This window comes from Capricornis sumatraensis, chromosome 1 (genome assembly GCF_032405125.1).
Source record: "Capricornis sumatraensis isolate serow.1 chromosome 1, serow.2, whole genome shotgun sequence".
Lineage (NCBI taxonomy): Eukaryota > Metazoa > Chordata > Mammalia > Artiodactyla > Bovidae > Capricornis > Capricornis sumatraensis.
The window spans coordinates 203619296-203763474 of NC_091069.1; the positions used below are offsets into that span (position 1 = coordinate 203619296).

The window sequence follows — 144179 nt, forward strand, 5'->3', positions numbered from 1 at the left end:
GACCTAACAGAAGCAGGAGATATTAAGAAGTGGCAAGAATACACAGAAGAACCGTACAAAAAAGATCTTCACAACTCAGATAATGACGATGATGTGATCACTCGCCTAGAGCCAGACATCCTGGAATGTGAAGTCAAGTGGGCCTTAGGAAGCATCACTATGAGCAAAGCTAGTGGAGGTGATGGAATTCCAGTTGAGCTATTTCAAATCCTGAAAGATGATGCTGTCAAAGTGCTGCACTCAATATGTCAGCAAATTTGGAAAGCTCAGCAGTGGCCACAGGACTGGAAAAGGTCAGTTTTCATTCCCATCCCAAAGAAAGGCAATGCCAAAGAATGCTCAAACTACTGCACAACTGCACTCATCTCACACGCTAGTAAAGTAATGCTCAAAATTCTCCAAGCCAGGCTTCAGCAATATGTGAACCATGAACTTCCAGATGTTCAAGCTGGTTTTAGAAAAGGCAGAGGAACCAGAGATCAAATTGCCAACATGAGCTGGATCATGGAAAAAGCAAGAGAGTTCCAGAAAAACATCTATTTCTGTTTTATTGACTATGCCAAAGCCTTTTACTGTGTGTATCACAACAAACTGTGGAAAATTCTGAAAGAGATGGGAATACCAAACCACCTGATCTGCCTCTTGAGAAACCTATATGCAGGTCAGGAAACAACAGTTAGAACTGGACATGGAACAACAGACTGGTTCCAAATAGGAAAAAGAGTACGTCAAGGCTGTATATTGTCACCCTGCTTATTTAACTTCTATGCAGAATACATCATGAGAAACACTGGGCTGGAAGAAATACAAGCTGGAATCAAGATTGTCAGGAGAAATATCAATAACCTCAGATATGCAGTTGACACCACCCTTATGGCAGAAAGTGAAGAGGAACTAAAGAGCCTCTTGATGAAAGTGATAGAGGAGAGTGAAAAAGTTGGCTTAAAGCTCAACATTCAGAAAACAAAGATCATGGCATCTGGTCCCATCACTTGATGGGAAATAGATGGGGAAACAGTGGAAACAGTGTCAGACTTTATTTTTTTGGGCTCCAAAATCACTGCAGATGGTGATTGCAGCCATGAAATTAAAAGACGCTTACTCCTTAGAAGGAAAGTTATGACCAATCTAGACAACATATTAAAAAGCAGAGACATTACTTTGCCAACAAAGGTCCGTCTAGTCAAGGCTATGGTTTTCCCAGTAGTCATGTATGGATGTGAGAGTTGGACTATAAAGAAAGCTGAGCACCAAAGAATTGATGCCTTTGAACTGTGGTGTTGGAGAAGACTTTTGAGAGTCCCTTGGATGGCAAGGAGGTCCAACCAGTCCATCCTAAAGGAGATCAGTCCTGGGTGTTCATTGGAAGGGCTGATGCTGAAGCTGAAACTCCAATCCTTTGGCCACCTGATGCGAAGAGCTGACTCAATTGAAAAGTCCCTGATGCTGGGAAAGTTTGAGGGCAGGAGGAGAAAGGGACGACAGAGGATGACATAGTGGGATGGCATCACTGACTCAACAGACATGAGTTTGGGTGAACTCCGGGAGTTGGCGATGGACAGGGAGGCCTGGTGTGCTGCAGTCCATGGGGTTGCAAAGAGTTGGACACGACTGAGCGACTAAACTGAACTGACTGGTCTTCCTAGTAGGGCAGATGAGAATTTATCTTTGTAAACCTCTACAAATTTCCCCTTTCCACAGCCTTTCAACACGGTTATTTGGAATTTTAATATAACATTACTATTATATTGTTATGGTTCTGTAAAATACTGTTCACAGCTTAACCATAAAGTATGCCAAAAATATGTACACATTTTTTCCATAATTAGTAATAAGTTCATTTTTCAGTAACAACATTAGTGAGATGTGAGTCACATAAAATACAATTTAATGTGTGCAATTTTACTGTTTTTAAATAGATTCATAGAGTTGCGCAACCTTTTCTACAGACAATTTAGGCCATTTTAACTACATCAAAACGAAACCTCCTGCTACATGTATATGGATAGCTGAGTCTCTTCGCTGCTACCTGAAACTATCACAACAATTGTTTGTTAATTGGTTATATTCCAATGCAATAGAAAATGTTTTTAAGAAAAAAAAAAAGAAACCGCTTGGGATCTCCTGGATGACCTAGTGGCTAAGCAGGGGGCCATGGTTCAATCCCTGATCAGGAAACTAGATTCCATATGCAGCAACTAAAGATACCCAGTGCTGCAATGAAGACTGAAAATCCCACAGCCAAATTCCTCAAAACCATTGACAAGTGTTTGTTTCTTTTTGCCTATCTTCTAGTCATATCTCAGTTTCTAATCTTTTTATATCATAGATCAGTTTTCAAATGCCACAAATTCTTTGATATGCCTTCTTTTACAGCGTGAAACTCCCTGCACTTAGAGTATGGACTGGACTTAGGGACTCACTTCTAACACCTGGAATAAGGCGGGAGGGATGGTGTGTGATCCGTGAATCATGCGCTCCGGCAAGTCAGCTGTGGTTTTGTGAGAATACATCAGGCAGCCTGTGAAGAGGCCCATGTAGTTACCTTCGAAGAGGAGGGTACAGTGGGACAGCTTTCCCAGCTTGATGGCTTTGCTACTGTTATGGTGAGTGAAGTCGCTCAGTCGTGTCCGACTCTTTGCTACCCCACAGCCTGTAGCCCACCAGGCTCCTCCGTCCATGGGATTTTCCAGGCAAGAGTACTGGAGTGGGTTGCCATTTCTTTCTCCAGAGGATCTTCCCGACCCAGGGATCAAACCCGAGTCTCCCGCGTTGTAGGCGAACGCTTTACCGACTGAGCCACAGTTAAACAATATTGCCTCGGGCTTCTTGAAGCTGCTTTTTCTGCCCTGCTGCTGCTGCTGCTATCTCCCACTTTATCTGGACATTCTCTCGCCTTTGCTCGTAGTATCTCTGTGCTACTCAATTTATTTACTTAAATAATTTAAAGAATTATTTCTGGCTGCACGGGGTCTTCGTTGCTATGCATGGGCTTCCTCTAGTTGTGGCGAGCCAGGGCTCCTCTCTAATTGCAGTGCGCAGGCTTCTCGTTGCAGTGGCTTCCCTTGTTGTGGGACATGGGCTCTAGGCAACACAGGCTCAGTGGTTGCAGCTCTCAGGGTCTAGAGCACAGGCTCAGTAGTTGTGGCGCACAGGCGTGCTGCCCCACAGCATGCGGAATCTACCCAGACTGAGGATCTACCCCGTATCCCCTGAACTGGCAGACAGATTCTTAACCACTGGACCACCAGGGAAGTCCTGTGCTACTCCGTTTAGATTCTACCACCGCAGATCCTTCTCTGTGAAGGACTCTGTCCTGGAAAGGAGATTCAGTTGGTTAGTTCTGAGATTTAACTGGACCCAGATTGTCTCATACCATCTAACCTTTCCTTTGCCTTCACCCTTAGAACCCAGCTCTGGCACTGTTCCCAGAAAAAAAACCAATTTTCTTTCTATACCAAGTGGGCACATTCAGCATTCAGCGTAAGTGCCTTTGGCAGTTTGATTCGAGCTTGCTGTTGTTTAGTGTCACTCCAGGACCCTTAGCCTGCTTTCTGCTTCCTCTTGCCCACTTGCTGATACCCTGTAGGTCTCATTGATGTCAGTTATTCAGCCCTTTCCTTGTATTTCAGAGTTCACAGGATATCGTACTACTTTCATAGTAGATGACTGTCATGCATCTGTTGTGATGATGTTATTGCTGAAGGATTAACAAGTTGTTTTATTCTGCTTTTTCCATTTCTCTTTAATCTTGCGTGATTGTCTGCTCAGTCATGTCCCACTCTTTTGCGACCCCATGAACTGTAGGATTAGGTAGATTCAGCACTACAGAATGTCACTTTAATCTAGCACAGAAACTATCTCATTTTTAATTTCTAAAATTTCCTTTGTACCCTGGAGCTCCCCTCTTGTTCATCTTCTGATTCTTGGTTTAATGGACCCAAGAACTCTCAAAGTATAATAGTGATTAAAAAAAAATTTATTTTCTCCTTACACTGTCCTTATTTTCTCCAAGTTTCCTTTTTCTTACTGTTTCTGCATCTCATTTTCTTCTCAGAGTCTTTCTTCAACTACCTTGAGATCTTTGGCCCAACCCAAGCATATACAGCATGAAGTGTGTGTGCGCTCACTCGTGTCCAATTCTTTGCAGCCCTGTGGACTGTAGCCCACTAGGCTCCTCTGTCCATGGGATTTCCCAGGTAAGAATACTGAAGTGGGTTGCCATTTCCTCCTCCAGGGGAACAGAATGAAGGGCTATGTGTATACACATAAAAGAGTATTGGTTGTTCATGTCTGATTCTTTGTGACCCCATGGTCTGCAGCCTGCCAGGCTTCTCTATTCACAGAATTCTCTAGGCAAGAATACTGGAGTGGATAGCCGTTCCCTTCTTCAGGGGATTTTCCTGACCCAGGATTGAACCCAGGTCTCCTGCACTGAAGGCAGATTCTTTACCATCTGAGCCAGCAGGGAAGCCCATAGGATGTGTCCATCAGTGAGCTTCTCTGTAATTGCTTGGGCAGCTTCAGCTTCATTTAGTTAAGGGACTTTATCTACACAATCAGTATCTGTGGGGTTCTTCCCTTGGGTTGGTCAGTTTCCTACATAGGTGTCCTTCCACCTACCTCCACTGGGTGGGGGAAGAGGGTGACTAAGTTTGGTTGCCAGTGTGTTCTTAGAGAACCTACAGGGGAAATAAGGAGAGATCTCATTTTTCTGTACATAGACTTTATTCAACCTCTGTATCCAATAAGGTACTCAAAACATGACCAGAGTCTCTGAATCCAGATCCTTTGTGTTTCAACTGGTTCTGAAAATAAACTTTGTCTTTTCCAGGGTGGGAAAAAGAGCAGTCTTCGATCTGCCCTGTGGTGAGAAATGGAATTGGATAGTTTAACTTCTTACACTTTTAAACTAATCATATTGTTTTCACCGCTACCCATACCCATGTCTTCCTTCAGAGTTACCTGGTACAATTGCTGGTACCCTTACTGAACCTTTGGGTTTCTGAAATTTGAAAAACTATAAGCTATTTACCCCAGCCTTTGCAGGGAATTAAGTATAAAGTCAGGTAAACGCATCTTCATGCTCTCTAGATTCCAAAATTTTGTTGGCATCTATCCAGTTTTCTATATCCTTACAGATTTCTTGAGACCATCCCCATGGAAAAGAAATGCAAAAAAGCAAAATGGCTATCTGGGGAGGCCTTACAAATAGCTGTGAAAAGAAGAGAGGTGAAAAGCAAAGGAGAAAAGGAAAGATATACCCATTTGAATGGAGAGTTCCAAAGAATAGCAAGGAGAGATAAGAAAGCCTTCTTCAGTGACCAGTGCAAAGAAATAGAGGAAAACAACAGAATGGGAAAGACTAGAGATCTCTTCAAGAAAATTAGAGATACCAAGGCAACATTTCATGCAAAGATGGGCTCGATAAAGGACATAAATGGTATGGACCTAATAGAAGCAGAAGATATTAAGAAGAGGTGGCAAGAATACACAGAAGAACTGTACAAAAAGATCTTCACGACCCAGATAATCATGATGATGTGATCACTCGCCTAGAGCCAGACATCTTGGAATGAAAAAAAAAGATATTCCTCACTTTTGCAAAAATAAATGAAAATCACTTAAAAGTAAGAGAAATAATGTGTCAAATATGTATTATCCTTGGGGTTTCATGGCAAATATCCTCGCCAACTGATAATACAGTAAATTATCAACAATAATTACTCAACTAAATGCCAGCCATTGGTTTTCCCAAAGAGCTTTTAAGTGAATGCCTCTGATTCTGGGAGAAGAGGCAAAACCTCAATTTTCTATTGTGGCTATAGTCTAATTATGCTATGATCTGAAAAGTTCCCCAAATTCAGTTTCCAGGGTTTGTTTACCTTCACAGTGTAAAACCCAGCACAGAGATGAGGGGGAAGCCAGAGTTTGAGTTGCTTGAGTTGCTGTGAGAAAGCCTGAGAACGTTTAAGTTTGTATATAAAGAGGAATTTCCCAAAGACATTTTGAAAACATTTCTAAGCATGAGAATGGTAAGATACTGCTCAACCCACAGTGTATCAAGAAATAGGCAGGTGCTTTCCCCTTTGCTCTCACAAGCCCGCCTTCCTCATACTTGGAATTTTTCTGACTCCCTGTTAGCTCTCAGCAGCTCTCTTCTCCTTTCTGTTTTCCTCGTTCCCCACTGTGTGCTGTCTCGTCTGTGTAGTTTCTAACCCTTCCTGGCTCCCGGCCCTTCCATTCTGCTCTGTAGTGTCCTGTGGACACAGAGAGCCCAGCAGGGCCTCACCAGCTGGGCGGGGTTTCGTGTGGGTAAATGACCACATCCTGGAGCACCATCCAGCAGTGTTTTCTTAAGACTTGGGAGTTGAAGTCACAACATTTAAGGAGGGGGGAGAAAAGGGGAAGCATTTACCGGGATGGCTCTCCAGAGAATGGCTGTGTATGCACCTCCAAAAGGTGAAACTGAGCGAAAGTGACCACGGAGGTAAGCCTTGGGTGGGTGCCAGAGAAGCAGTGAAAGGAAAAGGGCCCTTGGGTGATGGTGGAATTGAAATGGGCAGGCATGGCTGCAGGTTGTGGCTGGATTCACAGGCTAAAGGTCTCTCCCACCTAACCTTCTGAGGCTTGGTCAGCTGTGGGGCTGTAGCTGGACAACTGTCTGGTCCCATGGCTGTCTGTTCCTGTGTAAACCTGGGCTGAATCCTGCTCTGGTTTGAAAAGACAAAAAAAAAAAAAAAACAACAACCCTAGCTGTTACTTCTAAAATAGTACTCCAGGGGACTTCCCTGGCGGTCTAGTGGTTAAGACTCCAAGCTTCCACTGCAGGGGGCATGGGTTCCATCCCTGATCAGGGCCAAAAATAAATAAATGAAATAATTAAAGTAGTACTCTAGGTATTAGGAACATTCCATCCCCTAGGCATGGAGGTAGGCTCTGCAAGGTCACTGAAGATCCCCTGTGTGCAAAATGTTTCTTGAACCATTCTGGAATGTAGTATTACAGAAAGACCCATTTTATAGGGAGGGAGCCATGAACATTGTTATTTCAAGAATATCTATTAGGCCCTAGTCTGAGGACAGAATGTAAACTTTAATAGCAGAATCTAAAATTCCATTTATAGTTTTATCCCTTTAGTTTAAGTCTTTAGTACTTAATTGCTTTGCACAGTTGTATCTGACTCTCTGTAGCCCCATGGACTGTAGCCCACCAGACTCCTCTGTCCACGGGATTTTCCAGGCAAGAATACTGGTTGCCATTTCTTACTCCAGGGGATCTTTCCTACCCAGGAATGGAACCAGTATCTCTCTTGGGTTTTCTGCATTGATAGGCATATCCTTTACCACTAGCACCACCTGGGAAACCGTTTCAGTCTTTAATCCTCCCTTAAAAATGTAAGGAGATCCCAGGAGGGATGATAGATTAAACCTTCATGAATCTTGAGCCTGAAGTCACAGCAGACCCATCCCTAACCTCCATCCCCCACATCCCTTGCTCCAGGCACCCAGAATCCACTCCTAGAGGCAACCCCAGGCTCCTTAATGTCTTCATACCTGGAAGCTTTTGAGCCTGGTTTTTCCTACCGGGGACACTTTCCCTTCTCTCTTTTTAACTATCTCAAAATTGAGGTAATGTCACTCATTGCTCAGAGTTATGCTCCCAGCCAGGCTTAGTCCAGTGGTGGGTCCCCTGACCACAGGGGTCTCTTCTCCCTGACGGCCCTTGTCCCAGGGTAATTGTTGGCATATGGAGCCATCTTTCTACCAGGTTAAGACTTAAGTAACATGAGCTGTATCTTGTTGGTCACTGACTCTCTTGCGTCAAGAACAGTATCTTGCCCAGAGTACGTTCACTTCGTGGAGTGAATTTAATTCCTGACTGCCAATGTGTTTTTATGGGAACAAGTGCAGGGCTGAGTAGTGAAAGTGAAAATGCCAAGAGATGCACCTGGAGGCCCTGAAGCAGTCCCCTCTGGGTGACAGTTTGCAAAGAGCCAGGGAGCTTAGAGGCATGCCAACTTCTATACAATCTCTCTCAGAAGGTAACTATGACCGTTGAAATTCAAGAGGTATCGACACATTCAATGCGCTTGTCGAAGAGGTGTTTAAAGAATCGTTTCTCACAATAAAATAGGGCAAAGTTTCAAACTCAAATTTGCTTTGGATTTGTATCTGCTGCCATCTATTAGTTCCAGGATCCTGGGATATATCCTTCTTATTTCTATGTTAAAGATTACCAGCAATAAGGACAGAAAGGGGAAACAAAAACATGTGTAGGGAAGTTGGATTTCACAGAGGCTTGACGGTCTTATTCTCTTCTCTTCCTGAAATCCTAGAAAACAGAAAACCACAGGAAGATGGCGTATTGAGAAAGCCCCTGTTCAACTTGGCCATGAGTCGAACAGGGAAGGAAAGTTCCTCAGATGGAGAAACTACACCCCAGGCTCCACTTGTCAACGAGAGCATCAGGGGGTCAAAATCCAGGTTCCCCAAAGCTGGAAGCAGAAAAGAGAGCATTGACCCAAAAACAACTGATTCCCAACCCCAGGACAGGACGCTGAAGACAATCTCCTTAGACATTGGTAAGCTTCTGCCTGATGTTATTTCTTAATTTTTTAGATCAGTTTTCTCCCCTAAGGGCTTTCCCCATGGCTCAGAGGTAAAGAATCAGCCTGTAACGCAGGAGTCGCAAGAGAAGTAGTTATGATCCCTGGGTTGGAAAGATCCCCTGGAGGAGGGCATGGCAACCCACTCAAGTATTCTTTCCTGGAGAATCCCACGGACAGAGGAGCCTGGTGGGCTACAGGCCATAGGGTCACAAAGAGTTGGACATGACTGAAGTGACTTAGCATTCTCCCCTAAAGAGATGACATGAGTTAAATGACACCTAATATAATGAAATCTGTTCTAAACATTTATTTTTTTGAATATTTTAAATAATTTGCTCATTTTACTTTTAAATTATCAATAGTAGTTATGTCACTGAAAGGTTTAGAGAAAAATACCCAGTTTCATTTTAACACAAAGTGCTATCTCTTCAAGATTCTTTTCAGATTCTTTTCATATGCATATATTTATGGTCAACCAACCAGTCAACAAATATTGAGTACCTCCTACGTGCCAGTCGCTTATTAGAAATATAGCCACACAAAAGAGAACCTTATATATACAAGGGACCAAAAGCAGGCATACTTTTTGTGTGATAAGTCATATGAAGACCAATAAGCAATATAAGGAGATAGCGAATGATGGGCTGGGGTAATTTTAGATGCAGTTGGCAGGAAGGAGTTTCTGATTTAGTAACAAACTCTTGAGCTGAGATCTGAAAGGCAGCCACGTAGAATGAATGAAGCCAGCCATATGGATATTTTGGGGAGCAGCTTTCCAGGCAAAGGGATCTGTAAATGCAAAGGCCCAATATGGGAGTGAGCCTGGAGTGCTTGAGAGCTAGCCAGGAGGTTAGGGATGCTGAAGCAGGATGAGAGATGGATAGAGGGTGAGAGGAGTAGACTAGTCAGAGAGGCAGCAGAGGCCAAACGGACATGGTTTGTACAATTGGAAGAGCTTATAAAAGCCTCCTGAGCTTACATGGAGCTGTGATCCTCCTTCTGGGATTTATTATACTGTTCAATGCTCACATGGTTACATGACGTTCATATCCCTACTTTTGACAGTGGCATAATATTCCATTCCATGCCTATGGCATAATTATTAAGTTCCTTTTTTTGCCCTTTGGTGAGTATCTTTGGCTTTCCCAGTCCCTTGTTCTCTTCTTCACTGTGTTACACTAAATAGCTGAAAGTTCCCAGCACAGAGATTACAAATTCAAGGGTTATGAAAATATTGCCACCCTCTCTCTAAAGTCATGACATATCCAGTGTCATCAGTATATTATTAGAGTAAGTGTATTTTTAAAAACATTTATACTTCTCATGCAAACACATGTAAAAGAGAATGAGTCCCCATGATTACCTCTCTCTAACAATTATCAATCCATGGCCAGTCTTATTTCATTTATACTTACCCCCACATCTGTCAGATTATTTGTTCCAAATACCAGAAGTATCACTTTACCTGTGAGCAGTTTGAATACATTTTTGAAAGTAGAAAATTAAGAAGTCTGTCTTTAAAAGAAGACAATCAGAAGGTTGTTGCTATTTGTTCTAAAGTATGATTTGGAGCTTTGGGAACGTGGTTAATGGATACCCATGTAGTACTGCCCTGTCATGTCTGACTTTTTTGCAACCCCATGGACTGTAGCCTGCCCGGCTCTTCTGTCCATGGGATTCCACAGGCAAGCACACTGGATTGGGTTACCATTTCCTCCTTCAGGGGATCTTCCCAACCCAGGGATCAAACCTGCATCTCCTCTGTCAGCAAGCAGATTCTTTACCACTGAGCCACTTGGGAAGCCCCAGTGGATACCTATTATCATGATTAAATTAACAGTGCGGTCAGCTGGTTATCTCAGCTGGCGAATACCAGCCCCTCAAGATGTGCGTGGCATCTCCATGTTCATTTCTCCCCAAACTCAGTGGCCCCTGGAGTTGCATGAATTGTCCCCCAAATGGCTCTGGGACCTAGCTGGTCCTCTCTGTTGCTGTCCTGGCTTTCTTGTCTATTGCATGGACCGCTGCTGCTGTTTCCTACCTGGTTTCTCTCCTCCTGATCTTGCTCTCTTGCCAGCCTGTCCCCGACACTTCCGCCGGGTGCTCTTTCTAAACCACAGATGTCTTCCACCGGTTTGAAATTCTTCACTGAGTCTTTCTTGCCTTGAAGAGAAAGTCTATATTCTCAAGCATGATCTTCATGGTGTTTGTGGTAAGCTGAATATCTCTTCACAGCCTCTGCCTTCCCCCAACCTCACATTCCTCCTCTACTGGTGATATTGTGATTTACCTGCAGTTTCCTGATCTGGCCACATTCCCCCAGAGCGGGTCCCTGTGCCGAAAAAGACCTTCCCTGTGTCTCTACCCTCCCTCTGCACCCCTCCCCCACTTATCCCTCCCTCCTGACCACCCACCTGGCTGACTCATCTTTAAGGCGCAATTTATTTCACTTAGGCTTCCCTGGTGGCTCAGACAGTGAAGAACTTGCCCGCAATGCGAGAGACCTGGGTTTAATCCCTGGGTTGGAAGATCCCCTGGAGAAGGAAATGGCGATCCACTTCAGTATTCTTGCCTGGAGAATCCCATGGTTAGAGAAGCCTGGTGGGCTACAGTCCATGGGGTTGCAAAGAGTTGGACATGACTGAGCGACTAATACTTTCACTTGGAAGCTTGCCGACGCCCATCCCAAGAACTGAAGCACTTACTGTCTCTACCCTGGGCCACCTGGCACCCCTGCTGCCCTCCACCCTTGTACTTCTCTGCACTGTGACCGTGGCTCTTTCATCTGTCTCCTCCATCAGACAGGTAGCTCCTTGTTAACAGGAACTTGTTATCTTGATTCCCTGTACCGCACCACCCACATTACAAACACGTAATCATGTTTTACGAGAGCATTAGGATTCTTGGTTGTAAACAACAGAAGCCAACCTCTCCAGGTTTAGCTTGGAAAAGAACCTAATGAAAAGATCCTGCTTGGCTCACAGAATCTCCTAGAGAAGCAAGAACTTGGTTCAGCAGAACAGCAGCCAGAAAAGGCCCCGAATCACTCCACAGAGCTGCTTACACGTGGTTACTTTGCCCCCTCCACGGAGTGCCAGCCCTCCTTTAGCAACAGCCAACCTGTAGCAGATCTGACTCATTTGTTATATATACTGAGCTGTCACATAAGATATTTTTTGAAGGAAGAGTTTCATAGATTTAAAAAAACATACATATGGTCTGTAAGGTGATGTGTGGGGGCCTCAAAAATGGGTACTCATATTTATACTTATGTGTTTTGATAAAGATTTATCATCTTGATTTTGGTAATTGAGGAACTATAAAGCTAATATTCATTCATTCACTCATTTAGCTATTTGTTCATTCAACAATGTTTAAAAAGTATGTATCATGTCAAAGGTATTGTAGAGTCCCATCTTCCTGGGAAGGTTCAGCAACTTTAAGTCACTACATGCCTGATAAGTGAACCAGGTGGGAATTATAATTTCCATTTTATAGATGAGTAAACCAAGGCTCAGAGAAGTTAAATGACTTGCTTACCTGATAGACCCACGAGTTGATCTAGGTTTTCCAGTTGTGCTGCCTTGGACTTGCCAATCATATAAAATATATATTACAGAGCACCCACGTAGGGTGTGGTCTGCAAAGGGATTTCAGAATCTGTCAGTTGGTTGGTTGTTGGGCTGCACCCCACTGGCCTGCAAATCTTGTAGTTGCCCAGACTTAAGACCAAAGAAAAAGCCTGGTGACAGCAACAGAGACATCAGTGTTCATTGGTTATGGGCATCTTACACAAAGGTCCTGGAGTCACACCCCACCATGTGTGACAGACAATGGGCAGAACATGGCAGCAGTCTTTGATATTCACCAGGAGGAGGAGGCTACCATTTATAGGGGAGGTGGGCTCATCAGTAACCAGGGAAACCAGCAGCTGGGGCAGGGGGCAAGCAGGCAGGCAGTTACTAATTAAGTCCTGTAATTAAGAGGATTGGATAGTCATGTGAGGGAAGCAGGGCCTGGTCAAGTAGGGGATGGATAGAGATCAAGAGAACAACCATCCTTAATGGCCTGACCATACATACATCATTGGTGGTGGTGACCTTGGAGAAACAATTTATTTGGCCAGGTGAGCGTGGCAACCAGAATGTAGAGGACTAATCGGTAACAGTGTTGAAGAAGTGGGGCCAGCACGCTCCTCTCTTTTCAAACATTTGACAGTAAAGGAAATGATTGACAGAACAGTGGCTTGAGGAGAAAACAAACAAAAAAGAAGGCTTGGTGAAGCTGGAACTTGAGCATGGTTGTAGGTTGAAGCTACAGAGATAAAAAAGCTAAAAGACAAAAAGGAGTGCAACAAGACACAATGCAGAGAAAAAAATTTAAGCACAAATATTTAAAAAGCACACACACATAACGGGCTTTGGAGCAGATTGTTCTGGGTTCAAATTCTGACTCTGCTGCTGACCAATTAACAGTCTGAGTCTCGGCTTCCAAATCTATGAGACAGTGTGCTTATGACTCCTTGCATCAAGTGTACACAAAATGTTCTGTCCTCACTGGCATATAAGAGGCAGTCTGTCCTCGTCCCCCTCATCCATAACTCTCCTATGATCCACCCCAAATTAGGGTTGTCAGAAAAAGAAAAATACCTGCATTATTTGGGATGTACTTTTACTAAACAATGATTCTTTGTTTACCAGAAGTTTAAGGTTAACTGGACATGGTATTTTTGTTTTTCTTAAATCTGCAACCCTACCCAAAATAAAATACCTTGTATACAGCTTACTATAATAAAAATTGAAGGCCAGAGTGAAGAGGTAAACGGTGGGTGGATGATGCTGCCTCTTACTGGTAGAATGTGGCAACACCAACCATCCTAGGTTGGCCTGTAGGTGGTTTTCTTAAGAATGGCAAGCCACTAGACCCGCTGCAGAAGAGAGATGGAGTCTATTATCCTGCTAATATTTTAGTCTAAATTTACTACTATGGTAATGCTGCTATCTTTTCATTTTCACCGGTGCCAATATATTTCTTTTTCTCTATATGATTTGTATACTTTTTTGTCAGGGTTAGTAGAGTATTACTGTACACTTGGAACTCATGCTTTCCTATTGGATTCCAGTATGCATACTGTTTGTATATGTTTTATTTATTTATTTGGCCTCACCACATGGCATGCAGGATTTAAGTTCCCTGACAAGGGATTGAACCTATGCCCCCTGTGGTGGGAGCGTGGACTGTTAACTATTGCACCAACAGGGAAGTCCCTAATTAAAGTCACTGTCTGTACATGCTTATGCATTTTGTCTTACAAAAGTACAGTATGTCCCACATGTGGCTTACATGTTGACACATGCGGTAGTAGACAATAAAATTAATTATTAATTAATAAACTTAATATAGTCCATGGAGTCACAAAGAGTCAGAAGCATAAGTTCCAAATGTACAATAATACTCTACTAACCCTGACAAAAAAGTAACACGCACACAAAATTATAGCTTTTTATTTTTATTTAATCTTTTTAAATGTTAGTGACATAGTGCAGCATTATTACAGAGGAACTTGGCAAGGGTGTCACATATGTCCCTAAAAAAAAAAAGTACCTAGTAACAAAGACAAATGAGGTTTTCTGAGGTATTCTCTGGCAGGAGTTGAGAAAATACAAAAGCTCTTGTAGCACTACTGTCTGGATTTATTAGTTGAAGGGTCTAGGAAATGAGCAGCAAGTGCTTCACTTGCTCCTTTCAGCCATCTGAAGCTCATCAGGGGGGACTGCAATGTTCCCCCTCCTTGTCTGTCCTGTTAGGAGGCCAGCATGTGGGCACCTCCCCCAGCAGTGCGTTCACCAAAGATGTCTGTGCATCCTTCCACCAGAGCTGTCTTAAACATGGTGCTAACAAGTTTACCGCTTCATCTAGGAACATGATTCAGTCTCCATGCAAGAAGCCCAGGTCAGGCCATGAAAGAAAATCCCCTGAGTTCCTCAGGCTCCATTGTAGGAAAAGGGTCCCTAGAGCAGCCAGTGTTGAGCACCAGCCACAGGGACAGAGGTCAGGTTTTGTCCCCTTCTGAGTTGAGGTTTCACAAAGGACTAGGTCACAGTTGTCTGTCTTCTCATGTGTCTCATCTTTATACTGTCATTCATAGCAAAGTCTTCTTTATTCTTATCATACAGCCAAGACTCTCACTTCAGAAACAGAACCGAGATCCAGGATGGAGGAAAATGAGCGGTTTCTGCAGAAGCTAGGCAGAAAGGCTGTCAACAAGTGTCTAGATCTGAACAACTGCAGACTGACAACAGCGGATGTGAGGGAGACGGGTCTGTATGGAGTCGACCTTATCCAGAGGCACAGAGGGCACAGAGGGCTGAGATGAGCAGGCAAAGTGCTCCATCCTCACTTGGTAACCTGAGGTCTGCAGGGTGGCCTAGAGAATTCGGGAAGAGCAGCTACATTGCTGTTTAAAAAAAAAAAAAGTCAATTGATTCTTCCTCAAGTCTCAAAGATTTGAGCCCAAATTTAGGTGGGAGGTTTCTTTTTTCCTGAACAATTTTACCTCTCTACTAATTACCTCTAACTCTCTGAAACTCATCTCCTCCTATATATGATATAAACTCGTCCATAAAAGTAAGCCCTGCTGGGAATTTAAAGGGGCATCATGTTGTTATCTGTGGGATGAAAAGTATCATTCCTAGTGATTATTGCTCACACTTTTTTTTTTACACAAAAGAGCAACTACTGTTTGTGACACTCTAGCAAGAGTTTGATTGCAAACAACCTTCTCCTCAACAACACCATCATCACCTTCTTAAAGATTCTCTTTTTTCGGACATCTTAAGTCAAGTATTTAATCACATTAAATGTGTCTACCAACAGAGGAATCAAAAGAACTGTTTTTGAGTGAGGCGGGGTGGGCGGGGGCTGTCCTTGACTATTTTAATTAAAATCCATGCCATTACATTTGAGACAGATCTCTTAACAGGAAACTGTAACTGTGCCTGTGATTCTCAAATGCCTGTGTACGGGTCAGAATCTTGCAGAACCTGTGGAAATGCATACACTTGAGTCCCACCCAAACCCACTGAACTGAAATCTTCCAGAGCGCGTCCCAGGAATCCTAGTTTTTTGCCTTCTAATGTGTTCAATAGACTTTCATACTTTGTAACAGTTAAGATCATGGTAAACAAAATTAAATTGCTGAAGAGCTTTGGGCTTCCCTGATCATGGAAAAAGCAAGAGAGTTCCAGGAAAACACTTATTTCTGCTTTATTGACTATGCCAAAACCTTTGACTGTGTGGATCACAATAAACTGTGGAAAATTCTGAAAGAGATGGGAATACCAGACCATCTAACATGCCTCTTGAGAAATCTGTATGTAGGTCAGAAAGCAACAGTTAGAACTGGACATGGAACAACAGACAGTTCCAAATAGGAAAAGGGGTACGTCAAGGCTGCATATTGTCACCCTGCTTATTTAACTTATATGCAGAGTACATCATGAGAAACGCTGGGCTGGAAGAAACACAAGCTGGAATCAAGATTGTCAGGAGAAATATCAATAACCTCAGATATGCAGATGACACCACCCTTATGGCAGAAAGTGAAGAGGAACTAAAACGCCTCTTGATGAAAGTGAAAGAAGAGAGTGAAAAAGTTGGCTTAAAGCTCAACTTTCAGAAAACGAAGATCATGGTATCTAGTCCCATCACTTGATGGGAAATAGATGGGGAAACAGTGGAAACAGTGTCAGACTTTATTTTTTTGGGCTCCAAAATCAGTGCAGATGGTGATTGCAGCCATGAAATTAAAAGACACTTACTCCTTGGATGAAAAGTTATGAGCAACCTAGATAGCATATTGAAAAGCAGAGACATTACTTTGCCAACAAAGGTCCATCTAGTCAAGGCTATGGTTTTTCCAGTGGTCATGTATGGATGTGAGAGTTGGACTGTGAAGAAGGCTGAGCGCTGAAGAACTGATGCTTTTGAACTGTGGTGTTGGAGAAGACTCTTGAGAGTCCCCTGGATTGCAAGGAGATCCAACCAGTCCATTCTGAAGGAGATCAGCCCTGGGATTTCTTTGGAAGAAATGATGCTAAAGCTGAAACTCCAGTACTTTGGCCACCTCATGCGAAGTGTTGACTCATTGGAAAAGACTCTGATGCTGGGAGGGATTGGTGGGCAGGAGGAGAAGGGGACGACAGAGGATGAGATGGCCGGATGGCATCACCGACTTGACAGATGTGAGTTTGAGTGAACTCCGGGAGTTGATGATGGACAGGGAGGCCTGGCGTGCTGCAATTCATGGGGTCACAAAGAGTCGGACACGACTGAGCAACTGAACTGAACTGAACTGAACTGATGACTGAGACAGTAAAGAATCTGCCTGTAATGTGGGGGACCTGGGTTCCATCCCTGGGCTGGGAAGATTCCCCGGAGAAGGAAAGGGCAACCCACTCTTGCCTGGAGAATCCCAAGGACAGAGGAGCCTTGTGGACAATAGTACATGTAGTCACAAAGAGTAGGACATGACTGAGTGACTAACACTTTGAACGCTGGTAAAAAAAAAAACAAAACTATAAACATATTTTTTTGCCCCTAAGTGTGTCTTCAGAATTTCTTCAGAATGGTGGAAGGTCAGGAATTGCTGTTCCTGTAACTCTAGAAGCTCACTGTGTGATGTCTAACTGCTGCCACTATTTTGACATCCAAGACAGCCATTTAAAAGCAAGCAAGCAAAGACACCTTCCAGCCTTGACTTTGGCATTTCCACTCAAGTCTTGTTGCCGCAGGAGATAAAGATAACCTTGGAGAATTTTGTTCACAGAGAGTAATTTCATTTTTCATGAGCAATGGAGGAGACTCAGAGAAGGTTCTGGTCAGGCTTTGTGCCTGTCTAAACCGCCACATGTTGGCCCATGTAGGTATAAAAGGAGGTTTGTAAGATGGTGATACCCAGGTGATCTAGATAAGAAAAAATAGTTAACGGGCACTGTCTGAGCAGTCCTGGCCAATGGAGTGTTCCCCGGGCCTTCGGCCTGAGGGTCCAATAGAATGACAGAGTGATGGTTGTTAGAGGGTTTGCAAAATAAAAGGACCAGTGTACACACTGTAGTGACAGCAGTAGTAACAGTTGTAGCTGAACTGCCGTTTCCACCACAGTAAAGGAATTCTTATGGAATCTCACAGAAACACCACTGCCTTTTCAGGATGCAGTTATTTGGCAGAAATAAAAAAGGTCCCAAGAAATAGGATATGTAATATCACGACGTCTCCAGTTGCACACCTGAGGGAGCCCTGCTGTGCGGAAAGTCAGCCCATCCATCCTCCTTCCATCCAGTACATGAATCCTGTTTACTACAAATCACAAATTCCACATGTAAATCTGCCTTTTCTTGTGTTCACTTCTAGTTGCTTTGCTGCCTTCTCTCCCAGACTTGGAAAAACTGGATATTTCCTGGAATGATGTCATAGGTGGAAACCTCCATGTACTCACCCAGCAAATGCATCTTGTCAGCAAGTTAAAAATCCTGAGGCTGAGTAGTTGCAGACTCACCGCTGATGATGTTCGGGCACTGGGTATGATGAACGCTTCCCTTGAGAGAGTGCTTGCCTGGAAGGATCTCTGCAATCCAAACCCTCAAGGGCAAATCACCTGGGTGCCCACTCCCCTTGGATTCCCATGGACGAGGATGAGAGCGCTGTCCGTACAGGATGCAATGCTGTGTTGAGCATTTGCATACTTTCTAGAGAACTGTGTAACCTGCACCCAGAATTGCGCTAAGCCGTGGGATAAAGAGGGGAACAGGCTGACCAAGCCTCTGGTCTCAGGGAGTTTAAATGGAAACAATAATTGCAAAATTTGCTCTCTCTGGATCTGTTACCTCATCTGTAACACAGAGAAGTTGGGATAGATAAATTAAGATCCTTTCCAATCTCAAAATACTTTTCTCTTTTCCCATTCCTATTTTTTAAAAATTGATCAAAACAAGATTTTTCAAATAAAAGCAATGATTTAAGTAGAACCAGAACCTCAATTAAGTTAGTTTTGTATGTTGAACGTTGAATAACCTAAAATGTAGGCTAAAATTTGTCATGCTGCTAACCCAGCTGCTTTACTGAAATGCTTGCTGATTTTAGATGCCAGACATACTTTTTTAGTCTTCTTTTCATCTCAAGTCTTTATTTCAGTTATGTATTTTGATCATTTACATCTCGGCAAAGATTTCTGTAAAAGCAACAAAATTTATGCCAATGTCTTTTCTCTAAACTGGAGGAGGAAATGGGAATCCACCCCAGTATTGTCAGAAATATCCCATGGACAGAGGAGCTTGGTGGGCTACAATCCATGGGGGTCACAGAGTCAGACACGACTGAGTCTGCACAGATGCACTTCTCTCTAATCATTCCCTAGAAAATGGCCAGATCCTAGTTCAAATCCTGGTCCCACTTCTAACTATTTTTGTGACCATGGACAAAACAACCTTCCCGAGCCTCGGTTTTATCATCTCTGAAATGGGGATGATATCCACCTCAAAAAATTGTGAGGATTAAATAATTTTTATAAAGTGCCTACTACATGCTTGACACATAGTAGGCACTCAATAATTGATAATTCCTTCTTTCCCTAATTCCCCATCCAAAATTACCTTTCTGTGGTTTTCTATGATCAATTTAGCCTCATAGGTTAGCAGCTGGTTATCATGTAGCAGAGTCTCAAATTTAACACACTGTTACTCAGGCATGAAAAGAAGTATAGTTTCTTTTTTTTTTTTTTTTTGACTAATCTAATCTTTTTCATGATCCTCCAACCTTAAGGAACCAGAAATTAAATTTTCTTTTTTTAATGTTTAAATTTATTTATTTTAATTTTATTTTTGTAGGCACTGGGTCTTCGCTGCACAGACTTTTCTCTAGTTGTAGCAAGCGGGTCTACTCTCTAGTTGCAGTGCGTGACTTTCTCACTGTGGTGGCTTCTCTTGTTGAGGAGCACAGGCTTTAGGGCGCTCAGGCTTCAGGAGTTGTGGCACAGGAGCTTAGTTGCCCCGAAGCATGTGGAATCTTCCCTGACTAGCAATGGAACCAGTGTCCCCCGCATTTCAAGGAAGATTCTTTACCACAGACCACAAGGGAAACCCAGCAAGTGGATTTCTACCCTGGGACTCACTCCAAACTCATCTCGTCCAGGAGAGCGTCTGCAACCTTGTCACTGATGTTTTGTGTCCTTTTCCCACTCCTCAAGAATTTATCCTCTCTGGAAGGACTTCTATATCCTCTTTACCAGGAGGAGCTTTCTTATCATCCATACTCTACTCAGCCTTAATGGCAGATGGGGCATAAGAAGGGTAGGAGAGTAAATGGTTTATTGTTCAGTTCCGTTCAGTTCAGTCGATCAGTCGTGTCTGACTCTTTGTGACCCCATGAATCGCAGCACGCCAGGCCTCCCTGTCCATCACCAACTCCCAGAGTTCACTCAGACTCACGTCCATTAAGTCCGTGATGCCATCCAGCCATCTCATCCTCTGTTGTCCCCTTCTCCTCCTGCCCCCAATCCCTCCCAGCATCAGAGTCTTTTCCAATGAGTCAACTCTTCGCATGAGGTGGCCAAAGTACTGGAGTTTCAGCTTTAGCATCACTCCTTCCAAAGAACCCTCAGGACTGATCTCCTTTAGAATGGACTGGTTGGATCTCCTTGCAGTCCAAGGGACTCTCAAGAATCTTCCCCAACACCACAGTTCAAAAGCATCAATTCTTCGGTGCTCAGCTTTCTTGATTGTTAAGAAAGAGTAAATCAGGAGTCATCCCAACATTATTACACCTGTTACAACTGCTTAGTGCAGGATGGTAAGTGTATAGTGCTCCAATATTAGATGGACTGCAGACAATCATGCCCTTTCTCCCTGATCCTGGGCACGCCTCAGGGCTGTTCAAAGCCTCACCCCATTGACTGGCAATGGCATACAAAATGATACCTGTTTATCGGCTTATTTTGTTAAAATTCCTGAAGAATTTGCATGTTTAAGTGGGGCTCGTGAACTCCAAAAACCTTAAAGTGAAAGTTGCTCAGTCATGTCCTACTCTTTGCAACCCCATAGACTGTATAGTCCATGGAATTCTCCAGGCCAGAATACTAGAGTGGGTTGGCTTAAAGCTCAACATTCAGAAAATGAAGATCATGGCATCTGGTCCCATCACTTCATGGGAAATAGATGGGGAAACAGTAGAAACAGTGTCAGACTTTATTTTTTTGGGCTCCAAAATCACTGCAGATGGTGATTGCAACCATGAAATTAAAAGACGCTTACTCCTTGGAAGGAAAGTTATGACCAACCGAGATAGTATATTCAAAAGCAGAGACGTTACTTTGCCAACAAAGGTCCATCTAGTCAAGGCTATGGTTTCTCCTGTGGTCATGTATGGCTGTGAGAGTTGGACTGTGAAGAAGGCTGAGTGGCGAAGAATTGATGCTTTTGAACTGTGGTGTTGAAGAAGACTCTTGAGAGTCCCTTGGACTGCAAGGAGATCCAGCCAGTCCATTCTAAAGGAGATCAACCCTGGGATTTCTTTGGAAGGAATGACGCTAAAGCTGAAACTCCAGTACTTTGGCCACCTCATGCGAAGTGTTGACTCATTGGAAAAGACTCTGATGCTGGGAGGGATTGAGGGCAGGAGGAGAAGGGGACGAGCCAGGATGAGATGGCTGGATGGCATCACAGACTCGATGGACATAAGTCTGAGTGAACTCTGGGAGATGGTGATGGACAGGGAGGCCTGGCGTGCTGCAATTCATGGGGTCGCAAGGAGTCGGACATGACTGAACGACTGAACTGAACTGAACTGAACTGAACTAGCCTTTTCCTTCTCCAGGGGATCTTCCCAACCCAGGGATCAAACCCAGGTATCCCGCATTGCAGGTGAATTCTTTACCAGCTGAGCCACAAGGGAAGCCTGAAAAACCTTAAACCATAGAATAAGTAATCAGTGGCAGAAGTTCACGCCCAGTATCCAGCAGTAGAATAGAGGTTTCTGGACTCAGTGGACCTTCCAACACTCTTAATTGGTGTTCAGATTGACTCCACATGTTGAGAAAGTATATTTTCCGTGTGTGCAGCTCACCATTCTGTTCTGCCCCCAAAGCAATGACACTCATTCCTAAGCGCTGACCCCTCATTCTCTCCCGGCTTCCACTCTGTAGCCCTCAAGTGTTTCCTGTGTGAAGTGGCCCCAGAAATGTTAAGTTTCACCCCTGCTCACTGCATCCTGCTTTACCCCAGGGCTGTCATAAACTGCTTGCATTCCAAGGCATCATGAGCTGCTAATGCCTAGTGCTCACTTACTCATTCCTCCCTGCTGTGGTTGGATCAGTTGTATGTGATATCCTTGATGTCAGAGTGAGCTTTTCCTCTGTGATGGCCACTGCCCTGCTTTTGCTTCTACCTCTGGCTGAAATATAACAGTGGTTATATTGGGGAATAAAATTATGGGCGATTTAAATTTTTGTGTTTTATTTTCTAAATCTTTTATATTTCTACCTCTGGACAAGCTTCTCAGCAATAATGATCCCTTAAGAGGGTGGATGAGAGAAAGTAAATGGACTGGTAGAAATATTTACTACCATAAAAACGATTTGGTAAAATCATGGTGGCTCAGGTAAAGAATCTGTCTGCAATGCAGAAGACCTGGGTTTGATTCCTGGGTCAGGAAGATGCCCTGGAGAAGGGAATGGCAACCTACTACCATATTCTTGCCTGGAGAATCCCACAGACAGAGGAGCCTGGCAGGCTACAGTCCATAGGGTTGCAAAGAGTTGGATACAACTGAGTGACTAAGACAGACACACACCCCTTACCAACAAGTGGATTTTTTTTTTTTTTTCACAATTTTTGCTTATGAGCATGGCTTCAGAACTCTGGCTATGCCTAGAAGCTCACCCTGCTGGTCGTGGGTAGGAACTGGGTCCTTTTCTCCTCCCTGTTCCCCAGCATCTAACCAGGACCTGGCCCGGCTTCAATACTTTATAAATGATGGTTGTATTGACTTTCAAATGAACTCCCTGCTTTGTGAACCTGGCAACCAACCTGATCTTTGGACCATTTTCTCTTTTTTTTAAACAGGAGAAGCACTTAAAGGGCTGCCTGAACTTGAAGAGTTGAATTTGTCCTGGAACAGTAAAGTGGGAGGAAACTTGCCTCTGATCCTCCAGACGTTGCAAGAAGGGAGCAAGATACAAACACTTGAGCTCGTGGACTGTACACTCACATCAGAAGATGGGGTGTTTGTGGGTAAGTAGAGTTTGGTAGAGTCTTTCCCAGGAACAATGTGAAGATGCCCATAATGGGAGAGCTTGGGAGTTGACATTGGCTGTGTTTCCTCTCACCCCGAATTGAAAAAGTAGCTCACTATATCCCAGATCACATGAAGATGTAACACTCCCCCCACCACAGCCCCCGCCTGCCCCAACTTTCATGCCCACATCTGCTTTTTTGGCTGTGCTGGGTCTTCATTGCTCCGAGTGAGCTTTCCCTAGTTGTGGTGGGTGCGGCTGCTCTTTTTGCGGAGCACTGGCTCTAGGGTGTGTGGACTCAGTAGTTACAGCTTGTGGGCTCCAGAGCACTGGCTTTAGTATTAATCGTTGCAAGCTTAGTTGCCCCATGGCATATGAGATCTTCCCAGACCAGGGATGGAACTCGTGTCCCCTGCATTGCTGACAGATTCTTAACCACTGAACCGCCAGAGAAGTCCCACACCCTGCATCTTTACTGAATTGTTCTTTGGATTTCTTTCCTTCCAGGTCAGTTGCTACCTAGACTGCAAAACCTTGAAGTACTAGATCTTTCTATTAACAGAAATATCGGTGGCAGTCTCAGGAGTATTGCTCATGGACTAAAAAGTACCTCAAACCTGAAAGTCTTGAAGTTACATTCGTGTGGATTGTCACAAAAGAGTGTCAAGCTACTGGGTGAGTTAGCAATGACTGAAGCTTCTATATAATTTTATGTTTAATTTTTTAAGCTGTTAGGAAATATAACAAACTAGAAACAGAGGTTAGGTTGGGGAATGAGGTCATGGGTAATTTAAAATTAAAAGTTTTATTGATTTTCCAAGTCTTACAGTGAGCATGTATTTTTACAATTACAAAACTAAATGGCCAGCTCCGAAAAGGCCAGGGTATTTTAGATTTGAGAGAGACAGTGAGCAAAATAAAAGTGTGCTACTAAAGCTCTCCATTTCTCTCTTACTTTTGAAAGTGCCAGCATTATTTTATGCTTAGTAGTAGGAAGGAATTGGTGCTGATAAAAACAACTTCAGTGACATCTGTAGTTAAAATTTGCTCTGCTATATAGAGTACCCCCACTACATGAGACTATAAAGTGCAATGTATTTTTATCCTTGAATCTTCTAGAGCCTGTCCTATCCTTCTCCTTGGCAGTTTAAGTCTAGAATGCTGCTAATGTATTGGTGCTCAAGGATAGTAGAGGAAGGACCGTTAGTTCCAGAAATCTGAGCAAAAGCACTAGCAATCAATGCAGGTCATAGGGAGAATGTTCAAAGCCATTGTCAGGTCCAAAGGGGCTAGTGGTACAAAGCAGACAGTTATCCCTCCACTTGGGGTTTTGTCATCACAGTGCATGTATTTTCTTAGTCTCCCTTCTCCACGCCTGCCCCCTGCCCTGCTCCACTCCTGCTGACTGTCCTGTAATATGTCAGAGTGGGATCTTGACCTTCTTTGTAGATGCTGCCTTTAGATATTTGTGTGAGCTGAGGACACTAGACCTTTCCTGCAACAAGGAGCTGGGTGGAGGGTTTGAAGACACCGCAGGGCTGGCCACGCTGGAGCACCTGGAGGGGCTGGATCTTCGCCAGTGCTCGCTGACGGCTGACGACGTGTTGTCCCTGAGTGAGTAGGTGCTGCAGAGCTGAGGGAGTGCTCTCAGAGCCTTGGCATATGTTTGGGAAACTGGCAAATCTGAGATGTACTGTTTATGAAGTTACTGGGAGGATCACATCATAAAAGTTCTGTGAATGTCCCCATACAGTATTTGGCAAATATTAGGTGCCCAATAAATGTTGTTGTTCAGTTGCTAAGTCATGTCCAGCTCTTTGCAACCCCATGGACTGCAGCAGGCCAGGCTTCCCTGTCCTTCACTATCTCTTGGAGTTTGCTCAGACTCATCTCCACTGAGTTGGTGAATGTTAGTGAATCTAAACTCCTATAGACATCTGTGAAGGAGGAAGAAATTTTGAATTCCTGTGGCTGTTTAGAAATGAATCTATTAATGTCACAAAGCATATTACAAAGAAGGATGTATAGGGAAAGCCAAAACGAAGGGTGTTGAGGCACTCTCTCTCACAGGTTATGCCAAGGCACTTAGATAAAGTGAAGTTACAGAAACTCAGTGGATAGTGCATAATTACAATTTTAGGTCACTACCTTTACTTTCCTACCACAGATATAGTCCTGTGACAGGTAACGTATGTGCGATTTCCCCTAACAGCAAGCACAGCCATAGAGATTAAGGGCTTTATTCCATCTGCAGCCACAATAAACCTTCAGAATACATCCTGAGTCTGACCATGGCTCACTGTTTAGACCTCTCCTCTCCTGCTCCAGCCCGCTGTCAGTTCATGCCTAAATTATTGCAAGAGTCTAGATGGCTTTCCTGCTCCTCTGTCACTCTGACTGCATTCTCTATTTCTTTCCCGCATCAACTTCTCCAGCTACACTGTGCTGACTCCCACGCACACCAGCCATGCTCTGCTTTCTTTCTGAACGATGGGCTCCTCCTAGGTAGCGATGGTTTTCTTCAGTATCTCTCTACCGCTTGTGCACAAGTTCTGGCACAGAGCTGGCACCCAGCAAATGCTTGTTGAATGTGTGATTGAACGAATCAATCAATAAAGAATGAGAAAAAGAAAATTTTTGTCATTTTTCGTATAATTGGGGGAAGAAAACAGCAAAATAGGTCTTTGGGTCTAATATCGATCTTTTAGCCCTGCTAATTTGTTTCTTAGACTCTTATCCCTCAATTTGGGAAAATGAGGTGAGTTCAAGTCTTTCATGAAGATTTTAAAATAGTAAACAATACCTTTTTGAGCTTCAAATGGAAATTGTGATGGGATCAGCATCTCTTTTACTTATGAGTGTCATACCTGCGGAGACACTCCTGAATTATCAGTCCATCAGATTCCAAATAATGAATTTCCCCTGCTACAACTGAATAACACAAACTTCACATCTCATCTTGCTGCTCAGATGAAAATTAAAGTGCTAGAGGACTTGAATTGTTACCACTAGTGCAGCCAAGAGATTAGCCTCTATTATCTGGAGGCCACCAATAGAGTAAATAGCCCCAGAAAGGTAATGGTTATTTAATAAGAATTGCATGGTCCTCCTGCTTAATTTTAAAAAGGCAGAATTGAAAATACATCCTGTTTTCTACCTTGTGATATTAAAGAATTGAACATTCTTTTATCTGATCATTCTCAATGGCTTCAAAGAAAGGGAATTATGGATCACTTAGCCAATGACATCTGATTAATCATCTAATTGTTCGAGGCCCTGTGCTGCAGGCTAAGGGAAATTCAGAGTCAGGGGCTTCAGTTTGTGGGGGCGGAAATAAACCAAATACATGGTGAAGATCCCCTGGAGAAGGAAATGGCAACCCGCTTCCGTTTTCTTGCCTGGGAAATCTCATGGACAGAGGAGCCTGGCAGGCTACAGTTCATGGAGTCACAAAGAGTCGGACGCGACTGAAGTGACTTAGTACACATGGTGACTACAACGTGCTGTGGGCATCAGACGAGGGAGAAATGGTTGCATCTGCGGGGATCACAAGTACCTGCCCTCTTTTTTCCTTTCCTTCGCCTTCCTTTCTCCTGTCCTTCTCTCCTTCCACTAACATTTGAGCCTCAGATTTCCAGACTCTGATGCACATTCTGGGCAGGAAGAAGCCTCTACACACAGAGCTCACCTTCAGTGAGGGAGGGCAGAAGATTTGCAAATGAACAATAGATACACAAACAAGTCATGTAACAGGGTGCTGGGAGGAAAAGAGAACAGGGCGCTGTGATTGTGACCACAGGATTCCTCTGGCTTTGGTGGCCCTGGAAGGCTCTGAGGAGGTGAGTCAGCCCCACAGGGGTCCCAGGAAACTATATTTCCCACACTGGGAAGAACTAGGGCAAAGGCCTGAAAGCATGAAAAGCAGCAGAAAGACAGGGAAACGGGTCCCTCCTGGCACAGCAGGGGCCCTCAGGACCCCACTCTGGTGCTGTCACCAACAGACATCTGGTTATTATTATTATTTTTTAACCAATGTACATACCTTAATTTAAAAAAAAATGTAGCCACATGTGGGATCTTAGTTCCCCAACCCGGATTGAACTAGGCCCCCTGCATTGGAAGCGTGCAGTCCCGACTATTGGGCTGCCAGGGAAGTCCCAACAGACATCTGTTCTGATTGCTTGATTTCATTGCCTTCCTAGTACTCCTGACTTATATTCTGAGGAAAGAATGATCATATCAAACATTAACTGAGCAGTTAATGTGTGCCAGGCACTGTACCAGGCACTTTATATATACCAAGTCACTTTATCTTCCCATTGTCTCTATGGAGTAGTTATTGTTATTATCATCAAGTGCCGGGGTCCAGCCCCGGTGGATCCAGGGAATTCGAAGGGTGGACGGCGTTGGCGTGGAAAGACTTGTTTATTTATTAATATAAGATTAGATTAAGAAACTATAGTGCAGTAGGAAGATTAAGTGGAGAAAGAGGGCTGAATAGCTTGGTTTACGCGGAAGACCAATAAAATTCCAGACAAGGAATTTGCACCATCTACGTTGGGCCACCGGTGCCCGCTTGAATATCTAAGGGTGCCTCGCCTTAAGCTCCCTTTCTCGCAGATCTTAATAACCAGGGCAAATAAGTAGACCTGGCGAGCCTCCGCGCCCCAGATGGAAATTCAGCCTGAAATTAAAGTAAAGAGCAGAGGGAAGAAAAGGGAGAGAAAAAGAGAGAGAGAGAGAGACACGGGGGGAGCCAGATTTCCGAGAAACCAGGCCGAGACTAGTCCGAGAAACTGGTCTGAGAATCTGGTCCCGTCCTTTATTGTTCAGAAGGCCTTTTATACTTTTGATAAAACATGGAGATCAATGGGTAACACAAAGTTATGCAGCGTTAGCAGTCCAGACTCTTATCAAAACCAGGCTTTTCTCTCTGCATACCTAATTGTATACACAAGTCTTAGGTAATTTACATCATCTTCCAACCAAAAGGGCCAATTAACATTTTACAGCCTTTTTTCTGATAAGGGTTTGTCAACCACAAGACTTATTTGTGTTGATCTTCCCAAGGTCTGGTGCCACTCTCGGAAAGCACTAAAGAAAGTTACATTCTTAGACAGCAAGGATACAGCAACTTATAACAAGTAGAGGGAGTGCAGTGATTTATAGCAAAAGAGAAGCAATTAACTCAAAAGTCTAGTGTTGCTAACATCAAAACTACTATGTATCTTTTTCTACATCCTGCTTACATTAACATCCTTCCAGGTGCCTAAAAGATAAAGAATAAGGAGGTCTGGCAGCAATCCTTGAGTCAACAGTGAAAACCCTCTACCAATATAATTTTTAACTCTTTAGAAAAGGCTCTGTATCTTTAAGATGCTTTTAAGCTTTGTGCCTCCCGCGGTTGGGGGGCTGTAAGCAATTCACAAGCTGTAAGAGGTCTGGGGAACCTGTTAGGCAGGCTAGAGAGCTATCAGAGGGGTTTAACTGAAACATCCCTTTCAAATGCAGAAGACTAAAACCCTGAATTGACTTTTTCCCAGAGAATACCAGAAAAGCAGAAAAGCAGAGCACAAAAGCCGGCAGATTTTTGTTGGGGTACATGCTTAGGAATTTCCAGAGGGGTCCCTGAAGTCTGAGCACGCCTTGCGTATGTCAGCTTCCTTCCTCATGACCTTGTCACGGGCGGGATTCCTCACACTGGCTCCCGGCAATCAAGAAAACTGAGGCTCAGAGACGTTAAGCAATTTACCCAAAGTCACACTGTTCTTTAGCAACAAACAGGATGAGAACCCAGTTTCCTCTGTCTCCGAAGTCTTTGCTCTTTAATTCCAGCCTGGAGAGAGGCTTAGAGAAGAGCTCAAGCTGCATGCTGGGGAAAGTGGCTGGTGTGTGTGGGGAGGAACGGTGTGTAAGGAAGGGCAGGGGTCACATAACCAAGAGTCATGCTTATTGATCAAGAAGACTGTGGCACCTCCCGAGACCCTTTGTGAGATGCTGCCTAAGCCATGTCACTCTTGATGTTTCAACAGCTCAGGTTATCCCTTTACTCGTGAGTCTTCAGGAATTGGATTTATCTGCCAACAAAGAGATGGGCAGCTATTCTGAAAACCTACTCAGCAGGCTCCGATTTTTACCAGTGTTGAAGACATTGATAATCAGCAACTGCGCTTTGGAGAGTGAGACTTTTACTGCCCTGGGTAAGCGATTCTCTGGGTCCCTGCAGACACTGGCACAGTAACACCCTAGAGGGAGACCTCTGTTTCCCTCCAAGTGAATTTCATTCCAAGGCTCAGCCATAGGCATATTGAAGTATCAGTCTGTCCTCTTTTCAGGAAATACACTCTTTTAAAAGTGACTTTCAAGGCCACATGGATGATTTCTGGCTTTTGCAAATTTAACCTTTAACATTTAAAGTATGCAGACTTGACCCTTTGTATCCAGGGGTTCCAAATCCTTGGATTCAACCAACAGCAGGTCAAAAATAATTTGGAAAAAATTTCCAGAAAGCTCGAAAAAGCAAAACTTGAATTTGCCTCATTCAAGCAACTGTTTATATAGATAGAATTTGTATTGTGTTAGGTATTATATAGGTGGTGCTAGTGGTAAAGAACCCACCGACCAATGCAGGAGATATAAGAGTTGTGAGTTCAATCTCTGAGTCGGGAAGATACCCTGCAGGAGGTCATGGCAACCCACTCCAGTGTTCTTGCCTGGAGAATTCCATGGACAGAGGAGCCTGGTGGGCTACAGTCCATAGGGTTGAAAAGAGTTGGACACAACTGAAGCGACTTAGCACAGCACAGAAATGATTTAAAGTATATATATGGGAGGATGTGCATATATTATGTGCAAATACTATGCCACTTTACATAAGGGACTTCAGTATGGACGGGTTCTGGAAACAATATCCCTGTCTATACGGAGGGGTGGCTGTATAACCTACTTTGGAGGTTCACATTTGTAGTACCTTGTAATTCCACTGAGGTCAATATAAATTGGGATTGCTGTGAGTCTGATGGGCCATCAGAAGGCATAACTCTTTTCAATTATAGCTACACAATCAAAGAATCATAATCAAGTAGATATTACACTAAATTGCATCATGTGACATGAATTACAGATTGTTCCTGACTTACAATGGTTTAACTTCAGAGTTTTTGACTTTAAGATGATGTAAGGGCTTCTCTCGGAGAAGGCAATGGCACCCCACTCCAGTACTCTTGCCTGGAAAATCCCATGGACAGAGGAGCCTGGTGGACTGCAGTCCATGGGGTCACAAAGAGTCGGACATGACTGAGCGACTTCACTTTCACTTTTCACTTTCATGCATTGGAGAAGGAAATGGCAACCCACTCCAGTGTTCTTGTCTGGAGAATCCCAGGGACGGGGGAGCCTGGTGGGCTGCCGTCTCTGGGGTCGCACAGAGTTGGACACGACTGAAGCGACTTAGCAGCAGCAGCAGCAGCAGCAGGGGCTTCTCTCGTAGCTCAGCTGGTAAAAAATCCGCCTGCAATGCGGGAGACCTGGGTTTGATCTCTGGGTTGGGAAGATCCCCTAGAGAAGGGAACAGTTACCCACTCCAGTATTCTTGCCTGGAGAAGTCCATGGACTATATAGTTTATGGGGCTGCAAAGAGTCGTACATGACTGAATGACTTTTACTTTCTAAAAGCAATATACATTCAGTGGAAATCACACTTAGAATTTTGATCTTCCCCTGGGCTAGTGATACATAATGTGGTATGATACTCTCTCATGCCATCATAAAGGCAAACTTAACAACCTCTCTGTACCCAGACAACTCTGTTTTTCACTTTCAGTATAGTATTCAATAAATTACATGAAATATCCAACACTTAAGTATAAAATAGGGTTTGTGTAAGATGATTTTGCCCAACTGTGGATGAATATGTGTTCTGAGAATGTTTAGGTAGGTTGTGTGCGGGTTTGCTAAGTCACTTCAGTTGTGTCCAACTCTTTGCAAACCCATGGACTATTGTAGCCCACCAGGTTAGGCAAAGCTATACTGATGACCTAGGTGTATTAAATTCATTTTTTACTTAAGATATTTTCAACTTATCAGGATGCTGCTGCTGCTGCTAAGTCTCTTTAGTTGTGTCCAACTCTTAGCGACCCCATGGACTGCAGCCTACCAGGCTCCGCCGTCCATGGGATTTTCCAGGCAAGAGTACTGGAGTGGGGTGCCATTGCCTTCTCCATATCAGGATGCAATCCTACCAGAAGTCTAGGAAGATCTGTTTTATTCCATTTGAATTAAGAAGTAAACCAACAATAAAAAAGAAGTAAATCAAGTAAATATATAAATATTTCTGTATATCATTTTAGAAGAAAAAGTTCAATTTCTTATTGATAGGTCTCTATCATGTGAGTGGGAGGGGTGTTCTTATTAGATATTATAAAAAGAATATATATCTACCCCTCAAACATTTCTTAGAAAGGAAATGTAAAATGTAATTAATGACTATACCTTGTGAATAAGTTGCTCTGGTTAGTTTTAATGTTAGGGGAAACTGAGAACTAGGCAGAAAATCTTTCAATTTCCTTTAAACATTTTTCCAAGACACATTATTTCCCTTCCTTGTTTCTGTAACTGCAGTTAAATAAACACAATACATTTTGGTGTTTCAGAGTTCTAGGAAGGTTTGGCCTTGTCTCAGTTTCAGAAGCCACTGGGATATGTAAAACCAGGACCCACTCTGGAAATCTTGACTAGATGAGAAAACTGTTTCTCTCTCTCTCTTTCTTAAACCTGAGATGAAGGAAAGAAATGCCAGTTGATAGTGAATTAACCATTTAACCAGGGGCTTCCTTGGTGTCTCAGACAGTAAAGCGTCTGCCCGCAATGCGGGAGACCTGGGTTCGATCCCTGGGTCAGGAAGATCCCCTGGAGAAGGAAATGGCAACCCACTCCAGTACTCTTGCCTGGAAAATTCCATGGACAGAGGAACCTTGTAAACTACAGTCCACGGGGTCGCAAAGAGTCGGGCACGACTGACCGACGTCACTTCACTTCTTCACTGCCCACACCCAGAAATGATATCCCTCTTTCACCCAATTTAATCCAAAGACTGCTGGATCTCAGGACTCCCCTAGTGGTCCCTGGGCTAAAATTCCACACTCCAATGCCGGGGACCCACTGACCGATTAGGGTCGATCCCTAGTCAGGAACTAGATCCCACATGCTGCAACTAAGACATCTCTGAAAGTGAAAGTGCTAGTTGCTCAGTCATGTCTGACTCTTTGTGACCGCATAGACGTAGCTCACTAGGTTCCTCTGTCCAAGGGGATTCTCCAGGCAAGAATACTGGAGTGGGTCTTCCAGGGGATCTTCTCAACCCAGGGATCGAACCCAGATCTCCCGCATTGCAGGCGGTTTCTTTACCATCTGAGCCACCAGGGAAGCCCACAACTGTCTTAACTCAGTGATAATATGTTGCCCTAGCCTAAGTTGCTCTCGTTCAAAGTTTATGACCTCTAAGGAAGTCTAAGTTATTGCTATTCTTATTGCTGTCAATTTCAGCTGAAGCCTCCATTCACCTCCCTGCTCTGAAAATAGTCAACCTTTCTTGGAATAAGTGTATTGGCGGCAACCTGAAGCTGCTCCTGGAGATGCTAAAGCTTTCGATGTCTCTTCAAGTGCTGAGGCTGAGCAGCTGTTCCCTGGTGACAGAGGACATGGCTCTCCTGGGTTTGTATCTTCTGGTTCCAAAGCCGTCCTGACACTCAGAGCCCAGTGTGCCCGCCCTGCCAGCCTGGGGGAAGGAAGGCAGAGGAGGCAATGAGGCCTGGAGTTAAGCCCTCTGTGCACCTTCCCTGCTCCCTGACATCTGCTTGGGAGAAAGCTGGTTTGTGATCAGTCACTTCAGTCATGTTCAACTCTTTGCAACCCCATGGATTATAGCCCAACAGGCTCCTCTGTCCATGGCATTCTCCAGCAAGAACACTGCAGTGGGTTCCCATGCCCTCCTGCAGGGGATCTTCCCAACCCAGGGATCGAAACTGCCCCTCCTGTTTCTCCTGCTTTGCAGGTAGATTCTTTACCCACTGAGCCACCTGGGAAGCTAAATAGACACAGGCAATTCTAAAATCAAATACACAGTAGAGACTGGTTCATAAAATGAGATGGAAGAATTCCTTGTGGTCCAGTGATTAGGACTTCATGCTTTCACTTCTGAGTGTGCAGGTTCTATTCCTAGCTGGGGAACTAAGATCCTGCAAGCCACCAGGTGCAGCCAACCATTAAAAAAAAAGAAAAAGGAGATAGATACAGATATGGTGGTGAAAGAAGGAGGATTATCTGACATAGAATAGAATGTTGGAGCTGGATGTGGATGGGCAAGGCTCCTTGTCCTTGGGAGGGCTGTGCATGTGTGGATTTTGTTTACGCCTATTCCTGGCTTTGCTCAGCTGGGTGTAGTTTTTTCTGTTCACCTGGTGTTTCCTGTGGATGAATTATGTGTAAGCAAACAAGAAATTCGTGTTACCTTCACACTGTTCTCTGATATTTCAATCTAGTTGGAATAAATACGTGTTTTCAAAACAAGTGTTATGGCCAAACACTGTAATTAGAAGATGGGCACAAATCACTGTGATTTTATTTTGGATTTCCCTAATGACTAATGAGGGCTTCCCAGGTGGTGCTAGTGGTAAAGAATCCGCCTGCCAATACAGGAGACACAAAAAACATAGGTTCAATCCCTGGGTCGGGAAGATCCCTTGAAGAAGGAAATGGCAACCCACTCCAGTATTCTTTCCTGGAGAATCCCATGGACAGAGGAATCTGGCAGGCTACAGTCCATGGGGTTTCAAACTGGTCAATTGATTTTTGACAAAAATGCAGAAGCAATTCAGTAAGTCTTTTCAAGTAACAGTGCTTGATTAACTGAGCTATCATACACGAAAATATTAACTTCAGCCTATATCTCACAACTTGGACAAAAATAACTTAATATGGATAAGTAAAATGTAACTGTAAAACCTTAGAATAAAATATAGGAAAAATACTTGGGAACTTGAATTTTGCAAAAAGTTTTTAAGATATAACACAGAAAGCTCTGCCCACCAAATTAGCAAATTGATAAACAGATCTTTATCAAAACTGAGTTATGCTGTGAAAAAGATACTGTTAAGGGGATGAGAGGAAAATGTAGGTAAGTTCTTTATCACTGAGCTGCCAGGGAAGCCTCCATTGGTCTATGCATCTATTCTTTTACCAATTTCATACTGGCTTGGTTACTAAAGCTTTATAGTAAGCCTTGATGGGAATGGAGCATCCTGCCCAGTCTGGAAGCCATGATGTGTGACAAATGATTGAAGGACCAGGGTATGTTTAGTCCTAACAGGGGGACATTTGAGGGGACCTGTTGTCCAACACTGCATGGTTGGCATGTGGAAGGAGCTGAGATTCCCAGAAGATAGGCAGTGGCAAGGTCAGATGGGGCCCAGAGGCATGGCTTCCTCCAGCTGAGAGCTGCTTCCCTCTGCTGGGGCAGCCTGAAAGGGGTTTCAGGCAGATTTGGGCTGGTCCCCCTTAGAGAAGCTGTGAGGGATTTTTCTCTGATCATCCATCTAGAGGTTGAATGAGGAGCCCTCCAGGGTCCCTTCCAGCTCTGAGAGTCTGCCCATCTCATCTTTTTAATCCATTCCTGCTTTTGGCTGAAAAGGGAAGCACATGTCGTCTGCTCTGGCTGTCCCTCCTTGCTCCTTTTCTTAGCTTCCTCATTAACAGTTATTTATTAAAAGCAATTTTAGGTAGCACTGTGATACTTCCTAATGTGTGCTATTCAAAGGAAAAGTTGACCCACGTGTGAAAGGTTCTAATTGACCCATGAATTAGAAATTATCCAAGTATATTTTGTCCATGGAAAGTACTCAAATAACTGTTGAATGAAAAATGAGTAAATAAACAATGAATAATGAAACAGCATTAAACAGCAAGAAGACTGTTCACAAATGATCCTGAGTTAAAGCCAGTGAGTAGTCACTCCTCACATTTAATTAGAGAAAGTCTGCAGCAAGAGAAAGTCTCCAGGAGAGCAGAGAGCGTGAGCTCAACCAGAAAAGACATTCTTTGGGTTGGAATTTGGAAGGAGAAAAAAATTCATTTTCAAGCTGTACATGGAATGCAGAGAGGTGTTACTAGAGTAATTTCAAATGCCCTGAAAAAAACTGCTAGCTAATAACATTCTATTAGTTAGTGCCACTCTTATTACAAATCCTGGAGCTAGTGTGTTGTGTTATTGGAAGTGGGAAACAGTCGCACTAGAATGTGTTCTTGGCTTTTAGCAGAGTAATTTTGTTTTTCAGCATCGGTAATTCAGACAGGTCACCTGGCCAGGCTGCAGAAGCTGGACCTGAGTTATAACGACAGCATCTGTGAGGCAGGATGGACCGTCTTCTGCGAAAACCTGTGGCTCCTCAAGGAATTAACTGAGCTGGATATCAGCCTTCGGCCATCAACTTTTAGGAAATGCGGACAATGGTTTAGACACTTGCTAAGTGCCGTGACCAAACTTCCCAAGATCACTGAGGTAGCAATGAAGAGGTGGCTTCTCCCAGCTTCACAGGAGGAGGAACTACAAGGCTTTGACCAAGATCACAGAAGCAGTGTTCACTTTGACCACGGTGGGTTTCAGTAAGCTGACTTTCCAAGGCTCGACGAAGCTACACGTCACCCAAAGGAAGAAGAAAAGAACATGAGTGAATCCTGGTGAAGTCAAAGGAATATCAGCTTGTGGGCTGTTTAACGTGATTTGTTACAAGAGCTTTGTAAATATATGTTTAGGATAATCTAATATCAACATGCCTTCATGCTCTATTTTATGAAACAAGGGTGACATTTTTCAATGGGCTTTCATTTGTTTGGATATATAGTTAGTTCACTTTCTAATTAGAAGGCCTGACAAAATGTTTAGATTCCAGTAACACATTTCCTTTTTTCTTTCCCTAGAATTTTCTGCCTCTTTTACTAAATGTTTTAAATATAAGGGTGTGTCTTTATGTGAGTATGTAAAATGTGAAAGGCACTAACTGTGGAACATTTTCATGTTATCTTTATCATTATATCTGTCTCAATGTGGACTGATGGAAATGTATCAGTTGTTTATTGTTTTATGTTCTCTTGCCTTTTATCTCAGATACAAACCATGAATACAAATAACGGTCACTGACATACAGAGCTTCATGAAAAGTGATCAAAAATTCAAAACCCAGTATCAAAAACATGCCTTGTTAAAATAAAATATTTTGTTGCTAAAATAAACAAATTAACATATTATTAATACCTCTGAGCATTTCTTTGACATGGAATTTGCCTCATAAAACCTATTTAATTCATTAATTAAAGTTCCTGTGTTGCTGTCGGTGATTTGGGGAATTTCTGGTTTTCTCTTACTAGAGCATGAAATTCATTGCATGGCAGAGGGATCTGCTCACACATTTCTATTCTGATATATTCTAATCAGATCATGTTTTGCTTTCTTCTTGCTACAGTAATAATTCTTATTATAATCATTGCTTGAAGGACATGTTGAATTTGAAATCAATGTTATTCCAACAGAAAAAGTCATCAGGGTGAGGAGGTCTTGATTAGTATAAATGGGGATGTTTTAGGTAATGATTCTTCACTTCTCTGAGTAAATGTTTGGAGCAACTGTATTCAAACTAGCCAAAAACTGGAAACAGAGAAACACCTTTCAATGGGTGAATGGTGAGCAAACTATGCAATACTACTCAGCAACCAGAAAGGAATGAACGATTGCTACGTGCACCACTTGGATGGACTGGAAGTGAATTATGCAAAATAAAAAGCCCAGCCCCCAAATGTCACTTACTATGTGATTCCATTTATATGATCCTCCTGAAATAACAAAATTACAGGTCAGGGACTGGAAGAGAGACAGGTGGTAGGTGTGACTAAGCGTAATAGCACAGTGGTGATAGAACAATTCTATCTTGATTGTAGTGGTGGCTACACAAAAGCTACATGTAAGAAAATTGCATTGGACTACACACACACACACACACAAACAAGTGACAAGTGCATGTATAAGTGATGGAATCTGAATAAGCTCCGTGGATGGTACTGATGTCCATTCCCATAGTCATGGAGGGTGTCAACACTGAGGAAGAGTGAAGGGTGCATGGACCTTTCTGTACATTTCTTTGGAACGTGCTATGAATTGTTTCGTAAGTAAGAGTTTTAAAAGCAGACGTGATAGTGTAGTGAACCTTCTTGTACCTACCACATGCTTTCACAATTCCCAGTTTATGGCTGATCTTGGTTCATCTTAGGGCTTCCCCAGTGGCTCAGACAGTAAAGCATCTGCCTGCAATGCAGGAGACCTGGGTTCAGTCCCTGGGTAGGGAAGATCCCCTGGAGAAGGAAATGGCAACCCACTCCTGGAAAATAATCCCACGGACAGAGGAGCTTGGTGGGCTACAGTCTATGGGGTCGTAAAGAGTCGGACATGACTGAGGGACTAAGCACACATATTGGTTCATTTGTATCATCTACACTTATCTCTCTCTGATATTATTCTGAAGCAATTCCCAGACATCAAAGCATTTTATCCATAAACAATTCAGTAAAAGAATCTTTATTTTTATATGTAACTGTAACTGTGAGTAATTTTTGTATGATAGGCATCTAATTCCTAGAGATTTTGCCTTCTTAATCCACCAGGTTTCATTACCTCAATTCATACATTTATAGAATTATTTTTTTTTCTTTACAGGTTTTCCTTTTACATCTTTCTTTCCTTTCTTATCTTTTGGAGAATTCTTTCCCTTCTTTTGCAATTTTAGCAGTTCTTCAAATTTCCCAAGTCCTCTGCGTACCATCATTCCACGCCACCAAGCCTGAATCTGAAAATAAGAACAGCAGCAGCTCATATCACAATGGACTGGAGACGGTCACAGCTCTTTGTTCTGGTATGCAATATGTGATTTTCAAAATATGGAGAATGGAATATAGCTAGAACACTAAACCTTATCTTCCCTCTTTCTCAGTTGGCCAGTCATCCAGGCAAAGGATTTTTAAAGTGTTTGGTGCTTTTACATGCCAGGCATGGTTCTAGGGAAACAGCAGTTGAATTACCAGTATCACTGAGTCGGTGGAGCTCACATTCCAGTGAGGGGAAAAGACAATAGACAAGAAGCACGTGACTGTATAATTGACAGATGGTGCCAAGCGCCACGGAGGTGACAGGGCACAGCAAGGGAAATGGGTGTGCCGGTACTCTGCCTTCTCTCTTGTTCTGGGACCACCTGTGCTCCCACCTACAGGTAATTGTCACTTGTTCTATTTTTTAAAATTTAACTTATTTTATATTGGGGACTAGCCAATTACTATTGTGTTAGCTATAGGTAAACAATGAAGGGACTCAGCCAAACGTATACAAATATCCATTCTCCCCTAAATTCCCCTCCCACCCAGGCTGCCACATAATATTGAACAGAGTCCCCTGTGCTCTTCAGCCCTCACTGGCTCTTGAGATCTTCTTTCCTAACACCCACTCAGGAACATCCCTTCTCTAGTAGACGCTTCATACCTGCCAGTGGCTCCCCATTTCTCTCAGAATAAAACTCAAGTCCTGGTCTCTTGCCTTCTGAGACAGCCCATGCTTTCTCTGTGGAGTGTTTCTCCCAAGGTCTTTTTCCCCTTTTGAGACCAACAGCATTTTGTCTGTGGAATGTGTATAAGTGTGTGCTCAGTCAGTTCAGTCCTGTCCAGCTCTTTGCAACCTTGCGGACTGTAGCCCACCAGGCTCCTCTGTCCGTGGGATTCTCCAGGCAGAAATACTGGAGTGGGTTGCTGTGTTCTTCTCCAGGGGATCTTCCCAACCCAGGGATTGAACCTGTGTCTCTTGTATCTCCTGCACTGGCAGATGGATTCTTTACCACTGCACCACCTGGAATGTGTATCTCTCTAAATAAATCCACTTCTTAAAAACACAAACAAAAACCCAAAATTCAAGTCCTTGCATTTGCTTACAAAGCCCTATCAATTTTCCCCCACCCTCCGGACCTCTTCACTCTCCCCTTGCTCACTCACTGCAGCCGCGCAGGCCTCTTTGCTGCTCTGATGCACGTAGGCACCATCTCAGCTCAGGGCCTCGGCCTTTGCTGCTTTCTCTGCCTGGAACACTCTTCCTAATATTCAGATGGTTCATGCCTCCACTTCTTCAAGAACCTGCTTGATTGTCGTTGCCATGAACTGAGCTATGTTTCCCCCAGTTCATGTGTTGAAGTCTTAAACCCCAAAGTGCTGGTATTTGGAGACTGGGCCTGGTAAGGTAATGAGGTTTAGATAAAGTCCTAAGGCTGAGGTTCTCATGATGGAATCAGTGCTCTTACAAGAAGAGACAGCTAGCTTGCTCTCTCTGTCATAGGAGGACACAGTGAAATGGCAGCATCTGTGAGGCAGGAAGGGAAGCTCTCACCATGCTGGCACCATGATCCTGGACTTCAAGCCTCCAGAATGTGAGAAAATAAATTTCTGTTGTTCAAGCCACCCAGTCTATGATATATTGTAATAATTCTCGAGACAGTCAATTTCCCAAAGAATCCTACACTGACCATCTCATTAAACTGAAACCACTATAAACCTTTTTTAAAAAAAGATACAAATGAGCTTATTTACAAAACAGAAATAGATTCCCAGACTTCGAAACCAACTTATGGTTACCAGAGGAGAATTGTCGGGGGGAGAGATAGATGGGAAGTTTGGGATGGGCGTGTATACACTGCATATTTAAAATGGATAACCAACAAGGGCCTACTGTGTAGCACAGGGAACTCTGCTCAATGTTATGTAACAACCTAAATGGGAAAAGAAATTGAAAAAGGATATTAACACATGTATGTGTATAACTGAATCACTTTGCTGTAGACCTGAGATTAACACATTATTAATCAACTAGGCCCCGATATAAAATAAAAATTAAAAAAAAAGGAAGAAGAAGCTAATAGAGCAAGATCAGACGGAAGGAGACTAAATAGATTAAGTGGCTACTTTAGTAGTCCAGTGAAACGGAAGAGCAGTCTGAGCCCTACCAGGTATTCCTATCTAAATACATATTTTGATCAAAAAATAAAATAAAATAAAACCCCTATAATACACACACACACACAACTTCTGGCAACCTCAGTTCCCCTTAGCTTGAACTTTTTTCCAATACACTTAATCACCTTCTAACATGTGATTATGTTAGAAACAACATAATCACTTTCTAACATCACTTAGAAATAACTTTCTAATATATATTATGTGTTACACTTCATGTTCTTACTCTCACCACATGAAGCTTTAAGCAATATGAGGACAGAAATATTTGCCCATTTTGTTCAGTATTGTATTTCCAGTGCCTAGAACAGTGCCAGGTCCATAGTTGCAGCTCAATAAATATTTGTTGAATGAATGAATGAATGAGGTGGGTAGAGGTATGCTGTTTTATATAAGGGGGCTTGAGGACAGGTGTATGGATATTTGAATAGAGACTGAACTAAGTGAGGGCCACAGTCTTGCCCACACCCGGTGGGAAGCACCTCTGGACAGAGAGGCAGGAGCACGCATGAGCCTTGGAGTAAAGCAAAAATGGGAAGGATGAGATGGAGCCTGCAAGCGGCAGACCAGCTAAGGTGGTGCCTTTCCAGGGAAGGAGCAGTGCCCAGGAGAGGGATTCCGGAAACTCGCAAGGCTTTTTGTGTTAAGACTCAACAGAGTTCAATTGTGTGCCACTTACTCTGGTCCACAGAGACTTTCCAAGCTTGTGCAGGCCTGGATGGGCTGGAAGCAACTCATTTCCAGAGCTTCAACTCTCACCCGTCCCCCTCCCTAAAATGTGTCTGCGGAGGAACACAACTGCTGACCCTCCCGTCCCATCGCGAGTCCCACCACCCCTTCCCAACTGCCCGTTTGGCAGCCCTTCATCCATTTGAATCTGACCAGGGTGGGTTGCCCAAGACTCCAAAAACCTCGGGGGCACTGAAAAAGGGGTAATTCAAAATAGCAGTATAGATGTTGGCTCTAAGGACTGGGTAACCAATCCTTTATAAGAGAGATGGTTTCCAGCTCTTTGCCTTTGAGAAAATTGAAGTTGATTTGTCAGTTGAGAGCCTACTACCTAATTTCGGGGAGCTATATCTGGAAGGAGTTCAGACATGTGTGAAGCACTGCCATTTAAAGCAAAACAATACAGGCAAACAAATTGTTTCCATTCTTTTCCTTGTCAGCTTATGAATTTGAACAAGCTTTCTCAGTATTTCCTCTGTAAATTAAAAAATAGGAATGGAACTGACGCCAAACCCTATTTCATTCTAGCAATAAGTAATATTTATGCAAGGACATATAAACTCTTAAAAGTCCTTTGGACTGCAAGGAGATCAAACCAGTTAATCCTAAAGGAAATAAACCCTGAATATTCACTGGAAGGACTGATGCTGAAGCTGAAGCTCTAATACTTTGGCCACCTGATGTGAAGAACTGACTCATTGGAAAAGACTCAGATGCTGGGAAAGACTGAAGGCAAAAGGAGAAGAGGACAGCAGAAGATGAGATAGTTAGATAGCATCATTAACTCAATGGACATGAATTTGAGTAAGCCCTGGGAGATAATAAAGGACAGGGAAGCCTGCCTTGCTGCAGTCCATGGGGTCACAAAGAGTTGGACACAACTTAGCAATTGAACAACAACAACATATAAACTATGTGAAAAAAATCTTTCCAAAAATCCTATATATCAAATAATTGAATATCAAATTTTATACTAGATTTTATATTGTTTTATACTATTACTAATTGCACAGACTCAATCCAGAATGTTAAAATGCTATGATCATAGAAAAAAAATTTAATTTACATAAAACTTTTGTAGCCTAGAAATATGAAAGGTGATCTATAAATTATTTAGATTATATACATACACACACATATTAAGGTCAATTCTAAAGGAAAAGTGGAATGGAAATACATGTTCAAGAAGAAAAATAAATGACAAAATTTTTGCCTGTAAAGTAAGAGTTTGTTCAAATATTTTGTAAGTTGATGTTTACTGATATCAAAGCAAATCCTTTGCAATGACTAAACTTAATGGCACAAAAAGGTCTAATATCAATTTTAAAATGTGCAAGGGGGTACATTGTTCAAAATACTTCTAGGAAGTATCCTAAAAGTAGTAAGTAATTTCACTCTTCCAGTGTAGTCATCCCTGAGTATATACATACTAAAATTAATATTTCAATATAAACTACTTTTCTTTTGTATTACAGTTTGGGCATTATTTTGATTTATTAAAATTCTGTTTGTGGTAGTTTATGTTATCTATGAGTCTAATTTTAAAAGAGTAAGGGAAGTTTCACATAATACTTATTAGAGAAGGGAGGGTGTTGTTAGGTCTGATTTGATTGAGGGCTATTGATAAAGGGTCTTACAGACCAAAGACTAATTTTTATTCGGGGTAAAATGGAGAGTTGTTGATTTCAGCAAAGTACAGCAAGATCTGACCTAGGTTTCAACAGCGTAGGTCTGACTGCTCAGTAGAATATATATGAAAAAAAAAAAAAAAAAGAGAAGAATATATACGGTAGGGGAAGCAGGCAAGTAACAAGGGACACTAGCTGGAGGGCTAATGCAGTCATCTGGGTGTGAGATGCTGCAGGCTTGGACCAGCCGAATGGAGAATACTGAATACTGATTGTAATGGACACATGCCTGTGGGCAATGAGGATCTTAACCCTTTGATGCTATGTTGGTGGCAGAGCAGAACTCTGGCCTCTAGACCTGTGCTCCACAATGCTTTCATTTTTAACTTTTCAGTCTTATCTGAGTTAACATAAGCCTTTCACTCCAGTGACTAGTCCAACAGTTTTAGATCATTTGGGGGTTTGAAGTTTTGGTTTCTTTTGCCTGTTTGTTGGCTTCTTATCTGACAAAGAGAAAAGGAACAGAAAAGACAAAAAAAAAATGCTAGGATTTTTGTTTAAAAATCTCTTGCTTAGGCCTGGGGATGTAAAAGTATTCAATAAGTAAGAATCACAATTCTCAAAATGTAGATGTGTAAAGAGCAGCCCTATGGAATAATCTGTAAAGTTTAGCAATACCCTACTCCGAGCAACTGTGATTATGTTATCCAAAATCATTGCTTATTTTACCTTTGTTGCCAATTCTTTCATATTTCTCCTTTCTTTAAGGTATTCCCATACAGCCTCAGTGCCTTTGGTACACACTGACATTGGGGGTTCTTCCATGGGGTTGCCCGTTAGTGTCAGAACTTTTAGATTCACTAGACTATCCAAATTCTCCGGAAGATAAGTGATCAAGTTGTCCTCGAACCGTAATTCTTTCAAAGCTGAAATTATTTTTTAAAAAATAATGAATTTGTCTTAAAAACTAGCAAAATTAAAGCATACATTGCTTAGTCCAAACACTTTGAAATGTTTATTTCCTGTTAGACCATGTAACAAAAAAATTTAATGTTTTATAACAACTCAGAGTTGTTGAAGTCAGTGTAAATAAGTGTCAGAGACAGGAAAATAGTAAATACTAAAAAATGTTGAGAATGTTCCATTCCTCCAGAGATTAAAGACAGAATCAGGAGATGACTAAGGAGTGTCACAGATCCAACCCTGTGGCCATGCTTTTTTTTTTAATTTATCTTTGGCTGCGCTGGGTCTTGGTTGCTGCATGTGGGCTTGCTCTTGCTGCAACAAGTGGGAGCTACACCCTACTTGTGGTCTCTGGGCTTCTCATTGCAGTATCTTCTCTTGCTGCAGAGCACTGGCTGGAGGGAGCTTGGGTTTCAGTAGTTGTGGTACATGGGAATACTTGTTTGTGGGATCTTCCCAGACCAGGAATTGATACCGTGACTCCTGCACCGACAGGTGGATTCTTAACCACTAGACCACCAGGGAAGTCCTGCTGCTAATCTTGGAATGTCCCATGAGTAGGCAACAGAATCCACTCATATTCCTTCATCTTTCTTTCATTAAATAGTCACAGTTTGAAAATATATCTATAAACCTGAAGATTCAGCACAATATGGCAAAGAAACATTTTTTAAAATCTGGTTCTAGGAGGATCTCAGCAAAAACCTGTTTAGGTTTAGCCTAGTGGAAAATCTTTGCATATTCAAATATGAATGATGTATGATTTTTCATGGCAATCAAATAGGTCCACTCCCAACCCCCCCAGCCCCAACTGCCTTGCTAATTTTATTACTCTGGGTCAATCCTTTTCCTTTCTTTCGTAAGTGACTTAGTGATCTAATGCAAATTTACTACAGGACCCCCAAGCCCAAATTCTGGCAGATAATAGGTATTCAGTAAGTTCTGGTTCACAGTATAATGGCTATGAGGATGAATGCCAATCTTCATAGCAGTTGATATTTTCTTTTCAATTCCCAATAAACTAACTGCCTTTGTGAGGCTTTTAGCTGTACCAATCAGGTACCTTGCCTTCCCTGTATCACCAACTAAGAAGCTCTGCAAGGAGATTACGGGGTAGGTCTAAGCTCTCAACATTGAAAAGTGAAGTTGCTCAGTCATGTCTGACTCTTTGTGACCCCATGGACTGTAGCCTACCAGGCTCCTCCGTCCATGGGATTTTCCAGGCAGGAGTACTGGAGTGAGTAGCCATTTCCTTCCCCAGGGGATCTTTCCAACCCAGGGATTGAACCAAGGTCTCTCACATTGTAGGCAGAAGCTTTTACCATCTGAGCCACCAGGGAAGTCTCCTCAACATTGAGACTGATCTTTAGTAGTACAAGGATGCCTTCCATCATGGGAAATGTTAGTCAAACTCCACTGGGTTGTAGATCTACAAAGATTTCTCACCTTGTGCTTGGCAAATAGCATCCGGGAGTTGCTTAATTAGATTGCAGTGGCAATCAAGAATTTCCAAGTTAGGCATTGATCCCAAGGATACAGGCAGGTACTCGAGATGATTATTCTCAATATACAGCTCTTTAAGATTCTGAATAACAGAAGAGTATGTTATCATACCATAATAAAAGAATTATGGTAACTAGAATCACCTGTGAGTTCCCATGTTCTTTCAATGGGAATATTATTCATTAGGATTAAGGGGAAAGCACATTTAAAGAGTCATCAAAAAAATATAATTATTCTTGAGATAAGCCATTAGTCATGGTTCCCAGGTATGTAGGGAAAAGAGAACATGGGAATCTAGTGTTTATTTGTTTCACTAGAACTTAATGCAGAAAAACAATTTGGATCATTTAACTACAAATATAATTTGTTCCCTTTTAACAGATAATTATCTGTGGCAGTTGCTATAGAACTGCAATTGCCTCAGTTATCAATCCAACATTGTCCATGTGGAAGTAGCCAAAATGTACAGAGAATAGGTTGACTATTTTCAGATTCACTGGGTAAAAATTCAATGCTTGCATTTCACCCTAAGATTCTGGAGAGAGTGGCATGACACGTACAAGGAGCAAATTGATGAAAGGAGTTCTGTGAACACAGAGCAAAGGAATGAAGAATTAGGAATAGGTGAGAAGGACCTGTGCTGTGCCTGTCATTACTCAGGTCCATGACTGGGAGCTATGTAGTGGCTTATACCTACTTTATTATTATTAAAAGTGTAGCACCAGGAACATGAAAAAATCATGCTTTAAAGCATGCATACATAAAGACACATTGGTATAGCTACTTTGAATAATGTTATGTTGCTTTGCTGGGGTTTAGTGCTGTGGACCCATCTTCAGCATGAACCTGTTGCAATGGTTAAATAAACCATGATATGCTTTCCACTATGCAGAAAGGGGAATCAGACTCTCTCATGCAAAATGCAGATTCCTGGCCACATCATCTATATGACACTTTAACTTCAAAGTAGTACAACTTTCAGAGAATACTTTTAAAAAGTGGAAATTAACTGGAGAGTGGTATGGCTCAATTTTTTAAATAAAACATGAGTATGCCCTGACATATCCAAGACCAGTCACAATAAAATGTTCTTCAAGTGTGGATCCTGTGGTTGTTCAGGAAGACAGTGGAAGCCTCAAAGTGTAATAATGACTTCTTGTTGGGAGCTAGAAATCTAGTATAGATGATTCCACATGCAACCTGTGAGAAGACAACCATGTTTTCTCAGTATTAGCCAAGGAATCGGTGGGCGTATACTTCTTTGCCTGCTCCTTTGGGGAGGCTTACCTCTAGTCTCTTAATGCATTCAGGCAGATGGGTAAGCTTGGCTCCCTCATCTTGGCCAATGTATAACTTCTCTAAAGATGCTAAAGAAAGGATCTCTTTCGGAAATGAAGAGAACTGATTTCCCGTTAGTCCAAGAATCTTCAGTTTCGATAGTAAACCGAAGTCTGAAGGTAACTGGAAAGATTTCAAAAAGATAAGTTTCAGATCAGGATTATTTTTAGAAGAAAATAAATTGGGCTTTTAGTTTTGAGGAAGATTTTTTTTTTAAAGGGAGCAATTTAGCATCTCCTGCAGATGCAAAGCTGGCCCATATGTTTGCATTTATAGTATTTGTACTTGTAGATCCAAAGTCTGGAGTTCTATTTTTTCCCCAAACTCTGTGTACTTTTCTTTCATGCTCTGGATAAAGTTAGAGCAATTTTTAACCTATGTTATTGCGAATTTTTCAACTATGGTGTAGCAAATGCTGGACACTACTGAAAGAAAAAGTACAAAGCTTATTAGTATATTATTGCAACTATAATATTCATAATTAATTCAGTTATTGGCACTGATCAATTTAGTGATGTGACGTCCATCCTAAAAGGCTTTAGGTCAGCAATTTTGAAACTTTAGTTAAAATACCAGTTGGAAGGAAACAATGAAGACCATTATAATCATATCTTCTGCCCTGCAGTGAATCCCAAGGCTATGTGTATTAGGCAGGCATTGCACAGATTCTCAGACTTTCAGAGTTGGAAGGCCTTAAAAAGCTCCCTGTTCTTACCCTCTACTATGGTGGTTGGATATGTTCCATAGCTAGCCATCCAGCTCTTATTTAAACACTACCTCCTGGGATGAAAAGATCATTGGATGAAGGCCACTCAGATTTCCTTCTCCTGTCAAAATCTGTGTCACTAATCCATCCCTTATTGACATCTGGCTGGCCCTCTGGAACCACATGGAAAATCTCATTCTTTAAATACAGGACATAATCACCCTACTGAATAAGTTAGATAGATACCTATTCTCTTGTAGGAAAAAAAGGCCCAACTCTGAATGTTAATAACTTAATTCATTTTGAAACACTTCTGTTACCTGGCTCTATTCTTCACTGGGCAACCTTTCCTCACAGGTCCCTGCTTAAACCTTGGCTTTCCTTCCACCCATTCCATAACCTGCCATTCTATTTTTCATGAGAATGGTTAGTAGAGTTCAGCTCAACCCAAACTCTCCCTAAATGGGTGGAATGGGTAAATAATTAGTGAATAGATTATCCCCATAGTAGGCTTTCTTTTGACCTATAGGCAAAAGTTTCAAACATTTGGAATAAACCGTAAGACATTTTCCTCTTTGTTATGTAAGGTGAGGGCTCATTTTTTTAAAAAGTTATAAAACATTTTCAGTTTTATTTACATCTAGAAAAAGAAAACTCAGAACAAGTCAACGTCCAGAGAAACTGATGTTTAAGCTTTCCTTCTTAGCTATTTCAAAATTCTTCAACAGGCCCTTAGATTCCTTCAGTGCAAAGCATCTGCATTTAGTGCAGTCCTAAATAACAGGGAAGGACTTATCAACCTAACCACTTCATTATAACCCAGTTATTTCATTCGTATTGCTACATTCTCAGCCCAGAGGATTAGCATTTACTTTTTCAAAAGTCCACTGAATATCTAAAGATTTTTTCCCCAGGATATTCAAGAGCCAATAATTAATACCATCATAGTCATATTATAGCAGAAATAAATTTGGATGTACAGAAAGCCTGCAGAGCATCAGGTGAGAACAATTATTGCTGACAGTATAACTGAGCTGTAGCCATTCTGAAACCTGAGTTTTCTCCCTTAATAGTGTGAATGTAAAATGTTGCCTGCCAAATCAGTAAACAAAGGACGTAGCAACCATTGAGCCACTGCAGCCACTGAACCATGAACCCTGAGGGAACTCAGGATGGGAAGAACAGAATACTGGCCTTAGATAGCTAAGGCTCATATCAAAAGAATGATTTCAATGATGTCATTGAAATACATGATTTCAATGAACCCAGACTCTTGCATCTTCCCATATATAGAAAAGTACTGAATTCATTAACTTGAGAATTTGGTTTTCTTTAGGGATGAATGTTTTTGTTTTGTTTTTGTTTCTGGACTGCACCTGGTCTTAGCTGTGGCATGTGGGATCTAGTCCCCCAACCAGGGATCGAACCTGGGCCCCCTGCATTGGGAGCACAGAGTCTTAGCCACTAAACTACCAGGGAAGTCAGAATTTGTTAATTAATTTCTTTAATTAACAGTTAAATCATTTGAAGTTCTGACTACATGTTCTTTGTTGTGAAAAGTCCTACATCTCCTGGCTTCTCCCTTATCTCTGTGGAGCAGTCCCTCTGAGCTGAGAGGCTGCTTTCTGAGCTTAAGTCCTCAGTTCTGTCCACCAAATAAAACACAGTTCTCAACTTTTAGGTTGTACCTCACTTTTTCAGTCAACAATAGGAATGGACCATACACATAAAATCCATCGAGATATACATGAAAAGTCAGCTATTTTTGCCTCCAACTAGGCATGAAAAAGCTACTGTCTAGGCTTCAAGTGCCAAAAATCCATCCGGTAAATTTGGGCGTGGAAGAGAGAAGAAGCTGGCTTAAAGGCCATGTGTCATTAGAGAGAAATGATTGGGAGGTTCCTAGAGGGACTGGAATAATAGGAAATTCAGAAAGGAAGACAAAAAACACAGTAATACCATCATAAGAACTGAAGAATCATAAGTACTGGTATATGGAAATTTCCATGTTCAACATAATAACACTGAACATATCCACGTTTCGGTGCAGTCTGACTTGCAGTAAAGCTTGGTATTGGATGAGGCTAATCTTTGGTGATGGACAGGGAGGCCTGGCGTGCTGCGGTTCATGGGGTCGCAAAGAGTCGGACACAACTGAGCGACTGAACTGAACTGAACTGAATCTTTGCTAATCACACACACATCTGTGTGTGATTCTCTCCTCCACCCTGACCTCTTAAAAAGTCTCACAGGAGAGGATTAGGTATCATGCATGACTCAATAGGATTTAAGTGAACTGTGTTATACTTCCCAAGGGCACTTTATATTCTGATACTTTCACTCCCACTGTGGAATGACAGACTGTGCTCACTGTACCAGGAATTCTTACATCGGAAGAGTTGGGGATGGGCAGAGGGCTTCTCATAGAACCTCTAAAATCCTCCAAGATGGGTTGCTACCTATAATAAGTCGAAATTAAGTACTAGATTCTCTTCCTAAATCTTAAAGTAATCATCAAAAAATTTACTTCCAGTTTTGAAACTCTCTAACAATGAGGAAAACAAAACAAAAAAATCCCAAAGTTCTAAAAGTTGAAAATCAAGTAAAAGATTCAAAAAGAACAAAAAACAACTTTAAAGCTAGGACTTTTATAATGTAATGAGATACACATTGAGAGTGTTGCTCACGACCAGGAAAAATAGACATGATATTTGGTTAGCGTTTTGGTTTCTAAACCTTCCATTCTTTCTCTCCAGAATAGTCTTTTGCTTTTAACAGAACTCTGTTCTTTCAAATTTGCAAATATTAAAAAACAATGAGGGGCTTTCCTGGTGGTCCAGAGGTTAAGAATCTACCTTTCAATGTAGGGGACATAAAATATGTGTTATATGTTGTGTATGTAGTTTTGTGTGATTAAAGATTTCTATGTGGCACAATATTCTGCAATTAGGTGCCTTATTTTTTAATAAACATCACAATTTTGAGATCTATCTACATTGGCACATATAACTCCCGTTCACATAAATTATTGTATAGTATTCCATTTTATAAATATACCACAATTTACTTGCAAATTCCTCTCCCAACTGACATTCACATTATCACCCATAAGCCATGATTATCAACAATACTATGATGAATATCTGCACACACCACCCTGCACACACATGGGAGAGCTTCTCTGGGGACTAAACTGGTTTTGTGGATATCTGATTTTGGAACATTAGGGCCTAAGGTTGCATGTGTTGGAACTCTGGAAGATGAACCCTGCAGTCCAATGCTATGGACTGGTTTTCTGACTCTATCAGGTACAAGTGTGTGGCCTTGACACACTAAAAGCCCCATGCCTCATTCTCCTCCTATATCATTGAGGATAATATCACTCACATCAAAAAATCATTGTGAGTAATGTGTGCAATTTAAGAAAAAAATCATGCAGGAAGTCACAGGATCTCAGGAAGGAAAGCAGAGTGTGATAAGACAATATGACTGTATTACAAATGTATAAATTAATCTTCCTCCCAATAATCAATAACTCCAGTCTTATGAGAAAAAAACAAACAAATTCCAATAATGGGGGCATCCTACAGCATACCTTGCCAGTACACCTCAATACTGGCAAGGTCATCAGATACAAGGAAAGCCTGAAAAACTCTCATAGCCAAGAAGAGCCGAGATGCAAAAACTAAATGTAATGTAGAAACCTGGATGGAATTCTGAAGGGAAAAAGATTAGATCAAAACTAAGGAAACATGAAAAAAGCAACAGAGTTCCAGAAAAACATCTATTTCTGCTTTATTGACTATGCCAAAGCCTTTGACTGTGTGGATCACAAGAAACTGGAAAATTCTGAAAGAGATGGGAATACCAGACCACCTGACCTGCCTCTTGAGAAATCTGTATATAGGTCAGGAAGCAACAGTTAGAACTGGACGTGGAACAACAGACTGGTTCCAAATAGGAAAAGGAGTACATCAAGGCTGTATATTGTCACCCTGCTTATTTAACTTCTATGCAGAGTACATCATGAGAAACAGCTGGGCTGGAAGAAGCACAAGCTGGAATCAAGATTACTGGGAGAAATATCAATAACCTCAGATATGCAGATGACACCACCCTTAGGGCAGAAAGTGAAGAGGAACTAAAGAGCATCTTGATGAAAGCGAAAGAGGAGAGTGAAAAAGTTGGCTTAAAGCTCAACATTCAGAAAACGAAGATCATGGCATCCGGTCCCATCACTTCATGGGAAATAGATGGGGAAACAGTGGAAACAGTGTCAGACTTTATTTTTTGGGGCTCCAAAATCACTGCAGATGGTGACCTCAGCCATGAAATTAAAAGATGCTTACTCCTTGGAAGAAAAGTTATGACCAACCTAGATAGCATACTCAAAAGCAGAGATATTACTTTGCTGACTAAGGTCCGTCTAGTCAAGGCTATGGTTTTGCCTGTGGTCATGTATGGATGTGAGAGTTGGACTGTGAAGAAGGCTGAGTGCCGAGGAATTGATGCTTTTGAACTGTGGTGTTGGAGAAGACTCTTGAGAGTCCCTTGGACTGCAAGGAGATCCAGCCAGTCCATTCTGAAGGAAATCAGCCCTGGGATTTCTTTGGAAGGAATGATGCTGAAGCTGAAACTCCGGTACTTTGGCCACCTCATGCAAAGAGTTGACTCATTGGAAAAGACCCTGATGCTGGGAGGGATTGGGGGCAAGAGGAGAAGGGGACGACAGAGGATGAGATGGCTGGATGGCATCACTGACTCGATGGACGTGAGTCTGAGTGAACTCCGGGAGTTGGTGATGGACAGGGAGGCCTGGTGTGCTGCGATTCATGGGATCGCAAAGAGTTGGACACGACTGAGTGACTGAACTGAACTGAAGGAAACATGGATAAATTGTGGACTTCAGTGAATAAAAGTGTATCAATATTGGTTTATTAATTGTAACAAATGTACCATAGTAATCTAAGATGTTAATTGTTGGGGAATCTCAGTGTGGAATATATGAAAATTCTCTGAAATATGTTCTCAATTTTACTATAATCTGAAGCTATCCTAAAAAAGAAAGACTTTAAATAAAAAGTCATTGTGAAGGTTAAATGTGATAATACACAAAAAACATTTAGCCCAGTGACTGGCACCTACATACTGCAAATAAACATCAGCTACCATTATGATTACTACTGCTATTCAGGCAGGGAAGGTAATATGAATGATGACCTTGGAGAGATCTGTCAATCCCGATTTTCACTCATAAACTCAGCTCGAATTTTCTGATGTTTAGACACGGAACCACACCAATGTAGGGCCGGGCAGCATAGTGACAGCCAGGAGAGGAATCAGTACCTGGCATATCTTATTATCATCCAGGGCCAAGACTTCCAGGTTCTTCAGTGAACAGATCAGCAACGGACAATGTTCCAGAAAGTTCTGGCTGAGGTCGAGGAACCGCAGGTTAGCCAGGCGCCGGAAGGAGCGGCGCAGCCCCCGCAGGCCGGTGTTGCGCAGGTAGAGCAGGAACAGCGAGGTCCACCTGCAGAGGAGGCGCGGCATCTTTTCCAGGTGGTTCCCGCTCAGGCCCACCTCCGTCATCTGCATGAGCTCGCCCAAGGTGTGCGGGAGGGTATGGAGGCGGTTGTAAGAGAGGTCCAGCACTGATAGCCTGGTGCACCGGCCCAGCGACTCCGGGAGAACAGCCAGGCTGTTGTAGGACACGTAGAACTTCTTCAGCTTCGTCAGGTTCCCGATCTCTTCCGGGATGACCGTGAGCTTGTTCTCATCCAGGTCGATGATCTCCAGGTTGTAGAGACCACACAGCTCCAGAGGGAACGCTGCAAATTGGTTATGCTTCAGGTGGATCTCCCTCAGTTTGGTCTGGTTCACTATTTCCTTGGGCAGAGATTTCAGGCGGTTTCCGGCCAGTCCGAGCAGCTCGAGATGGTGAAGGAGTTTGCAGATGACTACGGGGATGTCTGCTAGGTCGGTGTGGTAGAGGCGGAGCTCGCGGAGCTGGCGGATGCCACTAAGCACAGGCAGGGACGAGGCTTCCAGCGGGTTGTCGCTCAGATCCAGGCCCTCTAGGTTGCTCAGCCTTCCCATCTCCAGGCATAGATTCTTCAGTTTGTTCTTGTTCAGGTAGAGAACCCTGATCTTCCTTAAATGCTGAATATCCTTGGGGATTTCTGCAATCAGGTTGTTTTCCAAATGCACTTCCTCTAATTCTCTTAATGCTAAAATGTCTGCTGGAATAGAAGGCAAGCTCTGATTTGAAGCGTCAATGAAAAATATCCTATCAGAGACCTGCTGTGGATCACTTTTCTGCTGAATTCTAGATGAATGTTCGCCTTTTGTGCTGTCACTTGACATTATTCTGATGGAAAGTTCAGATATTCAAAATCTGAAATATTGTGATAAGAAAAATATATCAGAGTTTTACCTGTCACCAGATTTAGTATCCTTAAGAGAAACAAAATTAAAATCTAGTTGATGAGTGCTCACGGTGACACAACATAAAATGTAGGGTTTTGTGTTTCATGTTGGAAGATAAATCGAAGTGTAGATTCCTCTTTCTCCTAACCTAGGTTGACTCATATTAATTAAGAAAGGACTGTCTGGTTTGTCTAATTTCAGTTTTTAGAAATGCCAACTTTGATTTTATTTTCGGGTTGGAGGTATAGAAAGCTGCAAAAGATCATTGCTCTAAAACACTGAGAAAACACTAGGATAAATAGCATTTTTAAATATTGCATTTGGAGGAGTTCCCTGGTGGTCTGCTGCTGCTGCTAAGTCACTTCAGTCGTGTCCGACTCTGTGCGACCCCATAGACGGCAGCCCACCAGGCTCCCCTGTCCCTGGGATTCTCCAGGCAAGAACACTGGAGTGGGTTGCCATTTCCTTCTCCAATGCATGAAAGTGAAAAGTGAAAGTGAAGTCGCTTAGTCGTGTCCAACTTGGCGACCCCATGGACCGCAGCCTACCAGGCTCCCCCGTCCATGGGGTTTTCCAGGCAAGAGTACTGGAGTGGGTTGCCCTGGTGGTCTAGAGGAGAGAATTCCAGGCTTTCACTGCCGTGACCCGGGTCCAATTCCTGGGTGGGGAACTGATCTCTTGCAAGCCATGCAGCCAAAAAACAAAACAAAAATTGCATTTTCCCTTAAATCCGGCATAAAGTTGTAGATGTAAAGGCCCACAGAATTAAATTCAAGAGATGAACTGCATTTCTAAATCAGGAGAGACCAGTGGGCACTTTTGTGCCTGGTGGAACTTTTAAGTTTTAGGACTGGCAGGTGGACAATCAGGCTTTCTGTAGGCATTGGTAACAGCCATGTGTGAGTTGGTATGATGGATTAGAATCTGTGAAACCAAGGGTAGTTATCAGTTAGATCCATTAAACTATAACTTGCTTAATAAATAAAAAACTAACCTGTCTTCACTGACCAAGCTCACTTTGTTTTGTTTTTTAACAAAAAGCATTGCGTAGCCTAAACAATGTTAACAGACCCGTCACCACCACTATGGATAGTATCTCTCACTAAGAGTCTTGAGATGTTTGCCCAGTTTGTTTTTCAGGAACTTGGAGTCAGCTGTCCAGTTGGCACCCCAGCCAGTTAAGACTGGTTGGCAGTATTGACCATGTACCTGGGTATGTGTGTTTGGTCGGTGACCATTTGCCATCAGAAACTCGAGAACTCTGCCCCCAGAATGAGCTAATGCCACCAAATTCTGAGCATGTATCCCAGTTGTGCCTGCACAGAAGGACAATTATCTCACTTTTTAAAATCTACAATCACCTTTCCCCATGCTCCCCATACCTCAGGCCACCCTGCTTCTTTGTCTCATAAATATCCTGAGTCCCTTGTCTTTGGGGAGGTGGGTTTGTGATTTGTTCTTTCACCTCACTTGACTGATTCACGATAAACCATTTTTTGCTGCAAACCTCCACCTCTCATTGTTTGGCTTGCTTTGTTCTCAGGCAAATGAACCTGGCTTGGTAACAATAGGCCCACAGGGTTGCAAAAGACTTAGTGACTAAACCAAACCAAGCCCTTGGTTATGAATACATGCACACACGTACACACACAGCCTAAGGGGGAAGGCAGGAAGGACTATGACATGATGGTGGCTGGGTTGATTGTGGCATCTCTGACTTGCCTTCTAGGGTGGGGTCTTTTCTGCTGGAGGACTAGACCTCCCATCCGGCATAGAGGCCCAGTCAAGACGGAGAGGGGTGAATTCCCAGCCCCACACTTAATGTTTTTGCTCCTTGCAGCATAGCAGTGTGTGATTCAGATCCTTGTTTCTATATACCTAGCCCCCCAAACGGAGAAGGCAATGGCACCCCACTCCAGTACTCTTGCCTGGAAAATCCCATGGACAGAGGAGCCTGGTAGGCTGCAGACCGTGGGGTCATGAAGAGTCGTATATGACTGAGCGACTTCACTTTCACTTTTCACTTTCATGCACTGGAGAAGGAAATGGCAATCCACTCCAGTGTTCTTGCCTGGAGAATCCCAGGGACGGTGGAGCCTGGTAGGCTGCCGTCTATGGGGCTGCACAGAGTTGTGCACGACTGAAGCGACTTAGCAGCAGCAGCAGCCCCCCAAAGAGTTATGAGATGGTGTGGCTGTTATTTAAAGAAAGAAGAGGTGGAATTCCCTGGTGGTCCAGTGGTTATAGGACTACTTGCTTTCAGTGCCATGCACCTGGGTTTGATCCCCTGTTAGGGTTTGATGCCCCAGTCAGGGAATCCCACAAGCCACATGGCCAAAAAAGAGAGATGATGTATCATGGACTAAATTATGTCTAGGACTAGTTGTCTCTAACATTTTTGTCTTTATCTAACAGTGTAGAGTCCTGCAGGTTAAAATCTCATTTCCTAAATACAAATGACTGACAGTGCTGATGGCTTTTAGGCAATCGACGGTATTCAGACTGAGGTGATAATATAAATAAAAATAAGAAATTATAAATAAAAGAGAAATAGAGAATACCAAGGACAGTTACTTGTTCTAGGTTTTACTTAACCTATTTAATCCTCACAAGAACTCTAAGGAGGTACTGTTACAATCCCTGTTTCACAAGTAAAGAAACCACCGAAAGGCTCTTCTCAAGACACAGTAGGAAGTGGGAGAAGGAGCAAGAGCATTTGACTGAACCTCAGTCACTTCCTCACCTGGGTTTGTAACAATCATTTGTTCTCCAGAAACCTGGTTTTAATTAAAATCTTCTTGGATGTGAAGGTTCAGGCTTGATTTTTCTATTTCAGTTTTCCAACAGAGCTATCTGGGGGAAATTTGTGTGCACTGGCCGCTCTAATTAAGGTTAGTTAGCACAAGTATGTCTGGGCTTCCAGACACATAAAAGAACTTATTTCTCTTAACATTCATCCTGTCCCATGATGTGATCTACCTAGAAGGTCTCTATGTGTGTATTAGCTCGCATGAATCATATCCCACATGTGTTTAGAATCAAGTTGATAGCCCTATGAAAGCTGTTTATATTGTATATGCATTGTTGTTAAGTTGCTTAGTCTTGTCTGACTCTTTGTGACCTCATGGAGTGTAGCCCACCAGGTTCCTCTGTCCATGGAATTCTCTAGGCAAGAATACTGGAGTGGGTTGCCATTCCCTTTTCTAGGAGATCTTCCTAACCCAGGGATCAGACCCAGGTCTCCTGCATTTCAGGCAGATTGTTTACCTTCTGAGCCACCAGGGAAGTCCAAAATGTCAATTCCTTTGAGCCGGATTCGAACCAGCGACCTAAGGATGCCTGAGAAACTTCACACTACAGTCCTCCGCTCTACCAACTGAGCTATCAAAGGAATTGCACTGTACATGCATTTTTAGTGGACTTAATAAAAGGAAGTTATAAAGCCAGGATTTACAACAGCTGCCAGTAAATAAGAATAGGGAAGATTGATTCTTTATTGCTATTTTTAACTAGGGATTGCTCTCTGGATGTACTTTTACAACCCAGTATTACTGAGAAGTTTCTGAGTGGAATTACTCTTCAAAGGCCTTCCAAGGTGTCACTAGTGGTAAAGAATACACCTGGCAATGCAGGAGACACAAGATGCAGGTTCTATCCCTGGGTTGGGTCGATCCCCTGGAGAAGGAAATGGCGACCCACTCCAACATTCTTGCCGTGGACAGAGGAGCCTGGCAGGCTACATTCCATGGGGTCACAAAGAGTCAGACACGACTTAGCGACTAAACCGCAGCAGCACAGCGAAGGGAGTGTGCTGAACTGTGCCTACACTCACATCTCAGAGTTTCAGGCTACCTTTCAACTTTGCTGGTAGCACATGGGGTAAATGAAAACATAATTGTCTTTTCTATCATCATGTTTAATCTGAAGAACTACCTGCAGTGATGCTTAAAATCTGTGGGTTACAGAGTGTTTCAAGAGACCTCTGCCTTGCCTGGCACAATTTCTTGGCAATGGAGTATGGTCTGGAAATGCCTGGCTGGGTAGTGGGAGGGAGAGAGGATTCAGATATTTTCTTCTTCACCTTTGAAAACAATAAACTTCATAAATGACCTGTTTTTACCTTGAGGATCTTCCTCGCACACTTTTCAGACAAGGAGTTTATGGCTCCAGAGTCGCCTGCAAGGCCCTTTCACTTCCTTCCGTTTGACCCGTGGCAACCCCAGACAGCAGGCCTCCCTTTCTTACTTCCTTGCCTCCTCTCCCCCAGGCCCAGGTACCAAATCCTAACCCGTTTACCTGGTAACTAACGCTGGGTTCTGTCTCCTCACTCAAACTCCCGAGATGTTTCAGACCTCTTCTCCCCTGGGCGTGTGCAAAGTCACTTCAGTCGTGTCTGGCTCTGTGCGACCTTATGAACCGTAGCCCTCCAGGCTCCTCTGTCTATGGGATTCTCCAGGCCAGAATACTAGAGTGGGTTGCCATTTCCTTTTCCAGGGGATCTTCCGACCCAAGGATCAAACCCGCCTCTCTTATGTCTCCGGCATTGGCAGGCGGGGGTTGTTTTTTTTTTTTTAACTACTAGCGCCACCCTCCATCAGCTGTTCCCAATCTGAGGGCTCACTGCCCCATAACAGCTGTGCTTCTCAGAGGATGCACAGGACTCCACGTGGATCCGGTCTGAATTGCTTCGCCTCTAAAACACACCCAGTCTGTTCATCTGGGTAGCCCTAAGTTCATGCTCATCTCCAAAACGCACAAAGCAGTTCCATCCTCTGGCAAGTTCACCTGGACGGGTCAGGACGATACCTCCTCCAAGAAGCCCTCCCTGATGGCCCGGCCCCTCCACAAAATTGATCAACTAGCCCCTTTAAATTCCCTTACCTCCGTCCGTCCTAGCTGTGGTGGGCAACTCAGCTTTTGCACCTACCCTCTGCAGGTATGAGCACAACTTGGGGAGCGCTCTGTGTCATAATCATCTTTGTATCCCCGGCCCTTAGTTCATTAGCCATGCCCCCTAAACCTGGAGAACTTCTCTCCGCAAAAGAACCGGGATACCCTGCCTCCGTGTGTCTTTAACCCACGCAGGGGACTAGGACTCAGATGGTGAACAAGGAGTCTCCACAGCATCGGCGGTCACTACCTGCCCAGCCAGGCCTCCAGGACCAAGGGGGTAATGGCAGAGGTTCGCACAGCATGGGCGCTGACGATCGCGAGGTGGGGCCGCACCTCTTGCAGCTCTTCGGCTGCAGCAGGCGGAGCAGGAGCACGCGCGTGGTCGTCATGACAATGCCGCCGCTGCCAGCCGGACGTACGGAGCATGGAGCTCAGCCAGAAGCAGGCCGGGCCGGCGTCCGGGTCCCCACTTCCCGCTCCCTCTAGGACCTCGACTCCGGCCTGGGCTGCGGCAGACGGTAGCGGTAAGAAACAGGGGGTTCCTTCGGCGCCAGCCTAGCCCGGAGGAAACGCGTGAGGGGCGTCATGGCCAGGCCGAGTCCTCCGAGCAGACTTGGGGCCAGAGGTTGCCCGGCGGGAGAGGGCCCCTAGGAACCCCAGCTGAGCCCGGAACTTCAGGGCGCCCCCAAACGTGGTTGAGAGGGCAGCCCCAAGCTCCCGCGGTGGGTGCGCGGTTCTCGCGGTGGGTTGTCCTGAATTCAAGTGTGTGTGTCGCGTTCTCTGTCTCCATGCACTACTTGGGCCCCTTTTTTGTGCAGTCTCCAGAGAACAGGGCCCAGGTGGGCTAGAGGCTCTGGAGACCACTCTTTGCACGTTCACGCCTGCACGGTTTTAAGTATTTCTGCACCCGTGAATTATCTGGTAGCATGTTAAGCATTCTTGCCCGGAGAACTCCATGGAAAGAAGAGCCTGGCAGGGTACAGCCCATGGGGTCACAAGGAATCGGACACGACTGAGTGACTCGCTTTCACTCTCATGTTAAGCGGAAAGTGTACACCCGTCTCCCTTCACAATTTCCCTTTAGGATGCTTGTGTACTTGTAGATAGGGAATTGTGCCACAGGCCTTACATATTCCACACAGCACTGTGAGGTGGGCATTGACATGCTCTGCTTTTAGCATAAAAGGAAATTTAAGATAGAATTTCATTAAATTGTTTGACATCACACAGCCCTTCTGGATTAGCACCCAAGTCTGACTGACCTCTCAGTCCTCAATCTCCCAGCACTTGACTGTTTCAATAGAAGAGGGTGAAGGTTAAAGTGAAAGTGAAGTCGCTCAGTCGTGTCCAACTCTTTGCAACCCTATGGACTGTAGCCTACCAGGCTTCTCCATCCATGGGATTTTATAGGCAAGAGTACCAGAGTGGGTTGCCTTTTCCTTCTCCAGGGGAATCTTCCTGACCCAGGAATTGAACCCAGGTCTCCTGCATTGCAGGCAGACGCTTTACCCTCTGAGCCACCATAGAAGAGGGTAACCACCTCCAAAATAAGCCCTTATTTTTATTTTTGGGGGGGCTTCAAAATCACTGCAGATGGTGACTGCAGACATGAAATTAAGACGCTTACTCCTCGGAAGAAAAGGTATGACCAACCTAGATAGCATATTAAAAAGCAGAGACGTTACTTTGCCAACAAAGGTCCATCTAGTCAAGGCTATGGTTTTTCCTGTGGTCATGTATGGATGTGAGAGTTGGACTATGAAGAAAGCTGAGTGCCGAAGAATTGATGCTTTTGAATTGTGGTGTTGGAGAAGACTCTTGAGAGTCCCTTGGACTGCAAGGAGATCCAACCAGTCCATTCTGAAGGAGATCAGCCCTGGGTGTTCTTTGAAAGGAATGATGCTAAAGCTGAAACTCCGGTACTCTGGCCACCTCATGCGAAGAGCTGACTCATTGGAAAAGACCCTGATGCTGGGAGGGACTGGGGGCAGGAGGAGAAGGGGACGACAGAGGATGAGATGGCTGGATGGCATTACCGACTCGATGGACATGAGTTTGGGTGAACTCCGGGAGTTGGTGATGGACAGGGAGGCCTGGCGTGCTGCGATTCATGGGGTCACAAAGAGTCGGACACGACTGAGCGACTGAACTGAAGTAATGTTTAAACGGGATATTAGGTAAAGATTATTTGGAATTCAAGAGTCAGGTGTGGATTAAAAATGAATCTAGGTCAAATTCTTGACATTTTCTTGTAGAATTGGTTATTCCTAGCTTTTTTTTCGATTTGAAAACCAGTTTATTATTTTCTCCTAATATGAATACAGTATAGGAAATAAATTGTTGGTGCCATAGAATCCTGACATACAATACTTGGGTGAATTTTAAATAAAAGAGAGAGTAGCAGAAAAATATAGCTGATGCTCAAAAATACTTTAAATCCATGGCCAGGTAGTTAAATATACATATTCTTTGGCCTTGTCTGGCCTGTAATCTAAGATTCCTTCATGCCTTCACATAAACATGACTTGTAAGTCTACATCTGTTTGCATGTCCTGGATACGGTTCTGCCAGCTGAGGGCAGGCAATGAACCTGAGAAATTCTCAAGGCAGCCTTCTCTTCTCTTTGATGACATATTTAAAGCTATTTAAAAATCAAAATGGAGTAACTGTGGTTCAGGCATGCAAAATGGAGCTGGGTGGCTGTTGTGGATATGATTTCAGATGCATTCCTTCATCACTGAGAACTTGAATTGGGCTTCCCTGGTAGCTCAGCTGGTAAAGAATCTGCTTGCAATGCAGGAGACCCCAGTTCAATTCCTGGGTCAGGAAGGTCCCCTAGAGAAAGAATAGGCTACCCACTCCAGTTTTCTTGGGCTTCTCTAGTGGCTGAGACGACAAAGAATCCACCTGCAATGTGGGCAACTTGGGTTCTATCCCTGGGTAGGGAAGATCCCCCGGAGAAGGAAATGGCAACCCACTCCAGTATTCTTGCCTGGAAAATCCCATGGACAGAGGAGCCTAGCGGTCTACAGTCCATTAGGTCTATACAGCACAGTGTCAGACTCAAGGACACTACTAGCTGTTTTCAAAATAGGAGCTGCTAGCTACATCCTTATAGCTTCAAATTTCTTCCCACCATTGCAACTTTGTAATTATTTCAGACTCCCAGTCATTCCTTGCTTAACAAGCAACCTCATTTCTTGCCAGCTCAAACCCCAATCCCAATTCTTGATGAACCATTTATGTAACTTCTGGGTTTTTTGCCTTTGTAAATCGCCACCACTTTGTAGTCTGGTGGAACACAGTTCAAGTGCTTCTTGGATCTGTGTCTCCTGGGTTGCATTTTTAACAAACACCAGATAATTAATTACCTCTGTTTCAGTTGGGTCTCCATTTCTGAGATTTTAACATTTTTAATACCAAGGAAGGTAGGAGCCAGAGCAGAGGGAACCCAGTGGGAGCCCAGTTCCAACAAGTAAATTCGTTTGAGGTCTACTTGTTTTATTTTCTGTTGAGGATGCTAAGGGAGCATTTTTTGGATTGTATTCCATGTGAACCATGGTCTCCTAAGTCCTAAGTCTAGGAGCATTTTTATCCTCCTTCCCCTCCGGGCTCAACAACTTGAGGAGTCCTTGTGTACCTGAGAGTTTTAAATGTCCCGAGAATTACTGTAGATAGGAATCTGTTTAGCATTATTTAACTCATCATTTCTCAAATTTATTTTAGGATAAACTCCATTCTATTTACAATATCTTTGATCATGCAGTAGATTAGTATTCCACAGAACACAGTTTGGGAAATACTGTGCTAAAGTATTATTTAACACATGAAATAAAGTATTATTTAAATATATAAATACACATCCTAAAATAAGTGAAAGATTTCTTAAATTATTTTTAAATTGGAGTATAGTTGATTTACAGTAGTGTTAGTTTCAGGTATACAGCACAGTGATTTAGTTATACAGAATATATATGTACTTTTGCAGATTATTTTCCATTTTAGGTTATTACAAGATAGTGAATATATTTCCCTGTGCAATACAGTAGGTCCTTATTATTTTATGCTTAGTAAGTGAAGATTTATGTACAATTATGCTGTTAAAAATTTTCAGAGGGTAGCTAATGAAATGGGAAAGATGCTCATAATGTTAACTGAATAGGAAAAGGATATAGAAAAAGAAAAATAGTAGGGAACACTCCCAGACCTCAGTTGCAGTGGTTCTTTGGCAATGAGATTGCTGATCAATGTTTCTTTTCTTTATTTTCTTTTTGTTACTGAAATTTCCAAGTTATTTGAAATAAACATAGGTTATATTTATTTATTTATTTATTTATTTAGGCCACACTATGCAGCTGCAGGATCTTAAGTTCCCCAACCAGGCATTGAACCAGGACTCTTGGCAGTGAAAGCACAGAGTTCTAACTACTGGACTACTAGGGAATTCCCCTAAATTTATTTTTTTTAAGTTTATTTTTAAAAAACTATAAGAAAAGATTATTTGCTTTCACTTTTAACATAATGTTCTTTCTCTTGAATCTTGTTTTGCATATTTGTTTAGCAAACTCTTTAGTTCATATAGTGCAGAAATCCACTCATGAAGGAACGTTTTTGAGAGGAAGAGACTTAGAGAAACTGGATCCTCAAGATCTCAGGGTGGTTGAGTAGTGAAATTACTAAGCTCTCTTAAAGAGACATACAAACACAAAAGCTAAGACAGAAGAGAGACAGGGAGTGGTATGTGCTTGTAAGAAAAGTGTCAGCATACCTTCTACCCTAGAAAGCCTGGGCCTGGAAAAAGATGCTTTTAAAATAATAACAAAGGGGAGGGGAGAAGGGATATATTGGGAGATTGGGACTGATATATACACATTTCTATATATAAAATTGATAAGGACCTACTCTACTTGATACACTGTCATGAATTATATGGGTGAAGTGAAGTGAAAGTTGCTCAGTCATGTCCGACTCTTTGCGAGCCCGTGGACTATGCAGTCCATGGAATTCTCCAGGCCAAAATACTGGAGTGGGTAGCCTTTCCATTCTCTAGGGGATCTTCCCAACCCAGGGATCAAACCCAGGTCTCCCACATTGCAGGCGTATTCTTTACCAGCTGAGCCACAAGGGAAGCCCAAAGCAACCAGTACCTCCTTCGAGCCAGAAATGAACCAGTGACCGAAGCATAAGAACCTAAAAAAAGAGTGGATGTATGTATGTGTATGTGGCCTTCCCTGGTGGCTCTGATAGTAAAGAATCTGCCTGCAATGCAAGAGACTCAGGTTCAATCCCTGGGTCGGGAAGATCCCCTGGAGAAGGGAATGGCAATCTACTCCAGTATTCTTGCCTGGGAAATCCCATGGATAGAGGAGCCTGGTGGGCTACAGTCCATGGGGTCACAGAGTCGGACAGGACTGAGCAACTAACACACTACACAACATACAATATTTATGTATAACTGATTCACTTTTCTGTACACCTAAAACTAACACAACACTGTCGATCAACTACAATAAATTTTTTTAAAAGTAGTATCAAAATAATAAGATGATGCATCAAGGAAAGATGCTGCTGCAGGTATAACAGAGGAAGACGACTTCAACTCCTGTTTTGTTTGTCTTCCCTATTAGTGACTGACAGGGAAAAATCACCTTTAGAAAGAGGAAATAGAAGACAATGGCAAGTAAAGCACTGCTATGAGTGAGGTCTCAACTTGGAGACCTGTTCTTCTAGGAAGAACAGACAGAGCTGGATTCAAAGATGCTATCAACTTACAGGGTATAGAAGGTCTTCAAGAAGCCTGTTGGACTTGATTTTTCAGATCCCTTTTGAGTTTAGACTCTATGATAAAACTGTCTTTACCTGAAGCCATTATAAGCAAACATGAGTTACCCTAATCCATTATGGCAGAATGGAAGAGGCTTTGGAGTCAAGTTTGATTCAATACTCTGCTGTATGATTTCAGGCAAAATACTTAATTTTTCTGGACGTCATTTTCCTCAGCTGCCAGGCCTGTTACTTAACAGAAGTTAGTTCTCCTTTTGTGTCACTTCCAAGTTAAGTGTCTGCCCATCCTCAGTGGGTACTTCTATGGCCCTAGTTCTCCAAACAGCATTTTTCTTCTCTCCCATTCCTTATTTTACTTTCTCTATTCTTCCTTTTCTTCCCCTCACCCCTAACTCTACACACACACACATTTGTATCTTTGAAAGAAATCTAATTTTGGTGGGAGGAAGCTCCTGGGATAATTTATATGTGATGAAAAGTATTGCATTTATTTTTCAAAAGTTTCAGCATCTATTGGTGGTCTCCAGGAATATTATAATGACTTATGTATGGAAAAGTCCAAGGAAATTAAACCTTTTATATTGCAAATACTCCAAGAAGTGGATGAAGAAATTGAAAAAGGGTAAGGAAGACATATACTTGATTACATCAGAACAGTCACTGATACTCATCTGTGTGAAAACTCTTGGAATACTGAGTGATTTGAAAGCCATTTGCAAATGCTAGATGAAATGGACATGCTTTTTTGATTCAGCATAGATGACTGACACAGGTCTTGGAGGTAGTTTAGTAAAAAAAAAAAAAAGCACTAGACCAGCATTCTCCAAGTCTGAGTTCCAGATTGGTCATTAACTCCTGTGAGCTGGGTTTATTTATGCAAATCATTGAATGACATTCTTCAATGTCATTACCTATCAAGTAGGAATACTTTTTCTGTGCTTGAAAAATTAAATTATGCATATATTAAAGTGCTTTTCAAAAGCTGTAGTATATATTCAGTAGTTTTAAGTTACACTTAATAAAACTCTGTACTGTGGTACTTGGTTCCAGTAAATACTATCCAGTGATGTCACTAAACATGAAGGAAAAATATTTTTCCTTTACTGGATTTCCTTTTAATATTTTAACAGATCGGTAGGAATCACATTAAATATTGCTGGTAACAGTCGCTCACTATCAGGAGAAAGAGTAACAGGTGAAGATTTCTGGATTCTTTGCAGAGTTTTAAAGAATAATTCATATATTAATGGTATGTCTCCTTAAGAATCATTCTTTCCTGTTCTCATTCTGCTGATTAAGTATTCATTAGGAGGAATATCAGCTTTTATTCATCTGTATTCTTCAGGTTTGGATGTTAGATACAACCTCCTAAGTGATGTTGGCGCGTACTATGCTGCGAAACTGCTCCAGGTATTTTACTGCAAAATGTTCTTTGTTCTTTTTTTTTTCTTCCAGGACGAAGTTAACCAGTCTTTTCTTTGGAATGTGCAGGGTTTCAGCAGCCCTAGCCTGCTAAACTAACCCTTTATTGTAGACTTCACTTTTGAGATACCCAAACTAAAATGCTGCTTTATGGTTGCATTTTATTTAAGAAAGGTAGTGTGGTCCACCAATAAGAACAGGTGTCCTTAAAGAAAAGGTTTTGTTTCAACCTCAGAAGATTGACATATACATGTGTGTGTCTGTATTTTCAGTTAAAATGTTTAAAGCAGCATATATCATTTGTTATTCTTCCCTTAAATTGGCTTTTTAATTTCCTAGCTATTTGTCCCATTCTCGTGTGCTGCAAGTGTCTCTACTGAGCCAAAAAAGATCTTAAAATTCACATACCCATGAAATGGCACAGAATATAAGGATGGAGTGAAGATTAAAAAAAAAAAACACCACTAAGTTATTTTCAACAACCACAAATCAAAACGCTGCAAAAATCATAGCCACCATGTTCAGATCTGTTTATGGTGAAATCACCTATTCTAGTGACATATACACAAAACATAGTTTTGTAAAATATCAAGGGTCTTGACTGTGCTATAACACTTGAAATACAGTAAAAACACATTTGTGTATATGGTCTCAGTAGAGCTCATACCTAGAGCCTCTTGAGTCATCTTTTGCAAAGTGATACACTATGGTTCAGTACATGAAGCACATCCATACTTTGAATCATTGATGAAAAATGAATATACTGGGAGGGAGGCTCAAGAGGGATATGTGTATACTTAATAGCTGACTCACACTGTTGCACAGCAGAAACTAACACAACAGTGTAAAGCAACTATCCTCCAATTAAAAAAAAAAACTAAAAAAATGAATAGTCTTTTTCTTTATCCTGTAATTATATTTGTTTAAATGAGAATGTTGTTTTTCCTTAATCATCCTTTGTTTTGCTGGAGACCTTGAACTTTTCTGGTTGTAAAGATTTTCTTTGCTGGTAAACACTTTTAAAAAGCAGCTCATATATTCTTGATTGATTTCTAGTAATACATGTATAATAGCTTCTTTTCTCTTATTTTAGAAACAACATAATCTCATTTACTTAAATCTTATGTTTAATGACATTGGGCCTGAAGGTGGAGAACTGATTGCTAAAGCCCTACATGTAAGCATTCGTATACCTCAAATTAACAATTTGGGGATTTCAATTTCTTTAATTTTAGCTTGAAACCAACAGAAACAAATGTTAATGTCAATTTATTTTAATTTTGTGCAACTGTATATTTTTTGTTGCACTTCATTTAGATATCACATGAGTACTTTTGAACTCACTTTTAATACAGTTTTATGGATAAACCATAATGGAAAATATTTTAAAAATGTATATATAACAGTTTGCTGAACAGCAGGAATTAACACATTGTAAATCAACTATACTTCAATAAAAAAAATCAAGTTTTATTAAGACATAATTCACATAAGAATTTATCCTTTGGAAGTGTTCAGTTCAGTGGCTTTAGTATACAATGGACACCTTGAAGAGCACAGGTTTGAACTGCATGGGTCCACTCATATATGGGTTTCTTTCACTAAATACATGCTGCAGTACGATACAATGCACAGTCAGTCGAATCTGAGAGTGTAGGACTTGGATATGGAGGGCCAACTGTGAAGATAAACTCATTTTCAACAGCAGAGGGTCACTGCTTCTAATCCCTGTGTTGTTCAATGATCAGCTATATTCACAGTTTTGCAACCATCACCACTATCACTGTTGTTAGAACACCTCCTCCCCACAGAAGAGAGACCCTGTTAGTAATCCCTCTCTATGCTTCTCTCCCTCTCTCCAGCACCCTGCAGTCATATCTACTTTCTAACTGTCTATTCTGGCCATTTCACATAAATAGAATCACCATATAACATGTGGCCTTTATTGACTGGCTTAATGCTTTCAAGTATCATCCATGTTGTAACATACTTCATTCCTTTTTATTGCCAAGTAATATTCCATTGCACATTTCATTCATCCATTAGTTAACGGGTACTTGGGTTTCCACTATAATGAATAATGCTACTATGAATATTTGCACACATTTTTCTGTGCACTTATGTTTCCAATTTTCTAGGGTATATACCTTGGAGTGGAATTGCTGGATCATTTGGAAACTCTATTTAACATCTTGAATGACTGCCAAACTGTTTTTCAAAGTGGTTGCCCCTTTTTATGTTCCACCGACAATGGGTATTCTGATTTCTCTATATCCTCACCAATACTTGATACTTTTTTATTTGAGCTATCCTAGTGGGTATGAGAAGGCAATGGCACCCCACTCCAGTACTCTTGCCTGGAAAATCCCATGGACAGAGGAGCCTGGTGGGCTGCAGTCCATGGGGTCGCTAAAGTCAGACACAACTGAGCGACTTCACTTTCACTTTTCAGTTTCATGCATTGGAGGAGGAAATGGCAACCCACTCCAGTGTTCTTGCCTAGAGAATCCCAGGGACAGCAGAGCCTGGTGGGCTGCCATCCATGGGGTCGCACAGAGTCGGGCTGACTTAGCAGCAGCAGCAGCAGCAGTGGGTATAAAGAGGTTTTGTGGTTTTGATTTGCATTTTCCTAATGATGTTGACATCTTTTCACATGCTAAGTGGTTATTTCTATATTTTCTTTGGATAATTCTCTTTTCAAATGTTTTGCCCTTTCTGGATACAAGTCCCTTATAGGATATAACTTGCAAATATTTTCTGACATTCTGTAGGTTGCCTTTTCGCTTTCTTAGTAGTATCTTTAGAAGCACACAATTTTAGAAGTTCAGTAAAATGCATTTTGTGTTTTTCTTGTTGTTTATGCTTTTAGTGTTATATCTAAAGTCATATATGACCTAGTCATGAATATTTACACTTACATTTTCTTCTAAGCTTTTGACTCTTTCATTCATTTTAATTCATTTTAATTTTTGTATATGAAGTGACGTAGGAGCAATTTCATTCTTTTTCATGTGGCTATCTAGCTGACCCAACATCTTGTGTTAAAACTGTTCTTTTCCCACTGATTTTGACATCATTGTCAAGAGTCGATTATAAATGAGTTTATTTCTGTACTCTCTCTTAATTTATATATATGTTCTTAGGCCAGTCCCACACTATCTTGGCTACTGTAGTCCTGTAGTTAAGTTTTGAAAAAGTGTGGGTCGTCTTTGTTCTTTTCAATGTTGTATTGGTTCTTCTGGGTCCCCTGCATTTTCACATGAATTTTAAGATCAGTTTATCAATTTCTGCAAAGCAAACAAACAAACTGGGATTTTGAGAGGGATTGCTTTAAATCTTTAGATCAACTTGAGGAATAGTGCCGTTTTTACTGCAAGGAGATCCACCCAGTCCATTCTAAAGGAGATCAGTCCTGGGTGTTCTTTGGAAGGAATGATGCTAAAGCTGAAACTCCAGTACTTTGGCCACCTCATGAGAAGAGTTGACTCACTGGAAAAGACTCTGATGCTGGGAGGGATTGGGGGCAGGAGGAGAAGAGGACAACAGAGGATGAGATGGCTGGATGGAATCACCAACTTGATGGACGTGAGTCTGAGTGAACTCTGGGAGTTGGTGATGGACAGCGAGGCCTGGCGTGCTGCAATTCATGGGGTTGCAAAGAGTCGGACACGACTGAGTGACTGAACTGAACTGAATATTGTCTTCTGATTCAGAAACATGGGATGTGTTTCTTCATATATTAGTTCTAACAGGTCTTTTTTTTGTTTTGGTGGATTCCTTAGAATTTTCCACATAAAAGATTGTCATATGCAAAAAGTTTTGCTTCTTTTCCAACCTGTATGCCTTTTTTTCTTGCCTTATCTAGCCCCATCCAGTACAATGTAAAATAGAAGTGGTGAGAGTGGACATCCTTTCCTTCTTCCCACTCTTGGCGGGGGGAGGGGAGAGAAGTTTGACTTAATTGTAAAGATAATTATGTGCACTTATGGTTCAAATATTTATTCATTAGGACAATGAAATGTCTGTAATTTTGTGAATGATTTATCGGAAGAATGAATTATGAGAAGGAATTAAACTTTGCAAATGTCTGAGAAATTGTGTCACTTTCAAAGTAATACAGGGAAATGTGAAGTGAGTGTTTAACGGGTATAGGGTCTCCCTTAAGGGTAAAGAGAATGTTTTGAAATTAGAGGTGATGGCTGCACAACACTGTGAATGTAGTAAAATCCAGTGAATTGTACTTTTTGGCTGTACCATGTGGCTTACAGGATCTCAGTCCCCTGACCAGGGATTGAACCTGAACCCCTCAGCAGTGAGTGTGCAGAGTCCTAATTGCTGGACCACCAGGGAATTCCCAAATTGTACACTTTATATTTTTACCTATTATGGGAAATTGAATGTTACCTTTATGGAATGTATTCTATTCAATCTCCATGAAAAACTGACTGAGTCTGCAAATAGTAATACAGTCTCCTAAAACGTAATCTGAAGAGAATTCTTTGGGTTAAAATTTTAATCCAGTTTTGCCTCTTTTCCTTTTCAGAAGAATAGAACTCTGAAACACCTAAGAATGACTGGAAACAAGATTGAAAATAAGGGTGGAATGTTTTTTGCTGCAATGCTACAAATTAATTCATCCTTAGAGAAATTAGATCTGGGTGACTGTGATCTGGTGAGTTAAACTGGTTATGAGAGTCACTCACGAAAAAAAAAAGAGTCACTCACGTACTTGATCATTCTCCCTAGAAACTAGCACAGAGAAGTGTCAAGAGACCAGCTACATGACAGTCTTATGAATGATTTAAGCTCATCTCTAAGATCTAGTATCAGAGAAAAAAAATCTTTAAGTAAAAATCAGATTATAATAATTTTATGGAAGAATATCCAGTGTAATAAAAATCGTCCTAAATTTCCATCTATTACCCTTCTTAACTTGCATGGGATTTTCTAAAGAACCTTATGTTCCTTTTAATTAAACAAATACTTGATTTGTATAATGTAAATTTTTTATTTGTGGAAACATTTTTCAGTGAGTAGTTATAGCATAAAACCTAAGACAATTCTAAGAGCCCTCATCTGACCTGATATGTCTTCAAAGTCCAGGCTTCATTTTCTCAAACATGCCTTCAAACCTTCAGGCCTACTGTTAGGAACCTAGTTAAAAGGTTAATGCAACATCACTGGGACAGGATGTCAGTAAGATGGGCCAAGGAGGCTCTTTGGTATAATAGGCTCTAAAGTTTAAGTGGGTAGATACAGTAGGAAGGAATGGGGAAAGCATTAATTCAATATACAGTTGACTCGACAACATGGGTGTGAACTGTTGGGTCCAGGTAAATGCAGACTTTTTACAACAGTAAATATTACAATTGCTACGGAAGTCAAGGTTCCTTGAATCCATGGATACCAAGGTATACAATTGACCTCTGACCCTTTAGGGTCAACTGTATATTTTCTGCACGTAATAGTCACAATCCTAGATTCTAAGGATACAGGAGTGCATCAGATATAGTCTCTGCCTTTATAAAGGTTACATTTTAGTTGGGAAAATATCAGTAAATTAGAGCAAAGTGCTACAAAGATGGCAAAGTACTCTGATAATGGGTAGGTAGGAGGTCATCTGTGTGATAGGATGGTTATGCCTAAGACCTGAGGAAGGAATACTAGGATGAAAAAAGCTGTCCCATCTGTGAAGAATGAGAAAGAGCTGCCTTCAAGAGGGACATGGCAGAAATATTCCAGGCCAGGGATCCAGAACCTGCAGATCCTAAGAAAGTGCTTCCCCAAGTGTGGTATGGTGCTAAGAGAGTGCTTCCCCAAGTGTAACATGACTGACAGAGATTGAAGTAATTTTAATACTCATGTATTTATTTTTACAAATGCTTTCTATTTATTTCAAGGGTTTATGTTTCCCATTTAAAGAAGTGAAACAGTTTTAGGAAGTTTCTGCCCTAGTTCAGGTGGGTGGTGAGAACCTGGGTGAGGTGGTAGCTAGAGATGGACTAATTAGAGACATCTTTGGAAGCAGAATCTGTAAGATTTGCTTCTAAGATCTGGCAATCAACTGATAGGAAGGTAAGAGGACGGGTGGAGTGGGAAGAGGCCCAGGTTTTCTGGTGTAACAACTAGGTATGTATCCATCACAGAGATTTGAGAGGATCAGGCCCTTCCAAAAGGCAGAGGGGGCCAACTGGAGTTGTGAAAAATGTGATTAGTAATGGTTTGCCGCCATAAACACCCATTTAAAGTGTGTTAGTATGAATATAAAAGGAGGTTTGCATTAAAGATATATAAGTAGCATAGAGCCCTAGCTGGGATCCACTTGTGTGTCCGCATGTCTGACGTCTGCATCATACAGAATCTTGAAGATTTAGGAGCAAACCTAGAGGTAAATATCCAAGGAATCCTTAAGAAAGTCCCCGTGCATGTTAAAGATGGATTTTTTCTGAATTTGATCAACCTACATTCAAGGACTAGGAAATTAAACCTTTAAAAGCACAATTTTGATTTATCAGAGCCCAGTTTTACTCATCTTGAAATATTAAGGAGGTTACTTTTTAAAGTTTTTGTCAGTTTCCTTAATGAATTTATCTGTTTTTAGGGAATGCAAAGTGTGATAGCATTTGCTACAGTCCTAACTCAAAACCAAACAATTAAAGGATTAAACCTAAACCGACCCATACTGTATGGTGAACAGGTATGTATTCTAAGTGAGCAGTTAATAATGCTGTATGTGAATAAAATGAAGGTACTAACTTGAGGGTTATGTCAAGGTTCATGAATGTGCTATATTTTTAGAATTGTAAACTACCATTTACAAATGAAAACTTGAATGGAAAATTTTAAATTCTTGGTAAGAGTGTTATAATATGGTTTTAGAAGTTGCTTATTTAAACAAGTACGTTGTCTTTTGTTCTTATAAACTCATTCTCAGTGGGTAAACCTGTTGAGGGGCAGAGTGCTTAAGATGAACACACAAATGATAAAGGGCTAGAGAATTATAAAAGCCCAGTGTGAACTGTCTTGTCATTTGTTTGTTTTGTTGTGTTGATGTGATGAGCCACTGCATCTCTGAAATCATAAGTAATAATGGCATACTGCCTAAGAATAGCAGTCCAGGAGGTCTGGACTTCATTCTGTACATAAGCTGCATTCTGTAGCTTGTGGGATCTCCGTTCCCCAACCAGGAACTGAATCTGGGCCCAGCAGTGAAAGCATGGACTGCCATGCTCAACTATGGTACCAATTATTGTGATTTGTTTTCCTTCTGGGATGACCGATATTTTTAAAATAATGATTTCTGTTGTTGCTGTTCAGTTGCTAAGTTGTGTCTGACTCTGCCAATCCCATGGACTGCAGCATGCCAGCTTCCCTCTCCTTCATTATCTCTTAAGAGTTTGCTCAAACTCAAGCCCATTGAGTTGATGATGCTATCCCAACCATCTTATCCTCTGTTGCCCCCTTCTCCTTTTGCCTTCAATCTTTCCCAGCATCAGGGTCTTTTCCAGTGAGTCAAGCTCTTTACACCAGGGGGCCAAAGTACTGGAGCTTTAGCATCAGTCCTTCCAATAGTGAGAGCTGATTTCCTGTAGGATTGACTGATTTGATCTCCTTGCAGTCCAAAGGATGCTCAAGAATCTTCTCCAGCACCACAAATAGAAAGCATCAATTCTTCGGCGCTCAGCCTTTTTAACTACCCTCTTTTACATCACTTAGTCATTGCACTTTACAAGTGCCCGCTGCCTGTTTCTAAGATGGTAAAGGTATCATTTGTGACAAAATGATTTCTTTTTAAAAGCCATGCTAAACAAATACAAACTGTAGACTAACAGTCTTAACTGATAAAGTCTTCTTAAAAAGCTAATTTAAATAACTGACCATGCTTGAAATAAACATGTACTGCTTTAAAATTATATTTTAGAAAAAAAGACTATCTATTTTTAGGAAGAGTCTACAGTTCACCTAGGCCACATGTTGAAAGAAAATCAATGCCTTGTTGAATTACACATGTGTAAACATGATATAAAAAATTGTGGTATGAAACAGTTATGTGATGCACTGTATCTGAACAGGAGCCTACAATACCTTGATGTAAGCTGGTAAGTGATAATCTGGAAAATCTATGTAAAGATTCATAGTAGGTATGATTCTGTGTTAGACACTAAATCCAAAAATTAGGAAATAAAACTATTTTTATCTTTTTATCCTGAGCTTCACTTATTATTCAGTTTAAACCGATATAATATCTCCTAATAACTGGAGTGAGCAATTTAAATACGTAAACCAGAACAGAAGCAACATTTTATGGCAAATTTTCAGTAACATTTTTGGAAATTGAGTGACTAAAATAAATCTTAACTAAAATACAAAGTACTGCTTAAAAGTTTCTAAGCCTGTGATCTCTATGAATAAAAGGACACTTCATATTTTCAAATATAACTAGATATTTTTCCTTTCCCAGCAATAAAATAACTCAGGATGGAATGAAGTGTTTGGCCGATGTTCTGAAAAGCAATACTACCCTGGAAGTAATAGATCTTTCTTTTAACAGAATGGAAAATGCAGGAGCAAACTATCTCAGTGATGCTCTTGCTTCACACAACAGGACTCTTAAAGCGTTAGTATGGTTTTACATTTAATCAAAATAACAGAAAAAAAGTTGTTTAGAACACTAACCTTAAACCTCTTACCACTTAAGATTCATGGTGAAATATGAAAACTCAGTTTCTAAACTAACGTATTAAATTACAGGAAACATTTCAGTATCTTCTATTTTCTTTTTAAAGGAACGTCTTTTTAAAATTAGATTGATACCAGTTATGAATGCTTAAGGTTAAAGAGAAAATTCTTATCACTTATATTATTTATCCCAAATTCTAACAGAAAAGTTATAATCATTCAATATGATAATGACTTTAAGAATGAATCAAGAAGAAAATATTGCTCAGGTGACTTTATCCTGAAAAATATGTCTGCAATCCACTCCAAACCTTTACTGAATAATAAGTAGAACAATAGTTTGTTTAAAACAATTTCCAAAATGTAGGTAGCTCTACTTAGGTACATGAAGAATCCAATTAGAAAAGTTTCTTGGATTTCAGGAATTATAAGATCAGTATTTTAACTACTACATTGAATACATTTAATGCTAAGACAACACAGTAAGATGTGTGTAATAAATGCTGTTGGTAGCTCATCCATTCTCTCTGTGGAACTGTTTCCACGGTTATTACTTTTTGTTTCTCCACAGGTTGTCTGTGGTGAGCAACAACATAGAGGGAAAAGGACTTGTTGCACTTTCACAATCAATGAAAACAAATCCTACACTCTCTCATATCTACATCTGGGGAAACAAATTTGATGAAGCTACATGTGTGGTAAGTTTGTCTTCACTGAGGTTTTTTCCTGGGGCTTTCCCTACAACATCAGATGTTAGTTACTGATGAGTTAGTCAGGATTACCAAGTACAGTGAGACACTTCAGTTTTGATAAATTTTAACATACATTCTAAAAATTAGCTACTGGAAAGTTCTATGGTTGAAACAGTGAAAGATATCAAATACTACATGTTAGTATAAATATCACCGAGGAACTTTTCTGGTGGTTCAGTGGTTGAGAATCCACCTTTCAATGCAGGGGACACGGGTTCCATTCCTGGTCTGGGAAGATCCCACATGCCATGGAGCAACTGAGCCCATATAACAAATACTGAGCCCATGTAACAAATACTGAGCCCATGTAACAAATACTGAGCCCATGTAACAAATACTGAGCCCCTGTGCCACAACTACTGAAGGCCGTGCGCCTACAGCCTGTGCTCCACAAGAGAAGCCACCGCGCACACCGCAACGAAGAGCAGCCCCTGCTTGCTGCAACTAGGGAAAGCCTGTGCACAGCAACAAAGGCCTAGTGCAGCGGAAAATAAACAAATAAATAAAATGATAAATTATACAGTCCTAATTCTACTCCAAAGTTAATTAAAAAAAAATCAAAAGTGTTGATTCAGTATAAATTTGATGTGGCACAATCTCTAATCTGCTACCCAATAATTAAATCAAGACAGAAATATTTGGTATGTTGCTTATGTAAATGTATAGAACCCTTAATACTGCTTTCAAAACACACAAAAAGCATCATAACGGAATAGTTTTCAGTTAGAATAGAAAGAAAAATAAGGTGTCAGAATTCTCAAAAACTGCCAAAAGACTAATCAGAATTCTATCACTAAAAAGATTAGTAACATGTACACTATTTTTTAAAAAATAGCGTGATTTCAGAAAAACACCACATCCACATTCTATAACACTAGAAGCTGAATTGAGTTGGACTAATAATGACAAGCTATAGCAGAAAGCAACTAGACTTGAATCTTTTACTGATTTCTCCTTTTCTCTACAGTAGTCACAGACTTACTGTCAAATTAGTTTAACATGTTTGTATGACACCTTTATGTAGATGTCAATGATCCATACAAGATATACAAAGAAAATTCTACAATGAAGAAATAACTATGTGGCCAGCTACGCCAGCATCTAATACTAAAGGAATGGTCTCAGCCTAAATCTGTCAGTTACCTTCAGGGAGTCCATGAACTCAAAGTTTTAAGCCAAAATCTGTGGGTGTTTATTTTTCTAAAAATGGATCCCCAGCTATCACTGGATCTTCAGGGGCATATACAATAGCGCTCCACCCCCATTTATGAGTCACCTTGGGACTTGAAAATTTTGACTTGAAACCTCTGGTCCACAAAATTGGTAATATATATAGAATTGTTATCTCAGTGAGTCATAAGACAACAAAACATCCTTAATGTTAAAATGCAGAAATAAGTTTTATGAGATTGTAATTTACACACTGTGTGAACAATACCTGAAAAATTTTAAAATTCAGCAGTTATTCAGAATATTTCAGACTATAAATTATCACATCTAAATGTGAATGTTGAAATTTGTAAAATGAATAAACTACTTTCTTAATGATACAGTTTTTCTTAAAAATCCTAGGCATATTCAGATTTAATTCACACAGGCCGTCTAAAATCAGACAATACAGATGTGGAGCCGTTTGCGGTGGATGGACACGTGTACCTTGCAGAAGTCTCCAATGGCCTTAAAAGGCATTATTACTGGACACCAGGTTATGGGGAAGCTTGCAGCCCGTCATCTAATGCAGGTTTTTCTCTTGCACCAGTAGGTCAACATCTATGAAAAACAAACTTTAAAGTAATTTTCATCTATGTGTCTTATTACTTTTCAGATATTAATATTTTTATCATCTATTAAATTCTTTCATAGATTATGTTACTTTTGTTAGACAGGTAAAAGATACTAAATTCTAAGTAACTGTCCATTGTGAACAACTGAGTAATTTTTCAAAAATATTTTACAAAATAGGGACCAAAATTTGAACACTTGAAGAAGGAAATCAAGGAACTAAGTTCTTTTTATAAAGAAAATACACCCAAACAGTAAAGCAGTATAGAAGGAAAGGTCATTCTAGGTATCCTAACTGAAAGTTGTCATGAGGTAAAAAGGTTTCAGGGGGCAGATTCCAGGTACCATCAAGGGGTTTAGAGGTTGAAAAAGTATTTAAGGTATTTTATAGATGGGTTTTGGTTCAATTTCACAAATATAGGCAAATATATATAAACAGACACACATATAAATACATGTAAATATATACTTTCCAAACATGTCAGTGCTGCCAGTGAACTTTTAAAGAGAATTCTCTTTTGGAGGATGCCACTAACATTTTAATGATTTGATGGCAAATAATTACACTTGTTTGTGGCCAATTGTTTTCAAATTAAGATTTATACAAAAAGGCAATAGACACTACAATCCTTTGATTACAGACTCATGTTCACAAATTTATTAATTCATATATACCATTTAACAGTTTAACCTGAATGACTTATTACTGCTAAAGCCAGGCAAAGTGTGAGAAAAAAAAAAAAAAAAAACCCAACAACTGTGGACAATTTAAAGAGGTTATTCTAAGTTTTGCATCTAAAAGGAAAAACCATCTGTCTCTAAATATTGTAATGAGGTGAAATAAAGGTGTTCAGCTTTACAGTTGTCAAAATATTGCCTTCACTTTATTATTATGAATTCCTCATATCATATATTTATTCCAAAAATTTAACATTACAAAAAACCCCAAATCTGTTATTCTCCATTCCTTTAATAAAGAATTAAGATATAAATTTCCTATTATTTAATGATTTTTAAAATTAATCAGGCTTTTCCTTATATTCATCACCTAATACCCCATTTCCTTACTCCCTAGGGAAATGTGTGCATGCATGCAGGGGTGCTGAGGGGTAGGCACAGATGGTGGTAATGGTTATGAAATGGGAAGAACATCTGAGTAAATTATATGAGCCATTATTTTTCACTTAATGTTCTAGGGTTACTGAGTTACTGAGCCAGAAAAGACCTAAATGCCTTACCAAATCCATTCTCACGCTTTCAGAGAGATGAACTTGAATCATCCAGGACAGATGGTTGCTATCGGGTTGAGTCTATACTGAAAAACAAAATCTTAAAAACATCTGCAGTTGTTTGAGAAGTACACTCATTAGTTGATGTTAATAACAACAAAATGTGTGAAATGGGTTTCAGGGCTTTTTTTGGAATAAGTATCGTTCATATGTTATATTAAAAGAAAACTCCCTGTCCATCACCAACTCCTGGAGTTTACTCAAACTCATGTCCATTGAGTTGGTGATGCCATCCTACCATCTCATCCTCTGTCGTCCCCTTCTCCTCCCACCTTCAATCGTTCCCAGCATCAGGGTCTTTTCAAATGAGTCAGTTCTTCGCATCAGGTGGCCAAAGTGTTGGAGTTTCAGCATCAGTCCTTCCAATGAATATTCAGGACTGATTTCCTTTCGGATGGACTGGTTGGATCTCCCTGCAGTCCAAGGGACTCTTGAGAGTCTTCTTCACCACCACAGTTCAAACACATCAATTCTTTGGCAGTTTTACATTACATGCTGAATATAGCTAGAACTAAATAACTGTTATCTAAAAAAAAGTTGCATGTCAGAGGAAAGTCAGGTTTCTATATTGTTAAAAGTGCAATAGGAAATAAAATTTTTTGATCAAATCTGAAAAGCCACAGGATTCAATGTGTAAGAAAACCATGCTATAAGAAAAAATAAAAACATTTTTAACAATTGTCATTACATTTGGACAACATTAAGCTGATGAGGAAATGCTATTCTTAGCAATTAAGACAGCCAATAAACTCAGACTTGTGTAACAGTATGACAAACTTATGCTCGAACATCTGTCCAGTGTATAGTTTAAACTGAAGATGCTAAATCAGCATTTTTTAAAAAGTATGGAGAATAAGAATCAAATGGGGGAACTGTTAAAAATAGATTTTTAAGAGTCAGGACTACGGAATCAGAATTTCCAAACAGTCTGGGGAACCTGCATTTTTACAATCCAAGTCATCTTTAATCTCACTGAAGTTTAAAAACCAACACTCTGGTTTTCTCATTCTTCAAATTAATTTTTTTTATATACTTCTTTTAAATGGAAGTATCTAATAGTTAAATGAATTATCACAAAGCTAACCCATCTGTGTTAACCATGATACAGATAAACAGTAAATGTCAGAACTGCCTCCAACCATCTTCCCCAATAGACAACCACCATCATGATGTCTACCACCACAGTTTTGTATGTTTTAGAATTTTATATAAATGGAATCATATGTATGTTCTTTGTATCTGACTACTTTTGTACATTAGTGCAATTCATTCATGTTGTTTAATGTAGCAGTAATCCATTCAGCTTTTGTTTTGAAATATTCCATAATATGCTGGGTAGTAGGGGTGTCAATTGGAGAAGGAAATGGCAACCTACTCCAGTACTCTTGCCTGGAAAATTCCATGGACTGAGAGGCTCCTTAGAGCTGGGTAGGCTACAGTCCATGGGGTTGCAAAGAGTAGGACACGACTGAGTGACTTCACTTTACTTTACTTTAGGGGTGTCAATAGGATTCTGAAAGAGATTCTCCCAGGCTAGGACACAGTCACATCAAAGTAAACCTTTGTGATGTAGTTTACTTTCCCAGGCTATACTTTCTGTTCCTCTGTGCTATGGAGTGGACCCACAAGTTCCAATATTCTCCCAAGGGGAGACTCACAAGGTAGCTGAGTGGGAAGCAAATAGGTGAATGTGAAGACAGTAGGCTTATCTGGAGCCTGCAGTGGGGTGCCATGTACTAACCTGCAACCTTGAAACAAGACTGTTTGAGGCATTTATGCAGAAGTCTCAGGGCTCTCTTTTTTAACATCCAAGAGAACTAAAGTGAAGCCAGGTCAACCAAGAAGTACTGGGCTCTGAGCAGGCTAGGAAAAAACCTGATCACATATTTTATAAGCTGCTGCCTACTGCATCAGAGGCCAGCAGCATGTCCAGAAAGCAGAAAAGAAAGAACAGTGTTTTCCCTCATGCCCCTCGGTTATATAAGCCTCTTGTCCTCCACATCGGTGGACACCATTTTAGAGAGAAGACAAAGGGTAGAGATAAGACAAGTTTTAAAATGTTTCAGTACTCCCTTAAGATATATTGTCTTTATATCAGACTAGGGTTTTTTTTCCAGACTTCCCACTGGGTGGGAGCTCAAGGGGACGAACATGTTAAATTCTGTAGGAAAACTCTACTTCTTCTGCACATCTGGACTGTAATGAGTAGATTTGCAACCATATACATGTCAAACATTTTCTTCCATTTCCTTCTTAGCAGTCGTCCTTTAAGATCCAATGCAAATCCAGACTTCAGTTACAGTGCTGCAGACTCTATTATGCTCATCAATAAAGAAAGTGGTTTATACTTTTCAGATATTTCATAAAATGATTGCTGTACTCACTCTGTTTTTCAAACTAAGTAGTCTGAAAAATCCTTACATCTACTCAAGCTGTATCAACCCGGCTTCTACCCACGTTATTACTGCAGCTGCCTTTCTCAAAGGATCATCATGCTCCAGTTAGCCAACCCAATTTTGTCTTTGACTGGAATCCTATTTCTCTGTACTATGCGATCAGTACAAAGCCACTTCTGTCTTCATGAAATCTGCACCACCCTCGTTTTCTTCCTGTTGTCAATTTCCATCTCCTGTTCCGTCTTTTGCTTATTCTTAAGAACGTATTTTCCCCCGTGATTCTGTCCTCATCTTTTGTTCTTCTATACCATCTCCCAGGGTTGCCTAAATCATTTCTGTCACAATAATTATTAGCCTTATGCTGCAAGATCTGTATCTCTAGCTTTAACCTCAACTGGGTTTCAGTCCCCATTTCCAACCTCTGCTAGACATTTTCATATAGATGTCTCACCACCAATCAAATTCAGCAGATAAAGAGTCTTCTCTTCCATAAACCTCCATCTTATCTCCCTATCATAATTAACAGCGTCACCATCTACTCAATCACTAAGGATCAAAACTTAGGTTACTAAGTTGGGGATGCAGGAAGAGAAACTGGCTCAAGGCTGCTTAAGAAAAGGGGGATTTAGGGAATTTGCAGGTTCAATCTGTGGCTGGGGAACTAAGATCCCACAGGGTGCGCAGCATAGCCAAAAAAAGAAAGGGGGGATTTACTGTAAGGATTTAATAGGCAAAAATCATGAGCATTCAAGGCACAAGGAAATGAAGCATAGCTATGCCACCTCGAGTGGGGGTGGGGACTGTAAAGTCCCAGGCCACTTTGGTTTCTCACAGGGTCGTGGTCTCTTGGTTCTGCAAACCTACTTCATCCCCTTGCTACGTTCTCTAGATCAGCTTTCTCTGCTTCTTCACTATTTCCTTTAGATTTCTGGCTTGCTTCACTATGGACCAGATCTAAATGATCTTTTTTATGTACACATAAACCAAGTGTCTGAAGTAGCTTGTTTGGGCTAAGAACTGTTTTCTTCCTGGTAAGGTGTTCTATAAGGTGTGATCACAAGCATGGAATCACAAGCATGTTACAAACGTGGCCGTCTACTCCCTGCCCTTTAGCATTCAACTGTAGTTGAGGGTGTGAAATCCTGGAGTGTAAACCTGGCTATCTAATCCCATTCTTCCAGCACAAGTGAAAGGCAGAGGACTCTTTCAAGGTGGTAGGGGTATAGTCCTAGATGTGTCTTTGATGATTGATCTCTGCCAATACCTTTCAGATTTTCTCTCCATTCCCCTACCTCAGTCAGCTGTGAACAAATCCCTCCCAATAGCCGTCTCCTCTTGCCTGCCTATCCAGGAAAGCAACAGCCCTTTCTCTGTCCATTCAATTTCTACTGACTGCTTGACATTTCCTTTCCTGCCTTCCTCTGTTATAACACTTGGCATTCAGGCCTGTCTTTCCCATTTGACTGTAAACTTAAAAGAGGAAATCATTTTGTTCATCTTTATGGCCTTATGTATTCTGATTTCAGTAATTTTCTAGCATTTCAAGTAATAGCCAGATATTTTAATTCAAATTCTTGATTCATATCCATGGTGTTTATTTCAGTATATACTTCTTGAAAATAAATACCCTATTTCTGAATGACTATGTTTACATGGTAATTATCCAAATCCCTTAAGCAAATACATCACATCTTTGCTGAATGAAGTGGGTGGGGTGGGGGTTGCAGAGGCCAGGTAAGTAAATTATATCACTGTCTCAAGAAATGCTCTGATAACTATCAATAATGTTCATAAATAATGAGTAAAAATATAGAATGTACAGAAATTTATTTGGTGGTATTTCTAGCCAAATTCCAAAGACTCAAAATCTGAGTAAAAAGTGGAAAGTCATATTAAGAGCTTCATTTATCAAGAGACAATACAGGAACTTCCCTAGCAGTCCAGCAGTTAGGACTCCACACTTTCACTGTCGAAGGCCCAGGTTCAATCCTTAGTCACAGAACTAAGATCCCACAAGTTGTAGGGTGCAACAACAACAACAAAAAAAAACGATAGTGCCTACATACCACATATCAAGAGCCAAAAGAAAGAACACCAGGAAGTGTTTAGGATAATCGTTTTCTATGTTTGGTATGCATTAAGACCACCTATGGAGCTTTTCTAGCATGTTCTGGAGACTGATTCAGAGGGCCCAAGGTGTGGTGGGTCTTGGACACAACTATTTTTAAAATGTTTTTGATGTGTATCAAATGTTAGAGCTATCGTACTAGGATATTTAAATGAGTACATGTAGATTAACTATCTTTATATAAGCACATTTCAACTATCATTTGTACAATTTCTGTAGACATGAAACATACAGAAAAGTGACAAACTACTGTTGCAACAAATGACAGGACCTTTTCTTTTGGAAAAAGATAAAACACTTTTCTAAAATCTATCAAAATCATTCTATGAAATGAAACATAAAACATACCAGCAAAAAATCCTTTATATATAATCTATGGTTTCTTTTTTAAAAGCCTAAAATCTAACAATACAGAAGGAATTATCTAATACAAAACAAAATTAATTTAGAAAATAATTTCTTAGTAAGATCTTCAGCATTCTAAAAAGACTTTCAAAAAACGTAGTAATACTTATATAATTTATAATAGACCTTTCCCAAAACACTGCACTGTAACAAATATATTTAAAGATGAACTTAACTGATAATTATGAGTGTTACAATGATAGCAAATACAACTAAAACATATGCATAGGATAGTAATACAACATTAGAAGAAGAATGACAGGACAAAAACTCAGTCTTCAAACTTTCTTTACAAGTCATTCTGGAAGAGCGTCATGCCATGGCAATTTAAAATAAAATTATTTTAGCTAAGCAGATAATGTGATGAAGAAAAACACAATAAATCAACCTTAGCCACTCCAATCCTTTAATCTGAAAAATAATAAATGTAAAGGCTAATTTATGTAAAGACAAAATACTAATTATCATCATGTTAGAGGAAATCTGGTAACTACTACCCTTACACAATTATGACATCACTGTAGCAGTTTTTAAAAAGAAATTTTGTTCATTAGATGCTTGGATTAATGAAGATGTGAATTAAATATAACCTCTCCATTTCAGCAGACTTCTTAAAAAGGCTGAGTCTTAATTTTCTTTAATTTCTTCACATTCCAATAAATTCCTATTGAATTTAAGCCAGAATAGATTAGTTGAACATTTTTATAACTTTATAAATTGTATTTAAATCCTGTATATTAAATTAATACATATGAATAATTAGATTTCTTAGATAAATTAAATACTAAGTTTGATGTACATTGTACAAAGGCAGTATTTCAAACTCTAAGTCAATCCCACTGGTGGCAATTTATTGTGAAAATGCTGAGTGTGCTATGAAATGGTGATGATCTGTACAGTTTACAAGAATTTGGTTTCATTAAGTCTTCTAGTTGGTTCCTATGACTAGGACCCCAGAGAAAACACAAGAAATCAATACCAATAGAAAATACATTAATTTTATTACAGGTGTAGTTTAAAAGCAGAAAACAAATGAGCCATAACTAATGCATGGGAGAAATAGGAAATAATGTCACAATGGTGTTTGATCAGTAGTATAAGAACAGACTTTGTGGAACTAAAAATTTAATGTCCAAAGACTAGGCAGTGAGATTAAATCAATACGTGGGGAAAATAGAAGGGCCAAGTGGTAGTAAGTATCAGAATAAATTTGAATTTTCTAAGTTCATTAAGAAGGAAAGGGCCTAATGTGAAACTACAGCCACCACCAACTGTTACGGTTTAATCTATAAAAATTTCAAACTTGAAACTTATAAAAAACTCAAATATAAAATGTTTAATAAACTGGCTTTCTGATAATTCAAATGTCTACTTATAATTGAAGTTAATCTTTTAACTATTTATGAATATAAGTACCAAATTCAGAAGTCAAGTGTTTTATACTATGCACTAAGTTTCCATTTAGAAAATTCTTTAGGATTTCATTTTTTAAAAAGTGCATAAGAAGTATAAGAGAAGCTTATCAAAAATTTTCAAAACTCAGTATATTTCCCTCATCTCCAATAATCTAGAAACTTATTAAAACAATCTGCATCAAATTTGAAACTGCTTTTAATAAGATAAAAACACCAAATATCTATCTAAAATTCATTTTGAAAATGTAGTCTCAGATAACTCAAATCAAAAAAGTACTGACCACTGGTTTTCTCCAGAATTCTGAGTTCTACACAATAAAATTTATATCTAGTTTTCTAGTTTTTAAGAGAAGCACTTTTTGTTTCATTAGAAAAGTTACCTTCAGTGGACTATATTAATAGAGAAATAGCACAATTCTTACTCAGTACCTCAATTTTTATAGTAGAAATATGAATTTCCCCCCTCACAGTTTATATGTGAAAGTCTTCCCTTGTGGCTCAGCTGGTAAAGAATCCGCCTGCAATGTGGGAGACCTGGATTCAATCCTTGGGTTGGGAAAATCCCCTGGAGAAGGGAAAGGCTACCCATCCCACTATTCTGCCCTGGAGAATTCGCCAAAGAGTCAGACACGACTGAGCGAGTTTCATAGTTTATATACTGGTCTATGGAGCTTGCTAACAGCACTGTCATGGGCTGATACTATTATGGATTTTGTTTAAATTTTGAGAAGAAAATAAACATATTCTACAGGTCAAAACTCAATCATAAACTGATAGATTTCACTTCAGTAAATGAAAGGCAATTCTGAAATGAAAAACAGAAATGGAATTAAGGCAGCTCTAAAACAAAGTTATACTTATTCACCCCAATTAGTGCTACTGCAGTATAATTCATTCCTTTAAAAGCTGTGTGGATAAACCTAGACATGAAAGCCAAACATCAAAACAAGCACTGCAGCTATGATGCAGCACCAGGTGCTTTTACTTCGGTGAATGAAAATAATGGTCACAACTCAAATGAATGGTCAATTTAATATGAATATATGCACCTTACCAGCAATGTTTATGTTTACTACCAGAGACGTCTTAGCAATTCCATATTCCTCACAAAGTCAATATAGCTGTTGTAAAAAAATCAACTGTGGCTCTGAATACCCGTTCACGGCCGGCCTCAGCAACGCGTCTGGCGCAGGGGACTGGCTGTCTGTGACAGGCAGCAGCAGGTGGTGGTCCTCAGCCCCCAGTGGGAGAGTCAGTGGCAAAGTCACATCAGAAGGTTTCACGTCCAGAGTTTCTGACAGAGGGCTTTTTTGCATGGAGTCTTGTTCACTCAAGGGATGGTCCTCTATACTGGAATCTAGAATTTTATCTGCACCTGAAGAAGGGAAAACATTCACTATCTTTCAAAACAAAACAAAAACCCTGAGGAAGACTCATCTACTTACCATTCCCATTCTAACTCCACCTTTAGTCACACACTGTTTCTCTTCTGCTGATCTGCCCGTCTCATTACCTGCACAAATCCATCATGGGCCTCAAGACTAGGTTCACACATCAACTCCATTATAAAAATGGACTTAATCGCTCTAGACCAGGGTAAGCTGTTTCTTAATCACTCATTTGTCGATACTTCATATACCACCTTGGGACACCTAGCTATCTATCTTACTGCTATGTAACATCCTACTTAGGTATGCCTTGAATGCTCAACAGATGATATATTCCTTAGAGCAAATGTCTAATTATACTTCTCTACTTTCAAGTACTTCACAGTGCTACACAGATAAGTACTCTTTAATTCACTGACTGTATTAGTGAGTAATTCATATCATTCTGTGAGTTCAAGTTCAGAAGTATGGTACTTTCATTTATTTTCAGAAGAAATTCTGCATAACTCAAGGGATTAATTATGTGGCTGTCTAAAGACACACTTTTCTCTTCAAATTTTCCACTAGCTTTCCCATGCTCTTGTCACTCCAAAAGTACTAACATGATTTCAATCTCACTACCCTCATTAGACAAACTTGCATACTTTTATAAAGTTATAACTCTATTTTTGCCAAACTACTCTTTAGTTCAACCAGTCAAGAATACAACCTGCAGTTTCTTGTTGCAGTGACTCTCTTCACAATGTTCTCTCTGCCTGGATGAACATTTCCTTTCCCTCTTCCATCCTCCATGTTTCAGGTTCTCTAGAATTAAGCTTTCCCAATACTCATGTCAGAAGGACTTAATCTCTTCTTCAGTACTCTTATGTCTTTACCATATCCCACATTTTGTCTTGTAATCACAGTTATTTATTTAGATTTCTGGTTTCCCACACTAGACTGTAAGCTCTTTGAGGACTAGGACTACACTTTCCTAGTACTGGCATGGTTACGTGTACTTTAGAGGTACTTAATAAATGCTCGTTGAATTTATGACTCACTAAAGTTTTCAGATGTTACTACCTTAATCTTTATGATGTTTACTACCAAAAACTTACTATCATCTCTACACAGTGAGGAAGATTAATTTTGTTTCTAGGCATAAAAGAATGGTAAGCATGTTGAAACTTTTTTAAGGATTCATTTTTAAGCAACAGACTAAAAATTCTGTGGTATGGTTTTCCATTTCACATATTATGACAATTTGGGGATATCTGTTTCCCTATTTCCTCTTACACAATTTTTGGACTAGTGTTCATGGTGCTCCCTTCTCTGCATAACTACAATAAACCCCAGGTAACCCAGACTCTAGTATGGGAAAGAGTGATAAACAGTTGTTTATGTATTCTTTCATTCTTGAAATTGTTCATACATCAGGTTTTTAAAGGAGAAAATATTTTAAAGCAATGTTTACTACAAGGTCAATATGGAAAGAGGGAACTCACCTGCACATTACAAAGCTACCTTCCTCATATGGGTACACCTTATTTAAAAAAATATATATCTAATTTAAACTGTTAGAATATGTATCTCAACATTTTAAGGAATAGCAAATGAGAGCTCCAAATTTTTAAAAAACACAAGCATTTACCAGAATGTACTTTTGTTTTGTGCTTCTTTAAATTTTTAATATCTGTGTAAGAATTTCCACATAATTCGCAGATAAATGGTCTTTCTCCTGAAAAATAAGTTAAAAAATCAAAGCTCAGTATTTCAGAAACTGCTAAGGCAAAAATACCAACGTTCATGAACACAGTACTAACATTACTATATTACTTTAATTTCTTTCAAATTACCATTTTAATCTCTTGGCTCTAACATAGCAAAATAAAAGCTTCCATACATAGCCACTCCTTTCCTTTATGCAAAGCTTCCCTATTTCAAGGAAAAATCAAGCATTTTCACTGACAGAAACCTCAAACTAAAAAATTAACTCTATCAGACATTTAGTGAGTGCCAATAATATGCCAGACTCTGGCTGAGAGATGTAGCTGAGGGGGGAAAATGCACAATTATGGTTTCCACTCTCAGGTAGCTTATAAATTAGAAAACCCTTTCTATTATGAGGAATAACTTTTAGAAAGAACAGTACATTTTCAAAGTGGTCTTTTCCTTTGTTTTAAAAAACCTTGAACATTTAATATGTTCTTCATACTATCTGTATACTACCTTTTAGAATAACCTGTCATTGTTAGAATATATCCCTAAAACTTTGCACACTGAATATTGTTTCCTAAGAAAATCTGATATTATCTTAGTATTACCCATCCCTTTTCATTTTTTGGCATATCTGTGCAATTTTATCCAAATCATTTAAAAACTACTGATTACCTGGAACATGTCTTAGAATCTACATAATTCTCAACCCAATTTAATCCATACTCCAAACAATAAAAAAACAAACAAATAAAAGCTGATACTCATACATTAAAATATAGCTATAGCTAGAGTATGACTAGATACCATATAGTCCATAATGGTTTAAAGTCAATGTTTACATAAAAAGAAATTAGAGAGAACAAAAAATAATACGTTCTCCCTAAACACAGACCTGTATGGGATCGAAAGTGTTTGTTGAGCTCTCCTGAGGAAATAAAACTTTTCCCACAAATACCACATATGTATGGTTTTTCACCTAGATGGAAAATAAAAGATAGCGAAGTGGTGTACTATACCAATATAATATTTATCAATTACAATAATCTATAGTAAGCTGTTCTAAAGTATTATTTAAATTAAGACCTCTTTATATTGTATTTTAGAGGTATTTTCAGTGTGATCCAACTTAAATGAACATTAGTAATTATTTTACACTGTTCATATAACCTGATACTTTTTCATATAATAAAACTTTCTCCAAATATCCTTCCAGTAGACTAAAAATGGGCAAGAAGTCTGACTTTTATAAAATTAAAAACATGAAAATTCATCAATCCATATTTCAATTCTTCTTATCTACAAGATTATTAAAGGGGAATTAAAATCACTTAGGAAGATCTATTAAAAATTACCCTATTAAAAAAGTGAAAATCTTTGAACAACAGATTTTGCTTCAAAATTGATACTTTGGGTTTTAAGTATTTATTTAATTTACAAATCTTAGAATGTTTTGTAGAAAAAGTCCTAAGAAGTTACTAAATTGATGTTCTATTGAAACTCATCCCAACCCCTTAACTTTACAGCTTTATTCCAGGGAAATGAAGCTTCAAGAGGCTAAGTTTTTCTAACGCCATAAAAAATGTCAACTCAAACTTACATACTGTCAAAATTACCTAATTTTCATGTACGTAAGTTACATGATAAAAAAAATTTCACCCACTGTTTATTATTCTAGTAAATATGTCTGTTTTTACATCTAATATTTATGTGAAAATCAGAAACATAAAAAGCTTCAAGAAGCACAAACAGAAAAGCCTGTAACCTACTTTTTGTAAAGGCTCAATTTCCACTTTTCTTTTATTTACAACTGTCCTTATTTTAGGCAATCCCTGTGTCACATTCTTACCTGTATGTTTCCGAGAATGAGTGATAAGAGAACTAGAGACAGCAAATGCCTTCCCACAGGTATCACACACATAAGGCTTTTCTCCTGTATGCCTTCGAACATGGTAGGTCAATGTGCTGGCTTGGGCAAATCGCTGTCCACACCTATCACAGACATATGGCTTCTCTCCACTATGCTTCCTATTAGTAAATAATTACAGAGATATATGATGGCAAATAAAACAATCTGAAGATCATGCTACACAGCAAACTTTTCTGTACAATTTTTCATGCAGCATTTTCATTTCATCTGAACAGATCTAGAAAATGTATTTTAAATCAACAGTTTTCCCCAGAAATAAAGCCACACACCTATGATCAATTAATCTGTGACAAAGGAGGCAAGACTATACAATATTGGAAAGACAGTCTCTTCAACAAATGGTGCTGGGAAACTGAACAGCTACATTAAGAAAATGAAATGGATTAAAGACCTAAATGTGAGACCAGACACTATAAAATTCCTAGAGAAAAGCACAGGCAGAACACTCTGACATAAATCTCAGCAATATCTTTTTCGATCTGCCTCCCAGAATAACGGAAATAAGCACAAAAATAAACAAATGGGACCTACTTAAATGTAAAATCTTCGGCATAGCAAAGGAAACAATAAACAGAACAAAAAAGACAACCCACAGATTGGGAGAAAATGTTTGCAAATGATGTGACCAACAAGGGATTAGTCTTCCTTAACAGCATCAAAACAACCCAATCAACAAATGGGCAGAAGACCTAAATAGACATTTCTCCAAAGAAGACACACAGATGGCCAAGAAGTACATGAAAAGATGTTCAATATCACTATTATTAGAGAAATGGAAATCAAAACTATGACATAAAAAGAAAAGAACTACAACATATCACATTACACCAGCCAGAATGTCTTATTATCAAAAAATCCATAAACAAACACTGAAGAGAGGCTGTGAAGAAAAGGGAACCCTGCTGCACTGTTGGCAATGTAAACTGGTACAGCCACTAGGAAGAACAGTATGGAGGCTCCTTAAAAAACTAAAGACAGAGCTACCATGCCCCTGCACGCCACTCCTGGTCATACACCCAGAGGAAAACAAGATCCAAAAGGATACATGCACCCCAATGTTCACTGCAGCACTGTTTACAACAGCCGAGACATGAAAGCAACCTAAACGTCCATCTACAGGGGAATGGATAAAGACGTGATACTTTTATACAACAGAATATTACTCAGCGATCAAACAGAATGAAACGCCTTTTGCAGCAACAAGATTGGACCTAGAGACTGTTACACAGACTGAAGTCAGTCAGAGAAGGAGAAATATATGAAATCCCTTATATGTGGGATCTAAAAAGAAATGATACATATGAACAGAAAGAGGCACAACATACTTAGAGAAAGAAATTATGGTTGTGCGGGAGCGGGGTTGGGGGGAAGGATGGGAAGAAATAGTTGAGGAGTTTGGGATGGGCACGTACACACTGCTATACTGAAAATGGATAAACAAAAAGGACCTACTGCATAGAGCATGGAACTCTGCTCAATGTTATGTGGTAGCCTGGATGGGAGGGGAGTTTAGGGGAGAATGGATATATGTATATGTATGGCTGAGTCCCTTCCCTGTTCACTTGAAACTATCACAACATTGTTTATTGGCTATATTCCAATACAAAATAAAAAGTTTAAAAATAAATTTAAAAATAAAATCAACAGTTTCGATGTATAATGTCAAGAATAAATGTTTCAGTTGTTATGAAAACATTAGTTCTGAGACCAGTTCAAAGTTTTCCCATCAGCTATATGTGGTAGTCAAGTATGCCCACAATACTACAGGCAATGATTTTTGCTTGTCCACTCCCTTTCCTTAAACCTTCAGCACCCATCCTCACTCTCAGCTGATGTCCTTGCTTCCTGTTTTGCTAAGAAAAATCTTAGCAATCAGAAAAAAATTTCTACATCACAAACCTCCACCTATAGGCATCTACAGAGTTTGCTTTTCTTCAGAACAGTAGTTCTTCCTATTTGTACACGTAAGACACTATCCCCCATGCCTACTCCAGGTTCACTCCTGAAATTTCTTCCATCCTGTATCAATTCCCTCCCCCTTTGGATTATAAAATACAAATATACTGATACATCTCCCATCTTAAAAAAAAAAAAAAAAAAAACCCGACCCTACTTGTTTCTCTATTTTCTGCTCTCCTTTTGGTAAGATCCTGAGTCTCCAAGAGTTCTACTTTCATTTCTTCCCCACTAATCTCTGCTAACACTGCTTTTGTCAAAACCACTGCTAACCTTTTACTTTGCCAAATCCAATAGTCAATTCTCAGTCCTAATCTCCCTGTCATCAGAATTTGACACAATGACGGCTCCCTTCTGAAATCATTTCCTCCACCTGGGTTCTAAGACTGCCCACCATTCTGGTTTGCCTCTATTTTTGCTGTTCCTTCCTAGTCACTTCAGCTGGTTCAGCTTGGCTACCTCTCAGAACTCAAAGTTAGTGTGCCTCATGGCTCCATCTTTTGATGTTTTTTCTGTCCATCTTCATTCTCCTGGTGACCTCATCTCTAACATTATGACTTTAAATACTACCTACATGCCAATGACTCCGAATTTATGCTGCTGCTAAGTCGCTTCAGTAGTGTCTGACTCTGTGCAACCCTATAGATGGCAGCCCACCAGGCTCCTCTGATCCTGGAATTTTCCAGGCAAGAATACTGGAGTGGGTTGCCATTTCCTTCTCCACCGAATTTATGTCTTCAGCTCAAACCAGTCCCCTGACTTCCAGACTGAACCATCTCTTACACATTTCCATTCATGTATCTAAGTCATCTCAAATTTAACATGATCAGAACTCTACTCCTAAACTCCCACACTGAAACTTAAACTGCTCTATTCACAAATTCCCATTTCAGTTAATGGTAATTCCATCTTTTCATATGATCAAGCTCAAAACCTGCATATCATTTTTAATTCTATTTTATACCCCACATCCAAATGTGCTGAGAATTCTGTTTGCTATACCTTTAAAGTATATGCAGAATCTGACTACCACTTGTCTCTCCCACTACTACATTTCTGACCTGAACCATCATCCCTCTCTCGGGTTTTATCTATAGCTTCCTAACTGGTAACTTTGCTTTCACTCTTGCAATCTTACAATTTTTTGCTAACAAACCATCCACAGTGATCTTAAATGCACATAAGTTCACATCACTTATTTCTCATTCTTAAATACGAAAGCTTCATAATGGCCTACAAAACCTTCACCTTCCAAACACCGTAACACCATTCAGACCTTATTTCCCTCCCTTACTTATTCCCCTCCAGGCATTATGGCTTCCTTCTGGTTCCTTCACTGTGCTAATAATATTGTGTGACAGTACCACAATTACAACTCTACTGTCCTGAATTCTCATATAATAGTCTATTTAAGGCTACAGTGAATGACAGACTTAAAGATCAAGTGTCTTTTTTTGCTTTTATTTTTACCTTGCATGAATCTTGAGATTGCTAGAAGTTGCAAATTGTAAATTGCATACATCACATTTATAGGGTTTTTCCTCACCATGATGCATGCGACTATGGAAGACTAGCTGGCATTTCTGAGCAAATCCTTTATCACATAATTCACATTTGTATGGCTTCTCACCTAAAAGAAAAGTAAATAAAATTTGTATTTAGAAGGAAATATTGCTTTAGTTGCTTAATTCATACAAGCTTTCAAAAGAGTTCAACAGTATTAGTTTCAGTATTCAGAAAATATTAACTGCTAGAAATAAAAAAGCATATAGGATCTTTTTCCAGACTGATTATTGAAAATACCAATAGAGTTAAAAGAAATTAATGTTTCTTATTTCATAACAGTGAAAGGTGGTAAGAGAAATATATAATGCTTCTAAAAAGTACAAATCTAGCATACCAATAAAGGTTGAGGAAGCAATGTACATATAATTTTCGTTCAGAAGTTGACTAAGTCTAAGGAAGTAGGTAGTGAGATATGTTGGCAAAATCTGATAATCAGCCTGAGTTGTAATTACTTTTTCTCTTTATCAGTTTTAATATATTGTCTGTTAAACAGTTAGCAAGCTAGAACTTAATTTATGCTTATTTTAACTATGAGGAAAAATGGTTTAGAGTTCACACACTGGGACTTCAGAGTACCAATTACAACAAAACAAAGAGCCATTAAATATTTGGTCACAATTACAAAGGTATTTTCAAGTCTAACATGCTCAATATTTTTATGAATCTAAGTGTACACTAAATTTTGGACATAGTCAACACTATATATTAATGTCTATATAAACATTTCAGTCACAATATAAAAACTGTACTTCCCACAGTCTTACCTGTATGAGTTCTTACATGAGTTTTCAGCTGGTTACACTGGGTAAATGCCTTTCCACACAAGTGGCAGACATAAGGTTTGACTCCTTTATGTATTCTCATGTGCCTTCTCAAGCTGCTGGCTTCTGAAAACACTTTCCCACATGTGTTACACATTGGTTTGGCCTTGGAATACCTCTGATCCAGCTCTTCTCCAGAGCTTTCCAGTTCATAAGAGTTCTTGACACTGGCTATATTAGACATAGAGTGTTCTTTCAGAGCACAGTTTGGCTGTGATTTTCCACGTTTCCGTTTCACTGTAACAGTCTGCACAATATCTTGTGCTGGGAAAGTATTTTCCACAACTGATGTCAACTCAAGTTCTGAATTACTTCTTTGTGCAACTTGTTCTATTATAGGTGTGGACAACTTATTTGCATCGAGAAATAATTCAACAGACGCATTCTCTAAAATGTCACTGGGATATTGCACTGTTTTATTCTGCCCTGTTTTCTGGGAATTGAAGGCCTTCTTCTTCTTTTTAGTTTGAGATGACTTCTTTGCTAAAGCTCCTTGCTTAGGATTTGCCTGAACTAAATCTGTAGACACTTCTGATTTCTCCCGACTGTTATAATCTCGCAGAGTCAGGAGACAAGTCTGTTGATTCACCTCAATGTTTCCAGTAATACTAGATATCTCTGTAGAAGAGGGATTAGCAATAAAAGCAAAATCTTCCATCTTTATTTTACATTTAGTGACCACCTCTTCCACTTTGAGATAGTCAGCAGCCTGATGGATTTCTTTAACATTCCAACTGTAAGGAAACAAGGCTAAATGACAATATTCTGATCAAAGAAAAAACGTTTTTGAAACACAACTACACAGATATTTCTGTCTTTTAAACACCTAAAGAAGTAGAATGATGAAAAATGATTAACAGAACAAATTTTTAAAATTTATTCACTCAGAGTGTTTAGGAAAAAACTTCAGTTTTACAGAACTTGAAAAGATAAAAGGTAATGAATCATTCATATGTACAGCCATGGAAAAACAAAAATGTTAATATCTCTACTTGTTAAAAAAACACTTGGAACACAAAAATAGTTGTTGGCAACCTACTGCCTCCTCCCATTTATCCTGAGGCCTCTTCAGATAGCAACCAACTTTTCTTTATTTGTAATTAGGAGTCTTACAACTATTATCTTCCTCTGCTCCTCTATGAGGAACCTGAACAGTATTTCTTGAAACTTTCTGTGTACTTGAATTTCCCAGGCATTTGTTAAATGTAGATTCAGATTCAGTAGGTCTATTTTGGGGCCCAAGCATGTGCATTTCTAACACACTCCCTGGTGATGCCAATGCTGCTGGCCCATGGATCACAGCTGAAGGAACGAGGTTTTAGAATGCACTAAGCTCTCTCTAGAAACATTCCCACCTTTTTGTGTTTGATATTCAACATAAATTAGCTGGAAAATTTGTCATATTAGAGTTATGTAGAAAAATTTAATGTTCAACATTCAAATCAGTATTTATTGAGCATCTACCACATGTGGTACTCACAGGGATATTAACACATATCAAACAGACTCTGCCCACCAGAAGTCAGGGGAAGGCTGGCTGTTCACTTACATTAACAACGGCTCTGTGCTACCAGCTGACTTAATTAGGGTAAGTCAGCATCTTTGGGGGCTTCAATTTTCTTAGTTGTAAAGTCAGAAAGCTGAGTTGGTATTAATACCAAAAACATGCCCTTTTAATTATTTGAGAATGAATATATACTTAACACACATACACATATATATATATATACACCCTCAAGTAACCCTCCTATTTGTCCTTTTCCCCAGAAAGAAATTTTTTTCAGAAAACATTAAGTAGATTTATAGACTAGTCTGGAAACCTAATCACCAGTTTTAGTGAACATTTTATTCTGGGAAAATCCATCCCAAATTCCTAAATATACTACAAACTTTTGGACAATTATATGTTTGCAAACTGACTTCCTTAGCTAAGAATACATTACTTACTCTATTCTTATGGCCTTTGGCTATAATTTTGGAACAAATAAGGGATGATCTTTGTAATCAAGTTAACTCTGTGTGTGCAAAGGTACAGTATGAATGCCCCCCAAACAAATACAATCTTATTAGTCTTCCATATGAATTTCTTTGCATGTATATAACACTTAGTCTGTAAAAACATTGTTTCTTAAGCATTTTAATTGATTTTGTTACACATTCTATTATTAAATTACAAAAAGTGAGAGACATTAGAATGAAACCCAAATTTATTCTATCACTTAATATACCAAGGTCTCAAATTACAATTGTTCTTAGTAAATGAACCACAAACTAGGTGAGATAACCTTTTTTTTTTTTTGAGATAACCTTTAAGACCACTACAAACTTGTACTGAATCACACACGAACTGTTCAGAACTGAAACTGTAATTCATACAAATTATTTACCTACTTCATTGACAGCCTATAAGCTCAGTTACAGTTAAAAAAATCAATTAGCATTTGTTCATGTCAATAACTGATTTGTTTTTGTTTATTAGCATGAAATTAAAAGTGTTTGCAAACTTGATTTCATTTTTTGAACAGTCACTGAAAATCATTTATTACCTATCCCAGATATATTGCTAACTGCTTTATATGAGTAACTATTTTACATACAAAGGATCAGAGGTTCAAAGTAACTCATCTAAGATCACAGAGCATTAAAACTAAGATTTGAGCAAGGAAACTAGCTCCTGAGTCCTCTTAATTCTTTATTATTCTGTTTTCTTAATAAGTTGTACAGACTTTCTATTTTTGGTCTATATCTTCTCTTACATTTGTGGCTGGGCTCAAACAATTAACTCCCCAGCCCTCCAGGAAAGATGTATATCAAAAAAGACTGAACCAAACATCTGGCTCTTCTTCACACTGGTCCTCTGCATGAAAACTCAAAGTAAGCTGCCCTTCAGTGTGTTCAAATCAATTCAAGATTTTCTGGCAAAGTTAACTGAGAGAGGGTAATCACTAAATCAAAGATCAACCAAAATTCACTGGTTTTGTGATTGTTTATTTTATATTACACATTCTAAATTTCTAGATCAAAGACACTTGTATAGCCAAATATTCACTAAACTTAGAACTAATATCGTGTGACATTTATCTGTGACACTGCTGTTCCTTTAAGCAACTTATACAGAACTGACATAAAAATTTCATTACATCAAAATTTAAAAGTAATCCCAAACAGCATGAATGATTCCTTTTTAATAGGATTAAGGAAAATCCTGATTCCAGCTTTTCAGAGAAATATATTTTCACGATAAGCTGCAATGTAAAAAAAGGGAAGGGTTTTGTTTAATGTGAACACATATGTATCTATAGAGATCATCTGGAAAACAATGTAAGAATATTTATCAAAGTGTTAAGAGTGATTATCCGTGTGTGGCAGAATTTCAGATGTTTCCTTTTTTGTTTTTTTCCTTAATTTTTCTCCAATAAATGTGGATTCAAAGGATTTGGAGAGTAGGATAGAAAAGAAGAAATAAAGGAAGGAAACTAATGTTCACTGGGAGACAGTAAATCCTAAATTTTCACAGTTAACAACCCATGTAGTTATTATCATCTCATTTTTTCAGATGGAGAAACTGAGGCCTAGAGAGGATGTATATTGATCCAAGAGACATAGTGACTGACAGGCAAGATCTAATTCTAAAGTTCATAACTGTGCTATGTCAGATGGTGACCTATTCATGTTTACACTTTCAAAAAAGCTGGAGAAAAGAAGGCGAGAGTAATTTGATGGGTTTCTCTTTCCTTTTATCCCCATCGCCCTTCTCTACAACAACCAGTAAACATATTAATTAGTATTAATCTTACACAGTTCATCGAAAATGAAAGACAAAATGCCTGAGTTACCAGGTTCTTCAGAACCTACTTGTCAGTGCAGTGACAGCATTCAACATCTCAGAGAAGCATTCTAGCCGACTTAAACATTGTATTTTTCTGAATCAAAATCAGGAAGAGGTCCTGCATGTTGCTATTTACAGTTAGAAAAGAGGGCACTATTTAAGAACAGACTTTTTCTTCTTTCTCCACCTATATCTCCCACCCAAACATCTTATGAGGTAGAGGATGAAGAGTGAGAGAGAAGACCAGAGGGAAACTAAAGACCAAAAAGCAAGGGGAAACTGGAATTAAATGAAAATTCATATTTCTATTTCCATCTTTAAGTTTCCATTCCTCAAAATACATACCTTCTTTCAGTAGATAAGTCAAATATGTCAAAAACCATGCTGTAATTCTATGAACATCTCTACTTTTTGTGCTTATGAAATGTAGTCTGTTTACTGCAAACCAGTGATATTGACCTCTTTATTAAAAACAACACTGGGCACATCAGTATTTGAAGACAGAGAGTTCAGGGACTGAATGGAAAAAATACTAATCTGCTTTAGCTCAAGGCTATTGACCAGCTTTTGTAAGTGAAAAGAAATAACATAGGTACCTTACCTGTCAAGATTTAAAGTTCCTGTGTATATAAACTCCAACAGTTTCTGAAATCCATCAGCCTTCACCTGACTCTGATCAAGAAAGACATTGTTCTCAGAAGTGCTCCTGTAGATTGCACCAAAATATTCACTAAACGAGGCAAGCACATTCCTGTGAGCTTTAAACTGGAATTCCCCAATGACTATGGTGCAGTCACAAAGAAAACCTGCTTCCCGTTGTTTGTTCAGTCTCTCTAAAAGGTGCTCACAGTGGTGCGAATACTGCATTTTGATATCGGAATCGAATTCTATCCTTGTTCTAAAAAAACAAGAGAGAGAGTAAATCAGCACCACTAAATTTTCATCAAACTTTTCTCCCAAGCCATTGGTGAATAAAGAGACATAGAACCCAAACAAGAACAAGGCCTGTTCTCATTTTACGTCCCCAGAAAATTCTTACCAAGCAAATACGGATAAAAATGCCGAAGGGATAAAAATCCTTCCTAGTTTTTATTTCATCTTGGTCAACTAACACAATCCTTTGGACACGTCAACAAATGACGATGTGTGAAAACATTTCCACAAAGTGAAACAAAAAAAAGCACCGCAAAATTTCACACTTCTACATCACAAGAGTCGGACACGACTGAGCGACTGAACTGAAGTGAACTGAACATCAGTTGAACCTTCACAGTTTCAAGCTCAGTGGGCACATGTAAATTACGAAAAAACAAAAAAAAATTAATACACCACTAAGAAATGATTCCTTGGGACAAATGGTCAAAGGACATGGTAGGAGTTCGTTAAAATTTTCTCAACTGCCTCTCTGCCTTTCGACTAAGTGTAAAACTGCTCTCAAATTGCCGAAACCCGTTACCTTCCGCAGAGCATACAGTAGCTTAAATGAAAGGCGGGTGCCGGAGGGGGCGGAGAACCAGCACAAGGGCCAAAAGTTTTCAAAGATCTGGTCACCCGCCCCGAGGAGGCCACGCTCCTCCCTACCACCACCCCCGTCTACTGGAGGCCGCAAGGGAAAGTGACAGTAAAAGCCGGTCTCTCCCGACTTCCGCCTTCCTGCCCTTCGCCCGGCTCCCACTCCCCCAATTCCCACGGCAGAGGTTGTGGCCAAGGCCAATATCGGGGCTGCCTCGCCCTAGCTTTCCACCCTAACACCTTCACTCCGGCCTGAATGCGAACTCCACGGAGCTTGCCCTCCAATGCCCCAAGGTCTGGAGAGAGCGGGAATAGCGGCCTGGGGGCAAAGATAGAACTCACCTATAGAAACCCGAGAGGGAACACAGTTTCTTCAGTCTCTCTCCGCCATCTTGGAAGGACGTCACCACGCCACGCTCCGCCTTTTCCCTGCTTCCTCCACGATGACGTCACATCCGGCTCCAGGCGATCCGCGTGTACGCGGTAGGCTCTAGGACCCTGGAGGTCCAACAGCAGCCTGAGGGTAGCAGGCTGGTACATAGAGACCCCGCTACTTAGCACACCGGGAACACCCGGAAACAGGGAGAGTCTTGGCTAGGAGACTTAAGGGCTCTCTTACGGAACCAAGCCTGTTGTCCTCACCTTGAGCATTCTAGATAGTCAGCATCTCGCGCTCGGCCTGCGTTTTGCGCGGAGGCTGAGCCGCGCTGCCCTGCGGCCTTCTTTCCAGAAGCCAAATTGTGCATTGTATGCTGGGGTTTGTAGTTAGTTGCTCGTCTTCTCCCATTATCCTCCACTTCCTTGAGGCCCACGAGTGGGAACAGCTATTTTGTGTACTCCGGCTCTCGGCCATGGGAATTTTGTAGCTGAGACTGATCACCCCTTTTTATTTTAGGTACTGCCGGAAAGCTCTTGGGAAACTATGAGTCTTGTTTGCATCAGCCAACTGGAGCCCAGTATCCAGGATACCCTTACCTGGTGATAGAAGTCTGAGATGCAAGAAAGCGGCGCAAAGCAGTAGGGCACACTGGGCATGCGCTTGAGGAAAGGTGGGCTTTATACCGGAAAAGGTTCTGCTTGTGGACTACTGCTGCTGTTGCTGCTAAGTCGCTTCAGTCGTGTCCGACTCTGTGCGACCCCATAGACAGCAGCGCACCAGGCTCCCCCGTCCCTGGAATTCTCCAGGCAAGAACACTGAAGTGCGTTGCCATTTCCTTCTCCAATGCATGAAAGTGAAAGTGAAGTCGCTCAGTCCTTTCCGACTCTTCGCGACCCTATGGACTGCAGCCTACCGGGCTCCTCCACCCATGGGATTTTCCATGCAAGAGTACTGGAGTGGGCCTGTAGACTAGAAAACATTTAATACAATTATTTGCATTCTATGCAGGTTTTTGTACAGTGAGGGAAGCTTGCCCGGCTACATACAGTCCATGGGGTAGGAAAGAGACAGGACTGAGCACGCGGTCAACCACAGTGAGGGAAAGGTTATCTCCGTGATTTAAAAAGACGTACAAACGGTACGTGCTGATATGTTAGGGTGAGTTCTTTCATGCTACTCGCGGACATCAAAAATCTAAGAAAACCAAAACTTCAGCTTTTTTTTTCCTTGTTAAAAGTTGTGTCAGGACCATGGGAAATTTGCTCACGACTTTATTTTAAAGAACATTGTAAACTTGAATTTATTCTTTTTTTTTTCTCGAGATTTTTTTTACAACCAGATTTTGTTTGCTCTCTGTAAATTCTTTCGAATCCGTAAGAACCATGTTTATGGTGGGGGGTGGGGGGGAAGTCCCACAACCGTTAGGTTTATAAGGGAAAAAAATGAGGCTGATTCTTTCTTGATTTCGTCTTGTCTCTGAGAAATTTTCTGACTATTTTTGTCGGAATCATTTTTCGTAATTTATTAATTCAGGGATAGCTGTGAGTCTATACTAGGTGTCAAACAGGAAGTATATGAAAGACCGCAAAACATGGTCTCTGGCATTTAGAAAAATCAACAATCTCAATGGGAAAACTAATGGAAAACCGAATGACTTGTAATACAAAGAGTGCTGAGGTGACAGGGATTACCAGTTTTTACCCTGCGTTTAACTACTCTTACTAGGCTGTACATTATTTTTTCAGTATCAGGTTGTGAATTGAATTTAAAAACAGTTGTTTAAAGTCTGGAACCCTCTTCCACGTGCGAGCCATTAATAAGAATATTTGTTAAATAAACTCCACGTAGAAAATTCAAATTCCCAAGGTACTGCAAATATTCATCAGACTTTTGCTTTTTAAAAGGGCAAGAAAAGAAGGATCACAGTCTCTTGTTAAAAGAAAAAAGAAATGAGAAAAGGGGGATCACAGGCTCCTGTTAAAAACAGAAATAAAACTGTTTCCGCCCGGTTTCGAACCGGGGACCTTTCGCGTGTTAGGCGAACGTGATAACCACTACACTACGGAAACCTCCCTGGAAAAGGAGCTTGAGAAACTCCCTCATAGTTCTTCACAGCTCTGCTGTACCATGCGGTACAGAAAGCTAGCCGTAACTTTTACCAAAAGAACAAAGAAACCCCAACGGAAAATAACCGTAAGTCCAGTTAAATAGTGCTACCATTTCAAAAGTTGGAATTTACGTACATTGTTTTCAAAGCCCCTAGTTAGAAACTGAGCACCCGTTAGTTGGCCCTTCTTTGAGCTTTACTTTCTTCTATGGAAAAGAAGTGTATTAGCTTCTTTGTTGCTGAGTGTCTCCGGTGTGTTTCGGGGCTTTGGCTGGCTAGGAAGAGGCTACTGCACTTGGATCCTGGAGTCCTCGCTCACGCAGGGGCGGTGGGGGGTGGGGTGGGGGAGGGGCACCAAACTCCCTAGCCCTGAACTTAGCTTTTAGAGAGAAAGCGACGCTTTCAGCCTCTGGTGGAAGGATGTGTAGTTTGGTTTTGAATTTCCTTCCTTGCTTCTGCACTAGTTTTAGAGAGTACTTAGTTTTAAAATCTTCTATCAGTTCAGTGCAGTTCAGTCGTTTAGTTGTATCCGACTCTGCGACCCCATGAATCGCAGCACGCCAGGCCTCCCTGTCCATCACCAACTCCCAGAGTTCACTCACTCATGTCCATGGAGTCAGTGATGCCATCCAGCCATCCCATCCTCTGTTATCCCCTTCTCCTCCTGCCCCCAATCCCTCCCAGCATCAGAGTCTTTTCCAATGAGTCAGCTCTTCACATGAGGTGGCCAAAGTACTGGAGTTTCAGCTTTAGCATCATTCCTTCCAAGGATATCCTAGGGTTGATCTCCTTCAGAATGGACTGGTTGGATCTCCTTGCAGTCCAAGGGACCCTCAAGTCTTCTCCAACACCACAGTTCAAAAGCATCAATTCTTTGGCACTCAGCCTTCTTCACAGTCCAACTCTCACATCCATACATGACCACAGGAAAAACCATAGCCTTGACTAGACGGACCTTAGTCGGCAAAGTAATGTCTCTGCTTTTGAATATACTGTTTAGGTTGGTCATAACTTTCCTTCCAAGGAGTAAGTGTCTTTTCATTTCATGGCTGCAATCACCATCTGCAGTGATTTTGGAGCCCCAAAAAATAAACTCTGACACTGTTTCCACTGCTTCCCAAACTATTTCCCATGAAGTGATGGGACCAGATGCCATGATCTTTGTTTTCTGAATGTTGAGCTTTAGGCCAACTTTTTCACCCTCCACTTTCACTTTCATCAAGAGGCTTTTTAGTTCCTCTTCACTTTCTGCCATAAGGGTGATGTCATCTGCATATCTGAGGTTATTGATATTTCTCCCGGCAATCTTGATTCCAGGTTGTGTTTCTTCCAGTCCAGCGTTTCTCATGATGTGCTCTGCATAGAAGTTAAATAAGCAGGGTGACAATATACAGCCTTGACGCACTCCTTTTCCTATTTGGAACCAATCTGTTGTTCCATGTCCAGTTCTAACTGTTGCTTCCTGACCTGCATATATATTTCTCAAGAGGCAGGTCAGGTGGTCTGGTATTCCCATCTCTTTCAGAATTTTCCAGTTTCTTGTGATCCACACAGTCAAACGCTTTGATAGTCAATAAAGCAGAAATAGATGTTTCTCTGGAACTCTGTTGCTTTTTCCATGATCCAGCGGATGTTGGCAATTTGATCTCTGGTTCCTCTGCCTTTTCTAAAACCAGCTTGAATATCAGGAAGTTCACAGCTCACGTACTGCTGAAGCCTGGCTTGGAGAATTTTGAGCATTACTTTACTAGCATGTGAGATGAGTACAATTGTGAGGTAGTTTGAGCATTCTTTGGCATTGCCTTTCTTTGAGATTGGAATGAAAACTGACCTTTTCCAGTCCTGTGGCCACTGCTGAGTTTTCCAAACTTGCTGGCATATTGAGTGCAGCACTTTCACAGCATCATCTTTCAGGATTTGAAACAGCTCAACTGGAATTCCATCACCTCCACTAGCTTTGTGCATAGTGATGCTTTCTAAGGCCCACTTGACTTCACATTCCAAGATGTCTGGCTCTAGATTAGTGATCACACCATCATGATTATCTGGGTCGTGAAGATCTTTTTTGTATAGTTCTTCTGTGTATTCTTGCCACCTCTTCTTAATATCTTCTGCTTCTGTTAGGTCCATACCATTTCTGTCCTTTATCGAGCCCATCTTTGCATAAAATGTTCCCTTGGTATCTCTAATTTTCTTGAAGAGATCTCTAGTCTTTCCCATTCTGTTGTTTTTTCTGTTTCTTTGCATTGATCGCTGAAGAAGGCTTTCTTATCTCTTCTTGCTATTCTCTGGAACTCTGCATTCAGATGCTTATATCTTTCCTTTTCTCCTTTGCTTTTCGCCTCTTCTTTTCACAGCTATTTGTAAGGCCTCCCCAGACAGCGATTTTGCTGTTTTGCATTTCTTTTCCATGGGGATGGTCTTGATCCCTGTCTCCTGTACAGTGTCACGAACCTCATTCCATAGTTCATCAGGCACTCTATCTATCAAATCTAGGCCCTTAAATATATTTCTCACTTCCACTGTATAATCATAAGGGATTTGATTTAGGTCATACCTGAATGGTCTGGTGGTTTTCCCTACTTTCTTCAATTTGAGTCTGAATTTGGTAATAAGGAGTTCATGATCTGAGCCACAGTCAGCTCCTGGTCTTGTTTTTGTTGATTGTATAGAGCTTTTCCATCTTTGGCTGCAAAGAATATAATGAATCTGATTTCGGTGTTGACCATCTGGTGATGTCCATGTGTAGAGTCTTCTCTTGTGTTGTTGGAAGAGGGTGTTTGCTATGACCAGTGCATTTTCTTCGCAAAACTCTATTTGTCTTTGCCCTGCTTCATTCCGCACTCCAAGGCCAAATTTGCCTGTTACTCCAGGTGTTTCTTGACTTCCTACTTTTGCATTCCAGTCCCACATAATGAAAAGGACATCTTTTTTGGATGTTACTTCTAAAAGGTCGTGTAGGTCTTCACATAGAACCATTCAACTTCAGCTTCTTCAGCGTGACTGGTTGGGGCATAGACTTGGATAACTGTGATATTGAATGGTTTGCCTTGGAGACGAACAGATATCATTCTGTCATTTTTGAGATTGCATCCAAGTACTGCATTTCAGACTCTTTTGTTGACCATGATGGCTACTCCATTTCTTCTGAGGGATTCCTGCCCACAGTAGTAGATATAATGGTCACCTGAGCAAAATGATAGGACACTGAAAGAGGAACTCCCCAGGTCAGTAGGTGCCCAATATTGCTACTGGAGATCAGTGGAGAAATCACTCCAGAAAGAATGAAAGGATGGAGCCAAAGCAAAAACAATACCCAGCTGTGGATGTTACTGGTGATAGAAGCAAAGTCTGATGCTGTAAAGAGCAATATTGCATGGGAACCTGGAATGTCAGGTCCATGAATCAAGGCAAATTGGAAGTGGTCAAACAAGAGATGGCAAGAGTGAACGTCGACATTCTAGGAATCAGCGAACTAAAATGGACTGGAATGGGTAAATTTAAATCTTCTATAGGGTGTGCAAAATTCAGGGTTTTTTTTTTTCAATCAGACACCAAGATGCACTTTTTGCCGCACAGCGTGCATATATCTTCTAAGCCTGAACTTCTTATGACCTAAGTAATATCGTTTATTCTGAAAAGAAGCAGATACACCTTTAAAAATCAGTAATTTTTAGGGAGAGTGAGCGTCCATATTACACCGGAGGCGGGGATTGGAGGAGTAATCTGATGGGATTACTAAAAAATAATTAAAAGTGAGATGGTACTATTTCGGTTTTGAGTACACTTTGTTTAGAAACCACGGAGAAAGAAACAAAGTATTGCCGATTATGTATAGATATAATTTATGTTAAATCCACTTTAAATCCTGGCACTTTTCCCCTTTCTCCTTTTAGAAATTGACAAAGTTCTCTTTCAAGAAGTTGAAAAGCGTGAATCGTGCCCCGCTTTATACAACACTTTCCCCGTTCAAATCTCTGCACCTTTTGTCAATTTCAAGGGCACATCTGAGAACTTCCCGCAGGACCCTGGACAGGCATGTATTAACCAGAATCTACATTCTGGTAAAGACCCACTCCAGTGTTCTTGCCTGGAGAATCCCAGGGACGGGGGAGCCTGGTGGGCTGCCGTCTATGGAGTCACACAGAGTCAGACACGACTGAAGTGATTTAGCAGCAGCAGCAGCAGATGGTAAATAGTCTGCCTGCAGTGCAGGAGGCCCGGGTTCGATCCCTGGGTCAGGAAGATCCCCTGGAGAAGGAAATGGCAACCCACTACAGTATCCTTGCCTGGAAAATTCCATGAAGGCGCCTGTACAGGCCATGGGGTCGCAGAGTCGGACACGACTGAGTGACTTCATTTTAATGACGTTGAGAAATAAAAGGTTTTCACAGCTCATGGAGATATTAGAGATAGCCTTTTGTGAAGCCTTTTTTTTTTTATTAAGCTTTTGGGGAAGAAAGTCAGGTTTTCCTGATATTGGTATTCCTGGATTCCAAGGGGGTGAGGAGTGGTCCAGGCCGACGCAATTCTAAGTTGCACTTTAGAGCGCACCTTGCATCCATTGAGTCCTCTGCCTGGGACTCTCTTGCCCCCAACCCCTCCCCCGTTCCCCCCGACCCCTTCCCTAGCCCGCCCGGCTCAGACACATGGGGCGGTGCCACGGCCTCTATGACGCGGGGTTCCAGGAACTGAGACCCCGCACATCACTCTCCTCGCTCCCCGCAGCCACGGCAGTCCGAGCAGCCGGGAGACAGGAGGCGGCGGCGGCATGAGCTACTACCAGCTACCAGTGGTGATCGACAACGGCTCAGGAGTGATCAAGGCGGGCCTGGCCGGGTCCCGGGAGCCTCAGTTTGTCTACTCGGACATTGTGGGCCGCGCCAAAGGCGTCGAGGGCGCGCAGGAAGTGTGCGTGGGAGACCAAGCGGAGCAGCGGAGAAGCTCGCTTTCCATCAGGTACCGCCTTCTCCCGGCGGGCAGGACCCGGTGGAGGGGAAGGCGGGAGAACCCAGAGGAGGGACCGAGGCTAGAGAAAGGATAAAAAGCGAGTAAGGAGAGTTTCTGCCAGGCAGCGTTATTGCAAACGCTTGAGCACAAATCTCTGAGTGTACCACATACCTTAAGAGTGAACATTACTTGCTCTTTGTATCTATTCGAATATATTCAAATGTATAAACATTATCGTTCATAAAATACAAGTTCATTTAGAAATGTTAATTCCTGGTACCTTTGTCATTTGGGCTATTTGTTTTCAGCTAACTGATATGAAAACTACTATCATGTGAAGATCTCCCTATTTTCTTTTTAATTAAAAACGGTATTCCAAAGGGACAGGGAAGATGGAAATCAACAAAAAATTTCAGAGGAAGGTAGCTAGGGTATCTTTTGCTGGCAGTCACCGCCCATAAAGGGATACTGTTAATAAATATGAGGATTAACCCAAGTTTGAAGAGAGTAAAAACTGGAAAAATTTAAAGCTCCCATTTATCTTATCGCTCTTCTTACAGCTACCCAGTGGAACGTGGTCTCATTACTTCGTGGGGGGACATGGAGATCATGTGGCAGCATATCTATGATGACAGCCTTGGGCTAAAGCCCTGTGATGGCCCCGTCTTGATTACAGAGTCAGCACTGAACCCACTGGCCAACCGGCAACGGGTCACTGAGGTGTTTTTTGAGCATCTGGAGGTTCCTGCTTTCTTTATGTCCATCCAGGGGGTGCTAGCTCTCTTTGCAGCTGGCTTCACAACTGGCTTTGTGCTGAATTCAGGTGCTGGGGTTACCCAGTGTGTACCCATCTTTGAGGGTTACTGTCTGCCTCATGGTGTCCAGCAACTAGATCTGGCAGGTCTTGACCTCACCAACCACCTCATGATGCTGCTGAAGGAGAAGGGCATCATGCTGCTTCATGCTTCAGACAGAAAGATCATCACAGACATTAAGGAAACCTATTGCTATGTGGCAATGAACTTTGAGGAAGAAAAGGCCAAGAAAGCTGCCTGTATAGAGAAGATTTACCAACTACCTGATGGGAAGAGGTTCAAGCTCCATAATCAGCTCTTTCATTGTCCAGAGGCTCTCTTCTCTCCAAGTCTCATGCACCTTGAGACCCCTGGCATTGATAAGATGTGCTTCAGCAGCATAATGAAATGCGATGCAGATCTGAGGAATGCTTTTTTCTCCAATATTATCCTTGCTGGGGGATCAACCTCTTTCCCTGGTTTAGATAAACGTCTAGTTAAGGATATAGCAAAGATGGTGCCTGCCAACACCCCTGTGCAGGTTATTGCTCCCCCAGAAAGGAAAATATCAGTGTGGATGGGAGGCTCTATTCTTGCATCCCTGTCTGCCTTCCAGGACATGTGGATCACTGCTGCAGAATATAAAGAAGTTGGACCCAATATAGTACACCAGAGATGCTTCTGACTACAGATAACATGGTTAGGAGAAAATGTTTTGGGTATATGTGATAGAAAACTTTGGATATTATATATTTCTGGGAAAACAAAATATTTCAGTTATTGGAATGTCCATGTCTCTCTTGTATTTCTATAATGGAGAAGCAGTCAAATAACAGATGCTTACTGAGTTGAACCAAATTAAATGCTCGTGCTAAGTTTCTTCAGTTGTATCTTCACTCTTCATGACCCCATAGACTGTAGCCCACCAGGCACCTCTGTCCATGGAATTCTCCAGGCCAGAATACTGGAGTGCGTTGTCATGCCCCACTTCAGGGTATCTTCCTGACCCAGGGATTGAAACCATGTCTCATTTCTTTTGCATTGGCAGGCCAGTTCTTTATCACTAGCGCTTCCTGGGAAGCAAGTTAAATGCTAGAGGAGACATTATTCTTGACCTTGGAGATCTGACATTTCCTTTAGAGGGAGAGAGCAATTTGTGGTACAACATAGTATGTGCCAAATAAGTGATATAGCTTTCAGTTTGTTGAAGTTTATGAAAGGAAGGTTGCTATGAGGGAAGATTTCATAGCAGAGGGAAGCCTTCCCTATTGGCTCAGATGGTTAAACGTCTGTCTACAATGTGGGAGACCGGGGTTTGATCCCTGGGTCAGGAAGATCCCCTGGAGAAGGAAATGGCAATCCACTCCAGTACTATTGCCTGGAAAATCCCATGGACAGAGGAGCCTGGTAGGCTACAGCCCATGGAGTCGCAAAGAGTCAGACACGACTGAGCGAATTTACCTTTACCTAGGATGGGCATGGCAGGGTGAAAAAAAAAGGGCAGATATTCAGAAGAGCATAATGGAAATGAGTAAGAGTCTAGATATGAGGATGAACAAAGCATATTCAAGGCATGTTTAATACACTGGTTTAGTTAAAATGAAGAGCTCTTATTGAACAGACTAAGAGCAATGACTAGGAATGTAAATTAAGGCCAGAGGCTGGAAGGCTTTGTTTTAAACGTTGTATAGGTAAAAGATTTGAAAACAGGAGACGTAAAGAAATTAAGATGAATGTAGTGGTAGTTGGGAGGATAAATTGTCCTGGGAAAGGCCCTGTAGATTCAATGATCAATTAAAAAGTTATTAGTCTAGATATAAAGAAGTCTCACACTCAAGATTACAAGCAAGAAATGAAAAACTGACAAGTCTTGGTGCTTAATTAGTTATGAAGGGGAAAGAAGGGTCTGAAATGACCAAGATGGCTGAGAGAATGTTGGCAGTGTTGACATGACACAGTGTATTATCTGCCCTGTGCAAAGCACTGTTTTAAGTGCAGTAAGTGCTAAATCAGGAGTCAGATTGTATCCTGTGGAATCCAGCAGTTCAGTGTAAGAGATGAAATTCATACCTACTACAATAAGATGCAAAGTGGGTTAGTGTCTTAAGAGAAATGTGAAATGGGGTTTCATAGGAGGGAAAACACCTTGAGTGTTCAGGAAGACTTTCTGATAGATTTGGCTTTGGGGCTGAACTTGAAGCTGGAATTTAAATCTAATAGATTGCCCTCCCTCCGAATTTAGGGGCAATATATGTGGATTCAGGTCCAGGCCCTGCCAGCCTACCAGCTGCATTTCAACAAACTGTTTAAACATTTTGAATATCCATTTCCTCATTGGTAAGTGGGGTTGCTAATCCTAATCCCTATCTGTTTCACACGGTCCTTATGAAATACAAGTGAGATAATGATTCTATAAGCACTTTCAAAATGTTACTTTGCTTATAGAATTAGACAATTTATAGATCCAGTTCATGCTAATTCCTCTGCAGAGTCAAAAATCGATTGTGTCCTTCAGCACACATTATATTACTTGAACTTTTATTGATCACAATTTATGCAGGCTTTTCTTTTGGTTTGCTTGTCTTTCTCCCTTACTAGATACGTTCTTAGAAGACGAGTTGTGGGCTTTCTCTTCTTCATCTCTGTCCCCTTCCCTCATGACTTCTGTGGTAGGTATGCAGATATAGAGAAATGACGAAAAGCACACATTAGGAACATGAGGGCAAAGGTTCCAAGGTGTACAAATGATGGTATGTACAAGCAGCAGGAAGTAATTCAGTTTGGCCTGAAAGAAACATTTGTGAAGAGGTGCATTTCATTTTTTGACATGTTTCCCATTTAATTAATAGTGATTGTAAACCAAACTACTAGATTGCATATGGTGTAGAAAATGATTATCTGAGAGCAGTTTTTGAACATTTCGTGAGGTACTCACTAGATCCACAAGCACTGTAGAGAGAATGATCCCAACCCCCTCATTTCAGAGTTCTTAAAGTGCTTTTTTCCTATAAGAAATCTCAGCCAACTCGGCTTGTTGGGCTGCCTCTGAGATCCTACCTGTTCCCTCCTCCTTAGACTGTCCTCTCAACTTTTTGAGCAGAGGATGTTTTTATTACATATAACGAATTACTTCATTCTTGATCTTAACGTTAAGAACTGAAGCTCCCTTTTATTAGGAAATAAAGGCTTTTCAATCATGGACTTTGCTTTAATGTGTCATGATCACATTAAGAAAGAACAACGCACCATAAATTGTAGCAGGTACGATGGTGTTTTTCATATAATTGGTTGATCTTAAAAGTTGAACTTTTCAATTGGGTAAACTCCATGGAGCTGCCACTATTGGCATCTCTATATGAGAGAAAAGTAAAATGTTATGGGGATTTGATTTGATACGGGAACAACAAAAACTACCAAACGAAAAATTTCACATTTCCCTTCCCTAGATTTCCTGAAAAGGATCATCCATAATCCTAAGAGGCTGGAGTCTATTCCAGGCTAGTTGTTGGGTTAACTGCCTAAGAAGCCACAGTTAAATTAGTTAAGTTAGTTAACCCAGTAAGCTACTTTGGGAATCACTTTAAATTTTTATCTCTTAATCTGTTTAAATCTCAGCTTCTTAATTTGTAAATGGGAATACTACTTGTCTTGCCCATCTCTCTGAGCTGTTGAAGTTTAAATTAAGGTAACGCGTTGGCTGAGATTTCTTACAGGAAAAAAGCACTTTAAGAACTCTGAAATGAGGGGGTTGGGATCATTCTCTCTACAGTGCTTGTGGATCTAGTGAGTACCTCACGAAATGTTCAAAAACTGCTCTCAGATAATCATTTTCTACACCATATGCAATCTAGTAGTTTGGTTTACAATCACTATTAATTAAATGGGAAACATGTCAAAAAATGAAATGCACCTCTTCACAAATGTTTCTTTCAGGCCAAACTGAATTACTTCCTGCTGCTTGTACATACCATCATTTGTACACCTTGGAACCTTTGCCCTCATGTTCCTAATGTGTGCTTTTCGTCATTTCTCTATATCTGCATACCTACCACAGAAGTCATGAGGGAAGGGGACAGAGATGAAGAAGAGAAAGCCCACAACTCGTCTTCTAAGAACGTATCTAGTAAGGGAGAAAGACAAGCAAACCAAAAGAAAAGCCTGCATAAATTGTGATCAATAAAAGTTCAAGTAATATAATGCGTGCTGAAGGACACAATCGATTTTTGACTCTGCAGAGGAATTAGCATGAACTGGATCTATAAATTGTCTAATTCTATATCGGTGCTGCTAGGGAATCTATTAAAGTTCTCTATCAAATGTGATGATCAGAACTGAGCATCACTGTATTGGCCCCACATTTTTTCTAAGAACTGTATTTGTTTAAGATGATATCGTGCGCCGTACCTGGTTTTTAAGAGGTGGAAAACAGCGCTCAGAAGCACTCAAGTTAATTTTCAAGTCACAAGGTCATACGTCCGAAGTAAAGATTCAAATCTGCGGATAAGAAACGTGGGGTGGGGCGGCGACTATCCTTTTGGCCGGAAACAGAACTTTTGAAAAAAAAATTTGCGAGACCGGTTATCGCGAGAACCGCGGTGGACAGGCTCAGCCAATCCGCGTAGGCGCCGGCTGCTGCATTCATAAGGAGACGCAGCCGGCGGCGCGGCGGGATGCGGAGGGTGGGCCCCGGGTTGGTGGCAGCCATTTCTCACCTAACCCTAATTGAGACAGGCGTAGGTGCTGTGCTTTTGGTTACCGCGCGCTGTTTTTCTCGCTGACTTTCAGCGGGCGGAAAAGCCTCGGCCTACCGCCATCCACCATCCAGTCTGGAACAAACAAAAAATGTCAGCCGCTGGCTCGCTCACCTCTCCCGGGAACCTGCGGTGGCCAGCTCGCCCAGCCCCAGTGCCCCGCCTGAGGCCGCGGTCGGCCGGGTGCTTCTCTGGAGGTGCCCATTGCCGCCGTGAAGAGTTGGGCTCTGTCAGCCGCGGGTCGCTCGGTGGGCCGAGGCATGGCTGTAACCGCAGGGAAAGGAACGGAGCAGGGTCCCCGCGCGCGGTGCGCTTCCCTGAGCTGTGGGACTTGCACCCGGGACTCGGCTCAGACACCTGCAGCCTGAGGGACTGCGGAGGGCGGGAAGGGGAAGGGTAGCGGAGGGATCTGTTTTCTCCTTGAATGGAGGGGGTCCGGCTGTGTGCGTCTGTCTTCCCCTGCCATCAGTGAACCTCGAATTTTGCAGATTAGACCGGAGAGCGTGCAAATAGACTGTCAGAAGGACAAGTGGAGGCAGCTCCAAAATCCGTCCAAATGAACGGGCAATGAGCCGAGTCGTCGGCTATCTTATAGGGTTTTTTCCTCCTCCCCTCCTTTGGTTTTATTGCCCTTGATCAGTGTATCTCAACCTAGTTCCTGCTCTGCAGATTTTGTCCAGGTTTTTGCCTCTGTCGAACTTGATCCTGATCAGTCCTGGGATTTGGAACAGCGGTGATTTCTGTGTGTGAGATCATTAATTCGTATTTATTAACAGGAAGATCTAGTGTTCTCAAAACAGTGGAAGTCATGTCCTTTAATGGTCGTCGCTTTTCATCTTTGTCTCCATCTTTGGATGCAAAGTATTAAGGGGGCGATAGGAATTTAAGAAGAAATCTATGCCGCCATCCGCAAGAATTAGGTTTCTTTGCCAAAAGGGAAGGAAAAAAAAAAAAAAAGGCCAATTAGGAAACAACCAACAAGTCATTCTGCCCTCCTTTCATAAAACCTAACTTTCAAGTTCTGTGAGGATTCATCCGAAGTCAATGCCTTCACTTTCTTCTATAATAATGAAAACATTTTAATTGGCGAGTAATTGCTTTAGTGTTGTAGTGGTTTCTGCTGTCCAGGAGAAGTGAATCAGCCATATGTATAGATCAGTCCCGCTCTATTGAACCTCCCCCAGCTCCCCGCATTCCACCCATCTAGGTCACCACAAAGCACCAAGCTGAGCTCTCCGTGCTATTCAGCAGCTTCCCACTAGCTACCTATTAATGTTTTATACACGGTAGTGTGTGTATGTCACTGCTGCTCTCTCAGTTTGCACCCCCCACTCCGTCTGGATTCCTACCCTGCAAATAGGTTCAGTACCATTTTTCTGGATATCATACATATGTTAATATGACATTTGTTTTTCGCTTTCTGACTTAACTTCACTCTGACAGACTCTAGGTTCATCCACATCACTACAAATGACTCAATTTTGTTCCTTTTTATGACTGAGTAACATTCCACACACACACGTATACATATACCACATCTTTATCCATTCATCTGGACATTTAGGTTTCTTCTATGTCCCGGCTATTGCAAATACTGCTGCAATGAACATTGGGGTACATGTGTCTTTTTTGAATTGTGGTTTTCTCAGGGTATATGCCCAGTAGTGGGATTGCTGGGTCATATGGCAGTTTTATTCCCCATTTCACAAGGAATTTCCATACTGTTCTCCATAGTGATGGTATCAATTTACATTCCCACCAACAGTGCAAGAGGGTTCCCTTTCCTCCACATCCTCTCCAGCTTTTGTTTGTAGACTTTGATGAGGGCCATTTTGACTGGAGGCCTTCACTCTCTTAAGACAGCTATTCTGGTAGCAGTTGCTGGGAGAGAGAGTAGCAGGCAGCCTGAATTACAAAGGCAATCAGTGTGATACCCTGTTGGGATCTTGACCCTGGAAGATAGATCCGGAGGACCATGGGAGTATATGTATTTATGAATGTGTCTAGCATTTCATCTTGTTGCCTGAAGTATTGTCCAATCAGTGTTGTCCAATACAATTCTTATCCTTCAGTTAAGAACTGTGGAAAAAACTGCACCGTTGTTGGGAATGTTCTCTGTGTAAGAAGGAAAAAGAATCTTCCCATCAGCATGGCTTTGTGGAAAGAACATGGAGTAAATTAGTGAATAAGGTTCTAGTTCTGATTTTGCTAAAGATTTTTCTCGGTTTTTGAGGTAACTCAGCTAGCTTTACTAAGCTTGCATTTACTCAGAAAGGGATCTCTTATGATCGCTTTTGAAGACTGCCAGTGTTCCTTAAACTATAAATAAATAGATGTCTTTTGTTCCTGCTCCATCTAGTGGTACTTTTGCTTCTCCACATTTACAAAATCTGTGGTGGAGGCTGGTCTGAAGTGAGCCTCCTGCTGGGGAGGCTCTTTCTCTCTTTTTTTTTTTTTCTGTTTGGCTGCTCTGTAAATCAGTGGGGTTCCCCTAACCCATGCCCCTGCAGTGGAAGTGCAGAGTCTTAACCACTGAACAGTTAGGGAAGTCCCTCTCTCTCTTCTTTTTATTTTCTTTCAAAAAAAATTTTATTTTTTAATTGAAGGTAATTGCTTTACAAAATTTTTTGTTTTCTGCCAAACCTCAGCATGAATTGGCCATAGGTATACATATATCCCCTCCCTTTTGAACCTCCATCCCATCTCCCTCCCCACCCCACCCTTCTAGGTTGATACGGAGCCCCTGTTTGAGTTTCCTGAGACATACAGCAAATTCCCATTAGGTATCTATTTTACATATGGTAATGTAAGTTTCCATGTTACTCTTTCCATACATCTCACCCTCTCCTCCCCTCTACCCATGTCCATAAGTCTGTTCTCAACGTCTGTTTCTCCACTGCTGCCCTTCAAATAAATTCTTCAGTACCATTTTTCTAGATTCTGTATATATGCATTAGTATACGATATTTATCTTTCTTTCTGACTTACATCGCTCTGTATAATAGGCCCCTCTCTCATTTTTAAAAAGGAAAGTAGTGATTTAATAAGTACAGTTCAAAAATACTACAGCTATTTTCTTGTTCTTACACTTGAAATCCTTTCCTTGACAAATGTCTTATAAACATTCCAAAGGAAAATTCTCAGTAGTATGACTGTTTGTTATCCAATGAGATAATTTACATGGCAGTGTTTTGTAGATAATAATTATAACAAGTATGACGTCTTATTCCTACAAGATTTTAGTCCCTTTACCAGATGGAGAAACTCCCTTATCTAAGTTTATTTTTTGCTGAGTTGGGACCAGCAACTAGCCCCTTGAACTGTTCAAGTCCAGTGTTGTATTTACTATGTGCCACCTTAATGCTTCATTGGCTTGCTGGCAAAGATTATTAGTGTTAGCCCCACCATCATTTTCTGACTTAAAATAACATCCTTAAAGATTACTTACCTATGAGCTTAGTTTTAATTACTTATGATGAATTTCAAGTTATAAAGGGGAATGTGAGAATTTAAAATTACTGAGAAACATGGGTTTTGTTTTGTCTTTAGAAAGAGAGTCTTCATTCTAAGGTTGGCTATAGTTTGAAAATTTTGAGTTTTGCCCCTTTGTTAGCTACTGGGAAAAGTAAGTGAACTATTTGTATTTTGTTTCCTTAGTCTTAAAAAAAGTCTTAATGAAAGCTGAAAAATGTCTGATTTTAATAGTGAATGACAGATATGACAAATCTATGTTACAGAATATACTGATAATTCCTGAAGATTAGGCCACCAAATGCATATTATTAATCATAGCAATGGCAGGCCATTGACTAGCTCTGTTGTAGATTTCATTCCTACCTGGTATAAAAGTAAAGTGTTTAAAAGGGATAGGAACTTCTGATAGCATGGAATTTATATTACAGGTATGTTTTATGTCTGTTTTTCAAATGTTTTAACCATTATCCACAGTAATAATCATTTACATGGCAATTTGTGATACACACATAACTAAAAAGATTTCCCAAATGACATTTAGCCTTACTAGTTATGGTGCCGAAGCAAGAAATGGCAACCCATTCCAGTGTTCTTGCCTGGAGAGTCCTGTGGATGGAGGAGCCTGGTGGGCTTCTGTCCATGGGGTCACATACGACTGAAGCAACTTAGTAGTATAGTATAGTTTTTTATTTGAGGATGTCATGAGTTTTAATTTAGTTTGTCCTGGTTCTGCAGTCAAAAATTTCACATTGGCCTGCTGCTGCTGCTAAGTCACTTCAGTTGTGTCCGACTCTGTGGAACCCCATAGACAGCAGCCCACCAGGCTCCCCCGTCCCTGGGATTCTCCAGGCAAGAACACTGGAGTGGGTTGCCATTTCCTTCTCCAATGCATGAAAGTGAAAAGTGAAAAGTGAAATTGAAGTCGCTCAGTTGTGTCCTACTGTTCACGACCCCATGGACTGCAGCCTACCAGGCTCCCCCATCCATGGGATTTTCCAGGCAACAGTACTGGAGTGGGGTGCCATTGCCTTCTCGATCACATTGGCCTGGCTCAAGATATAAGAGACAAACAGAAGATACCTGCACCCACACTCACACAAAGTGTACAGAAAAAGTGGTTTTAAATTCAGATGAGAATGAAAGGACAAAAGGTAATTGCCATTCCTTCCCCATTTATTCTTTTAAGGTAATAATGTGTGATGGAAGTTAAAAACAGCAAAAATATCCAAGACTTAGGCCAAGGTTCGCAATTTGAATCTCTGCAGTGCCCCAGAAGGAAACAAAAGGAATGAATCACATCAAGATTAAGAAAATAGACTGGATATAGTGGGGAAACTATCCCTTTTAAAGGGGAGGTGGCCTTGTGGGAATGGAGTCCCCAAATTGCAAATATTTCAGGGGGAGACAAAAAGTAGAGATATTTATGTGAAGACTGATTTCAAAATGTTGATAGCTAATTTAAAATAAAATTTAAATATTGCTACTGAAAGAGTGTGGGGTCCAGCTGCTCACTGCTCAAAAACTCATAAACAGGCAGGTTGGTGGAAAGGAAAATTTGCTTTATTTCATATGCTGGCAACTGGGAGGGGAAGGCAAATATCTGTCCAAAGGCCAACTCTCGCTCTGGCAACCCGTGGGGCAAGAGCTTTTTTTTTTTTTTTTTTTTTTTTTTAAGACAGAAGGAAGGGGCTACCTGCAAAAACAGAACAGTCAGCTCTGACAGTCATCTTCAAATTGGCCATCGGTGGTCTGACCAGCGTAATCTTGGTTGTTTTAGGTACAGTTAATATCTTCAGTTCCAGGATCCATTTGTTCCCATTTCTTTGAAGCCAGTTCTCAGAATTGTGGCAGCTCATGTCGTGGGTACAGTCTGGTCATCTTGTAGTTAACTTCTCCACCTGGTGTTTTGCTATCTGTAAGACAGCTCACAAGATATAGCTCAGAATATTATTTATAGCCCTTGAGAAAGAACTAAAGGCCCTTGACTATGCCTAATGACTACATTATTATTACTTGGTCTTCTTTCTCTGTTTTGTTTGTGCATTTTTCACTCTCTGAATAAACTTATTCTTTGACTATAGTTTTCCACAGACAAAAGGCAAGCAGAAGACATGCGGGGGTGGATAGTGGGGGGAAGGACCATAGGGTCCTGCTCCATTTCAGTATGGTTGTGTAATAAACAATTTGTTGTTGTTATTGTTAATCTGCTAAGTTGTATCAGCCTCTTTGCTACCCCATAGACTATAGCCCGCCAGGTTCCTCTATCCAAATACTGGAGTGAGTTGCCATTCCCTTCTCTAGGAGATCTTCCCACCCAGAGATGGAACTTGAGTCTCCTGCATTGGCAGGCAGATTCTTTACATCTGAGCCGTTGGGAAAGCCCCAGTAAAGAATTTGGATGGCTTTTATTCCTGAATCCTGAGAAGTAGCTCCTATATCCTTGGGATTTCCTAGGAATGCCTTTCTTATTCATGGTGGGCCCCTTAGACCACACCTAATAGCTTATGGGATGACCTAGGATGGAGGCTGGTTACACCAGCAATCCCAAACATGTCCTCATCAGCCAGACCTCTCAAGAGAGTAGTGGGGTTAGAGACTGACCAATGACTCAACCGGTCATGCTGACATAATGAAGTCCCAATAAATACTCTGGACATTTTGAAGCTTGGGCGAGGAAGCTTCACTTTGGGGACCCTCCCAGACTTCACCATGCACATCTTTCTCTTTGGTTTGGATTTGAATCTTTTTTCTGTAATAAAACTGAAATCGTATGTATAGCACTTTTCTGAGTTCTATGAGTCACTCTAATGAATTATTTAACCTGAGGAGTAGTCAACTGAATTGTAGCCAGCTAGTCAGAAGTGAGGATGGCTTGGGGAACCCCTGTATCACCCCTTATATCACTAAGGGCAGCCTTATGGAGAACTGTGCCCTTAACCTGTGAAGTTTGGGCTAACTTGAATGTTGGTGTCAGAAGTCATTGCAATGGACCACTCAAAAACATTTTGAGGAAACATCTGGCCCACTGTACCTACTTATCTGTGACCTTTGGCCTAGGTAAATTCAACAATACTGAAGGAGGAAACAGAAAAGGTTCTCTCTTGAAAGCAAGACTCCATCTTGGGCTGGACTCTGTGTGGACTTTGAGCTATATGCCCACTATCTATGGAAATGACATACCAACTGGAAAACCAGGCCCTGGGAAGGGAGAGCCCCAGGGCTCTCCATTGCTAAAAGAATACCCTAATTATCTGTGTAATGGAATAGAATCATACATTCTATTATGCTTATTGGGGTATGACCACAGGCCTATTGATAATTGTCCACTGTTAACTACCTAGGCTTAAGGCATATGAATCACGGGTTAACTTTTATTGTCAGGGAGTTTAGGGAGGTGGATTTGTGCATGTACACTTAGGGTATATAAGGTTTTCACAAAAAACTGGTTGGGGGTCCTTGGCTAAGAGGAGACTCTGCCTTGGGCCCGCCGGTGTAATAAACTGCACTCCATTATCTGCATTGTCCTTCTGAGTGAGTTTGTTTCCTGGAATGCATGGCTTACAACAATACCAGAAGTTAGGAGTGATTTTCCCAGAAGTAGGGCAGTTTGGGCCATCCCACCAGTTAAAGGCCTATGCAAGATAATTGTATTTGAGAGGAGGCTATGCTCATGGCAACTTTTATAGGCCCCCAGAAATATCACTAAAGACAGAAATTTCAAAATAAAACCTTAATAACATTGTGAAAATATAATTGGAACTCCTTCCCCACTTTTAGGACCTAGGACACCTAGGACATTTGTTTCGTGAATCAGCCTGAGAGACAGGCCTGTCTTTCAGTGTCCATCGGTCAGATCCTGGTGGGGTGTGAGGAGGCTTCTACCATCTCTTGGTGAGGCTGAGGCCATTTCCCCCATACCCTTTCTCCACCTTGGTTTAGATCTCCCTTCTTAGAAAGTCATCAAAGTGTCCAGTATTGAAACTGAGTAGAACCCTGTGGGACTCCCAGGAACAACTCCTCTCTGGGTCGCCCTTTTTTAACTTGTAGGAAATAGGCTTCATTCAGCCTCTGTGACCTTCCCTGAGCTTCACAGGGCTAATCAGGGAGGAGAGGGAATGCAGAAACATTGGAGGGGCAGTCAAGAAATAATAGTTTAGCCAGGAGGCAGAGTTCTGTAGCCATGGGGCAGGGTCCTCGAGGAATATTTCCAACAATATCTTTAGATTCTTCTGCAGAACTAAGTCCCCCACCCAGGTGGAAGGTGGAGACTTCAAGCTCACCACAAGATGCCTGGAGTACTGCCCTGTTACCTCACCAACCAATCAGAAGAAAGTTACACACCTTGCAGCCCTCACCCCAAATTTGTCCTATAAAAACTTTTCCCCCATAACCATCGGGGAGTTTGAGGTTTTTGAGTGCAAGTCACCCATTCTCTGCTTGGCCTTGTAGTAAACCTTTCTCTGCTCCAAACTCTGACATTTTGGTTTATTTGATCTCACTCTGCATCAGGCACATGAAATTTTTTCAGTAGCAGTATCTTCAAATTCTCATTTCTTCCCCAAGAGAAGAAGGAAACAGGAAGAAATACTCAAACATTTTAAGCCTGGGTTCTAACCTGGTGGAAAGAATCGAGTATAAGTCATCTAACTGCAGACTCGACATTTATCAAATGGATATACTAAGACTTAACTTAAATGGTTTTACTTAAGAGGAGAGACGGGTCTTATTCTCATAGTTTGCAAAGAATGATTTTATAGCACTCTGTTGGGAGCATTGTGTCCACTCCAGCAGAAAGTGGTTTTGATTTGTGTTGAGTATACAGGTAAAGGATGTATGGATAAGGTTGGAAGTGCTAATGTCAGGTTTTTTATATCACACTGATTATGAACTTGTAATTCTGAACTGCTTATGAACAGTAATAAGACATGCTGTTCTAGGGACTTTCCTGGTGGTCCAATGGTTATAACTCCATGTTTCCACTGCAAGGGGAGTGGGTTCAATCCCTGATTGAACAGGGGGAAGTAAGATACTGCATGCTGCATGACCAACAAAAAAAAAAGAAAAGAAAAGAAAAGAAAAAAAGTGGTTCTAGAAGATGTTTGCTATCCTATGTTTTGTCTTGAGGGCTGTAGGTCTTTACTTTGATGATATTTATGTGTGCATCATGGCTGTCTATGTTAGAAATGTTAAAAGAATAATTATAGCTATTAAACCCAATTTTAGGAGAACCCATCAGAAAAAAAAATACAGCAAATGAAGAAATAAAAATACTGAATTTTTATATCAAGTTTTGAGTGAGGATATTATAGCTAAAATGAAAAGCTTTATTTGTACATATCATTTGCAGAAAATAGTTGAATTCATCTCATAATTATTTAAAATGTAAGTAGCTTACTAAAGTGAACCATTGACTTATTTTCACCCTTGGGAGAAAAACTCAATTAAAGCTGCAATTGAACTGCAGTGGCACCAAGTTCAACTTGACCTCGTATGCCAGATGATAATCATCTTTCAAGTGTACGAACAAGGAAGCACAGTTATCAAAGAATGAGAAATACATTTGTTCAAAGACCATTTACTGCTTTAACAAGAGGTGAAAGCTTGCCAGAAATGTATAAACACCTAACACAGTGCTATTCATAGGCTTAACATGTTCAAAGACTTGGGGGGCAATTTAAAAATATCTTTGAAGTTGTGGGTATTCATCATCATATGTAATAATGCTTACTTTCTAGAGCCCCTCTCTAAGGAGGGCAAAGCAATTTATCTGACTTATTTTCATGACATCCTTGTGAGATAAGGCAACTACCATTATCTCCCTTTTGCAAATGGAGAAAACTAAAACACTGGGAGGTAAAACTCACTTGAAGAAGGCCAGTAGCAGGCCCAAGAATTTAAACAATCACACTAAAGCTTTTAACTCCCACTTTACTTTAACTACAGAAACCTAAACAAGCAAAGAATTACAAAAATAAGCATCTTAAACTCTTTCTTCTTCAATGAAAGAATAATTAATGGTCAATCACTTTTTCCTTGTCTGCCTTGGTAAGGGAAACTGTCTAAAATCAGGCTTTTCACAATAAGGAGAATTTTATTACACTGGAAGGAATGAAATATTTGCAAAACTGTGACATTCATTTCACACTTACTAAATACTTTGTCTGTAACATGTTGCATTGTTGAGACTTCAAAGGTGAGAAACATATTCCCCTCCTCAAAGTTCTTCCTGGAGGGTAAGATTATATAAACAGGTAATATATTGCATCTTTTTTTTTTTTTTTTTTTTTGGCCATGCCACACGGCATGTAGGACCTTAGTTCACCAACCAGGGATTATACCCATGCCTCTTGCATTAAGAAAGTGGAATCTTACTCATTGGACCACCAGGGAGTTCCCACAGTGTTATCTAAGTTTGACTAAATTCTTCGTTTTATTTCCCTAATTCTTACTCACTTTCCCCATCTCTGTAAGTGCCATTGCTGTACACTCAATTGCTCAAACCAATAATCTGGGCCTCACCCCTGACTCATTCTCCCCTCACGTCACCATATCTTCTGGTCTATCTCTAATTCATTCCATTCAGTTCAGTCACTCAGTCAAGTCCAACTCTTTGCGAACCCATGAATCGTAGCATGCCAGGCCTCCCTGTCCATCACCAACTCCTGGAGTTAACTCAGACTCACGTCCATCGTGTCAGTGATGCCATCCAGCCATCTCATCCTCTGTCGTCCCCTTCTTCTCCTGCCCCCAATCCCTCCCAACATCAGAGCCTTTTCCAGTGAGTCAACTCTTCGCATGAGGTGGCCAAAGTACTGGAGTTTCAGCTTTAGCATCATTCCTTCCAAAGAAATCCCAGGGCTGATCTCCTTCACAATGGACTGGATGGATCTCCTTGCAGTCCAAGGGACTCTCAAGAGTCTTCTCCAACACCACAGTTCAAAAGCATCAATTCTTTGGTGCTCAGCCTTCTTCCCAGTCCAACTCTCTCATCCATGACCACTGGAAAAACCATAGCCTTGACTAGACAGACCTTTGTTGGCAAAGTAATGTCTCTGCTTTTGAATATGCTATCTAGGCTGGTCATAACTTTCCTTCCAAGGAGTAAGTGTCTTTTAATTTCATGGTGGCAGTCACCATCTGCACTGATTTTGGAGCCCCCAAAATAAAGTCTGACACTGTTTCCACTGTTTTCCAAACTATTTCCCATGAAGTGATGGGACTGGATGCCATGATCTTTGTTTTCTGAATGTTGAGCTTTAAGCCAACTTTTTCACTCTCCATTTTCACTTTCATCAAGAGGCTATTGAGTTCCTCTTCACTTTCTGCCATAAGGGTGGTGTCCTCTGCATATCTGAGGTTATTGATATTTCTCCCAGCAATCTTGATTCCAGGTTGTGTTTCTTCCAGTCCAGCGTTTCTCATGATGTACTCTGCATAGAAGTTAAATAAGCAGGGTGACAATATACAGCCTTGATGCACTCCTTTTCCTATTTGGAACCAGTCTGTTGTTCCATGTTCAGTTCTAACTGTTGCTTCCTGACCTATATACAGATTTCTCAAGAGGCAGGTCAGGTGGTCTGGTATTCCCATCTCTTTCAGAATTTTCCACAGTTTCTTGTCCACATAGTCAAAGGCTTTGGCATAGTCAATAAAGCAGAAATAGACATTTTTCTGGAACTGTCTTGCTTTTTCCATGATCCAGTGGATGTTGGCAATTTGATCTCTGGTTCCTCTGCCTTTTCTAAAACCAGCTTGAACATCAGGAAGTTCATGGTTCATGTATTGCTGAAGCCTGGCTTGGAGAATTTTGAGCATTACTTTATTAGCATGTGAGATGAGTGCAATTGTGTGGTAGTTTGAGCATTCTTTGGCATTGCCTTTCTTTAAGATTGGAATGAAAACTGACCTTTTCCAGTCCTGTGGCCACTGCTGAGTTTTCCAAACTTGCTGGCATATTGAGTGCAGCACTTTCACAGCATCATCTTTCAGGATTTGAAACAGCTCAACTGGAATTCCATCACCTCCACTAGCTTTGTGCGTAGTGATGCTTTCTAAGGCCCACTTGACTTCACATTCCAGGATGTCTGGCTCTAGGTGAGTGATCACACCATCGTGATTATCCAGGTCGTGAAGATCTTTTTTGTACAGTTCTTCTGTGTATTCTTGCCACCTCTTCTTAATATCTTCTGCTTCTGTTAGGTCCATACCATTTCTGTCCTTTATTGAGCCCATCTTTGCATAAAATGTTCCCTTGGTATCTCTAATTTTCTTGAAGAGATCTCTAGTGTTTCCCATTTTGTTGTTTTTCTCTATTTCTTTGCACTGATCGCTGAAGAAGGCTTTCTTATCTATTCTTGCTATTCTTTGGAACTCTGCATTCAGATGCTTATATCTTTCCTTTTCTCCTTTGCTTTTCACCTCTCTTCTTTTCTCAGCTATTTCTAAGGCCTCCCCAGACAACCATTTTGTTTTTTTGCATTTCTTTTCCATGGTGATGGTCTTGATCCCTGTCTCCTGTACAATGTCACAAACTTCATTTCATAGTTCATCAGGCACTCTATCTATCAAATCTAGGCCCTTAAATCTATTTCTCACTTCCACTGTATAATCATAAGGGATTTGATTTAGGTCATACCTGAATGGTCTAGCAGTTTTCCCTACTTTCTTCAATTTAAGTCTGAATTTGGTAATAAGGAGTTCATGATCTGAGCCACAGTCAGCTCCTGGTCTTGTTTTTGTTGACTGTATAGAGCTTCTCCATCTTTGGCTGCAAAGAATATAATGAATCTGATTTCGGTGTTGACCATCTGGTGATGTCCATGTGTAGAGTCTTCTCTTGTGTTGTTGGAAGAGGGTGTTTGCTATGACCTGTGCATTTTCTTGGCAAAACTCTATTAGTCTTTGCCCTGCTTCATTCCACATTCCAAGGCCAAATTTGCCTGTTACTCCAGGTGTTTCTTGTCTTCCTACTTTTGCATTCCAGTCCCCTATAATGAAAAGGACATCTTTTTTGGGTGTTAGTTCTAAAAGGTCTTGTAGGTCTTTATAGAACCGTTCTACTTCAGCTTCTTCAGTGTTCCTGGTTGGGGCCTAGACTTGGATTACTGTGATATTGAATGGTTTGCCTTGGAAATGAACAGATATCATTCTGTCGTTTTTGAGATTGCATCCAAGTACTGCATTTCGGACTCTTTTGTTGACCATGATGGCTACTTCATTTTTTCTGAGGGATTCCTGCCCTCAGCAGTAGATATAATTGTCATCTGAGTTAAATTCACCCATTCCTGTCCATTTTAGTTCGCTGATTCCTAGAATGTCGACATTCACTCTTACCATCTGTTGTTTGACCACTTCCAATTTGCCTTGATTCATAGACTTGACATTCCAGGTTCCTATGCAATATTGCTCTTTACAGCATGTGACCTTGCTTCTATCACCAGTCACATCCACAGCTGGGTATTGTTTCTGTTTTGGCTCCATCCCTTCTTTTTTCTGGAGTTATTTTTCCGTTTATCTCCAGTAGCGTGTTGGGCACTTACTGACCTGGAGAGTTCCTCTTTCAGTATCCTATCATTTTGCCTTTTCATACTGTTCATGGGGTTCTCAAGGCAAGAATACTGAAGTGGTTTGCCATTCCCTTCTCCAGTGGACCACATTCTGTCAGACCTCTCCACCATGACCTGCCCGTCTTGGGTTGCCCTGTGGGCATGGCTTGGTTTCATTGAGTTAGACAAGGCTGTGATCTTAGTGTGATTAGACTGACTAGTTTTCTGTGAGTATGGTTTCAGTGTGTCTGCCCTCTGATGCCCTCTTGCAACACCTACCATCTTACTTGGGTTTCTCTTACCTTGGGCATGGGGTATCTCTTCACAGCTGCTCCAGCAAAGTGCAGCCGCTGCTCCTTACCTTGGACGAAGGGTATCTCCTCACTACCGCCCTTCCTGACCTTCAACATGGGATAGCTCCTCTAGGCCCTCCTGTGCCCGTGCAGCCAACGTGGTAATTCATTCCATTACCACCGCCCTAATCCAGTTCACTGTTTCTCCTGCAGAGACCTTCTGACTAGTTCTCTGCTTCTTATCATGTCCCCTGCTGCTGCTGCTAAGTCGGTTCAGTTGTGTCCGTCTCTGTGCGACCCCATGGATGGCAGCCCACCAGGCTCTGCCGTCCCTGGGATTCTCCAGGCAAGAACACTGGAGTGGGTTGCCATTTCCTTCTCCAATGCATGAAGGTGAAAAGTGAAAGTGAAGTGGCTCAGTCTCATCCAACTCTGAGCAACCCCATGGACTGCAGCGCACAATGGTCACCACCAAATCATTCTTCACAAAGCAGCCTGAGTGAACTTATTAAAATGCAAAACAGACTATGTTTCTTCTCTTCAATAGTTTCACATTGCACTTGGAATAAAATCCAAAATTTTTATCAAGGCTTTGCATGACCTGATCCCTCCTTGCCTTTTCCACCTCATTTCCTCCCCTCTTCTCTCTTTTTCTGTGCTCCAGCCACCCAGGGCCTCCTCCTTTCAGTTCCCAGGACTTGCTAAGCTCTTAGTCACCATAGTTCCTCTGCTTGCATTGCTCTGTCCCTGCACTTGGAATTTTGGGCACCTTCTCATCCTCATCTCGATTTAGATACTAAATCCTTGGAAGCCTCTGACCCCCTTTTCAAGCAGCTTCCCCTTCCTTGTATGACATTTTGTTGGTTACCTTCATAGCATGTTTTCCTGATTTGTAATAAATTATTTGCTTATTGTCTGTCTTCCTCACCGGGCTGTAGGGATGGGGCAGGGAGAAAGTCATTTCCCTCACTGAAATATCCCTGGTGTCTAGTACACAGCAGGTAGTGAATAATTACTCAGCAACTGTTGAGTAAGTGAATGAGTGCTGTTGGGACAGACCACAGACCACCAATTGTAACTGCTCTTTTATCAGCACAAAGGCCAAATGCTAAGTAGATTTCTGCCAAGTAATAATGCTTTCTAATTTTTTTTTCAGTTATAAATGAATGTAACAGTATCACAAAAAACATTGAGAACTAGATAACAGTATTTCAGTAAAACTCAAGTACCATTCAGATATTTCTTTTTATTCTCTTTTTGACTGTATATTTTACATAATTATATCTGACATGTAAATTTTAAAGAATTATTTTTCAAATTCTGCTTTTTAATACTTGGTGGTAAAGCCATCACAGGCATTGCTTTTTGATATTGCAGATCCTTCAGAACTGTTATTTAATACTGTTACTTAATGTTCCATTGAAAGGTTGAACTGTAATCTACATGACATTTTATCTACTGATGGATATTTAAGTTAATTTCAACTATTTTCCTGCTATTGTGAATAATTATTAGGCACATTTGCCAATTTTGATTTTTTTCTCTAATTCTTTTTGCCACACTGCACTGCATGTGGGATCTTAGTTCCCCGACCAGGGATTGAACCCATGTCCTCTGCATATGGAGTCTTAACAATTGGACAGTCAGGGAAGTCCCTAATCAGTTCAGTTCAGTTCAGTCGCTCAGTTGTGTCCGACTCTTTGCGACCCCATGAATCACAGCACGCCATGCCTCCCTGTCCACCACCAACTCCCGGAGTTCACCCAGACTCACATCTATCGAGTCTGTGATGCCACCCAGCCATCTCATCCTCGGTCGTCCCCTTCTCCTCCTACCCCCAATCCCTCCCAGCATCAGAGTCTTTTCCAATAAGTCAACTCTTTGCATGAGGTGGCCAAAGTACTGGAGCTTCAGTTTAGCATCATTCCTTCCAAAGAAATCCCAGGGTTGATCTCCTTCAGAATGGACTGGTTGGATCTCCTTGCAGTCCAAGGGACTCTCAAGAGTCTTCTCCAACACCACGGTTAAAAAGCATCACTTCTTCGGCTCTCAGCCTTCTTCATAGTCCAACTCTCACATCCATACATGACCACTGGAAAAACCATAGCCTTGACTAGACGGACCTTAGTCGGCAAAGTAATGTCTCTGCTTTTGAATACACTATCTAGGTTGGTCATAAATTTTCTTCCAAGGAGTAAGCGTCTTTTAATTTCATGGCTGCAGTCACTATCTGCAGTGAGTTTGGAGCCCTCCAAAATAAAGTCTGACACTGTTTCCACTGTTTCCCCATCTATTTCCCATGAAGTGATGGAACCAGATGCCATGATCTTCGTTTTCTGAATGTTGAGCTTTATTTTTGCCTGTATCACACAGCTTGTGGGGTCTCAGTTTCCTAACCATTGATTGAACCTGAGCCATGGTAGTGAAAGCCTGGAATTACAACCACTAGGCCACCAGGGAACTTCTTGACATATTTTTAGATTATTCATTTACTTAATTACTGAGAGTGCGTGACTAACACAAGCAATAGAATTGGTTTGAAGCAGAATTGTCCAAACTGGTATAATCATCTACCTATTTTGCTTTCTCGTCTAAAGTTTTCATAATAAATTTTTTTCGGATCACCACACACTTTGCTAATGTAGGGCATGAGTTCGGACCACGGTTTCAGACTTTGGGTAGCTGTGTAGATTTAATCTTTCATTTGTCAAGTCTAGAAGTTTTCTAGAGTCCTACTAAAATGAAGGACGTATTATATCTTTTTTGTCTTTTCCTCGTCCCCTTTCCCACTTTGCTTTCACTGCCAATCAGTTTTCACAAGGCAGAAGGTAACGATGATATGGAGAATGAGAGAAAGAAAGAGAGGGAAAGAGTGGAAAGAAAGAGAGAGAATAACCAAGAACAGAGTGCGTCTCTTTCTTGGACGGCTCTGACGTTCTAAGTTACAGGGATAAAGAACATTAGTACAGAGGCTGGATAAGGAGACAGTGATGCCATTCCTACATCACACCTGACTCATGCATTTAGCTGCAGCCATGCATTGCAGGTGGGATAGACTGACCCTGGCCTCTTTCTGGAATGGTTCCAATCCCATCTCCCTTGTCATCATGATGGTTCTAGGATGGTCCAGCTGATACAAGTCCCTCACTTCAGTTTAGTGGTTCAGTGAAGTAAGAGTCTCTTCCGATGGGAACGAAGAAGCAAGAAACTGATGTTGCTTCTCTTGGCAGCAAAGAGGGAAGCCATTCTGAGGACAGAGTCAACACATAAAGAAAAGCAGAACCCCGAGACACACAGAGAGAAAGGTGGAGTCCTTAATGGACTGTATTGTAAAGCTTGCCCTGCTTCTGGACTTTTCAAATACATGAGCTGATAAATCACTTTCTTCTTCAAGTCAGTTGGAGTCAAGGTTCTTGTTGCTTCTACGAAGCTCAGTGTAATGATGCAGGAGGACTGGCATGACTGCAGTATGATTGCTATCTTGCCAAGTAATGGAACTGTGTTCCTGTTCTAGGTGGCTTCTGTCCTAGAAGAAGATGTTCTCCATGACATAGGAGGCCTGCCTCGGAGATCTCTGGGGCCTGTTCTTCTTCCACTGGGAACTCCCACAGCCTGGATGCCTAGTGATGAGGGCATTGCTCTTTCTAAATACAGGACTTGCAACTTTCAGATACTATATTTGCAAGTAGATTTTCTCCTGTTAGGGATGTTTTGTAGCTACCACTACCATGGATGTGGCATGTGATTATTTATAATATCAAAGAGCAGAGGCACAGATGCTGGAATGCAGAGGCAGCACCAATCTTGACAAGAAACTTATGTTATTCAGGGATATAGGCCCAAAGACGAGGAAGTTGGAGCCAACTTCCTAAGAATGCTTAGAATGCTTATTCTAAGAGAAGAAAGAATCTTTTCTTCTATGTGTGTGTCTTGTGTGTTGATGTGTAGCTTTTCAATAATGAGATATACAGTAATGAAAACTTGAAGTTTTCCATCTTCCAATCCCATTCCTTCCTTTTCTCAGAATAGGCTATCCCTTTATTGGCTGGTTGTTTATTATAGAGAAGTTCCTGTGAATAATGTTATATCTGAAGTCAGATATCCATCTACTTTAATTTTTACCTAAAAGTTAATGTTTAAGACTTCCCTGGTGGTCCGGTGGTTAAAAGTCCACCTGCCAATGCAGGGGATACAGGTTTGATCCCTGGTCTGGGAATATTCCACATGCCTCGAGGCCACTAAGCCAGTGTGCCACAACCTCTGAGTCTTGCTGCTCTCGATCCAGTGCCATGCAACAAGAGAAGATACTGTTGCAGGAAGGCAGACCCCTTCCAGGGCCCGAAACTGGGCTCTTGCCTAACACTCAGAAATGAATTGTCTGAAGGAGATCAGCCCTGGGAGTTCTTTGGAAGGAATGATGCTAAAGCTGAAACTCCAGTACTTTGGCCACCTCATACGAAGAGTTGACTCATTGGAAAAGACTCTGATGCCGGGAGGGATTGGGGGCAGGAGGAGAAGGGGACAACAGAGGATAAGATGGCTGGAAGGCATCACTGAGTCGATGGACGTGAGTCTGAGTGAACTCCGGGAGTTGGTGATGGACAGGGAGGCCTGGTGTACTGCGATTCATGGGGTTGCAAAGAGTCAGACACGACTGTGCAACTGAACTGAACTGAATTGAGGAGACACATGTGCTGACAAAGCAAGAGATTTTATTGGGAAAGGGCACCTGGGGCGGAGAGCAGTAGAGTAAGGGAACCCAGGAGAACTGCCCTGTCATGTGGCTTGCAGTCTCGGGTTTTATGGTGATGGGATTAGTTTCCGGGTGGTCTTTGGCCAATCATTCTAATTCGGAGTCTTTCCTGGTGGTGCATGCATCTCTCAGCCAAGATGGGTGCTAGCGAGAGGGATTCTGGGAAGTGGACGGACACGCAGTGTCTCCTTTCGACTTTTCCTGGACTCTTCCAGTTAGTGGTGGCTTATTAGTTCTGTATTCCTTATCAGGCTCTCCTGTCATAAAACAACTCATGCAAATGGTTACTATGGTGCCTGGCCAGGGTGGGTGGTTTCAATCAGTGTGCTTCCCCTAACAACTCCCCACTGAGACACTTCATATTCAAGATACTCCTTGGGATTTGGGGCGGAGGTCTCTTTCTTCTGTAACTTATTCCTGCTGTGCATGGGCATAGGCCTGCCTAGCAGAGCAGAAGTCTCTCTCTGCCTGATCTGATCTAAGTTGGGGTGTTCCACATCTGAAACCAGCTTCCACCCTTGTAGTAACAGCAATTTAGTTTGAAACTGTTGGCCCCTCTCAGAGATGAAATAGACAAGGGCCAAACAGGAGACCTAACAGGATGGTCATCTCTGGTCCTCGGAAACAGAAGGCAACATTTGGTGTGAGGGTTGCAGGGTTTGTGACCCTTTTTGGTTGGTTGGTGGTGAGGCCACAGAGCTGTGCTCCAGGAATCTTGTGTTTAGTCTGAAGTGACCATCCTTCACTTGGGTGGGGGCTCAAAGACATTGTTATGCACATTTCTTTGAGTAGGAACCAGGACTCTGTCTGGAGGCTGTACCAACCTTTGATTGTTTCTCCTATTTCTGTATCCCCTCCCTTCCCTCATTAGCAATTGTTTGAATCCACCCTTTGGAACTCAGGGAAGGTCAAGGAGGCTAAATGAAGCCTATATCCTACAGACAAGAAATGGAGAACACAGAACAGATCTCTACTCCAGAGCCCCACAGAGTCCTGCTCAGTTTTAATTTAGGGAACTAGGCAACTATGACCACAATGAGAAGCCTGAGCACGGCAACTAGAGAGCAGCCCATGCTCGCTGCAAATGGAGAAAGTCCACACGCAGCAACAAAGACACAGCACAGGTAAAAAAACAAAAGTTAATGTTTAAAAAGAAGTAATACGTGCTGTTGGATGATGGTCTAATTTCTGTGTAGAACAAATCATCCTTTGGCATTCATCACAACAACCTGAGTCTAAAGAAGAAGAGCACTGTTGATGATACTGCTTCTGAATCGTTGACTTTCAAGTCAACACATCTTCCCTTCTCTATCAGACAGGACGGTGTTCCACAAAAATTGTTCTTACATATTCAATAGTGTAATTTTCTCTGCTAGCACAAGATATGGAATTAAAACAGAGTTATATGGAGGGCAAAGGAGAAAACTAGAGGGGATGGCTGTTTCTTTTTTTAAACTTAAAAAGCTATTGTTATGGAAAAAACCTAATTGAAATTTCTGGCCAACCCTATAAAAATAGAGTTGCCATATGATCCTATAATCTATCTCCTAGGCATATGATCTGGGGAAAACTATAATTTGAAAAGATGCATGCACTCAAATGTTCTGAAGCACTATTTACAATAACCAAGACAGGGAAGCAAACTAAATGTCTGTTGATAGATGAAAGAATAAAGAATATATGGTGCATTTATACAATGGTCTACTACTCAGCCATAAGGAAAAATGAAATAATGCTTTTTTGCAGCAACATGGATGGACCTTAAAGTTATCATAGTAAGTAGAGGGAATGGTTTGAATTTACCAGTTCTCTCTGCTTTTCTCCTCTTGTCTTCTTTCTTGCCTTTTCCCACTTAATTGGTTGGTTGGTCTTTGTCTTAGAGATTCAAATGCTGAGTTTTTAATAGGGCACAAAGACTCAGCTATATTATTTTGAATTTCACACTATTTATGCTAATATTACTTGAAGGTGTTTTGCAGGTATTTGCCTATTTTCTGCATCTGTTTATTCATGTCTTCATTAATCCAATAAATATTTATTGAGTATCTGCTATGTGTCATCATCATGCTAGGTGCTAGGAATGCCAGGCACTGGGTGACCAAACTGCAGGGTCCCAGGCAGTAAACTGGGGAAGACAGAGAGTGACAAATAAACTAATAAATATTTAATTACAGAGTGTAAAGAAAATGAAGAGGGTGTTATGCTAGAGAATAATGAGTAGGGGAGAAGGACTTAGGTAGTAGATGGAGGAGGAGAGGACTGTATTTTTCAGATGATATTTTGTAGATAGGTCTGTGATAGGGATTTTATGACATGCATATGAGAGAAGGGAAGGGAGAATTGGTCATGATTCTTAGGTTTCTGCCTGAGCAAGTGGGATGAATGTAGATGAGTTTTAATATTATGAGGAAGGATAGGTTTTGTAGGAATGTCAATGATTCAGTGTTTTTATGTTGAGTGAGATGCAAAACATCCAAGTGAAAATATTTAGACAGTTGTCATTAGTTTTAGTTTGTGTATAGGACAGGCCCTGCTTGTTTCTACCAACCATTGTAATTATTTTTTAATTAATTAATTTTAATTGGAGGCTTTACAATATTGTGCTGGTTTTCACCATACATCAAAAATTATGGAACACTTCATGAGTTTGTGTGTCATCCTTGCGCAGGGGCCATGCTGATCTCTGTAACGTTCCAATTTTAATATATGTGCTGCCAAAGCGAGCACCATCCAGTCTAATTATTAATGTTACCTTTCACTCTCAAAAGTTTTGGTTTATACAGTATTTACACGGTCATCCCATGTATTGGTGAAAGTAGTTTTGGTGGATTAGGGAAGTATGATATTGTAATTTATAATTAGAAATATATATTTAGTCTTCTTTCCTCTTCCTGCCGCAGAGCTCTTAAAACCCTTGGAATTTCCTAAGTGGTAAGAATGACAAAGATGTTTTGATATTCACAAGAAATTCCTTTCAGCCACACCTGAGGTTATGTTAATAAGTTGATCTTTGGAAAGCACCTAAAGTTGCTACAGGAATCAACCAGGTGATTAGGGGGTTGAAAGTTTCAGTCCCACCACCCTCGACTCCTCCATAAGATGTCAGAGCCTAGGTTATGTGCGAGGATTCCTTCATTCTTCTCATACTCAAACAACACTTTGTTGAACACTTTAAAACAATTGTTTTGTTAGTACAAGACTAATGGTTGTTGAATACTTTAAAATGATTATTTGTACAAAAACTACTACTGTAACTACTACTATCTGGAGTTTATATAGGATAAAATTGAGGGTGAGCAAGGTCTGTGATCTCCTCACTTAATTCATGCTGCCTCTGTACTTCCAACATCACTATTCCCCACGTAATTTATTTAACTTTTCTCCTTTTGACTCTTTTCTTTTTTGGCTCTGCCGCACAGCATTTGAGATCTTAGTTTCAGCCCAGGGATGGAAACTGTGCACCTACCATGGAAGTGAGGAGTCTTGACCACTGGACCACCAGGGAAGTCCCAGGCTAGGCTATTATGGCAGGTCTTTAAGCTCTTCCTGGCTAGAACTAACACCCAAAGGCACAGGGCTTCACAAAAGCAGCACACAGCAGAAAATAGATAAAAACAAAAAGCTTATGTTCTAGAATCAGAAATTCATCCACCTCACGTGCTTTATCTATTCTGCGATCTCCTGATAGTCGCTTCTCATTGCCTGGACTTAGGTATATTTATGCCTTTTTTGCCTCTGCTGGCCTCCTTGAACTTGGCTATATGTTGTCAATTTGACCTCTGCTTCAATTTGACCCCTCTGTCTAGACTCCCACCTAGATCTGGCCCCTCTTAAATAATCATGTCATCAATGCTATCCCCACCAGTTCAGTTATTTTTTATCTTAGCTTTAAACCATATATGGAACATGAGTCATACATTCTGTTGATGGGAATTTCCTGGTGGTCCAATGGTTAGAACTCTAAGTTCTTACTGTCAAGGGCACAGATTCCTGGTCAAGGAAGATCCCATAAGTAGTGTCTCATGTCCAAAATAAATAAAATAAAGTTTGCTGTATTGATCATACATACAAATATTTTATCTTCCCCATTGCTTCTACCCCTGAATTCCTTACAACACCTGTAGCTTAAAACACCAGCAGTCACAGAACCCTCCTGGACTGTGTGTCTTTCATTAAATCACATGTGTGCATGCTAAGTCACTTCAGCCGTGTTTGACTCTGTGACCCCATGGACTACAGTCTGTCAGTCTCTTCTGTCCATGGGATTCTCCAGGCAAGAACACTGGAGCGGGTTGCTATGCCCTCCTCCAGGGGATCTTCCTGACCCAGGGATCAAACCCACACTTCTTATGTCTCCTGCATTGGCAGGCAATGGTGGTTCAGAGGTTAAAGCATCTGCTTGCAATGTGGGAGACCTGGGTTTTATCCCTGGGTCTGGAATATCCTCTGGAAAAGGAAATGGCAACCCACTCTAATATTCTTGCCTGGAGAATCACATGGATGGAGGAGCCTGGTGAGCTATATTCCACAGGCTTGCAAAGAGTGGGACATGACTGAGGACTTCACTTTCACTTTCTTTACCACTAGCACCATCTGGGAAGCTCTCTTTTTTTTTTCTCCTGTGTGTCTTGAGACTGGGCTTTTCTAGATTCTCTTTCAGTTGCCCAGTTATGAGTTAGCCAACTCCTCATTCTCCTTTCCTGTCTGTCTCCAACACACTCCCTGCTCATCTTAAATAAAAACTGACTCATCTTCTCTAGATTCTCAGTTGCATTCAGCCCAGCTTCTTTTTTCCTTACTTGATAATTGGCACACTTATACATTTCATACCTAGGAATTCTCAGTTCAGTTTAGTTCAGTCGCTCAGTCGTATCTGACTCTTTGTGACCCCATGGATTGCAGCACACACCAGGCTTCCCTGTCCATCATCAACTCCTGGAGCTTGCTCAAACTCATGTCCATCGAGTCAGTGCTGCCATCCAACCATCTCATCCTCTGTCATCCCCTTCTCCTCCTGCCTTCAATCTTTCCCTAGGAACTCTATCTGTCTGGTATTCAAGTAAAGCAGGAAATTATCAATCTGGTGCTATTCCGAAGCCATCCAAAGCCATCCGAAGACTACAGAAATCTGCACATGAGAAAAAATGACATATAAATGTAGCACAGTTAATTACTTTACCAAGTTTCACAGTTGATGATGTCAGAGCCATATTGAATTCCAAGCCTATTTGTTCTAAAGCCTGGACTGTTAATTACCATGCTTATTTCTTACTTTCAAAAAGTTAATAAAATTATATTGAAAGATAACTCTTAAAAAACTAAACATACTTACCATATGGCCCTGTAATTACACTCCTAGACGTTGATACCAGAGAAATGAAAGCTTATGTTTTTTACAAAAACCAGTACATGTGTTCATAGCAGCTTTTTTTTTTTTTTTTAAAGAAAACCTTTTTGTTTTGTATTGGGGTATAGCTGATTAAGTATTCTTGCTTGGGAAATCCCATGGACAGAGGAGCCTGGCAGACTGGAGTCCATGAGGTCACCAAAGAGCTGGACCGACTTAGTGACTAAACACAACAAATAGCTGGTTAACAATGTTGTGATAGTTTCAGGTGAACAGGGAAAGAACTCAGCCATACATATGCACGTATCCATTGTCCCCCAAACTCCCCCCACCCCATCTGGCTGCCACATAACACTGAGCAGATTTGCATCATAGCAGCTTTATTTTTGAGAGCCAAAACATTGGAAAAAAGCTAAAATATCCTCCACTGTGTGGATGATTAAACAAACTGTGGTACCTCCATACCATGGGATGTTACTCAGCAGTGAAAAGGAACTACCGATACTTGCAACAATTTGAATAATCTCAGACATTATTCTGAGTGAAAGAAGCTAGCAACACAAGGTCATAGAAATATGATCCCACTTACATGACCTTCTAAAAATGACAAAATTATAGAGGTAGAGATTCGTGGTTGCCAAAAATAGGGATGATGGAGGGAAGTAAGGGTAGATGTATCTGCAAGTGGGTAGCATGAGGGACATCTTTGTGAAATAGTTTCAGGTCTTGATTGCACTGATGGCTCCACAAAATCATATTTGATAAAATGACAAATAATTATACACATACATTACCGATATCAATTGCCTGGTTTTATTTTATTTTATTTTTTAAAGTTATTTAGTTTTGATTGTGCTGGGTCTTCGTTGCTGCACAGGCTTTTCTCTAGTTGTGGAAAGTGGGGGCTACTCTCCAGTCCCAGTTCTTGGGCTATTCTTGTTGCAGAGCATAGGTTCAAGGCTCCCAGGCTTCAGCAGTTGTGGCTCTGACTTCGTTGCTCCAAGGCACGTAGTATCTTCCCGAACCAGGGATGGAACCTGCATCCCCTGCATTGGCAGGCAGATTCTTAACCACTGGGCCACCAGGGAAGTCTAATTGCCTGGTTTTAATATTCTGCTATAGCTGTGTAAGATGGTCCCATTAGGGGACACTAGGTGAAGCGTGTATGGGAGCTCTCTGTACTATGTTTGCAACTTCTTGTGCATCTATAATTATTTCAAAATAGAAAGCTAAAAAGATAACCGGATTGTCTTTCATCTTCCTCCTGACTCTCTCTTCTCAATCCAGCTTGTAACTCAGCCAGAGACGAGGTAACATTAGACTCTTCTTTCTGTCCCCCCACATTTAACCAGCCTTGAGGTTCTGTTGGTTCCACCCTAAATGTGCATCTCTAAATTCTGACTGTCCTCCCACCCTCTCTGACTTTGCTTTGTGTCAGATCCTCTAGTCTGATCTTTTGCAATATCTCTCAGACTGGCCTCCTATCCCCTGCCTATCTTTCACAATGCTGGTGTCCTCTGTAATTTATGAATCAGATCCTGTTACTTCTCTGCCCATAAACAGTTGGTAGTTTCCTGATGCCCATAGCTTCAAATCAACTCAGTGAGGCCAACAGGAGCCTTCAGTTCCTATTCTCTGCTCCTCTTAGGAGCAATAAATCTGCGTGTCCTGGAGGCTCTTCTCCTCTCTGTTTTTGGTAGATTAGTAGATGGTTGGTTTAGCAAGGCAGAGTTGGCACGCAGAAGAAGAGGCTGATACCAACCTGCAGGCTTTGGAGGCCCTCCCTTTCCATCAAGGTCGCTTCTCTGTCCAGGGAGCATGCAGGGAGCAGAGACATTCCCTGTTCCCCAGAACATTATGCAGTGACTCCCCTTTCTAGTCGGATGTTAGCTGTTGGGGAGGTGGACTTTCTATGCAGGGCCTAACCTCTGGGATAATGAGAGTTCAGGGGATAATGACACTACACCACTTCTCTGCTTATAAGCTGTTCTCCTTGTGACCTTTATATCTTCCCTGCATATAAGACACTATGAATATATGCCTGGGGCTCCCACATGACATTTCCTCCCTAGATTCACCTGCTGGTGCCTGCTGAGCGTGTGGCATGCCACAATGACCTTCAGTTCTCAGAAAGTGTCCTCTCTGCTGGCTCATGTACTATTCAATTTTCCATCACCCGCACCTTTCTGATTCCTGCTGCGTCCACCAAGCAGAAACAGACCTGGTATTGTTTATGTTATTAATGCGTAGTGCTTCTTCATTCTTCTGTCAGGAAACTTCTAACTGTTTTGCAGACCCAGCTGTGAGGTTGCTTCCTTCTTACCTCACCTGTACTTCAAGGCTCTTTGAAGGACAGGCAAGTCTGTCTTCCAGCTTTGCATTTCTGAGGCTCAAGAGAGGCTTGCACTTGGCTGGTGCTCAGTACACATTTGTTAAATGAACAAATAAATTGTGACTTGAATGAGGGCCCCTCAAACTCAGTAAATGCTCTACCAATATTAAACATGATGAAAATACCTTAAAGAATCCAGCAAAGTAAATCATAATGGTTGGAACCAGAAAACTTGATAAAGCAAAATCAATTAATAATTTTTACAAATGTTAAGTCCTCTACAGACATACATAACATAAATGTACATAGATATATGTCATACACAGTAGATGGTGTGTAGTCAGCTTTCATACTTGGATTAACACACTGCAAAGAGTAAAGGTCTTTTTTCCTTTCATTTACTGGGGGCTTGCTTGGCACCATCCACGTATCACCCTTCACATTCACTTCTCTTCAGCAGGAGATAGCTGACATAGGCCATCGCATAGTGCTCAGCTGTTGACAGTTAAATAAACACTTTTTAAAGGGAAAAATACTTCCTTAGGTGCCAAAACAACTGAATTTCAGCTACCAGATCATTTCCTCCGACTCGTCATCAGGAAAACGACAGGTCATTCTTCATGTTGATGGACCTGGAGGCACAGAGCTCTATCTCCCCTTACCAGCAGGAGAGTTATAATGTGGCTGGATTTCTTGACTCATGCACTGCTTTCCTGGTAATTTCTTTTTTTCTTAAATTGGAGGATAATTGCTTTATAATGTTGTATTAGTTTTTGCTGTACAACAAACTGAATCAGCTATACGCATGCATTCTACCCCCTCCCTCTAGGCTCTCCCCCTTCCTATCATCCCACCCCTCTAGGTCATCACAGAGCACAGAGCTGAGCTCCTTTGTGGTAGCTTTTTGCTCTAAAAGGCCTTTCTCTACATTTGAACTTGCGCACTTCAGTCGTGTGCGACTCTTTGCCACCCTGTGGACTATAGCCTTCCAGGCTCCTCAGTCCGTGGGATTCTCCAGGCAAGAATACTGGAGTGGGTTGCCATGCCCTCCTCCAACATTTGAGTTTAACTGTGTACTGTTAGAGTCCCCCCAAAAGGCTGAATTAACTACCCTATTTTTCTGAAGAATATTTATAGCTAAATCTGTAGTTAAAAGCTGACTTTGTCTTATGCACTTCCAGTGGCTTTATGAAAAAACAAAGGAAATAATTAATCTATACCTTAAAACTTCCATGATAGCTCAGCAGGTAAAGGATCTGCCTACAGTGCAGGAGACACAGAAGACGTGGGTTCGATCCCTGGGTTGGTAGGATCTGCTGGAGGAGGAAATGGCAACCCATTTCAGTATTCTTGCCTGAAAAATCCCATGTATAGAGAATTTTGGTGGGCAACAGTCCAAAGGGTCCGAAAGAGTTGGACACAACTGAGCATCTAAGCACACATATAAGTTAAATTTTTAAATGAAGAAAGATGATTAAAAAGGGATGATATTTATATTTATTCTTCACTTTAGTATCTAAAATGATGAGCCAAATAGAAATCGATAAAACAATGATTTGCTTTTAACTTTTAATCAGAAATAAGAATAATTGCACATAGCACTTTTTCTGATTTTAGGGAAGAAAGTTTTGTTTGTTATATTTTCTATTCTCCTTAGTTTTCAAATGACTTATGAATACCAAATTCTATTTTCATAAAGTCATTTTTTTCCTGTTTTAAATTTATGCCCTGTCAAAACCTTAAGGCTGAAAACTTTGGGCTTAACCATTTTATTTTTTCTCAACAGTAGATGGCAATATCTGTTCACCTGTAGCAAAAACCTCAATCATAGTAATGACTATAGACTTAGCGTTTATATTTTTCTCTCACCCTGTAGAATGAAGTCAGTCTATTTAAAATGGTAAAACTGAATACAGAACCAGTTTGCATGCCAGTATAATCTTTAAACATTTTGGTTGAGGGGGTACAGAAGTATATGAGTAGATGAAACTATGCCTTTTTTCACTCCAGGGTAGAGAGGCTGGCAGCACCAAGAAAAGGCTGTTAGACGCAGTGTCTGAAGCAAGAATGAGAGAGGTTAAGCTAAGAGTTTTTAGCTAGTTCTGTTAAAATTTATGCTCAGATCCTGTTACATACCCACAAAAGTTTTTTGCCTATTTTTTTTTTTTAATTTCAAAGTGTGGTTTTGCCTAGAAATTTTTAAACTTATACTTTTTTGGGGGGGAGGGGGGGAATTAAGTAAGAAATAAAGAAAAAAAAACAATGCCAGTTTTGTACCCAAGGCCCACATTTACACTTTCGTTCTCCAGCAAGAAAAGGAGTAGGGGGTTGAGACTAGGATTTGGGAGAGGTTTCCTTCAGATCCAATCCTGCTCTGATCCCCTCAACTGGAACATTTCTTATAAAGTGGGTTTTTAATGTTTATTTGAAGAAATGGCCCTGCAGCTTCAAAAATTTCAAAAATTCCAACTGATGGCCCAACAGAATTGTGCTTTACAGGTTCCATAGCACTACTTCTGTGATAAATCAATAGATAAGCTTTCTTAAAAAAATTTTTTTTTAATTTCATTTATTTGACTGTGCTGAATCTTAGTTGCAGCATGTGAACTCCTATCTGAGGCATGTGGGATCTTGTTCTCTAACCAGGTATCAAACCTGGGCCTCATACCTTGGGAGCTTGGAACCTTAACCACTCGACCACCAGGGAAGTCCTCAAGCTTTCTTAAAGATAGGGATAATATGCAGTTGTATCCTCCCAAACATCTAGCATCATCTGTGCCTTTGGAAGTGCTAATGTACAGTGTTGTGCACCATGATGACAGAAACATACTGATATACTCTCCAGCTTTTACTTTAGGAATTCCCAGGATGAGTATTATCATAATTAAAATTTATATTTAATAATTACCATTTGGTACTACTTTGATTGCTTATTAGCTATACCTTTCTGTTTTTTTTTTTTTGACTGGTAATGGAAGTAAATTTTGATGCTGTAAAGAGCAATATTATATAGAAACCTGGAATGTTAGGTCCGTGAATCAAGGCAAATTGGAGGAAGTGATCAAACAGGAGATGGCAAGAGTGAACATCGGCATTTTAGGAATCAGTGAACTAAAATGGACTGGAATGGGTGAATTTAACTCAGATGACCATTATATCTACCACTGTAGGCAAGAATCTCCAAGAAATGAAGTAGCCATCATAGTCGGCAAAGAGTTCAAAATGCAGTACTTGGATGCAATCTCAAAAACGACAGAATGATCTCTGTTCATTTCTAAGGCAAACCATTCAATATCACAGTAATCCAAGTCTATGCCCAACCAGTAATGCTGAAGAAGCTGAAGTTGAACGGTTCTATGAAGACCGACAAGACCTTCTAGAACTAACACCCAAAAAAGATATCCTTTTCATTACAGGGGACTGGAATGCAAAAGTGGGAAGTCAAGAAATACCTGGAGTAACAGGCAAATTTGGCCTTGGAATTCAAAATGAAGTAGGTCAAAGGCTAACAGAGTTTTGCCAAGAGAACTCACTGGTCATAGCAAACACCCTCTTCTAACAACACAAGAAAAGACTCTACACATGGACATCACCAGATGTTCAACACCAAAATCAGATTGATTATATTATTTGTGGCCAAAAATGGAGAAGGTCTATACATTCAGGAAAAACAAGACTGGGAGCTGACTGTGGCTCAGATCATGAACTCCTTATTACCAAATTCAGACTTAAATTGAAGAAAGTAGGGAAAACCACTACTAGACCATTCAGTTCAGCTCAGTCTCTCAGTCGTGTTCACTCTTTGCGGCCCCATGAATCACAGCACGCCAGGCCTCCCTGTTCATCACCAACTCTCGGAGACTACCCAAACCCACATCCATTGAGTCAGTGATGCCATCCAGCCATCTCATCCTCTGTCGTCCCCTTCTCCTCCTGCCCCTAATCCTTCCCAACATTAAGTTCTTTTCCAGTGAGTCAACTCTTTGCATGAGGTGGCCAAAGTATTGGAGCTTCAGCTTCAACATCAGTCCTTCCATTGAACACCCAGAACTGATCTCCTTTAGGATGGACTGGTTGGATCTCCTTGCAGTCCAAGGGACTCTCAAGAGTCTTCTCCAACACCATAGTTCAAAAGCATCAATTTTTCAGCACTTAGCTTTCTTCACCGTCCAACTCGCACATCCATACATGACTACTGGAAAAACCAGTCTTGACTAGACAGACCTTTGTTGGCAAAGTAATGTCTCTGCTTTTAAATATGCTATCCAGGTTGGTCATAACTTTTCTTCCAAGGAGTAAGTGTCTTTTAATTTCATGGCTGCAGTCACCATCTGCAGTGATTTTGAATCCCCCCAAAATAAAGTCTGACAGTGTTTCCACTGTTTCCCCCTCTATTGCCATGAAGTGATGGGACCAGATGCCATGATCTTAGTTTTCTGAATGTTGAGCTTTTAGCCAACTTTTTCACTCTCCTCTTTCACTTTCATCAAGAGGTTTTTTAGTTCCTCTTCACTTTCTGCCATAAGGGTGGTATCATCTGCATTATGAGGTTATTGATATTTCTCCCAGCAATCTTGATTCCAGCTTGTGCTTCTTCTAGCCCAGCATTTCTCATGATGTATTCTGCTTATAACTTAAATAAGCAGGGTAACAATATACAGGCTTGATGTACTCCTTTTCCTATTTGGAACCAGTCTGTTGTTCCATGTACAGTTCTAACTATTGCTTTCTGACCTGTATACAGGTTTCCCAAGAGACAGGTCAGGTGATCTGGTATTCCCATCTCTTTCAGAATTTTCCACAGTTTATTGTGATCCACACAGTCAAAGGCTTTGGCATAGTCAATAAAGTAGAAATAGATATTTTTCTGGAACACTCTTGCTTTTTCTATGATCCAGCAGATGTTGGCAATGTGATCTCTGGCTCCTCTGCCTTTTCTACACATGGACATCACCAGATGGTCAACACCGAAATCAGATTGATTATATTCTTTACAGCCAAAGATGGAGAAGCTCTATACAGTCAGCAAAAACAAGACTGGGAGCTGACTGTGGCTCAGATCATGAACTCCATTTTTCGGCCCCCCCAACGTGCCCACCGCTCCCCCACGCCTCATGAACTCCTTATTGCCAAATTCAGACTTAAATTGAAGAAAGTATGGAAAACCACTAGACCATTCGGGTGTGACCTAAATCAAATCCCTTATGAGTATACAGCAGAAGTGAGAAATAGATTTGCGGGATTAGATCCGATAGACAGAGTGCCTGATGAACTATGGACGGAGGTTTGTGACATTGTACAGGAGACAGGGATTAAGACCATCCCCATGGAAAAGAAATGCAAAAAAGCAAAATGGCTGTCTGAGGAGGTCTTATAAATAGCTGTGAAAAGAAGAGAATTGAAAAGCAAAGGAGAAAAGGGAAGATATAAGCATCTGAATGCAGAGTTCTAAAGATTAGCAAGGAGAGATAAGAAAGCCTTCCTCAGCAATCAGTGCAAAGAAATAGAGGAAAGCAACAGAATGGGTAAGACTAAAGATCTTTTCAAGAAAATTAGAGATAGCAAGGGAACATTTCATGCAAATATGGGCTCGATAAAGAACAGAAATGGTATGGACCTAACAGAAGCAGAAGATATTAAGAAAAGGTGGCAAGAATACACAGAACTATACAAAAAAGAGCTTCACAACCAAGATAATCATGATGGTGTGATCACTCATCTAGAGCCAGACATCCTGGAATGTGAAGTCAAGTGGGCCTTAGAAAGCAGCACTATGAACAAAGCTAGTGGAGGTGATGGAATTCCAGTTGAACTATTTCAAATCCTGAAAGATGATGCTGTGAAAGTGCTGCACTCAGTATGCCAGCAAATTTGGAATACTCAATAGTGGCCACAGAACTGAAAAATGTCAGTTTTCATTCCAATCCTAAAGAAAGGCAATGCCAAAGACCATTCAGGTATGACCTAAATCAAATTCCTTACAATTATACAGTGGAAGTGACAAATAGATTCAAGGCATTAGATCTGATAGAGTGCCTGAAGAACTATGGATGGAGGTTTGTGACATTGTACAGGAGGCAGTGATCAAGACCATCCCCAAGAAAAAGAAATGGAAAGGGCAAAATGGTTGTCTGAGGAGGCCTTACAAATAACTGGGAAAAGAAGAGACGCTAAAGGCAAACGAGAAAAAGAAAGATACACTGATCTGAATGCAGAGTTCTAAAGAATATCAAGGAGAGATAAGAAAGCCTTCCTCAGTGATCAATGCAAAGAAATAGAATGGGAAAGACTAGAGATCTCTTCAAGAAAATTAGAGATACTAAGGGAACATTTCATTGCAAAGATGGGCACAATAAAAGACAGAAATGATATGGACCTAAGGAAGCAGAAGGTATTAGGAAGAGGTGGCAAGAATACACAGAAGAACTATACAAAAAAGATCTTCATGACCCAGAAAACCACGATGGTGTGATCACTCACCTAGAGCCAGACATCCTGGAATGTGAAGTCAAGTGGGCCTTAGGAAGCATCAC

The 144179-nt window shown here is 41.0% G+C and overlaps 5 protein-coding genes and 3 non-coding genes across 11 annotated transcripts; 3 read left to right on the forward strand and 5 right to left on the reverse strand.

The window, feature by feature from the left end:
- The first annotated feature begins 8394 nt into the window (after positions 1-8394).
- On the forward strand, positions 8395-35556 carry LRRC31 (leucine rich repeat containing 31). 2 transcript variants are annotated; one of them, XM_068985583.1, is made up of 9 exons: positions 8395-8584; positions 14788-14931; positions 18023-18190; positions 22726-22893; positions 23403-23570; positions 24345-24509; positions 28928-29095; positions 32439-32606; positions 35225-35556. In XM_068985583.1, exons 1-9 carry the CDS (start codon positions 8395-8397, stop codon positions 35554-35556), a joined length of 1671 nt encoding a protein of 556 aa, XP_068841684.1. The 2 variants fall into 2 exon arrangements, with proteins under 2 accessions (XP_068841684.1, XP_068841693.1); XM_068985592.1 differs by lacking the exon at positions 18023-18190.
- A 984-nt stretch (positions 35557-36540) lies between these two features.
- On the reverse strand, positions 36541-53216 carry LRRIQ4 (leucine rich repeats and IQ motif containing 4). The gene is given in 9 exon segments (XM_068981573.1): positions 36541-36591; positions 37652-37783; positions 43070-43266; positions 44750-44888; positions 46094-46267; positions 52197-52349; positions 52351-52596; positions 52598-52690; positions 52692-53216. Coding segments are annotated over 9 exon segments (1710 nt in total).
- A 3364-nt stretch (positions 53217-56580) lies between these two features.
- On the reverse strand, positions 56581-56670 carry TRNAY-GUA (transfer RNA tyrosine (anticodon GUA)). Its single transcript is given in 2 exon segments — positions 56581-56616; positions 56634-56670. It is a non-coding gene; the product is annotated as a tRNA-Tyr (tRNA).
- A 7810-nt stretch (positions 56671-64480) lies between these two features.
- LRRC34 (leucine rich repeat containing 34) lies at positions 64481-74017 on the forward strand. The gene is made up of 8 exons (XM_068983547.1): positions 64481-64578; positions 65087-65205; positions 65302-65366; positions 66472-66555; positions 69922-70050; positions 71980-72075; positions 73323-73477; positions 73840-74017. Exons 1-8 carry the CDS (start codon positions 64505-64507, stop codon positions 74015-74017), a joined length of 900 nt encoding a protein of 299 aa, XP_068839648.1. The 5' UTR covers positions 64481-64504.
- A 9285-nt stretch (positions 74018-83302) lies between these two features.
- On the reverse strand, positions 83303-99291 carry MYNN (myoneurin). Of its 3 annotated transcripts, XR_011144935.1 has the most exons (9): positions 99264-99291; positions 98011-98307; positions 93524-94314; positions 92664-92823; positions 89157-89335; positions 88203-88286; positions 87243-87329; positions 85279-85599; positions 83303-83473 (listed from the first exon to the last, which is right to left on the reverse strand). XR_011144935.1 is itself a non-coding variant. In XM_068972289.1 (8 exons), exons 2-8 carry the CDS (start codon positions 98274-98276, stop codon positions 85337-85339), a joined length of 1830 nt encoding a protein of 609 aa, XP_068828390.1. In that variant the 5' UTR covers positions 98277-98307; positions 99264-99291; the 3' UTR covers positions 83835-85336. The 3 variants fall into 3 exon arrangements, 2 of the variants coding, with proteins under 2 accessions (XP_068828390.1, XP_068828391.1); XM_068972289.1 differs by lacking the exon at positions 83303-83473 and having other exon boundaries at positions 83835-85599; XM_068972290.1 differs by lacking the exons at positions 83303-83473; positions 88203-88286 and having other exon boundaries at positions 83835-85599.
- A 2005-nt stretch (positions 99292-101296) lies between these two features.
- Positions 101297-101369, reverse strand: TRNAV-AAC (transfer RNA valine (anticodon AAC)). The gene has a single exon. It is a non-coding gene; the product is annotated as a tRNA-Val (tRNA).
- Positions 101370-106178: 4809 nt separating this feature from the next.
- ACTRT3 (actin related protein T3) lies at positions 106179-107836 on the forward strand. The gene is made up of 2 exons (XM_068985778.1): positions 106179-106366; positions 106918-107836. The coding sequence occupies exons 1-2, from the start codon at positions 106179-106181 to the stop codon at positions 107834-107836; spliced, it is 1107 nt and encodes a 368-aa protein (XP_068841879.1).
- A 24754-nt stretch (positions 107837-132590) lies between these two features.
- On the reverse strand, positions 132591-132694 carry LOC138093436 (U6 spliceosomal RNA). The gene has a single exon (XR_011146091.1). It is a non-coding gene; the product is annotated as a U6 spliceosomal RNA (small nuclear RNA).
- Between the last annotated feature and the right edge of the window lie 11485 nt (positions 132695-144179).

What these genes read in the sequence shown, in the direction of transcription:
- ACTRT3 (XM_068985778.1), top strand. Translation starts at nt 106,179, where the DNA reads ATGAGCTACTACCAGCTACCAGTGGTGATCGACAACGGCTCAGGAGTG. An exon ending in AGAAGCTCGCTTTCCATCAG is followed by an intron (nt 106,367 to 106,917) that starts GTACCGCCTTCT and finishes CTCTTCTTACAG; the next exon opens with CTACCCAGTGGAACGTGGTC.
- LRRC31 (XM_068985583.1), top strand. Translation starts at nt 8,395, where the DNA reads ATGAGTCGAACAGGGAAGGAAAGTTCCTCAGATGGAGAAACTACACCC. An exon ending in GACAATCTCCTTAGACATTG is followed by an intron (nt 8,585 to 14,787) that starts GTAAGCTTCTGC and finishes CTTATCATACAG; the next exon opens with CCAAGACTCTCACTTCAGAA. An exon ending in TGATGATGTTCGGGCACTGG is followed by an intron (nt 18,191 to 22,725) that starts GTATGATGAACG and finishes TTTTTTAAACAG; the next exon opens with GAGAAGCACTTAAAGGGCTG.
- MYNN (XM_068972289.1), bottom strand. Translation starts at nt 98,276, where the DNA reads ATGCAGTATTCGCACCACTGTGAGCACCTTTTAGAGAGACTGAACAAA. An exon ending in TCATTCTCGGAAACATACAG is followed by an intron (nt 88,287 to 89,156) that starts GTAAGAATGTGA and finishes TTTTCCATCTAG; the next exon opens with GTGAAAAACCATACATATGT. An exon ending in CAAAACAAAAGTACATTCTG is followed by an intron (nt 85,600 to 87,242) that starts GTAAATGCTTGT and finishes TCCCTTCTTCAG; the next exon opens with GTGCAGATAAAATTCTAGAT.
- LRRC34 (XM_068983547.1), top strand. Translation starts at nt 64,505, where the DNA reads ATGGAAAAGTCCAAGGAAATTAAACCTTTTATATTGCAAATACTCCAA. An exon ending in GAATAATTCATATATTAATG is followed by an intron (nt 65,206 to 65,301) that starts GTATGTCTCCTT and finishes TGTATTCTTCAG; the next exon opens with GTTTGGATGTTAGATACAAC. An exon ending in ATCTGGGTGACTGTGATCTG is followed by an intron (nt 70,051 to 71,979) that starts GTGAGTTAAACT and finishes ATCTGTTTTTAG; the next exon opens with GGAATGCAAAGTGTGATAGC.